This window comes from Micromys minutus, assembly GCF_963924665.1.
Source record: "Micromys minutus genome assembly, chromosome: 31".
Taxonomy (NCBI): Eukaryota; Metazoa; Chordata; class Mammalia; order Rodentia; family Muridae; genus Micromys; species Micromys minutus.
In genome coordinates, this window is record NC_137966.1 from 12,400,382 (window position 1) to 12,544,560 (window position 144,179).

At 48.0% G+C, this 144,179-nt stretch overlaps 3 protein-coding genes across 3 annotated transcripts in view; 1 reads left to right on the forward strand and 2 right to left on the reverse strand.

Annotated features, from left to right (window-relative positions):
* Positions 1–1,245: 1,245 nt before the first annotated feature.
* STK10 (serine/threonine kinase 10) lies at positions 1,246–89,015 on the reverse strand (the record flags this gene model as incomplete). Its single annotated transcript, XM_080942529.1, has 19 exons — positions 1,246–3,382; positions 5,889–6,002; positions 7,691–7,816; positions 8,465–8,653; positions 9,583–9,707; positions 10,359–10,488; positions 12,119–12,211; positions 18,858–19,037; positions 19,326–19,449; positions 21,807–21,937; positions 24,214–24,753; positions 26,166–26,327; positions 32,325–32,406; positions 32,868–33,062; positions 34,090–34,162; positions 42,705–42,854; positions 46,024–46,072; positions 66,262–66,426; positions 88,860–89,015. 19 exons carry the CDS (start codon positions 89,013–89,015, stop codon positions 3,245–3,247), a joined length of 2,922 nt encoding a protein of 973 aa, XP_080798655.1. The 3' UTR covers positions 1,246–3,244.
* A 4,702-nt stretch (positions 89,016–93,717) lies between these two features.
* Positions 93,718–98,600, forward strand: EFCAB9 (EF-hand calcium binding domain 9; the record flags this gene model as incomplete). Its single annotated transcript, XM_080908109.1, has 4 exons — positions 93,718–93,853; positions 96,992–97,140; positions 97,727–97,903; positions 98,412–98,600. 4 exons carry the CDS (start codon positions 93,718–93,720, stop codon positions 98,598–98,600), a joined length of 651 nt encoding a protein of 216 aa, XP_080764235.1.
* Positions 98,601–104,277: 5,677 nt separating this feature from the next.
* UBTD2 (ubiquitin domain containing 2) overlaps positions 104,278–144,179 on the reverse strand; it is a 52,482-nt gene continuing 12,580 nt past the window's right edge. The window contains exons 2-3 of the mRNA XM_080942212.1: positions 118,313–118,549; positions 104,278–106,291 (exon numbers count right to left, since the gene is read on the reverse strand). Coding sequence (XP_080798338.1) covers positions 105,894–106,291; positions 118,313–118,549 — 635 coding nt within the window. The 3' untranslated portion in view covers positions 104,278–105,893. The remainder of the gene's footprint in view (positions 106,292–118,312; positions 118,550–144,179) is intronic.

A 144,179-nucleotide genomic window follows, 5' to 3' on the forward strand; every position in this document is an offset into this window, starting at 1 on the left:
TTCTGTACTGCAACGTCCTTTGCTGTTCCACCATGAATATGAAGTCCTGCGACAATGAGGCTATGTTGATGACAAATGAAACTGATTATCAGGATAAATAGGTATCAGTGAGTTAGAAAAACGGGAGCTACACAGTCAATGAATGATGTAACAGGACAAATGCTTATACACAGTAAACTGGGCCTAGCAATGCAGACTGAGTAGCCGCAATTTAAAAATGAGGAAAAAAAAAAAAAAAAAAAAAAAAAAAAAAACCAACTAACCAACCAACCAACCAAAAAAACAAAACAAAATAAAACAAAACAGTGCAGTGTGGAATGTCCTTGGTTTTCCCAGGTGATGTCTCCGGGGTTGCTGCCACCTCAAAGGGAAACTGTCAATTTCAGGCAGAAAGACTAAAGACCACATTTTTCGACAACCTAATGCAGAGATACCCCGAATTCTACCTGTGGGTCCCAGGGTAAGAACATAAGTAGTGTTTTTTTTGAGGGGCACAGGTAGACAACTGCAAACTAGATTTCTTTTTCTCCTCCTAGAGTCAGTGATGGAGCCCAGACCCTCGTGCATGCTAGGGCACTTGAGCACCAAGTTAAGTCCTAAAAAACACAGGACTGATGGCAAGCAGTCCCCCTGGGAAAAGGGTGGTGGCACCAGCAGCGGTGGCATCAGCAGTGGGAGAAACTCTAAGGCTGAATTCCACAGGTCTCCCTCTGCTCTGTGCTGAGGTTAGCCTGATGTTGGCTCCGCCCAAAATCCACTTCATTAGAGTTATGGAAAATAATTCAGCCCGTTAACATACAACATCGGGGGTGCCTGGTAACCAATGTTCGCCTTTAAATCAGAATGGTATTAATGGCCAGAGAGAATACGGCCTCTTTCCTCTCTTTGGAGGTCATATCAGAGACCCCAGAGTCTGACCTGCTACCTGATGGAAGAGGTGCCCACACACTCAGAGGATAAACCCCCCCTTCACTGAGCAAACACGGGAAACACACCTGCTTTCCCTCTCCAACCAGAGAGAACCACAGTGCTCGCGAATTGCCTTATTATTTTATTAGAAGCATTTTGACATTTTTTTCTTGTTTGCAGAGAACAGTCCACAAAAATTATACATGATGGTTGGAAATGACACACACGTTACTTCCATCCTTCATGAAGGGAAATATAAGTTAGTTCTACTCACTGTGCTAAAGACATTTCTGCCTGTTCCTATACAGAAAACGCTAGCACAGGACATGAGGAATACTTCATGGGCCTTTGTCAGTGGCAGGCATTGCACTTATGCGAAATTATGAGACTGGAAGACTAGGCTAGGCCCCCCGCAAAAAGGCACATCAGAGCCACCAGGGCTCAGGTGGTACTAAGTGTGGCTGCCAACAAGGACTAGAACAGTATGGTACCAGGGAGTGGGCGAAGACCTGAACCACAAAACCGGCATTCTGCCCAACAGCCACTGTCAAGTCTTAACTGTCCCCCCCACTCCGGAGTGCAACCATGTAGAGATTGTAAACAATGGCAGAGTCCTGCCTGGCTGCTTTGCCCACTTCCCATCTCTGAGTCCCACAGCTACACTCTGGTGATTCCCAGCCCCTATGCACCAGTAAGGACATCAACTGTTCCTCAAGACTCCTTGGTGCCAGGCCCGAAAGCAAGCTGATGCTCACTACCCTGAGATCTAGTGCTTTCCTGGGGCTCCGTGAGTGTCTTCACTGCACACAAGAACTGGGAGTCCCCAGACCTGTTTTCCTATTTTTTTTCCCCCTAGCCCAGCTCCTCCCAAGCACCCAGTTATCATCTGAAGAAACTTTCTAGAAAGTTGTCTCCTCATCGGGCAGTGATAGAAAATACTGCTGAGGTCTCAGCTACTCCCAAACTCAACTGCCTGGTTCCCCTTCCCCTTCCCATCCCATCATAATCCCTGGGGACCTCGATTTTTTAAAAAGAGGGTATCTGAAGCAGTCAGCCATTTACCTGTACTTTAACTGAATGCTCAGGCATCAGAGTCAAGAAAAGCATGATCAGTGAACGCAGGCTGGGTGGATCAGCTGCTTTTCTGGGCATGGTAGCCTATGTCGCTCAGCATCTTGGGAGGCTGCCCAAGCAACCCAAAGGCCCAGACATAGAGGCTCAGCATTTTCCTGAGCTCAGCATGTTCCTGAGGGTGGGAAGCATTTCTTCCTGAACAGAGAAGTCCAAAGGACCTCCAGGCTTGGTTGGAATGTACAGTGGGACTCCGGTACAGGACAAGGGCAAAGGTCAACAGCCTTCCCGGGTACCAGCAGTCAAGTGGGCAAGGGTGAGCTTGGCATGTGCTAGGCAGCAGAAGTCAAGTGGCGGAGGGGAGTTTACCCCTGAACACAGGGTCCGGTGTAGAGCCAAATGAGTTGCAGGCTGGCAGTACAGCCTGTGCCTTCTCTGGACTCTGGCGCCAGCACTCAGCGTGCCACCACCAGCTGCTCCACCTGAATGCTCGGTGGCCCAGGCTCAGGCTCAGGAGGCAGCAAGCAGGTTCCAGTGGTCCTAGGAGGCCTCAGCAGAGGCAGCCTGGGTGGTATGGGGGGGGGTCAAGTTGTGTGTTTGCATCCTGTGTGTGTGTGTGTGTGTGTGTGTGTGTGTGAGAGAGAGAGAGAGAGAGAGAGAGAGACAGAGAGACAGAGAGACAGAGAGACAGAGAGAGAGAGGGAGAGGGAGACAGGGAGAGGGAAAATAGAATAGGATGTCAAAAACCGGCGGAACAAACATTTCTGGCCTCCCTTTGCCTGTTTCCCACCCCCACATACACAGCGTCTCATCAAGCACAGAGTCAGCTGTGTGAAGCGGGGAATGAGGACAACCCTGAGAGCTGCCTGCTGAGAACCAAGATGGCTCTTAGGGATGTTTTCCGACACTGTGAGGGACTGCTGATTAAAACACCAAACCACAAGGATCACAATAAGGATGAGTTTGCGGTGATGTCATCAGGAGCGCTTGTGCCCACAGACGGTAGAGCGGGTGTTTTGGCAAACAGGAGGGGTACCACCCATCCTGCCTTGGTCCCTGACTCCAACAGCCCAAGTCAATTCCAGGTGCTGGGAATCTGAGTCTGGATGAGGCCGACCATCAGAAGCACTGGGGTGGCACTGTGGACAAGTGGGGTGCTGGGTTGCTGGAGCTGGCACAGAGCAAGAGGTCCTGAGTCACTTGTTCACAGAGGCTTGGCAGCCCCGGTGGCCACACTGACCGCCACAGCCCAGGCCTGTGGGCGTTAGGAAGCATCCCCAGAGCTGTAGGGGAAGAACTTGCTGGCTCTGTTGGGTGTGGTGGGTATGGGCTCTGCCTCCTCACTTAATTTGAAAAACATTTCCTGTTCACGCTTCTTCTGGTTCAAATCCTCTTCCAGGGCCTGGGGAAGAGAGCAGATGGTACTCAGTGGGATGCCAATGATTCTAATCACAGAACAGCACGTCCTTCTCTGGCTTCGGGGACTGGGTGGAAGGTCTCTCCATCCTCTCCCTGAGGCAAGCACCCCCTCCTGAACTGCTCACAGGCCCAGTGCAAATCCTGAGGAACCGCTGGTAAGGGGCACGGGCAGGTCTCCCCTGACGGGTAAAGAGAAAGATGAATAAAGAAAAGCAGATGGTGGGGTCGGGGACCAGGGGGCGGCTATTTATCAGCAAGAAAGCCAGAGATGGCTGAGTGACAACATGCTCACCCCCTGTCACTCACCACCTGCTGGGAAGATGTGTGGCTGTCCCTCTGAGGGTCTGATCCTAAAGATATGTGGGGGCTGAGCTCCTCCGGCAATGTGGGGAGGATGCTGGGCACATGCTCTTTTATCCAGACAAACAAGATCCTACCAGAAAGGCTTCCCAAGGGCACTGGAACAGAAGCACCAGCTCAGAAAAGAAGTAGAAGTAGAAGACTCTGGGGAGTATGGGCCCTCAGACAAGATCAGACACTTCATGGGAAGGGAAACTGGATCTAGATTTATGTAAAATCTTCCTTTAAAGGCTGGCTGATAAACCAACAAAACCTGGCTGAGTGGTGGCAGCAGAGACACACACCTTTGCTTGGGACACAGACGCTGGTAGATTTGTGAGTTCAAGGCCAGCCTGGTCCACAGAGGGAGTCCCAAACTTACTAACAAATGGGTAATGAGACGGACTTAGCCCGCCGGAAGCAATGTGCTAACAGTAGTTTATAGTAGATAAGTAGATATAGTAAATATTTCTGCATCTTACAGTCTAACAGTGCAAGGTGAGGAGGGCCAGGAGGAGGGAGAGCAGAGTACGCTGAGGCCCCATTCTGTCCTCTCAGTGACCCCAGCAAACCAGGAAGTCTGCACTTACTTAAAAGGAAGCCGTCTGAGTTCTAAAAATACTCCGTAGGACATGATCTAAGAGAGAGATGGAGCTCAAGGCTGCCAAGCACAAAGGACCGGGACCTCTGTGCCTTCCTGCCAGCAGTAACTCAGGCATCTGTGACAGACTCCTGCCCTGAGGCAGTCCCGCAGGTAGCCTGCAGGGCCAGCTCGCCAAACACTAGCACATGGTGCTTCTAGGAGCCCAAGAAACCATCTCAGGTCACAGGAGGCTGCTGGGAGAGATGACTGCTTATGTCCAGACCCTTAGGATGTATGCCGGAAACAGCTGCCCAGAGTCAGCCGAGCAGATGCACATTCATTCCCTGATGCCAGAGCGTGGTACCTGTGGGCTCAGTGTCAGAAATCCCAGCAGGCCGTGGTCTGCCTCCTGTCTGGGTACACAGTGGCTAAAAAACCCTCAGAACATCAGGTCACGTTGGCACAAGGTCACGGGTCACAAGGTCAAGGATAACAAAGGTAACTCTCCTCAGAGTCTAAGAATGACTATGCTGGGCTGGGTAGGGGTGGCACATGCCTTTTAATCTCAGCACTCAGGAGGCAGAGACATGGGGATCCTGAGTTCCTGGCCAGCGTGGTCTATAGAGCTAGTTCCAGAACAGCCAGGGCTACACAGAGAAGACCTATCTCAAAAAACAAAACAAAACAAAACAAAACAAAAACAAACAAACAAACAAACAAAAACCAACAAAAAACAAAAAACCAAGAACACTGTGGGTTAATGACTCTTTAGATGACACTACAATCTTACTGAACCATGACCACGCTGAGACCTGTGACATTTGCTACACTGGTTACCTTCCCGTTGCCGCAGCAACCAGATACCTGAGAAAAGCAGCTGAAGGCAGAAGGTTCTGTTCGGGCTCACAGTTTAAGGGGGCAGCCCGTCCTGAGAAGGCAAGGTGGTGAAAGCACCCGGCACCTGGTCACAGTGCCTCTGCAGTGAGGAATCCGTAAAAACCTCAACCATCCAGGAAGGGTTCCTTCCTCAGAGCCCCAGCCAAGAGCCCAGCCCAGTCTGACTCGGGCCCTTGTGAGGCCCTGGAGAGACCCCCGACTCTGGAATCCTATCCCTCTAGTGTGTGATAAAGAGCGAGGCATAAGCTGCCGAGTGTATGGCTGATGTTTCCTTCGGTGCTGGGGCAGAGCCCAGAGCATCAAACGTGCGAGGCCGGTGCTCTGCCCTGGAGCTCCACCTCAAGACAGAGCACAGTGACAGCCTTCGACCTCACAGAACGACCTCCTGAAATTCCCCACTACCGGGAGCTGCTGGCCCGGCATGACCTGCTCATGGTAAGTCCTCAGCTCCTGGGCGGGGGTCCTCTGCCTCGGGTGCATCTGGACCAGTGCAGGGGCATCCTGCTACCCCAGGGGTTCAGAAAGCTGCCAGCTCAACAGGCAGATGGGTCCTGTCTCTCAGGAACAGATCAGCTTTTGGGGTGCCATGAGGCAAGAGTCCAAAATAGGGAGGTTTCAAAAGTCCCGGGCGGGTACCTGTGGTACGGTCCTCACCAGCCCGATGCAGTACCTTTTTGCGTGGCCGAAGCTTATCTCGCCATTCCTTCAGGCTCTGGTTATGGTTCTCATCCAGGGCCTTCAGCTTCTGGGTTTCGTGCTCTACCAACAGATGGCACTTTTCATTCTGGAATGGGCAGAACAGGGGTGAGGAGGCAGAAGCCTGGGGAAACGGAGCCACTGCATCCTTGAGCCACCATGGGCTGATAATGCCTTGGCCACTGCCCACAACCCCGCATGTAGGTAACTACACCAAGCACTGCCTGGAGAATTTTTCCAAAATAGTAGCAGTGTGTGAGCTCACACGCCATGCTGGAGGCCAAGGGACAACTGTGCGGACTCAGTTCTTTCTGCTCCTCTTGGCATGGGTTCTGGGGGTCTCACTCAGACTGCCGGTGTGCGCACTGGGTAAGAAAGCATCCAGCATCCCGCTGGTTGTTCTGTGTGTTTTTGACATTGTCTGAGTTGTCTGGGCTTTGAGAGGGCCCAGTAGGCAAAGCCTGACAACCTGAGTTCAGTCCCCAGAACCCACTGTGAAGGATGAATTGGTTCCCGTAAGTTGTCTCTGAACCGCACACATGCTCCGGGGCGTGTCTCTGCCCCAACTCACATACACAGACATCCCACCAATAAATCGATGAGCTGCAGTCTGTAACTCCTGGTCCTGAGCTGCCCTCCTACTGACCACACTTGCTCTGTGGGTGCGATGCTCTGCATCAGTGGTTTTCTGTAGCAGCCCAAGCGGACTAAACGTCTGTGTATAATTACCTGTGTGTAACTATTCATAGGTATATTATATGCATGTATAATTGTGCACTGTGTCTAGTTACGTATCACATGATATATGTAGCTTACATGTAGTATCTCCCCTCCTCATGTCATTTCCCCAGGACAGGTTCTAGTGAGGAATGGGGCCGAGGGATCTCCCCATCTCTGCTACACGCTCTGAGGTAAGTCTTCTAAATTTTACCTGAAATCTATGTGGTAGACAGGAGTAAGGTTCCTAAGGACTCCCTGCCAGGATTGAGTCCTGCTGTAGGACCTTTTAAGACAAGTGCAAGGCCTTTATCTGATTAAGAAAACAAAAAAACAAAAATCCTACAGGCTGGGGAAGGAGAGCCCCTCCGAGGGTTTTATTTTGGGTCCCGAGCTGGAAGCTTCTGGGAGTTTATAAATGGATCTAGTCATGAATTCTCTGTGACCAGCTGTGTGTACCACTCAGATCTCTCAGTCAACAGCCCCATCATGATGCTATAAGCAAGGGATGAGAATGACTAAAGCCCACATGGCCGAGTCCGGGCATGGCAGCCTCCGGTGCTGGCCATTCTTGGCGAGTCTCCCTGCCTGTCCGCAAACTGCCACACAGTTCCAATGGCCTGAGCAGCCTCCTAAAGTTCAGAGGTTGGAGTTGACAGAGGGGTGCCGAGGGGTGCCAGGCAGCAGGTCCAGGTGCTCGGCTACTGAGGTCCAGGTGGGTTGTTAGCTCTGTCGGGTTCTGAGGGACACATGCCTCCTGCTTGGTCACATCCCTAATGCATGGGGCCAAACTAAGGGTCACTCAGTTCCACCACCCTCTTCACAAACCCACATGCCAGCCTTGCCACACGGGAGACATCACCTCCACCCGACGGCTATTTCAGAGATGGAAAGTAAGGCTATTTCAGGATGGAGGCTGTCCAGTGTAACAGCCCGGGAGCGGCATGTCAGGCTGACATCAAAGCTCACCCGGGCTTGACCGGATGCCACCCAGCTGTGGAGCCCTTGGCCTCCTGAGCACTGGCTGCCTTGGGGAAACTGAGGCACGGGGTGGAGTACCTGCAGCTGCTGCAGCTCGCTCATGTTGCTCTCGCACTGCGCCACCATGTCTCGCATCTGGTTCTCGTGTTTCTGCTGCTGATGCAGCCTCTCCGCCTTCTGCCTCTTCTCTTCCTGCTGGGAGAACTGAAGAAAGAAGGTGCTACTGTGGCACTCACCTGGATGGCTGGTGTGAGTGGGTGGGGTGGGGGCGGAGGGGATGAGGGGGTGGGGTGAGAAGATGAGGGGTGGAGGGAATGGGGGGTGAGGGGATGAGGGGGTGGGGGTGAGGAGATGGGGGTGGAGAGTAGAGGGGATGAGGGGGTGAGGAGATGGGGATGGAGGGTGGAGGGGATGAGGGGGTGGGGGTGAGGGTTTGGGGGATGGGGTGGAGAGATGGGGGAAAGTGGGGGGTGGGAACCTTGCCTAGCTCAGCGTGAGCCAGCGAGGCCCATCCCAGAGACCAGGTGGTGATGCTCTGAGCCCAGCCCACCTCAGGTTTTGCTCTCCCTACTGAAACTGTTCTCACACTGGCAGGTGTCACCCTGCTGTGCCACCTAAGAGAGTGAGATGACATGTGCCGGGACAGAAATCACAGGGGCCTATGTCCCACCGGAGGGTCATGGTGGATGAGATGTCACGCATGCGGTCATGAAAGGAACCGGGTGCATGACAAACTCTACTGAACAAGGATCTGTCCGTCGGGGGGCTTTCTCCTGGGCTCCGCCTGACACCTGACGTGCTCCCACGCTCCTCCCCGCTCACCGCCCACAGCCTACGTCACGCGGTCCCCACCTGCTTGATCTTCTCGCGCTGCTCGGAGGCACTGCCCGAGCCGCTGATGTGCAGGCTCTTCTTGTACATGGCCATGCGTGTCTTGCCGTCGCTCCTCTGGATCTTGGGTAGCCGCGCCTTCTCCTGTTGCTGTCTGACCTTCAGCTGCTCGATCATGCGATGGTTGTAGCGCTGCATCTGCTCCCGCTCCTGGAAGGGCACCGAGCAGAGGAGGTGAGGGAAGCTCCAGGCATGAAGGGTGCTCAGGAGCCGAAGGCCACCATGCTTAACCCAGGAGCCCCAGGTGCCAGCACGGAAAAGCTGTTAGCTAACTTCCACAATCCAAAGACATTGTCTGCTCTTTAAATTTATTTATTTTATTGGGGTGGGGGTGTCAAGCATGAGTGTGGCACTCAGAAGACACATTGTGGGAGTCAGTTCTCTTCTTGCGATATGAGGGCACCGGGAATTGAACTCAGGGCATCAGGCTTGGCGGCAAGCTCCCTTATGTCATTTCCACTGGAATTATTATTATTATTATAATTTTGTTCTTTCAACATTACAGTGTCTCTGACTTCCGATGGCTTGGCCCTCAGCTTTCTGACTTTGCAGTGGTGTGAAAATGTGATTCATGTGAACCCATACTTTGAATGTGGATCTTTTCCTGGCTGATCAAAATCTAGTACAATCTTCTGGATACTAGACAGTGGTACTGAGCCACAGCTCTGGTTGGCAGTGCTCCTGAGAGGAAATACCCTAAGATAGGCTACCACAGACCTGTGTTACTAAGCCAGGGGGCCCACAGGGCTTGGTGGCTGAAGAGCATTTACAATGTTAGTTTCAAGTTAGGAAAGATGATGGGCATAGATCCCAACAAATCGAGAAGTATCATCTCTTTGTCTTCTTTTACCTTGGGGGTGAGTGGAGCAGTTTCAAGTAGCCCAGGACTGGCTTTGAACTGAGGGAGCTGAACTGAGGGAGGGGTTAGGGTGAACAAGGGAGCTGCCTGTCCCGGTCTCCGTCCCTCACATAGTTTCCTTGATTCTTGCCCCTCAAACAGGGCACCTGGGGAAGGTCTTGGGCCCTTCCTGGGTGCCACCATCTAGGCGTATACCCTCCTCCCCCCACTCCTGCCTCACCTTCTCGTGCTTACGCAGCAGGTCATGCCGCTGCAGGAAGTACTGGTCCTTAAGTTGCTGCTTCACCAGCTGATGTCGCTCCTGTAACTGGTGCTCCTCCATCTCCCACAGGGCTGCCTCACGGTCTGTGGAGGACATGCCACCCATACAGTGAGGAGACAGAACAAGTCATCCACCCACTCCCATCCCCCGGGTCTCCACTGGGACTGAGACCTGGAGAGGCTGGCCAGCTGGGCTCAGAGGAGTGGGCGCCTGGGCTACCTCAGTAGACCACACTGGCTGAGCTGAGCCGGGCTGTAGAAACTGGACTGTCTACAGAACACTCTTTTCGGATGGGCAATGAGGTTTCTGATGGAGAGCCCGTGTGGAGATGACCGGGGAGGAAGCAGATCCTTAGCAGACACCGAGTTTAACGGAACCTTGACCTGGGGCTTTGCTGTCCTTTTTGTTGCTTCTAAGCCGTTTGGACCGTGGAACTCACAGTAGCACCACCAGATCAAGAAACACAGCAACTCTCCCAGTGTGGTTTCCTCATAGGATCATGTGATCACAGGATCATGTGATCATAGGATTGATCACACATTAGGCTCATGGGAGGGGCAGTCTTACACGAAGAGGAGGTCAGGTGTGAAAACTAGCACACAGTGGGGCAGGCGGTAGTCACGCAAGATGCTGCTTCTGTATACTGTGGTAACTGCTATCCCTGCCTCACTCCTGTCTTATGGGGGAGGGGGGATGCCTCTAGTTCTGCCATTCAGGGTGAATCTGGGCCCCACCTCGGAGGAGCTCCTGCTTCTTGTTAAGGCAATCGCGTTCCTTGTCACAGATCTCACGCCTGTTTTCCGCTGTGAGCTTCTTCATGGCCAACTCTAGGTCCTCTTTCTGCTTGGCTAAAAAGTCTCGGTCCTGTGGGAAAGGATGAGGAGGCTTTACAGAGATAAAAGACAGCAGTGTTCTCTCTCTCTCTCTCTCTCTCTCTCTCTCTCTCTCTTTCTGAAGATGAGAGCCCACCCACCTCTCTCACCAGCCATGGTCTGTTTATTTCAACTGTTTATTTGTGTGTGAGTGCTGGCTGGCATGTATGTATACATATCACGTGCCTGTGGAGGCTAGAAGAGGGCACTGGATCTCCTAGAGATGGAGTTTTATAGGTGGCTGTGAGCTGCAAACCATGGTTGTTGGGAACCAAACCCAGATCTCCTGCAAAGAGCAGACAATGCTCTAAACCGCTAAGCCATCTCTAGCCCCTAGCGCTGGGTTTTAAAGGTCACCTGCTCAAAACAGCAGGTGCACTGTGCTATTTCAGTGCCTGTGTGCTCTGTGTCCTGATGAGTTTGGGGGGATTCATATGTCTGCCACCGCAGACATTTATTCCTTTGTGGTAAAATAGGAAAGACCCTCTTCTTACTAAAAATGCACATTACCATTGGCCATGGTCATCCTTCTGTGCTACTAATATGGAAACCTGTTTCTTCCATTAATGACCGGCCTCACCCAGGGGAAAGAGACAGGTTGTGAGGTTCTCCAAGAAGAATGACAAGTCTGGGGTCAGATCAAGGACGAGGCCTTGTCCCACTGCCATCAACTCTGCAGTGGCACCTTTCCGAGCTACTGTTTCCTCTGCAAATGAGAAACAAAATCACTCCTACCCCGAGGAGCCATGACCACTGGACCAGATTATATGTCAGCATCCGGTAACTCAGGCTATGGCTGCCTGCACCCAGGCTGAGGAGGCAGCTTATGCGAAGACCCCACAGGGAGGAAAACAAGGGCATTCTAGCAAGACAGGGGTGGGAAGCTGGACTGGGCAAAGGTCAAGCTGGGGGCTGGGGGGCAACAGGCCAGGCAGCAGCAGGTGTAGTGAGGAGGTGGCCCTCAGCTTCTGGAGAAAATGAGAGTGATGGGGGATTTAAAGGCCCAGAGCTGAGGGAAAAAGGGTGACAGAGCCCGATTTGGATTTCATGTGACAGTACCTGCTGAGTCTGAAAGAAAGAAGTGTGGGAAAGCAGGAAGGAGGGAGACCAGCTACAAGCTGGGGGAGCTATAACAATGGTGTGTATCTGTACACACGTGTGTGTGTGTGTATCTGTAGTGCATCATTAGTATGCATATATGTTGTATGTTATATGTCAGGGCATGTGTATGTTGTGTGTATATAGTGTGTTATATGGGAACTGGGGGGCATGTGTCCTGTGAGTGTTGTGTGTATGTCTGGTGTGGTGTATATCTATAGTGTGTGTTTAACATGTATATACATGTATGTATGTGTGTTGTATGTTATGTATTGGTATGTGTGTATCATATGTATGTCTGGCATGTGTGTATGGCAAATATCTGTAGTGTGTGCTTGCCATATATGTACATGCATGTATGTTGTATGTTGTGTTAGGGTGTGTGTGTTATGTGTGTGTGGTGGGCTAGATTTAGGCATTTGGAGCAGGAGGCACATAGTCAGGCAGCAGGCCTGGGCAGGGAAGAGAAGGGGCCAGCTGCCAGTTGTGTTGCTGCGGCTGAATGCCAGAGGCTGGAGACTCACCAGCAGCTGCTTCTTCTGTGAGTGCTCCTCCATCTTCTGCCTCATGCTCTCCTTCCGCTGCTGCCGGGGTAGTTTCTCAACCTCGTTCTTCACCTGTGGCAGATATGGCGGAGGACAGCTTGCACCATGGTTCTTCCTTCTCTGGCCACATTATAAGGCCCAGTCCTTTCAACGCACGAATTATCAACTGCACAGATGTGCCGTCAATACCAAGGTGTCTGGAGTCAACACTGACTTCAGTTCCTAAGGTGACTCTGCTTCTGTGTGATCCCTGCCCCCCTGCTGAGGTGTCCCTAAGGATTCTGCAGGTGAGTGGACTCCCTCCAGGTTCACAGGGATCTAGTGCAGGACCCAGAGCGTGCCATGCCCCTGGCCACAGGAAACACGGTGACTCTTGCAGGGCCCAGGACTAAATTGCTGGGAGAAGCTGGTTTCTTCCCTGGTCGATATAAACTCTGTGGAAAGGCGTCTGCCCAAGATGACACCCACACAAGGAAGAAACAGCCTTTTTAACCCTTTCCTAGGATTGCACTGCCCCCAGACACACATGGTGGAGTAACAGAAAAGGCAGTGCCTACTTCTCGAGGAACCTTGTGTTTCTGGCCAGAGAGTCCTAGGCAGGCCAGAGGATGTGGATCAATGTCACAAGAAGGACATAAGAAAATGGAAAGTCCTTGTAGGAATGAGCTTCCCATAAGCCTCAGGGTCAGCCCTGCATTGAGATGGAGAGCACTTCAGAATGGCTTTGGGGAGATGAAGCCTCCACCCACAGAAGGCAAGTCCCGGCTTAAATGATCCTAACAGGGTTGTGTACCTACAGAAACACAAAGAAATGTACAGGGTTGGGAGATCTCTGTAACTTAACTGTGGCATTACAGTATACATTCTGAATGGATACAGAAGGACAAAATGTACATGCTGCATTTCATGAAACCACGAAGCATAATACACCAGTGGGCCAATACTTAAACCAAGTGATGAACGAAAGTGGAGGAGTAAAAGTAATTAAGTCCTCCGAACAATGGGTGAGAAAAGGGAAGTGGCGGGACAAAGACTAGAAAGCAATCCCTTAAATGGAATCGGCAGACACACCAACAAGAACAACAGAGACCAGCGGGCTGCATTTTGGGAAACAGTCCAACTATATATAATCATCAAGAGACCAATGTTATTGAACAAGTTAGAAGGATTTTAAAAAAATGCTTTCAAAGATTTAATTGGGCTGGAGAGATGACTCAGTGGTTAAGAACACTGGCTGCTCTTCCAGAGTTCAATTCAATTCCTAGCAACTACATGGTGGCTCATTAAAAAAAAAAAAAAAAAAAAATCAACAACACAGGAAAAAAGGAAAAAAAAAAAAAGAAACTGAGGACTCCAGGTGTGCTGGCACACGCCTTCAATCCCATCAGGGGAAGAGATGCCCCAGCAAGGGCCCTCTGAGCCACCCCCTTCCCCTATATCTGATTATACCCCCACCAAACATATTCATTCTCTCTTTATCTTTTATAAACATATCAAGGTTCCCTTCAGCCACCTAGAGCTGGGACTTCAGGGATTCCTTATCATGCCTGGAAAAATACGCTGTTCTTTCGTTTGTTTTGCCTGAAACAGGATCCTTATAGTCTTGGCTGTCCTGGAGTTCCCTGTAAAGACCATGCTGGTCTCAAAGTTTCATCTGCCCCAGACTCTGGGATTAAAGACACACCATCACACCCTGCTAAAATATGCCCATTTGTTTGCTTGTTTTAATTTTGATTTTTGTTTTTCCAAAATGGTTTCTCTGTGTGGCCCTGGCTGTCCTGGAACTTGCTCTGTGGACTAGGCTAACTTCAAACTCACAGAGATCCACCTGCCTCTGCTCCCTGAGTGCTGGGATTAAAGGCGTACGCCACCACTGCCAAGCCCAAACATGCCGATTTTAGATAGCAAAATAACTTCGAAAATACAAAACCAAAGCTATACAGCTGTAGAGAGAACCTGGGAGGCTGGGAGGTTCTTAGATGGAAGAGTACAACCCCATGTAGGCCTGAAGACCTGTGTTTGATCCCTAGTAGCTACATGAAAAGGCATACTGATAGAAGTTTATAATCCCAGATGGTGGCAGACGGGAATCCTCCGGGCCACTGGCCAGTCAGGCTAGCCAGCCTAGTTTGTAAGCCCCAGGTCCCAGAGAGAGACCCAGTCTCAAAAACCAGGGTAGATGGCTCCAAGGACCAACACTCAAAAGCCAACCTCAGAAACATCTGCAAACACACATGCACCCATATACACATGGGGACATACACATACACAGACACACACACACACACACACACACACACACACACACACACATACACACACGAGCAAACTCACCCTCATAGCTAAAAGCATTAACATGCCTTTCTCAATACTGAAGACAAAGTCTCGGAAGACATGAACAACACAGTCAAGCTGATGCTACGCTCTACCCAGTGCCCGCATGCATGGGAACATTTACTAACAGTTCTCAACCATAAAAAGAACCTTCAACTTTTTGAAATTTCACAGCAAGTAGCCTATGGGCCAAAGAAGAAACTGAATATATTAGAAAAGAATTTAAGCCAGGCGCTGGTGGCACACGCCTTTAATCCCAGCACTCGGGAGAGATCTCTGGGTTTGAGACCAGTCTGGTCTACTGAGTAAGTTCCAGAACAAATAGACAAAAACAAACAAACAAACCCAAAAAACAAAAACCCTCCCAACAACATGTTTTGAAAGACAAAACAAAAAACAAACCAACCACCACTATCACCACCAACAATAACAAAGCCAACAGGGTCTTTAATGCGGCACTCAGGCAGATCTCTGAGTTCAGAGCTAGCCTGGTCTATCTAGTCTCTTCTAGGCTAGTAAGATTGATCCTATCTTTAAAAAAAAAAAAAAGAACTGGGCATGGTGGTGCATGCCTTTAATCCCAACCTTTGTGAGGCAGAGGCAGGCGGATCTCCGTGAGTTCGAATCCAGCCAGGTCTACAAATAGAGTCCAGGACAGCCTGGCCTATTACACAGAGAAACCCTGTCTCAAAAATAAATAAACAGATCAGAATCAAATCGATGCTCTGGTGCTAACATCAGACTTAAGGAGGAAATACTGCCCGGGTTCCTCTTGAGACTGCGAACAAGGAAGAACTATTTGTACTATTTCTAGCCAACTTCTTGCTGGACCTGAGCCAGCGCTATAAAGTAACAAGAGGCAAATCAACTGAAGAGAAGAAATGAAACGGGTTCAGTGTATACAGGAAACCTCAAGGAACCTACAAAGACAAAGTAGAATAAGACAGTAAGGCTAGAAATAAGACCACCGCACAAGCAGCAATATAGCTCTATCCTCTAGCAATTAGCTAAATTGATACCTTAGTTTTTATTTTATGTTTATGGGTGTTTTGCTTGCATGTATATCTGTGCACCACTTATATATCTAGGACAACAAAGGGCAGAAGAGGGATTGGGAGCCCCGCCCCCCAGCCCTCTAGTTACAGACCGTTGTGACCTCCCACCTGGGAGCTGGGAACTGAACCCAGGTCCTCTGAAAGTACAGTTAAGTACCCTTAACTGCTGAGCCATCTTTCTGGTCCCATAAACTGAAAACTTAAGGTATCTTACAAAAGTACCCTCCCCAAAAGACATCAGTATACTAAAAGAACAAAATGGACTTATATACTAGAAAACTAAAAATCACCAGCAAAAGTTATCAAGGAAAATGTATGTTTAGACAATGTCAGTCACTGATGGCTCAGTGTCATTCGGATGACCATTCCACCCAAACTGACCCAAATCCTGGTGAGGCTTCTCTACAGGACTGGCAAGGTGACACTGCAGTGTGTCTGAAAGGACAGGGAAGTGGAACGGCCAGACTCAGGACTCACACCACTTGATGCCAAGGTTTACCAGAGTCTGGGTTCGCAGATCCAGACAGATGAACCCATATGACAAGCAGACCCTAAATGCACCAAACCAGATCTGCTCATCCACGGACGACTTCTCTTCTACAAAGAAAACTTAGCAGAGGAGGTGGGTATCGACAACACACAATGCTGGGATAGGCGTCCCAAAGCAAACGCTGAACCCGTCCACACCTTATTCATTACAGAAACTGAACTCAAAATGTTCTCATGGGGAAATACAAAACCAAACACTGTAAACCTCTAAAAGACGGCACGTCCCGTTGGGCTGGGGAAGGATCCCCTTGGCTTCTTAAATAGGCTACCAAAAGCATCACCCCTAAAGAAAACAGTTGGGTTTGCAAGACAAGCCATGGGCAGAGAATAAATGTTTGCAAAATAACATCTCATAAAGTACCAGTGGTCCAAATATGAAGACAACTGTCAGAATTCAGTGAAAAGAAACTGATCTCCCAGCAAAATATAGGAGAAAAAGGTTTTTGGACAGATGCCACATACAACAGTGCCAAGTAGGCAGCAAGGGAGCAAATGACTCAAAAGTCACAGTGAGATGGTATGTCACACCATCAGGATGAATGAAGAAAAACAGTGAAGTTGATGAGACCAAGGGTTGGGAAGGCCAAGCCACTCATGGTCAGTCGCTGTAGAGACAGGACGGACTGAAAGCATCTGTGTGACGTCATCAAAACGTGCTCAGCCTCTCTCTGACTTCCAAACCCTACAAACTTAGCCTGTCTCACCCTCTTTTCCATTTCCTAGGTTCTTATTTTTATCTCCTTGGTCTTTTTAAAGATTTATTTATTTACTTTATGTATATAAGTGTGCTAATTGCTGACACACCAGAAGAGGGCATCCAATTACAGATGGTTACAGGCCACCATGTGGTTGCTGGGAATTGAACTCACGACCTTTGGAAGAACAGTCAGTGCTCTTAACCGCTGAGGCATCTTTCCAGCCCCCTCGTAGGTGTTTATAAAATGGTCTTGGGTTTTGTGGCTGAGTCTGGTCCCGTGTTTTTTGGCCTCTCTGCTCTGGGTGCATTTCCCATCTACAGCGTTGCTGACCCTGGGGAGTTGAGAGTGGAGAGGTGCTACCCTATCCATTTAGAGGATGTCAGCAGTGTCCCTGTTGGAGATCAACAGACTGCCCCACTCCATCCCCCAGCTGCGACACCCTCCAAAATGTGTGCAGACAGTGTCAAAGTCCCAGAGAGCTGGGGACAGAAGACTCCTGGCTCGGAAACACAGATTTACATAAAATTCCTAAAGGAACAGTTCATCTGTGCACCTTGGCCTCTGTATCAGGTGTGGTGTCCAGTCCCAGCTCGGGGACTGTGGCCGGGCCACCATACAACTACCACACACTGTATGAGTTAGACTTATATCTATACTTTTACAAGCAGATTGCTTTGGTTTGGGGGCCAGAACGTTGAAGGCAGCCATTGAGCACAGGGCTTGAGTTTTCTATCGAAGGCATGGAAGACACCAGAAATGTTCTTCCGATGGAGGGAAGAGGAGGCAGAAGAAGAATGAAGGCCGAGTCCCCTGGGGCCACTTGTCGAAGAGGAGGGCCCAAGGACATTTACGTGCCAGCACTGTTCTCTGGCTGTCGCAGCAGCTCTGAGAACCAGCTCCACCAGACAGCACATAAGCTGCATTCCAGGGCAGTGAAGTTACTGACTGTACTGGAACCCCATTTTCCCAACCAGAAAAACAATCTGGTTTTTTAACTAAGAAGTCCCCAGGTTTCCTTGCAGGGCTGGGGAACTCTGAACCGTTTAATAAACTCAGCTTCATGACAGGGACAGATTCTGAGAGACAAGCCATTACATAATTTCATCAACATGCAAACTGAGTAAAATCGCTCAGGGAAAACCTGGTGAACCCACCTCCCCCTCACCACAGCTCCCGGCTTTAGTACAGTGACCACCTGAAGAGCGGCTGTAGCCCGCGTTAGGAACAACCCAGAGGTGACTGGGGGCCTCAGACACACTACACTGCCATATGCAACCTGTGGGAATCCCTGAGTGAGGAAGAGAAGGAGGGAAAGAGGAGGAAGCGGGGGAGGGAGAAGAAAGGGGAGGAAGAGGAGGAAGAAGAGGGGAGAAAGGGGAGGATGAAGGGGAGGAGGAGGAGGAACTGACAGAGCCATTTAGAAAGGACCTGGGGGGGGGAAGCATACCCAGGAAAGGGGGACCCAAAAGACAGAGAAAGACTACAAGTGTCACAGCGTTGTAGCTGGGCCCCAGGCCCCTCCAATGTGGCTGTCCCAAGGACTTGGGGTAATGGGCTTTATGCATCCCCTCTGTTAAGAAGGGAGGTCGTGATGGCTGGTTTTTATGTCAATGTGACATAAGGTAGAGTCACCTGGGAAGCAGGACCCTGACCTGAGAAAAATGTTCCCATCAGACTGGCCTGTGGACAAGCCTGGGAAGCATTTTCTTGAAGGGTGACTGATGTGGAGGGCCCATCTTCCTGAGGGTGGTGCTGCCCCTGGGCTGGTGGTCCTGGCTGCTATAAGTAAGGAGGCTGAGCAAACCACGAGTAAAGCAGTAAACAGCACCCTCCGTGGCTTCTATGCCAGCTCCCGGTTCCAGGTTCCCCCCACCCCCACCTCCCCCCCCAGCCCCCATGGTGGACAGTGTGGTGGAATTGTAGGCCGAAATAAACCCAAACTGCATCTGGTCATTGTTTTGCCACAATAGGATCCTAAGATTGAGGCCAATCCTTAGAGCAGAGAGGCCCCACCCACTCTGCCCCACCCACTCCACCCGCCCCGCCTACCCCGCCCCACTCCACCCCACAGCCCTTCACCACCTCCTTCTTCATCTGCCTGAGCTGCTCTTGGAACTTGGCGTAGTCTCGATCCTGCTCCAGGCGGATGCGCTTGGCCTCCTCTTTGCGGCGCGTGCTGTGGTCCTGCTCCATCTTCTCCACCTGCTGCTTCTGCTGCCGCTCCAGGTTCTCCAGCTCCACGTCATAGAATTTCTTCTTGGCCTGGGACATGCACAGATTCAGAGGTATCCAGGAGCCACTTTACACCTCAGAGTCTACAGGACCCAGGCTTGAGTCCCCCAGCCCAGCCACCCGTTGCTGTGTGTCCCAGGGCAAGTTAATTAACCTCTCTGGGTCTGTCTCCTGTGGCATGGCACTCCACAGAGGGGATTTCCTCTTTGTGACTCAGGGTCACTATGACCTAACTACCCTTCTACAACCCCCCTCTCCCACTACACGTGAAGAAAACACGCAGGCCAGAAGCCCCTAGGCCTGCCTCCTCTCACTCACATTGATTTCTTGTTCAAAACGTTTGTGCATCTGCTCCAGCTGCAGCTCGTGCTTGCTGCTCAGCTGCGTCTGGTTCCGATGTTCTTCTTTCTGCAGAAGCCGAAGCTCTCGGAGCTCCTGGCGTCTGCGGATTAACAGACACAAGCGTTTCCCAGTGAGAAGGGGGCCCCTAGGATCCCAGTATTCACAGTCTGGGCCATGGAGGGATAGATTGTGGAGTAGAATCCCACCGACTCAGGCAGAGACAGGATCAGGATTCGGGCTTTATTTGATATTCACTGATAAAAGTGAGTGTCCTCCATATATAAAGAACACTTACAGATCAATAAGAAGGAAAAAACTAACAACTACTATCCCCAAAAGTGGTTCACAATATGAACAACCATAAGGCAACAAATGCAGAAACAAGAAGAAACTTTAAAATTGTCTATCGGATATGAAATGCAACCATAAACGAAAGATACAAAACTATACAACTATACAACTATAACTGAATAAGTATAGAGAAGAATTCATATTCCATGTGATGCTGACATAAATTAGACCATTTGGAAGACACTGGCAATACCTCAAAGCTTTCTGGCACCCCAGTTTCACTTCTGGATGGAATAAGGATTTTTTTTTTAACTTTAAAAAGTGTGATTCTTAAAAAGGATTTTTAAAAATTATGTATTTTATGTTTATAAGTACACTGTTGCTGTCTTCAGACACACCAGAAGAGAGCATTGGATCTCAGTGCAGATGATTGTGAGCCACCATGTGGTTGCTGGGAATTGAACTCCACATCCCAAGTCAGTTTCTACAGCTAAGACAGTGGCCAGAGAAACCGTCCCGTCGGGACATCAGGGCCATCACTGTGTGCCATCCCCCTCCCGCACCCTTCCTTTGCAGCAGACAGAGCCCAGGTCCTGCCCCCATGCAGACCACAGTCCCACCCTCCTCCTGGCCTGGCATTCCATACCCAAGTCCCGTTCTCTAAGGTCCTGATATAAATCAAGAGGCCACCTGCCAGGGCCTCAGCGACTACAGGGTCCCTCGGTGTGTCCCCAGCTCTGGGGAATTCACCTCATCCCACAAGCTCTGCTCAGAGTGGTGACAGTGAGATCCCTAAGAACAATCTTTGTCCAGCTCGGGCACTTAATTATTCTGTCACCCCGAGCATCCTTCACAGTGAGCAGCACAACCAAGAATTCGCCCGTGTATTGTGTTTGGGACCTAGAGGTATAAATCCGACATGGGGCACGGCTCTACCTGTCTGCACCTCAATCTGCCCCCACTGGAGGATGGTGCATGAGTGGATAACTGGGTAAATTAATGGATAAATGAACTCAAGAGGGAAGCAGATGGATGGATTAAACGGATGATTAGATATAGATGGGTACAGACACGGGTACCTTAATCTATTACTATATTAGACACTAGTACAGACATGGGTAGGTGGATGGACAGATGGGTAACTGGGTGGACAGGTGGGTGGGCAGATAAGTACATGGGTGGGTGGGTGGGTGGGGGGTAGGTGGATAGATGGATGGATGGATGGATGGGTAGATGGATGGGTGGGTGAATAGATGGATGGATAGATGGATGGGTAGGTGAATGGATGGATGGATAGATGGATGGATGGATGGATGGATGGGTAGATGGATGGGTGGGTGAATGGATGGATGGATGGATGGATGGATGGGTGACTGGATGGATGGATGGATGGATGGGTAGATGGATGGGTGGGTGAATAGATGGATGGATAGATGAATGGATGGATGGATGGATGGATGGATGGGTAGATGGATGGGTGGGTGGATGGATGGATGGATGGATGGATGGATGGGTGACTGGATGAATGAATGGATGGATGGATGGATGGATGGGTGGGTGGGTGGATGGATGGATGGATGGATGGGTGGGTGGGTGGGTGGATGGATGGATGGGTGGGTGGGCGGGCGGGCGGGCGGGCGGACGGACGGGTGGGCGGGAGGGCGGGTGGGCGGGTGGATGGGTGGATGGATGGATGGATGGGTGGGTGGGTGGGTGGGTGGGTGGATGGATGGATGGATGGATGGACAAATACATAAGTAGAAGAAACAGATGAACAGTTAGGTGGTCTGCAGATGGGTGGGTAGGCAGAGAGCTGGAAGAAATGAACAGATAGATGAGTAAGCCAATGGACGGATGGGTGCAGGGACAGGGATTAGGTTGCTAGGCAGAGGAGTGGAGACATGGGTACGCAGACAGGGGTTGGGTAGATGGCTCACTGGGCACGTGGACGAGTGAGAAGATGGACTGAAGAAATGGGTGACAGGCGGACGGACAGATGGATGTGTGAGTACTTGAGTGCAGGAGAAAGGGTCTCAAAACCATTCTCCGTTTGCCTCAGCCCTCCACTTCACGCCATGGACAGACAGCCACCCCACCCACCAGGCCAATGCCTGGCACTCTCAGGGCACCGCACCTGTTCCCACACCGATGCCTCCCTGGACTCGCCTGAGAAATCGCATTTCCTCGTCTTTCTTCTCGTCTTCGCTGACGATCTTGGAGGTGGTGACGCTCACCTCCACACCGTCCACCACAAACCGCCGGGTCCGCTTCAGGGTCTTGTTGTGTAGCTTTGAGCCCTGGCAGGGAGAACGTGCCCAGGCTGAGCCAGGAAGTGCCAGCCTGCGCTCAGGAAGGCTGTGGCCATCCACTGCCCGCTTCCTCAAGCTTCCCAAACAAGGCCTAAGCATCTGGCCTTAGGCCATTTTCCTTCTGCTAGGATGAAGCTTCAGATGCCTCTCAAGGCTCTTACCTCTTCTTGTAAAACCCAGGTATGCTGGGCAGAAGCATACAGAGAAAGGAACCAACTCTTAGCCATAAAAAAGAACTGTGTGTTCACCCTCGCTGGCCACCGCTGCCTTTGTAACCCAGGGAAAGACCCTTGTCTTGTGTGATGGATTGCATATGCTGGGCCCAGGGAGTGACACTGTTGGGACGTGTGACCTTGTGGGTGTGGGGCTTTAGAACTCTTGTCCTAGCTGCTTGGGAGTAAGTCTTCCACTAGCAGCCTTCAGATGAAGATGTAGAACTCTCAGCTCCTCCTGCACCATGCCTGCCTGGATGCTGACATGCTTCCCACCCTGATGATAATGGACTGAACCTCTGAACCTGTAAGCCAGCCCCAATTAAGTGTTGTTCTTATAAGCCTTGGTCATGGTGTCTGTTCACAGCAGTAAAACCATTCTGCCTGAATCTCAGCTTTCTCTGCTGTCAAGGGAGTAAGTATTAAAACAACTAACCTCCCAGCTGGCTATGAAGATTTACCAAGGAGCACACGGAACACACAGCGGCTCCAGCTCACACCATGGGACGTCCTTCTACCAGTCACAGACCGCAATCCCTACTGGATGTGCCATCCTCGGCTGACCCGGCTGAAGCTGGTGAGCAGCCATGCTTGTCAGGAGCCTTGCAGGCCACCCCTCTCAATCTCCTCTCTCTGAATAATTACAGTCCACACAGGCTGCTTGGAGGGGACTCCCTGCCATTCTGTAAGGTGTCATGGTGGTACGGCATATGGTGCCTGTTGGAAGAGTTTGGCTCTAACTCAGTTGAGGATTTAGAGGGAGACTGGTACTGGTTTTCTGATGGCCTCTGTCCTGTCCACTGACTAACTTTTCTACCAGCTCCAAAGGCCCTTAATACTAGAACCTAACCCTGCCTCTGTCACATAGCTCAGGGGCCTTCTAGCCCCTTCAAGAGGAGTGGGCATGCCAGGGAGGCTAAGAGTTGGTTCCTGCTCTATATGCTTGTGCCCAGCCTGGAGTATCTCACCTGGGCTCTCGACACATACTGCCTTTTCTAAAAAAATGGTTCCAGGGACTGAACCCAGGGTCACGTGTACATACATAACACAAGCATTCTGCCATTGGACCACATCTCCAGCCTCACATTGTGCCTTTTTAGGAGGAGATATAAGACCCTGTCTGTCCCAAATAAGAGGACGCTTCTCTATAAGAGCTGCTGGCCACGGTTGGGCAACTACAGTTCATGACTATCTGCGTCAGTTCTGAAGAAATAAAAGGGAAAGCTTTCAGGGACGCTCCCGCTTGATGGAGCTTCTTTCTGCTCCAGCTGCTGCCGCGGGGCTGTTGGCTGCTCCCACCGTGCCAGCCTTGCACTTAACAGATGTGTGACTTTCTACCGTGTGTTTTATATTGAGGAAATCTTGGCAGGTAACAAAGAAATGCACAGAATCGCTCTCTCCCCCAGATCTCCCACATCAACCTTGTTTGGGGGTTCAGGTGGCAAACAGTAAGCTTAGCAGGACTGCTGGAGGCAGACAAGGAAGGGGGGCGGCTCCTCCTAGCTACTAGACGAGAGGGCTAGAGGCACAGAGGGCCGGGAGTCCAGCCTGAGGTCTGACCACCTCCCGCCTCCACCACACAGCCTTGTGCCAGCTTCCAACTTCTTTGCATCTCCGCTGCCCATCTGGAAACTGGGAGGAAGCAGCTTCTCTCGTTAAAGCACTTTGCACAGGCTGGCTAAAGCACTTATTGTCACCCACTGCCAGTCAGGAGGCCAGAAAGGAGTGACGGTATCCTCACTGAATCCCAGAGCTGCCGGCAAGCCAGGGTTCTTTCCCCAATTTTACTAGATTCTTTAACCAAACTTTAAAATTTGAATATACTGACTCCATGTGGGTGGTTAAGCTATGAGGTGAGCCAAAATCTTAAAGAGCCAAACATGCGTGCATTGCTAAGCATGCACCAAGATCTGGGTTCATCACCAGAGCCTCTTACAAATACACAAATCAAATACAGTGTAAATAGCTTCACTTCTGCCTGCTTTTGAGCACGGAACTTGAGCATGTGGTCAACATTCCTGCTTTGGCCCCCAGGGTGACAGGTGACGTTACCTTGAGAGACAATGAGCCAGTTTCTTTGTTCAGTGACAGGTCAGCAGACAGGGAGGTGCTGTAGTCCATGCTCTCTGAGGTAGACAGGTTGCTACAGTCCGATGCCCTCTTAGAATGGCTTGGAGTTACAGAGCTGGGGAGCTCCAGGCCACCATTGACCAGAGTCTCCCCACCCAAAGTCTCCAGAGCACTGCTGTTAGGTCGGTTCTGGTTGGCCTTCGGGGACTTGCTGACTGTAGGACTGGGGTTCTCAGCCTGGTCAGTGATTTGTTTCTCTTCGTCCACCTGAATTCTGGAATCCATGGACAGTGGCCGGGACTTGCGGAGTGGAACCTTTAAGTCATTGTCATTCTTGGAGACCCCATCTGCAGGGCTGGTGGTCTGAAGGGATCCATCCCCCGAGGGTTGGTTACAAGGCCCGTTCACGGGCTCCCGAGGCTGGCTGGGAAGCAGGTCAGTGGAAGAATCCTGGAGAAGCTTGTCAGAGTTGACACTTGGCTGAGTTGGGTTGGCGGAGTCCTGAGTGTGGTTGACTAGGGGCTAGAAAAGAGTCAAGGCTGAGTTGCTGGGGCTCCACAGTGGTGGTCTGGTCCCATAGGTGACAGACCAACAGTACTGAGCAGAGACCACTAACCCTAGTCCCCACTACTCCCTACAGCCTTTCTTAAACAGACAACCACTCCTCTCCCTAGTTGTAATTTCTGTCTCCTGTCCTATGAGAAAAATACTGTGGCCAGCTGTAGAGAGACCTAGACAACTGTCAGTTGCTGGGAATACCCTTTCCCATTCAAGGCTAGTTCTCCCATTTTCAACACATACTGGCAATCTGATTTTCTCTTCTTGTTTTTTTGAGACAAGAGTCTCAGGTAGTTCAGGCTGGCTTCAGACATGCTGTGTAGACAAGAATGACCATGAACTTCTGACCCTCCTGTCGTCATTTCCCATGTGCTGGGATCACAGGTATGTACCACCATGCCAGTTTTACGAGGTGCTGAGTTGACCCCCAGGATTTCAGAATTCTACCAACTGAGCCACACAGCCATTTCAGTAATCTGAATTTTTACATGTTATCTGTTGATTTCTGGATGGCAACTAGGTCACATTTAAAAAATTACATAAAGTGGGCTGGAGAGATGGCTCAGAGGTTAAGAGCAATGACTGTTCTTCCAGAGGTCCTGAGTTCAATTCCCAGCAACCACATGGTGGCTCACAACCATCTGTAAAGAGATCTGATGCCCTCTTCTGGTGTGTCTGAAGAGAGTGATAGTGTACTCATATAAAATAAACAAATAAGTCCTTTAAAAAATGAATAAATGTGTGTTTGTCGCATGAAGATGGGAAAAGACCACAGGGGTGACAACCAGGTATGGCACGGGGACCAGGGAACTCTTCCATCTGAGTGACAACCAAACGTAGATTTTTATTTTAAATATTTACAATGAAGCCTAATTCTACTTTAAGTTAAAAATTGAATGAGCCAGGCGCAGTAGGACACACCCTCTCTTACTCTCAGCGCTCAGGAGGCAGAGGCACACAGGTCTCTGGATTCCAGGTCAGCCTGGTCTACACAGTGAGTTCCAGGCCAGCCAAGGCTACACAGTAAGACTCTGTTTCAAAAGCCAAAACTATGAAGGGTGTGGGGGATGGAGAGGTTTCAGCCCTGTGACAACTCAGCACTGAGTTACTGGGGACTCTCTACGGAGAGCAATCCCCCAAGAGAAGCCCTTGGATTGAACTGTGAGACCGGGGACCTCAGGACCAGGGACCTCAGGACAAGTCTAGGTTTGCATGGTGGAGAACCTGGATCTGACCAGCATTTGCTCAGCCTCACCCTGGGCACCCTGGGGTGTTTGGGGCTCCCTTCCAGTTGGTCCCCAGAGAAAGAAATCCTTCTCCAGCCTTCCTCCCCCGGGGGGGGGCACCCTCTTCAGCCCCATGTTTCTCAGACTTACTGGAACAGTATGCATAGCATCCTTCTCTTCTCCGTCCTCCTCTTCTCCATCCTCCCTGCCGTCCTCCCTGCCGTCCTCGATCTCCTCCATCACCTCGGCCTTTGCCTCGGCCACCAGCTCCCGAAGAGCCTTATTACTGGTGACTCTGCTGACAAAGGGATGCTGAGGAGAAGACACACCTGTGTTAGGGCCATCTGGAGCCAGCTGTGGGGCAGGAAGAGCTGCAGGATTTGATCCTAGAGCAACAAGCACCAACTTTGGTCCCAAGGCAACATGTGAACCTGAAGTTGGAAGGGGAGGTCAGGAAGCCCTGCATGTAGAGGGGAACACCCGACTCTCTGACTCAAGCTGTGTGACCCTGGGCATGCCACACCTCCTCTCTGAATCATCTCCAAAGGACAGACAGACAGACAGTCATGCTGAAGCCATGGGAAGTCATGAGGATGAAATGAGACAATCCACGTGAAAGTGCCCTGTAAAGTCAGGGTTCAGCCCACGTTCTTTCTTGGGATGATGTCGTCTATGTGTTTGTGTATTTCCTTTTTAACCCATGCTAGCCCTCCCCCATTCACCTGTTTCATCCCATCCAGTTCTGTTGCAATAGAGAACCCGGACTAATATACAGCCCAAATACAGTTTGTGTTCTGATATGGCCATGAGCCTATGGAGACCAGGGAGTAGAATGTGGTGCTCTGTGTGAGACTGGCCTCCATAGGCTCATGTCTGAATACTTTGTCCCCTGTTAATGAACTGTTTGGGAAGGATTAGGGGGTGTGGCCTCACTGGAGGAGATGTGTCACTGAAGCATTGGAAGTTATGTTTCTTTTTAAAAATTTATTTATTTACATACTTTATGTATATGGATGTTTGTCTGTATGTATGCTTGCACACCAGAAGAAAGCATCAGATCCTATGAGACTACAGTTATAGATGGTTGAGCCTCCATGTGGGTGCTGGGAATTGATTCACCCTGCTGCCATGCGCCCCCGATTGATGGCTATGAACTCAAACCCTCTGAAACTGTAAGCCCCCAAGAAACCCATTCTTATATAAGTTGCTTTGGTCACTGTGTCTTAGCACTACAATAAAAGAATAACTAAGACACCCTTCTACACCCAGCTATGCCATGTACCTACAAAGTCTCTTCATGAGTATGACAGCACATCCTAGCCATGAACTAATTGCTAATTTAACTTGCTTCAAATGGTATGTGCGGCTACTGTTGGGGTCTCAGGTAATGTGCCTCTCACAGTCCCATAACTCTGTCTAGGCAGACATCCTCTTCCTGCTTAATCAATAAGTTCAATAACTTTGTTTTTTTGTTTTCGTTTTTTTAAAAGATTTATTTATTTATTATATATGAGTACACCAGAAGAGGGCATCAGATCTCATTACAGATAGTTGTGAGCCACAATGTAGTTGCTGGGATTAGAACTCAGGACCTCTGGATAAGCAGTCAGTGCACTTAACTACCGAGCCATCTCTTCAGCTCCCCAGTAACTTTGTTTCATTATGACTTATCCTAATTTTTTTTTCTTTTGAGATAGGTTTTCATGTAGCCCAGGTAGCTGGTCTCATACTCTGAGCCCCCACAACCCTGGTGCTAGGATCACAGGTATGCACCAATATGCCAAGTTTTTGCGATGCCAGGAGTAGAACCCAAAGGGGCATGCTAGGCTAGTATTCTACTCTACCCCCAACCCCCAGTCTCCAGAGCTCTTTTCTGCAGCAGATGTGAGGATCCACCCACTGCACTGAGCACTGGTCCTGAGGCTCAGCAGGGTCACTGCAAGGTCACGTGCTTCTCGGTGCTGGGGACAGATGCTCAATGGTACTCTCTACCACTGATCTCCATCCACCCTTACTCCCTTCTGATTCCACCGCACAGGCCCACCGAAGGACCATGTCACTGTCTAACCACCCTGCTCAGGAGGCAAAGGCACCTACAGGCAAGCTTGAAGACCGGGGTTTGATCCCTGTGTCCCAGATGACGAAGGAGAGAACTGACTCTCACAAGCTGCCCTCTCAGCTCCATGCTCTGTGTTGGCGCATGCGTGCCCTGCCCAATACACACGGAAAACAAAGTTAAATAAAAGTTCCCCTTGGGTCTGGGTGTGGAGCAGGAGCAGAGGGCTTGTCTAACGTGTGTGAGGCTCTGAGTTCAGTCCCCAGCACTTTAAAAACCAGTCACCAGTGACAGGCAGCAGGCCACTTTCTACCCGACTTGTTCCCATTGAAGCTACACACATCACATCTTTAAAGAGCTGCGTCTGCCATGTTTTCTTGCACCAGTCTGACCTCGGTTCATCCACTCTAGTGGAGCTGTGAAGAACAGAATTTTCCGGCACGGCTATACGGTGACTCCAGGATGTGACCTCATGTGCCAGGGCCAGGTCAGGCCTTTCACCAAAGGGAGTCACAGGAGGCCCAGGACAGACTGACGGACATTTTGTAGTCTCTCTGGGGCCTTCCTGAGAGGGGAGGTGTCACATTCAAGCTGGGACCCGAGAGATGTGCGGGCAAACTTAGGGGAAATTTGAGGGAAAGACAGGGTACAGAGTGTTAGGCAAAGGAAGAGCCTCTAAAGACCCTGAGCTAGGTTTGGGCCTGGAAGCTGGAGCCTGTGCCAGGCAAAGGGAGCATGGTGGAAGGCTGGGTGGCACCCACAGCCTTGGGTGACAGAAAGCCATTCACTCCCAGGTTACTCTCAGCTCCGCCACCCAGGAGCGCCACTCTTGCACGTTTCCAGTGGTTCCAAGTGGGCTTTTCATGGAACTAATCAACGGGTCACCAGGATGTGCAGGGTGAAGTGTGCTGACTAGGTGACGGGGGCCAAGCCACCTGGGGTAAAATCCAGCTCTCACTGCCAATCTGGGCAAGTCAAGAGAGAGAGCCTCGCTGTGCCTTAGTTTGCTTATCTGCGGAGTAGGGATAATAGTCGGGCTGTTCCATGTGCTATACGGTGTGTGTTCAAAACAGCACCGTGATTACCAGCAACACCACCACCACCCCATCATCATAATCACCACCTTTGCCATCTAGATGGTATCGCCATTCCTGTCCAGACTGCCATTACTACCAACACGATCACTACCACCGCCACCACAACCACCATAGCTGCTGTCACCAGCACCCAATCTGTGCAGCCTTGTCTCCGTCCTTGCCATTCCTCTACCAGAGCACAGCTCTCTGGGCATGATGAGAAAAAAAAAAGGGCCAAGATCCCCAGGGAGTCTGAAATCCATAACACGAGACCTGTACCATAGGAAGCTGCTCTGAGGCAGCTAAGGCAGACGTGGCAGAAACCAGCGGTGCCGGCCCAGGCTTCCCTTCGCCAGGGCCCTCTACATATGGACCAGATTGGTAGCCCTTGAAGAGAACCATCTGCTCTGCCTGCCTGGAGCTCGAGGTCCCCCGGAGGAAGAGGGGAGGGAGGAAAGCCTTTCACGGAGGCCCAGTTAAGCAGGGCAGCTCCCTGCAAGGGGCCCAGGGCAGGTGGCTGTTGTGTGCGAGTGAGCAACCCTGCCAAGGCTGACTGGACCTTGATTTGTGTTTAAGCTCCGAGAGGCAAGGAACAGGCAGAGACACGTGCTGCCTCAGCCCACCACCTCTAGTTGGGGCTGCAGAGAAACTGTCCCCCCCCTACTCAGATGCTGAGGCCCTTCAGGGAGCTGGACCCAGGAAGCTCCCAGAATGGCCAGACACCAGGCAAACACCCCATATACTGCCCCAGGCATTTGTGACCCTGCAGGAGGGCAGATCAGAGCTGGATTCACTGTCCACCCCATCCAGGAAGAGGGATGGCGGCTCAGAGTCAGCATGAGGAAGCAGTACACAGTTTGCCACCTGGCACCTTGCTTTGGGCACGATCTCTGCTGTCACCGAAACAGATGTCCAAGTGAGTTTATTTTCTCTCTATGCACCGAGATGCCACTAGGGGGCGATGCTCAGCTCAAAGTAAACTCTCCTCACCAGCCACCTTTCTCTTTCTGCCTTTCTTCGTTTGATTTTATCATTGTTATTATTATTTAAAAAAAAAAAAAAACTTTATTTTTATTCTGTGTGTGCAGGTGTTTTGTCTGTGTACCATGCAGCGACTGTGGAGGCCAGAAGAGGGCAACAAATCCTACGGGACTGAAATCACAGGCAGTTGTGAGCTACTGTGTGAGCACAGGGAATTGAACCTGGGTCCTCTGAACGAGCGGCCAGTGCTCTTAACCACTGAGCCATCTCTCCGCCCCTTCTCTGGACTTTTTTTTTTCTTTCCTCCACTCATTAAAAGCAGCTTCCCAGAGCGGCCAAGAGCACAGACCTCAGAGCCAAGTCACTAGAATGAGAGGACATTAGCTGTCACTGATGGCTGTGTGACCTTGTGCTGAAGGGGCCTCTGGTCTTGGCCATGGCAGTAGGGGTCGGAGAGTGCCACTGTAAACGGGTGGGTGTCACCTTTCAAGGGGCACCTCTACTATCCTGGCCACACTGTACCCCTAACAGTCCATGGCTTTCACAGTGGCACCACAAACCTAGACCAGCGCCCTCTCCAGCTGCCAGGCCTTGCCCACCACGAGGATGAGCCAAAATAAACCCCTCCTCTATGATGCTGTTCCCGGGTATGCTGTCTCTGTGGTAAGAAGGGCAAGCCATGCTAAGGAGGCTCTGTTTAGGGGGAAAGACTGGAACCCTGTTTACAAAGATCCTCTGGGAACAGACTCAGGTGCGGCGGCTGAACCAGTAAGGTAGTCGGTCATCTGAGGGCAGGGCTAAGCAGCTCCGAAGTGGCCCCATGGAGCATTCTAGGTCTGCTCTGAAGGCCAGGATAGTGCTCGTGATGAGAGAGGGGTGGGAATGAGAGAGTGTGCCAGGCTGCCAGGGATGAGACGGGCAGCCACTGCAGAATGCACCCGAGGAGGGGGCTGAGGGCTCGGTGTGGTGGGGTGAGACTCAAGGGGCTCTGAGCATCCAGAGATGCAGAGACAAAGGTCTGGGGTCAGGGGTGGACTGAGCTTGAGGTGAAGCCCCCCCCCCCCCCCCCCGCAGGCTGACTTTGATCATTCCAGAAAACAGGAAACAGAGAGCCCAGAACTCACCATGTTGTACTAAGTTGAATGAGACAGGGAGTAAGCAGTGGGCAGTGGGGGCGGGAAGGGGCGTGGGCGGCAAAGTGGGCAGTGGGGGTGGGAAGGGGCGTGGGCAGCAAAGAGGTGCCGGCCAGGGTGTGATGCGTGACAAGCTCCAATCCATAAAGACAGCAGTGAGCAGGGTCCTCCCGAGAAACAGTTTCATGTGAAAAGCATCACACACAGACTCTTCCTGGCTCTCCATCCGACCAAGGGAGAAACAGGGGCACAGAGGGGACTGCTTACACCCCTAATTTCAGATCCAGGTTGCAAACTCCTGCTGTCAGGGACATTTGTGCGGATGGATGACTGAGCCATTAGTACCAGGGAGCTTGGGTGGCTTAGCCACACTGGACAAAAAGGACAGGAAGCAACAGTGCCCCAGGAGTAACAGACGCAGAGCCAAGGTGCCCACAGCCAAGACCTGCCCAGCACTGCCATTCCAATCAGGTGACCTTGGGCAGGAACTTCTTTGAGCCCAGTGTCCTCAAGTTTGGTAGACCACTGTATCCCTCCCACCCTATGCTTTAACAGGTAGTGGAGAAGCCCCGGCAGGTCTGAGGGCACCTGGGTAAACTGAGGCAGCGCTCTTTCTCTCTGCCACTCCCCCTCTCTGCCCTGTGCTCTTCCGCTGCATACAGAGAAGCCCCTGGCAGACACTGCTTCAGCTAAGCTGCAGGCGACAGCTGGTCTCTGCTCTGACAATGTCAGGCAGGCCGGATGCCCCAGCACGGGGAGGTGCGGTTTACAGGAAGCAACTGGTCCCAAGTGGCTTGGGGCCTTGAATCTAACAGTGATGACAGCCCCATCCCCCAAATGAACAAACATGTCATGCTGGAAGCCGGCCTTGACGGCCACACATTTGATTTTTGAACCAGAGGTATGAAAGGAAAGTCAGAATCTCCCAGCGGATAGGCACACTCCTGTTTTGTTTTGTTTTTTCTTTTTGAGGTTTGCCTCTCTATGCAGCTCTGGCTTGCCTGGAACTTGCTAGGTAGACCACCGGTGCCTTGAAGGAACAACGTAATGAATCCATACCTACCTGCAGCAGCTGCGCAGCGCTGGGCCGGGTTTCTGGGTTCTTATCCAAGGCTATCTTCAGAAAGTCTCGGAACTCCACCGACCTGGAGGACAGGCTTCAGTAAGGAGTGAGCTATATAGCCCAGGCACTGTGTGCCCGGGGTTGGGTGTTAGGAGACAGGGTCCACAGGACAGCCTTCTTATCTTGAACGTCACTGTCCAGGACATAGACGGCTAAGAGGAACACACACAGGCTGGGGAATGGGCTTGTCGGTGTCAGAACCTGAACCCAAGTCCCCAATCCCAGCCCTGAGCCATGTGGCTGTTTGGGCTCTTTCTGTTCTCTATGTCCCAGGACATGACAGGATCTCCTCCTGGCTAACTGGCCTTGCTCTCTCACACACTGTTTTGTGTAGTTCAGGTTTGGAAAGGCTTTGGAGATGCACCATCCCCAACCCAACTCCAACATCCCCTGACTTTGGAGTCCACTGTGCATACACAGACCCCAGTACCACATGTCTCTGGAGTGGCTTCAGACCCTCCATAACTACGCAGCCCTCCTTACCACTTGGAGGGTGTCAGCAGGGTGGGAGGGTCCGACTTGGCAATCTTAAGCAGGACCCGCATGGGGTTGAGCTCGTGGTGCGGGGGCTCGATCTGCGCCATCTCGATCAGCGTGATACCCAAGGACCAGATGTCAGCCTTGTAGTCATAGGGCGCGTCCTTCATGGTTTCACACAGCACCACCTCAGGGGCCATCCTGAGCCAACCAAGGAACAATAAGGGCTAAGAAGTGGGCCCCCGAGGGTGCAGCTCGTAGCCTCAGGGTCTCGAACACCACCAGCACCACACTGGAAGTTGGCAGTATTTGAAGCCATGATTTGAATTACTGGCTTCCCATTGTCTTCCTCAAGGGTCTCGGCCCGCTGCAGTGGAGGCTGCCACAAGGTGGCAGCAGCAAATCCAGAACAGAGTCCTGGGGAAGGGGCAGGTTGGGGGAGGGCAGAGGGGGAGGAGGTTCCAGCGAAAACAAACGAGGTAGGACAGTGGGGTAGACAGGACAGGACCGCACAGAGAGAAGGGGGGATGGGAGAGAAGAGAAAGGAATAACGGGAGGGGCGGGAGAGAAAGAGTTAAGAGCAGTAAGCAAGCAAGGAAGGGGCTTGAACACCATGGCCGGTTGTAAAAACAGAACACAAAGTAATCAGCGGTGAAACTGAGCCAGAGCTTGGGGTGTCCTGCACCTGTGGGAGGGTGGGGGCTCGGCTCCGCCCATCTGCAGGCTGAGGCCAGAGCTCCACTTCAGGTGTCTGCCTCAGAGAGCTTTCTCTTCACGGGTGTTTTTAGTTTTTATTTTTATTTTAAGTTACACTTTTGAAAAAGGATGAGACACAACAGGCGAGAGAGGCTCAGGGAGATTTCCCAGGGGGACAGGAAGTGAATTTACATTGTGTCCTCGTGTCCTCACACAAAGACAGCACCCCAAACTCAGTGTACGTATGTGTTAAACAAACCAGGAGCTGAAGCACCTTTTCAGGGGCTGGGTTCAGTGTACTAGTGGGGTGCTTTCCGCTGTAACCCCAGTTTACGGAAGAAGTGTGGGAAAGATAAGCAACTTGTGCTTGGCCAGGAGAGAAGCAGATGCTGGACGCACACTTTGAACGGCTGACGCAGGGGCTCTGGGCTGGCACCGCGCTCCCCACACAGGATCCGCCCAGAGGTAACCACAGGGTGCTAAGCTTGCTCTGTAGCTGGCTAATCAGTTGCTCAGAGGCCCCACGACTCACCAGTAAGGCGTTCCTATGAAGGAATCTCGCTTTTGCAGAGTTTTCAGATTCTTGGCAGACACGCCAAAATCAGCTGCAACACAAAAACCTCAGATAAAATCATCTCTGAGGGATTTTTCACCCACACCCTTGGGGTAAAGTCCTAGGTGTGGACTCAGGAAGGCACTTGCCGGACTCAGGGATGAGGCAAGCATGCTTTTTTTTTTTTTTTTTTTTTTTTTGTGAGACCCTATCTAAAAAAAAAAAGGCCAGGTTTAAAAACATGAACATTTTTTAAAGGTATCATCTATAATTGCTTAGCTTTGTCTTTTCCTTTTCTTTTTTGGTGGCTCCTAGTTTCACCTGATCAGGTTCTAGTCCTACCCAGGCATGTCCCCACCTACCCAGTGTCATGTCAACTTGACACAAGCTAGTGTCCTTTCGGAATGGGGGACAGCAATAAAGAAGAATGCCTCCATGCAGACCGACCGTAGGGCCACTTTAAAATTATTCATGTGCACCACAGACCCCTTTCTGTGCCCATGGCCCATTTCCCCTTCCCTCGTGGAGAAGATATGGGTCTTCAAGCAGTCCTTGAGCTCAGAGCACAGAACTCACAGCGGAGCTAAGCACGAGAGAAGCTGGGGGTCTGGAGGGTCACACCTGATTGCTTCAGGTTCTGTTTTTACAACTCGACATGGTGATCACCCCCTTTTTTGCCTGCTTCGCTAAGACATGGTGCCTATGTTGTGGCTCTCATAAAGAGAGGGCAGAGGACAACTTGTGGGAGCCGGTTCTCTCTTCCCACCAAGTGAATTCCAGAAATGGAGCTCGGGTTACCAGGTTTGGCAGCAAGTGCCTTTACCCACGGAGTCATCCCTAAGGCTCAGCTTCCTTTCCTGGGCATCTCCTTCCTCTCACCGCTCAAACTGATTTCACTCCAAGCCATCTTTATGAAATGAACAAACTCCACCATAGAAGTGGAGAAGCCCAGACAGCCTTTTTCATCACCAGACCCACAATCTCCAGTCTGTCCTGGATTGAGGTCCCTAAAAGTCTAGGGGGCTCTTCAAGCGATCGAGGATCGTGGCATGCGGCTGTCTGTCCGGGCACAGGAGACTACAGAGAATGGTTGGGGGTCAGGTTGGAACAAGCTAGGTTAAGAGCCACAAGCACTGTGACACCCAGTGATGGTCTCCCCCTGTGATACAGGGATGCTGACCTTTGGTCCTTTAAAGCTCATTTAGGGACTGTCCTATTTACATTTATAAAACGGCTCCACTCCCAGCTTAGGTCATCATGAGCCTCCACACAGGAGCACCTCATGACTCCCAAGAGTAGGCCCACCCTGAGAACCTGAGGCCTTAAGAGACTGAGGTGAACAGGCTGCTCCTGGGAGTGGCCATGAGGCAGCTCTCTAGGCCTGAGAGTGCACACTGGTCACAAGTTCATGTGTGTGTGTGTGTGTGTGTGTGTGTGTGTATGTTTTGACCTGAGAGAGAGGACAGGACCAGAGCTGCTAAAGGTGAGGTTCAGATGCAGGGGACCGCACTCAAGGGTTCCTGGTAAGAATGGGGAGTAAGTTTTCCTTCCTGCTAGGTCAGCCTGTATACCTTGAGCCTGATTCCCCACAAACATGCACCATGGGCAGGGCACTATTCCTGTCTCCAAGGAAAACACTGGTAGAGATCTTAGGGCGAAGCTTCCAGAAGTTGGCTAACCCACTCCCACCCCACCCCCTGGCTCTGCTATACCTTCTTTAAGAGGGAAGGGGAAATGGGAAACCACCAACTTCCACAATGATAACTGGCCCCAGGGCCGTCCCGGAAGCAGGCACCAAGTGAACTTTTAGGGGAGCTGTTACTTCTTCCTCTTCACAAGAAGGGGCCCAGTGTGGAGGGTGAGGTAGCTTCTCCCAGCAGCCCAGGACCTCAGGCTTTCCATGGACATTCATTGGGGTGACTTGTTCTGGAGTTCATGAGTCTCTTGAGAGGGTGGGTGTCCATCTTGAATTAAGTTTCAAGGCATCTTTACCAGCCTCTTTTCATAAAAGTATGATTCTGTTTCTCTATTTTAGAATAAGTTAGAAACGGGGCAGCGGGTTCAAGGGACTCTCCCTGATAGACTGGAACTTCTGTAGAGATGCCTTTTGTTCTGCTCTCAGCGCTAACCCTGACAACACTCCTGGCGCAGGAAACCCAACCAGTTAGTTGGGGGAATATTTTCATAGTCACAGCTAAGGGAGCACAGTCGCAGCTAAGGGAACACAACCACCTTTAAGGGAGCACAGTCACAGCTAAAAGAGTATGGAGACTCTGCTGAAAAGTCTTTGCTCACACGCCCAGCCCCACCGCATGGCTTGGCTTTCCATAGTTTTGGTCAACTCTGGTCTAGCACCATTGCATAGGATGATCTAGAAGAAAGTCATAAATCTTAAATAACACCCATGATGGTATAGTATCACAGTTCTATCTTACATGTCTACCTTAGAAACTAAACTTTGCCACTAGTATGATGTATGGTTACTATGTAGAGGGTTCTGAACCACCAATACTGTCAGGTGCCCACTGTGGGCCTTGGACTGTGTCCCTCTGGACGCTTGCCCTTCTATTTTACATGTATGAGTGATTGACTGCATGTATGTATGTGTATGTATGTGCACACCTGGTGCCTATGGAGAAGGGGACCCTCAGGGACTAGGAGTTACTGGCGTCTGGGAACCCGCCAAGTGGATACTGAGAATGGAATCAGTCTTCTGCAAGAGTAGTAAATGTTTAACCACTGAGCCATCTCTCCTGCCCCACATTCTCTATTACATTTTATTATTTTTATCTTCATGTGTGTGTGGGGGGGAGGGCAAGTATCATAGTCTGCATGTGGAGGTCAGAGGACAACCTTGCAGAAGTCAGTTCTCTCCTTCCCACCCTGGGGATAGAGCTCAGGTCACCGTGATAGGAAGGCAGCAGGTGCCCCACTGTGTGCTGTCAGCAGTAGCCCTAGTCCTGGCTACAGCTGTCTACGCATTTATAATACAGACAGATGCTTCCAGAATCAACATGCAGAAGAATGGCAAACTGGAAGCCGCTAAACTCACCCCGGGAGCTCAGAGGCAAGTGGTTAAGTTACGCAGCTCCTCGGCTATGAAGTAGCATGCAGCCCCCAAAAAGGAACAAGGCTGTGTCTGGATGGACCTGACCAGGAGTGTACCTGTAACACTCGGAGACACACAGCACATGTAACAGCATCCCAGCTGCATCTAAAAACCAGCCTCTGTATACTCCATGAACCAGCCTCCTCAAACTCAGCTGTGCCCCAAAGCTCACCCCCCACCCCGATACGGTCGGCTCCTCAGATGTGGGGTATTGGTGGGGACAGAGCATAGAGGCCCTTGATCTATTTATTCTTTTTTCTTTACACAATTTTATTCTTTAAGGTATTCACACCTCCCCCTCTTATGTAAAACACAGGATGTGGTAAAGGAAAACTTTGCAATCTGCTGAGGGGCGTACATGCTGAGACAAGGGTGAGCTAAATGAGACCCCACGACCCAGCAACTCCCAACAGGAGGCTCCAGGAGCCAGAGGCTGGCACACTCCTGGAATGGCTGGCTGGCAACGTGGCACAACACACTTAATGCCCAGCCCAGAGCTTCTTCGGGTAACCTGTTTTGCATGTGCATGAAATAACGGTGCACATGATTGACACTTGAGGATATGGGGAAATGGGCAGATATGGTTTGATGTTAAAAGGCAGATGAGAACACTCTGTGCTCCACAGAGAGACAAAACCTTCAAGTTATCTGAGGATCTTCCAGAAGTCCAGTGAGGAAGGTGGGGAGGGAGTAGGGGTTAGTAGGGGGAGCGCCGAGGGGAGCCAGGGAGCTAGGGAGGATGGATGAGTAGGGTGGGGTAGGGGGAGCTGGGAGGACCAGGAGGGAAAAGGGATGAGGGTGAGTTCACAGTGGAGCCTTTGTTTTCAGGCAAGGATAGTAACTGACTGACTCGAAATCAAATCGACTTTAAATGTTCTTCTAAGAAACAGCAAAGAGCTGAGGGGACGTTACAACAGCCACACAGTCTGATCAGGTCACCCCGAAAATGTGTGTGCTTCTTGTATTTCTGTTAAAAATAAAATATACACACATATTTAAAACGAGAGTCTAGAGGCCAGGGTTACAGTTGACTGAAAGTGCTTCCCTCTACCCAGCATACTCTGGGCTTGAGCCCCTGCACCACACAAAAATAAAAGTGAACAAAATACATAGATACTAGTTGTCCCTGGTTTCATACATGCATCTCTGAGGTCCCTACCAATGGTGTAAAAAGGGATACCTTGAGGTTTATGCACGCGCACGGACTCCACCCTGCCCTGGCCCCATCTCTTTCTTAGAGACCTCACTACATGGCCCTGGTTGGCCTATAACTTTCTATGTAGACCGAGCTAACCTCTAACTCTGCCTGGGATTAATGGCAAGTACAACTACTCCCAGACACTTAAAGTACCTTTTATATATGTATGAATAGATATCTTTTCTTGAGGATAAAAACATTTCCTGCACAAACTCAAGTTGAAATGTTTGAAGATACATGACAAGTTCTTTTCCTATGCCCCCAGGTGATCAACACAGGCACAAGACACAGCCGCTTCCCCTGGGAAGCCAGGTAGGGATGAGGGTGCCTCCATAAGGACCTGGCTCAGTCACCTGAAACCCGAAGGCTCTCACTGCATACCATAGTGAGAACTGTCCCAACCAAAACTATACAACAGTAGCCAGGTCCCTCATGGGTCCACCAGAAAGGCTGTGACCTGCTGGACCTGTTGGAGGGTGGAGGTGAAGGCTCCAGCCCTCCCCAGGGGTCACCTTCCTCGGATCCCTGATAGGGTAGCAGCGGCCCGTAGCCCAGCTGGACTTATTAGCAGGAGGCTTCTCCTAATTACAGGATGATCTGCCCTCCCTGAGGGAGTCACAGCAGCAACCATGCTGGGCTGGGCGGGGACAGGATGCTAACGTGATCAGACACACTACTCCACTCTTCCGGGCCTCAGTTCTCTCAAGCCCTTGTTATCCAGTCGCGAATGTGGAAGGACTACCCTTACCAAGACAAGCTTTCTATTTATTTTCTGCAGGTTTGCGGCAACCATATATGACCTATTAACAAAGTCAGTTTGCTCAGCTCTCCCCACCCCGTAATTTGCTGCCTCTTCTCGCTGCATTTATTTATTGCTTCTCTTCTCCCCTCATCACCCCAAACCTCAACTGCAAAAGCAATATTCTGAGCAGGCTTCCTGCGCCGCCCCCCTCATCCCTACAAGATTCTCAGAGGCTGAAAACAATGATTTGTTTCTCTGGCTGAATCCCCTCTTCTTTTGAAGAGGCCATCTTGCCCACCGCACTAACACGGAAAGGAAGGAGGACTTCCGCTTTGAGCCCCGCCCCCTTTCACAAGCCAGAGCCCTACAAGCTGGGCCAATCACAGCATGCACTTCTTGCTGGCAGATACCAGTCAGCTGAGCCAGGCGGAGCCAATCAGAGGCCTTCGCTTGCATTACTGCCACAGCCCCCAATGGTTTCTAGTGTATCTTGCAGGTGATTTAGGAAACATACAACTAGATCTCGTCAGAATCTCCTAAGACTGGGGTTCCCTAGAAAGGAACCCTAGCAGTGCTCTGTGTGGCTCTAACCAACCAAAGACTCCTAGCTGCCTCTTGTTCCCATGTTGGTTCTAAGAGACGAGCATTAGCTGACTGAACACACAGGAGATGGGGTTTGTTCGTGACAAGCCTCCAGGAGTCTACAAGAGTGGAGTGGCTTGCAAGTCAGCTCTGCAGCCAGATGATTTGGTCTGAACCCCAGCTGCTCCTCTTGCTAGCTGTGTAATACTGGGTGAAAGAATTAACCTCTCTAGGCTACAGAGTCCTCCTCTGCAAAATGCAGTCGGTGGCCTTTGAGGCTGAAGTGAGCTCCCAGGTATTTTCAACGCTGGCCCACTGCGCAGCGGGGGCTGTACCAACTGACTACAATTCAGCTGTTATTCGTGTCAGTCCAAAACATCAACCCTGCTCTGGGGAGAGGGGGTGTTGGAGACCGTACTGGCTGGTTTTGTGTCAACCTGACACAGCTGGAGTTATCACAGAGAAAGGAGCCTCAGTTGGGGAAATGTCTCCATGAGATCCAGCTGTTAGGCATTTTCTCAACTAGTGATCAAGGGGATAGGGTCAGCCCATTGTGGGTGGAGCCATCCCTGGGCTGGTAGACCTGGGTTCTATAACAAAGCAGGCTGAGCAAGCCAGGGGAAGCAAGCCAGTATGTGACATCCCTCCATGGCCTCTGCATCAGCTCCTGCTTCCTGACCTGCTTGAGTTCCAGTCCTGACTTCCTTTGGTGATGAACAGCGATATGGAAGTGTAAGCTGAATAAACCCTTTCCTCCCCAACTTGCTTCTTGGTCATGATATCCTGTGCAGGAATAGAAACCCTGACAAAGACAGAGACCATGTGCCGGCTGGTTATATGACAACTTGATACAAGCTAGAAAGGAAGGAACCACAGTTGAGAAAATGCCCCCATAAGACCTGGATATATGGGTGGGAGTGATTCCCTTTGCCCCTCGCCCTCACCATCGGCTGCAGTTGGGGGAGCTGGTGTTGCAGGAGAACAGGCCCTGCCCCTCACCTGGACAGCACAAAAGGGCTGGCCCCGTGGGCATGAGGTAGGGAGAGATGGCCCCACCATACATCTGCTGTGAGGTAGGGTGGGCAGGCGGAGGGGAGAGTCCAGCTGAGTCTGTCGGCCATGCTCAGCCTGGTCTCTAACCATGCGGACTCTTCCCGAGGTCAGCCAGGACGGGGCCACACGTGTGCAGGGTGAAATGCTTCATTAAGTCACCCCTGGTAAGGAGGCAGCTACTCTGAGTGAGGTAAACCAAGCCCAAACTGGGTAGGAAAGCTGACTCTTCTGGGGCAATGCAGACCCTTTATAGTTCCAGAGGCCACCCCCTGCCAATAACCCTAGTGTCCTAAGGCTGCAGATTTTCTTTCTGTGCAAACACAATCCAACTATCAGTCCAGATCGGGGCAGCTGGAGCATTTCCAGGCTTGACAATGGAGGGAGCTTCAGAGGAAGGACACCCAAGACAGCAGCAAATGCTCATCACAAGGCAGGAACAGGTGCCTACTACCCACCCAGCATGACACAGCTGTCATGCCCATTATAATCTTCCAGTAGGACCCACTGGTATATCTGTACTGCTAATAAGAAATCACTAACACTGGATTGGATCACATGACAGAAGAGGCAGGATCTGAACCGGGCTCGTCTGAGTCTGGCGCCCCCCACTTTACAGCTCTGCTATTCTTCTCTCATGGGACATGGGTACAGATGTCATCTCCTACACCCTTGCCTGGGAGAAAGCATTGCTAAGCAATTCTCTCAGGAAGCTCTGAGTTGTATAGAGAGATGAGGGTAGTCAGAAGGGGGCCTGACAATTCCAAGTCTGGGCAGACCCCGGCTCCGTTCTTGCTTGCTGTGTGTCCCGGGGCTGGTCCTGGTCCTCTCTGAGCCCTCTGCCAAATGCTGCAGAGCACATCTCTGACTGACTGCCTTTCTGCCTCCACCCTCACATTAACCCCGAAGTTCTCATGGAGGCTTTACGGGACAGCTTCTTGTTTGTCCCTAAAAACAGGGCATCCACTGGAGGAAGTACGGTTAAGCATGGGGGATGCTGCGGTGAGCTGGTATCAGACACTATCAGTAGAACTGAATGCTATCAAGTGCGTCGGAACCAGGGTGCCACCCCCTGCTGCTCGAACTGCTCTACCCTCCTGAGGCCAGCAGTCACTAGGATGCACACACAAGCACTGGGGGGCACCCTGGACCAATGTGGTGGACGTGTCCACGTAAAGAAGCTGGAGGTACTTCCTGGCTCTCTCCTGACGCCCTCCTGTGCTTGTGGATTGTCTAATAGGCATGTTCTGTCCATCAAACGTCAGAATTACAGGCACGTTGCTTAATGGTTCTGAAAGAAAGACGAGAGGCTCTCAGAGCCCACGCCTCTGGCGATTGGCACTGGGAAACAGTGGGAGGAGAGCGTACACATGTGGTGGTTAGCTAGAATCTTACAAAAAATACAAAGGAAAAGGAGATAAAAAAAAATCAATTTGGATACTCAGTTTTCCTTTGATCACACTCATGGGTGTATCTGGGTTCGAGCAATTGTACACTGAAAATATTCAGGAGGGAAAAAACAAGATGGCTCAGTGGGTCAAAGTGCTTAGACAGAGGATTTCTCACACTGGAGTCTGTCAAACTGGAAGCTCGGAACAGGTTCTGCCCTCACGGGCTGTTGTGTATTCCACATGGTGCTGGCCAACACCCCTGGCCTCTACTCACAAGATCCAAGCAACACCTTCACCCCCAGTTGTCCCCATGCTGACAAATGCCCCAACCCTGGTTGAAAAGCACTAGAGAAGCTTGCGGTCCAAAGATGCTGGGAGAACTGTTGGTACCTTGGAGGCTGTAGGGGTAGCTGAGTGTGTGTGGACCCCACACTCACTTCCAGGCACAGGTCCCGCCCCCTTCAGCTGCACCAGCCAGGACACCTGCACACAGACGCACCTTGCCCCTCGAGCCCTTCTTACCCAGCCTGATGTCCCCCTCAAGGGTCATAAGCACGTTGCCGGCTTTCAGGTCGCGGTGGATGATCCTCTTGCCATGTAGGAAGTGGAGAGCCTCTAACATCTGGCGGCATACGACCTGAATCTGGGGCTCGGTGAGGCCTCGATCCAGCTCTGGAAAAGAGGAACGCTGTTGTCACTGACTAGTCCTCGAGGGGCCAACACCAGACCATTTCCTGTTTGACACCGATACCCTACACAGTGCCTGTCGGCATGCAGCCCAATCCTGTCCCCACAATACAGCCACAGGGCCGACAGAGCTGTTCTCCCTGGGGCACAGATGTGGCCACCAAGGCTCAGAGGACTGCTTGCCGAAGGTCACTCTAGAGATTCAAGGCTTCAGAGTTCAGGTTCACAAATCGCCCACTGAGATGCAGGGCGCCTGTGGCAGGGTTCGGAGTGCCTTGGTCCATTTTGCTGTGGTTACTGGTACAGAAAGGGTTCCTGGTTTTATAGGCTGATAGTGCCAACAGCATGGCATCACCCACAAGGTCCTCGTGCTATCCCACATGGTGAGATAGCAAGTGTGCTAAAGGGTCACTGATATCACCATGGAGTCTGCTTCACGACCTCATCTAACTCTAATTTCCTCCCAGAGACACACCTGCACACTGTTTGTGGGTGAACCTGAGGGCTAGGTTTACAGCACGTGAGCTTTCGGGGGGGGGGGCACACTCAACTACAACACAATGAACGGTTCTCATGGGTTAGGGTCACGGCTTGGTGCTGGGGGCAGAGTGATGCTTAGGACTGGGTGGGGGACAGGACAGGGATGTGCACAGACAGGCCAGGACACACAGCAAAGCCCGTCTAAATGAATGAGCCCCAGAAGTAGAGTGCTTGACCCCAGAGCACAGGCAGCCCAGGTCACAGATCCAGCAGAGACAAAGGCTTGGCAGCAGCACCGGGAAACATAGCCGGGGACCAGAGAGTCACTGGGTCACCGAGAGCCTTCTAGAAGCTAGCTGGGGACTCTCTCCAACCATATAGTGTTTATTTGGAGGCACAGCCCTCCTCTGAGGTCAAGATTAGTAGACCTGAGCAGGTGGGGACAGGAAAGCATTCTCGAAGAGGAAAAGGCTATGCGGAGGGAAGACACAGAATGGAGAGACACCTAGTCGGGGCCCAATGGAACAGGGCTGTGTGTCTGTCCTGTGGCGGCTGCATGCAACTGGAAATTCAATATGAAATCCAATAGGAAGTGCATCTGGGTAGCCAGAATTGCAACTGAAGTTTGCTCTTAAAAGCGTCCCTCTAGGGGCTGCAGATGTGGTGCACGAATGTAATTCCAGCTTGGAAGGGGAGGTAGAAACAGGAGCATCAGAAGATCAAGGTCTTCCTCAGCCCCACAAGAGTTAGGAGGCCAGCACACATGCACTCCACCTATACGTGCACACACATGCACAAGAATAAACAAGAGATACTCTTTTCAGATCTATAACCAAAGATTAATGATACATCTTGGGCAGGCACTAATCACAAAGCATTCTGGTTTGGGGTAAGGCTTCATGTTGTCCTCCAGTGGCTCACAGTCTGGCCTCTAGTGTGGGAGTGTGCAGGTGATGGAGTCTTTAAGAGGTGGGAACTCAGTCTAGGTCATTAGATAAAGAGCCCCACCCTCAGAGGAAATAAGCCTGATCTCAGATAGTTCTTGCAGGAGCCAGAAGTTATTAAAAAAAAAAAAAAAAAAAAAAAAAGCAAGAGACAGGCCACGGACATACACACTTTATAATCCCAGCACTCCCAAGGCAGAGGCAGGAGGATGTCTGTGAGTTTAAAGCAAACCTGGTCTACATAGTGAGTTCTAGGCCAGTTACACAATAGTGAGACCCTGTCTTAACAGACAGACAGACAGATAGATGATAGAAAAATGGATATAGATAGATTGATAGGTAGGTAGGTAGGTAGATAGATAGAGGATAGTTAGATAGATAGACAGATAGATATAGATGGTAGATTGATAGGTAGGTAGGTAGGTAGATAGATAGATAGATAGATAGATAGATAGATAGATAGATAGATAGATAGATAGACAGACAGACAGACAGATAGGTAGGTAGGTAGGTAGGTAGATAGATAGGTAGATAGATAGTTAGACGTGTAGAACAAGCAAATCTACCCCTTAAGCTCTCTGACTTCCTGTCTTACCACTTTGCACGTTCTCTCCCATTATAACACCTGCCATCATAAGGCCCTTAGAAGCCACCCCATGGTGAACACTCAGCTTCCAAAACAAAGCTTTACAAGCCTTGGTTCTTTAAAAGTACCCAGCCTCTGGTATTTGGTTGGAGCAATAGGGAGAGGCTAAGACACAGTATTTTCTTAGCATTGGTATCAACCACTCTTTGCCAAGGACATCGAGACCTGATCACCCTCCCTCTGAGATTTACAGAATGGGTGGGCGCTAATGAATGAGTCCCTGAAAGCCCCAGTATGGAGTTGCTGCGAGATCACCGTCTCTTCCCTAACAAACAGGCTAACGATGTTGCGGGGGCTCATTTATTCTCACACAAGTGGGCTCCTGGTGTTGTCTTTTCTCTGTTTCTCCCACTCGTGCGTTTCCTTCTGCTTTCTGTGTAGGATAATTGCCAGGTACCTGTGTCTTGCTTTTGGACTCCCCAGCCTCAGAACCATGAGCCAAATCTACTATCTGATCTTTTTAACTCATCCAGCTGCAAGTGTTCTGTGATAGCAGCAGCGATGGGCTAAGACACTTTATGTCTCATTCAGTGCCATGTGAAGGGCATCACGGTCAAGAGGGCTCAAAGGGGGGAGCACCTGATATAAGGACACAGGTGTCTTGAACAGGAAGTGCCAGTCGTCCAGTGAAAGAGGCCAGCATTCTCTCCATACCCCGCAAAAAGCAAGGGAGGGTGTCTTAGTTAAGGTTTCCATTGCTGTGAAGAGATACCATGACCAAGGCAACTCTTATGAAGGACAGCATTTAATTGGGGCTGGCTTACAGTTTCAGAGGATCAGTCCATTATTGTCACAGTGGGAAACATCATGATGCTGAAGAAGGAGCTGAGAGTTCTACATCCTGATCTAAAGGCAGCCAGGAGGAGGGTCTCTTCTTCACTGGGCGGAGCTTGAGCACTAGGAGCCCTCAAAGCCTGCCTAGATGGTGACACACTTCCTCCAACAAGGCCACACCTCCTAATAATAGTGCCACTTCCCATGGGTCCAGCATATTCAAACCACCAGAGAGGGACTAGTCAGAGTGGGCAAGAAGTATGATCCAGAGCTCAGGGTAAGCCCTGCATCCTCAGCAGCTAAGACTTACCCAGCATAATGGCATCCACAGCTCCCCCAGGGCAGAACTCAATCATGATCTGTAGGAAACACAAATCAGAACAATGAGCGGAAGCCATACCATGCACTTCAGTGCCTGCTCCATCCGCCCCTCCTGCTGGGGGCATCTCCATCTGCCCATTTCCTCCCTTCCATCCTCAAATCCACAGAGCCTCCTATAAGCAGGATCATTCCAGAAAAGAAAGAAACTAAGTTGCCACAAAACCTGAAGCTTCAGACAAGGCTTCTACCCAGGCCCAGTGCCCCACGTGCTCCTCTAGCCTGCCCAGAGTTAACCCTGTGTCCTATGTTCTAAGTCCTAGAGCCTCAGAACCTATGTACCAAGTCCAGGGTAGCCATACCTCACAGAACTCTGTGCCAATGCCACGTGCCAGAGCCCTGCTGCAGCTGACTCGGAGTGAGCATGTGTGGGGTAGTGAGGGGGAGATAGGGCGTACGAGGAGCTAAGCTCATATGGACAGCCAGAGGCCCAGAAGGTATGTCCTACCAAGGTCATGTAGATTGGTGGCAGATCCTAGACTGGAGAGCAGGTTTTCTGATACCCAGTACATTTGGCCAGCCAGGCAGCCAACACACAGGCCCAAACCACACACCCAACAGGTGATATGTCTGAGAAAAACCAGCAGCAGCTAGTACAAGGAACCAAAGAATAATGCACCCCTAATTTCTTCCTGGAGCACTCTCATCCCTGCTCCTCCTGGAGCACTCTCATCCCTGCTCCTCCTGGAGCACTCTCATCCCTACTCCTCCTGGAGCACTCTCATCCCTACTCCTCCTGGAGCACTCTCATCCCTACTCCTCCTGGAGCACTCTCATCCCTACTCCTCCTGGAGCACTCTCATCCTGCTCCTCCTGGAGCACTCTCATCCCTGCTCCTTCTGGAGCACTCTCATCCCTGTTCCTTCTGGAGCACTCTCATCCCTGTTCCTTCTGGAGCACTCTCATCCCTGTTCCTTCTGGAGCACTCTCATCCCTACTCCTCCTGGAGCACTCTCATCCTACTCCTCCTGGAGCACTCTCATCCTGCTCCTCCTGGAGCACTCTCATCCTGCTCCTCCTGGAGCACTCTCATCCTGCTCCTCCTGGAGCACTCTCATTCCTGCTCCTCCTGGAGCACTCTCATCCCTGCTCCTCCTGGAATAATCTCATCCCTGCTCCTCCTGGAGCACTCTCATCCTGCTCCTCCTGGAGCACTCTCATTCCTGCTCCTCCTGGAATAATCTCATCCCTGCTCCTCCTGGAGCACTCTAGGCAGATCATTGTCATCTGCCCTGAGTGGCGACACCAGCATCATGAATACTCTAGAGCTACCTTCCAGCTTCCAGCTCCAGTCCCTTGATACAACTCAGCAGGGGCAGAGCCAGCACCATGGGCTGACAAAAAGCTGGGACTCAGCAAACAACAGGAAGGACACATTCAGCCATGACACCAGCTTTCCAGTGCAATGGGAGAAAGCACTGTAGGGCTAGGGTGGGTCCTCAGTCTTACCTTCTAGGGCAGCGGTTCTCAATTATTCTAATGCTGCAATGCATGTCCTGTTGATTCCCCGACCACGAAATTATCGCTACTTCACCACTGTAATTTTGCTGTTATAAATTTTAATGTAAATATCTGTGTTTTCCGACAATCTTAGGTGACACTTGTGAAAGGGTATTTCAACCCCTCAAAGGGTCACGACTGTGAGCTAACGGTCTAGAGGCTTCTGGGTGATATCAAGATGAAGACAGAATGAGAACGGCTTTAGAGGCAGCCATCGCTGGTCCCACACCCCGGCCCACATCTCAAAGGTACCTTCAACCATCTGGACTCTGCTCAGCTCTAAAGGGAACTGCTGTGGTTCTTGCCCACAACTGTGGCCAACCACGGGATTGTACTGAGAGATGAGCCATGCTGGGAAACTCAAGGTACATAGGGCTGGACTGCATCAAACAGTAAGCAGGCCTGGATGCCCAGAGAGACTGTGATCTGGGCCAGCAGCAAGAGAGGTACCAGGTTTTAGGAGGAGCGGACAGTCTTGACCTGCCAGCCCCACCACATGCCATAAGAAAGTTGCTATGGAGAAAGGGCACTTGTCTGCTTGCACACTACTACCAACAGGAAGGGAGGGTATGGCCCTGAGACAGCTAGGTCACCCTGCCTGTTCGTCAACAGCTTCCCTGAGACTTCTCTTTAATCTGACAATAACCCCTCAAGGAAGTATCCATCTGTAGAACCCATAGAACAGGGAAGGAAAACCAGCATTGATCACCCTCCCATCACCCACCCTCCTATCACCCACCCTCCTATCACCCACCCTCCTATCACCCACCCTCCCATCACCCACCCTCCCATCACCCACCCTCCCATCACCCACCCTCCCATCACTCACCCACCCATCACCCACCCTCCCATCACTCACCCACCCATCACCCACCCTCCCATCACTCACCCTCCCATCACTCACCCTCCCATCACCCACCCTCCCATCACTCACCCTCCCATCACCCACCCATCCATCACCCACCCTCCCATCACCCACCCATCACCCACCCTCCCATCACCCACCCTCCCATCACCCACCCATCCATCACCCACCCTCCCATCACCCACCCATCACCCACCCATCCATCACCCACCCTCCCATCACCCACCCATCACCCACCCACCCATCACTCACCCTCCCATCACCCACCCTCCCATCACCCACCCTCCCATCACTCACCCTCCCATCAAGTGCTGTCCTTCTGGGCATCAGAGAGCTGCAGGCGGACTTCTCCCGCCTTCGCAGCACACTGCCTGCAATCCTACCCAGGTGATCCTGTCAGTCACTGGGAAAATGAGCCACAGAGCACAGTGGTGGGAATGATAAGAGTCCTAGTCACCACGAAGGGACAGTAAATAAGTCAGGTGAATGGCACACCCTCCCCTTCTCAGGAATAGCAAGTTGACCGTCCAGGTTGGGGCTCAGCCAATATACACTGGTATCCTGACTTGTCTATGGAGCTTGGATCTCTTTTATTCTATTTGTTTTCAGACAGAGACTTACTATGTACCTCTGGCTGGCTTGGAACTCACTAAGTAACCCAGGCTGGCCTTGCACTCACAAAGATCAGTCTGCCTCCTGGGTAGCGGGATTAAAGGTGAGTTTCACCTAGCCCTGCAGTTTGTTTCTAAGACTCCGTGGAAGCTATCCGTGCTGGCTGCTTTTAATTATGACACAATCACACTGGAATCACACAGGAAAGGGTCTCAATGAGGGACTATGGCGATCAGGCGGCCTGTGGAGGATAGTCCTGATTGCTCACTGTGGGCAGCACCATCCTGTTGGTCTGGTCCCTGCAGCAGAGGAGAGTAGAGAATGCTAGCTCAGCCAAGCATGCGCGTGCCCTTCCTCTGCTCCTGACTGTAGGTGTGACCAGCTGCTTCAACTTCCCTACCACCCTGAAGTGGAACACAGGAAGCTGGGAGCTGAAATGAGCCCTTTCTCCTCTGAGTTGCTTTCGTCGGCTGTTTCCACAGCAGCAACAGGAAACAAAACCAGGACACCATCCTCTTTCTTCTTCCAAGGCAATGTCTGCCAGCAATCAGGATGACCCCCAACACCCCCAAAGACCTGAAGCCACTAGCTAGTCCCTGAAACACAGGTGGACCGACTTCTAGACTTATCACAAGGATTGTAGGGGTGTGCCCCGCTGTGCACAGGAGAAGGGCCAGACACTCCTCTTCTCTGCCAGGTACCATCAAAAAAGAAAAGACAGCAATCCCTGCTGATATTCCACGTAAGAGACTGGGATACTGGGAACGTCTCAACTGGAAAATGGTACCGAGCTCTGCCCCCAATGTCACCAGGAACACTGGGGCAATCCGTGGCCGGAAGGCCCAGCAGGAAAGCCACACTGCTGCCGCACTTCTGATACACTTCTGTGGCACCTTGAGGGAATGAAATCAGCAAGTGTCCCTGGGGACGATGGCTGCCCATAAACATAGGCTCTCCCAGAACCACAAGCTATTGGCACACCCCCACAAGCCAGTGTGAGAAGTGGCCTAGCCTAGGCGGGCCCTGTGTCTTCAACTGCAACGCCCCTTGCACAACACCCGTACACAAGGTTCCACACACACTCAGCCTTCTCAGGTCAGCCCTGGGAGGCAGTGTGCTCTGAGAGTCCGGTTTCCTTCCTCTTCTCCACGTAAGGAACCGTGGACTCCTACGCTTCCCTTTATCTGCAGTTTGCCTGGGCTGCTGGGAAGTCAGGCCACTTAGCCCAGCTCCAATCACATGCCTTATGTGGTTTTTTAGCCTTTAGGAATTTAGGGATTACCCTTCAGCGTGTTGGCATTGGGCTGCAGGGGCTTGGATTATCAGTTCCTCTGGGCTTTCACACAGCTGCATGGGGTTTAATTAGAAAACAAAAATCAACAACAACAAAGTTCGCCCTCTAATCTGCTAGCTGGAATTCGTGGAGTCGATCAAGCTTTGGGTTGAAAATAAGAGGGAAAAACATGTCCACAATGGTCATTTTTTTTTCTTTTTGACTGATTGTTTGTCTGTTTTTCAAAACAGGGTTTCTCTGTGTAACAGAGCTCTGGTTGCCCTGGACTGGCTTTGTAGACCAGGCTGGCCTGAAACTCACAGAGATCCACCTGCCTCAGCCTCCTGAGTGCCTCACAATGCCTTCTGCTTTTTTTTTTTTTTTTTTAAAGATTTACTTTGTATGCAGTGTTCTGCCTACATATATGTCCACACACCAGAAGAGGACGCCAGATCTCATTTTAGATGGCTGTGAGCCACCCCGTGGTTGCTGGGAATTGAACTCAGGACCTCTCGAAGAACAGCCAGTGTGCTTAACCTCTGAGCCATCTCTCCAGCCCCATGGCCATTTTTCTTATCCTGGTTCTCTAACTAATACATCTTAACAACCCAGCATTTGCACTGTTGGTGTTTGTGAGTTATCTAGAGACAGTAGGTTATATGCACATACACCACTACAGATCAAACTTAACAAGATCTAACAAAAACAAAACAAAAAAGACTTCAGCCAAGCAGGATTTACTCTAGGAATGGAAGGACTGACACAGCAACTATTAATGTACTGCATCATATTAACGAACAGCAGGGAGAAATAACACAGAGCTGATTCAATGATGCACTGGACAGCTTTGTGAGAGACATTTGATGTGCATGGTGCAGAACATGACTTCATCACGGATGTCAATTCAGAGTGACCCTGTGTTGGGGGTCCACACATGACCCTGTGTTGGGGGTCCACACATGACCCTGTGTTGGGGGTCCACACATGACCCTGTGTTGGGGGTCCACACATAACCCTGTGTTGAGGGGCCACACATGACCCTATGTTGGGGGTCCACACATAACCCTGTGTTAAGGGACCACACATGACCCTATGTTGGGGTCCACACATGACCCTGTGTTGAGAGGCCACACATGACCCTGTGTTGGGGGGGCCATACATAACCCTGTGTTGAGGGTCCACACATGACTCTGTGTTGGGGGGGCCACACATGACTCTGTGTTGGGGGGCCACACATGAGCCTGTGTTGGGGGGGCCACACATGACCCTGTCTTGGGGGGCCACATGACTCTGTGTTGAGGGTCCACACATGATTCTGTGTTGGGGGGCCACACATGAGCCTGTGTTGGGGGGCCACACATGACCCTGTGTTGGGGGGCCACATGACTCTGTGTTGAGGGTCCACACATGACTCTGTGTTGGGGGGCCACACATGACCCTGTGTTGGGGGGCCACACATGACCCTGTGTTGGGGGTCCACACATGACCCTGTGTTGGGGGGGCCACACATGACCCTGTGTTGGGGGTCAAAGGTGGAGACACGAATGAGGAGAACATTGAGTTAGCATCACAAAACTCACAGCTGAAAACTCCAAGTTGTAGGGTATAAAAATCATGTGAAAACCACAGAATATTGCTGAAGGAAAGGGAAGATGACCCAGAGAAATGGAAATGCATCCAGGTTGGCTGACAGTAACCTAACCACGATGAAACGTCAACACCATCCACCGCCAACCCAGGCTCGGGAATCTCCACCAAGTCCCAACAATATCTTTTATAGAAACGAAGAGACTCCGCCTCAAATTTACAGGAATTGTCAAGGAGCCCCCAGCAACCCAAATAACTTTGGGAAAGGTCTTACACTTTCTGAACTTGACCTCTGCTAAAAGGCTGAGGATCCAGAAGTCTTGGGCTTTTCAAAGGTACTACAAAGCAACAGGAACCGGCACCAGCGCAGTCTAGTAATGGCGTACAACAAACAGAAAGACGAGCTAAACAGTCAGCCAGGAATCACCCTTCCAGTGCCTTTCAGCAAGGACATCAGAGTTGGGGTGTAGAGTCTGCTCAACAAAAGGGCTTTATAAAGCTAAACACTCACCAGAAGAGAAAGAAGTCAGACTCTTACTTTACATAAACATTAACGAAAAGACTGGACAATACTGCAAACTGTAGAAGGCCCGAGAGAAACCAGCAGGAGCAGCTTCACGATGCTGGTCTTGGCAGTGACTTCATAGACATGAAGACAGATAACACATAGGCCCTGTGGCCAGCAGCAAGCAGGCCTGTCCAACGCAAATGCGTCTGTGGGACAGAGAGCACAGATCTGCCTGTAGTCCCGGGACACGCCTGCCAGTCGCCACCGCTACCTAACAGGCTCATTCTCAGATTACACCACGAGATCCTAAAACTCAGCAGCAAAAGAAATTCCAACATCCCAACCAAGCGTGGCCAGAACGGAACGGGCATCCCTCCAGAGACGGACATGAGCAAACATACCACAAACACTAGGCGAGCCCGGTCAGACTGCTGTCATCAAACACAATGCCACCAGGTGCTGTCCAGGGGACACAAAGAGAATCTTGGCCCACTGCCAGCAGGGACTCAGAACACGGCATGGAGTTGTGTGGCGGCCAGAATCCAGGAGGCAGAGAGCGCTTAGATTGTGAGTTCAAGGCCATCCTGGGGTTCGTCAAGAAATCCAAAACGGAACACAGGATCCAGCTATCCAACATCTGGACACTTATCCAAAAGGATCAGAACCAGGGCTGCAAATGCTCACCAAAGCACAATTCGGAAAAGGCAAGGTGTGGAAGTGACAGATAGGGTGACACACGTGGAGTGTGCCAACTACCAGAACTGCTGGCTTCCAAAGAGGAGAAGTCTGCAGTGTGACCAGAGGACAAGCATGAACCCTTAGGATGTTACACTGAGGGAGAGAAGCCAGAAACAGAAGGAATGATACTGCAGATTCATTTATGCCAGGGTCCCGGTACTGCTGGGGACCAGGTACCGACAAACAGTGATCCCAAAGCCACCATGGAGAGGGTACTGCTAATCACTGGCCTCAACGCTCCACTTCCTCAAGTCCAGTCAGCTCTGGAGCCTGTTGTCCACAGTGTATTCAACAACAATAGTGCATTCTACATTTAAAATTTTGTTACCAGGGCAGGCCTCATGTGACGCCTCTTCTTCCAGCAAACAAACAAATGTTTTAAAAAAAAAAAAAAAGCAAGACTGGAGAGATGGCTCAGTCAGTAAAGCATCTGCTGTGCAAGCAATGGAATGGTAACTGAGCTTCAGGTCATATAAAGCAATCAAACACAGTGACCGACGCCAATCATCCCAACACTGGGGAGATGGAGCAGGAGGATCAGGGGCAGGGTCAAGGAGGATACCTGAAGTTGACCTCTGGCCTTCATAAAACATAAATGTGCATTTACGCATACGCCAAGAAAGCGAAACAAAACCAAAACGAAGGTGGGCCTCCCCACACCGGGATGCAGGTGTGCTGCCCCACCACCACCCCCCCTCTGCTGTCCCTAACCCTTCTGGCTGGAGATTTGTACTTAGCACAGCTGGTCTTCTTCCTCGGTATCTAGGAGATTCCCTGTTTCCTTGGAGACCTTGCTTGGAGGTACCAGTGGAGGATGTGACAGCTGCCTGAAGTCACTGGCTTCCTTCATGGGCTGAAGGTCAAGGAACCTGGAAACCAGCATGGATGACATTACCCTTACTTAGGCTCAGCAGCTGTCTCGAGGCCAGGCTCTTAGGCCTTAAGAGCCTCTGGGCTCCACTGCTCTGGCCGTTTGTGAATGGAATGGAGATTCGTAGGACTTGCGCTCTGTATCGGGCACCGTTTCAGGTACAGCGACAGAGCAGAGACAAAGCAGGGATAAGCCCTCCCTGTGTCACTGCCACAGGCATTCTGGGGACAATCTCATCACTGTCACAATACCCTAGCACCCAGAGGTCATCCCAAAAGACACCCTGCTTCCCCGGACAGCATCCTCTGCTGTCCACGAGCCAACTGTGCATGTGAAGAACCAAGCCAGTAACTGCGCAGGCCTGAGGGACCCAGAGATGACAGTTCTCATGTCTCCACCTTACTCTTGTTTCCCAACTCAATGCTGACCCCAAAGACCTGGCCGGCTAAATGGCAGCAGCAAATTCCAAGTGTGCAGGCCTTCCGCATGATAGGCCACTCCGTCCCAGCATCAAGGCTGGCTAGCCTGGCCAGCCTCAGTTTCCCCTTCCATGTCACCTAACACAGCTCGAGTGCTTCTCGGATGCCATCCCCCACCCCCACCCCTTTGCTCTTCGGGAGATACTCTGGAAGAGGGTAGCATCTCAGTTGGGATGATGCTCACTGTAGCATGGACCTGCCTGATACACAGTAGGCATGCGCTGATAAATGCCACCTAGTGTGATTGGGATTAGGTGATATTCTATTCCCACTTAGATATGGGAACCGGAGACTGAGTGTCAGGTCATGCAATAGAAGACGGCAGAACCAGAACCGGGATCAGGGCGAGTGGGTTCTGTGAGAGTGTCCAAGAACACCCATCCCAATCCCATCTCACAGAGGAAGCCACAGGAAGCTTGAGTCACAGGTCCTGGGTCAGTGAGAATGGGCCCCTCGGCCTCCTGGCTCTAACCCTTGGGCCCTTCCCTTCTACAAATGAACTGAGCAGGCTGCTCACCCGGAGATAAGGGGCCAGGATGTCCCAGCCCAGATAAGCATGGCCTGGCCACCCCAGGGCTTAGACATTAACTTTTACAGCCCCCAGAGAGCCCCGCCAGGCAATGCCAGAGCCCTAACCATCCCCAAGACACAACTGAGTCACACATAGTCCAGAGGTGAGCCACCACCCTGCTGACCTTCAGGACTCTAGGCCTCAATTATCCTCGCCTGGCCTTTCCTGAGGCCAGCACCATATACTGACCAGGAACTGGAGCTCAGGTGACTTAAACATGTGACACTCCTCAGCACAGCAAGGGGAAGCCAGACAAGGCCCCACAAAGGGTCACTGTCCCACCATAGGCTACACTAACCCTTTCCCTACCTGGGCCTCTGTTTCCCCATCTGGAAAACAAGGTTCTTCAAATCTGTATGGCCTTTTCCAGCATCAGCATTTTAGGTCTCCGTGTGACCAGAGTCACTTTTTCACAGAACAAGCAGTTTGTGTTTATAAAAGGTTGGTGGTCAGAGTCTGGGTCTTGTACAGCTGTCCACTGGTCTGGGAGTCTGGCCAGGACCCAACAATCGACCAATGCCAGGATCCCTGACTGAATGGCATCGTGTCTACAAAGAACCCACACATCCTCCTACACATCTGGAAGATTCTAGAAGAGCGGCTAACTCAATGGGAATGTGAGGTGAATGCTTGGTCTCTTGTATCATTTAGGCAGCACAGACAAGGAAAGATGACTGTTCAGTACCTGTGATGTTGTACCTACAGGCACAGAGAACTCTAGCTCGAAGGTAATTAACAAGTGTTTGCTGAATGGCTTTGAGATGGCCAGAAATTAGGGCAGATTCCCTGGCCTCAGGCTGTGCTAAGCATTCTATAAACATTCCTTAAATCACAAGCAGCCTTTGTACAGACGAGAATACAGAGGTAAGGGGCTGCCCCAAAGCTACTCGGCACAGAAGTGAAGAAGGAATAAACTCAAGTTGGCTGTGACTAGGGACAGTCGAACCCTGTGGCCAGCCACCTGTCCACTCTGGATTCATTTCTGCTTGAGGAAGTGGGGACAGTGTCTGCAGTTAGTCCCCAGGTCAAGAGCTGGAGGCCTCCAAGCTCTCTGACAGAGTGTAGAAGACAGAAGCTTCTGGTTAGTCAACTAAAGCCTGAAAGAGGAAGTCATGAAGGCTGCCTTCGGAAAAAAAAAAGCAAGAGTCAACATAAACCCAGCCTAGTCCGTCAGCTGCCTGTCTCTGTAGGTGGAGTCCCTGAACCTCCCCACCTCTGAGTATCAGCCAAACAATTCGGCCATTGAGTGGGGCGCCCACACCCACGAGGCCTCCCAGGACCAGCCTTGTTCCTCCTTGCCAGTTACACCCACCACCTTGTAGCAAGCCTGGGTTAGGAATCCAGCTTTCCCTGGTCACGGCACCCTTGGAATGAGGCTGAGTCAGAGGCAGTAACCTGGGCTCTTGAATCATGCAGGGGTGGAGGTGGCAGTTCTGTGATTGCTGCTCTGTCCTCAGCCACCCCCACTCTCTGTCCATACCCAAAGGTATTCAATACATCCCTCAGATGGGACTGAGGTGACCCAGCAGCAGGCATGCTTCACTTCTAGACTGTACATCCCAAAGGCTAGGGGTCCGGGCCACAGGCTCAGAGTTCCCTGAGCTGCATTCCTGGCCGTTGTGGAGGAAATGTTAAGTCAGAACTGAGCTCACACTCTCTAGGGCGAATCAAAGAAGTCCCTTTGAGAGAGGGATGGCTTGGTCTGGCTGGCTGGCTGACCACATCTCATAAGATTGGCCAGGAACAGTACTGAGCCCAGAAAGGAATAAATCAGGGCTGTTTCCAGCCATGGCCACCAAGGACTTGGAACCCTTTAGACTGGGCACCCAGGACAAGAGCCACATCAATGCTGTGGGAGGCTCTTTCCCATTGCTGGCATTCCTTACCATATAACTTACTGATGGCTTCACAGCACTGAATCGCTGAGAGGCAGGAAGGGTTGGAACCAGAGGTGAGAAGGGGCAGTGGCTGTTACAAAGAAAACACTTCCCAGCTCATAAGAGGTATGTAGTGTCGGGTCGTACATCCCGGCAGTGAGCAAGGAGGGGGACACAGCCTTTCCACGTCCCCAGGGCCCTTCCCATAGCACAGTCCTCATGGAGCCAAAGCATCTACTTGGCCAGGACATGCCCTGGCCTCTGCGTGGAATGAGGCAGTCTGCCACTAGCTCATCTCAGAAACTGCAACTTCACCCATTAAGTTTGGGTAACTTCCAGGTCACCGTCAACTAGGTGACACATGGGACTCGTGTTTGGTAAATGTACTGAATACAGACATGGCTTAGTAGCAACCAAGCGGCATCTTCACAGGACACTTGAGAGGCCAGACCAGCTCCAAGCCTGTGTCCCAACATCTAAAACTTCCTGGCATGCTGTGGCCGATGCTGTGTACGAACGAATGGCCACTGAATGAATAATGGCTCCGCCTGCTCCAGGGGGGCTGGTGATACTCCCATGAGGCTGGCTGACAGAATGCCACAACCACACAAGCAGCTTCACAATAGGGCAGAGGTCACAAGAGTAGAGTCACAGGGTAAGGGTTCTCTCAGGACAACCTCACAGAGTCGTCCTGAGAAGGCAGCAGAGGAAAGGCCAGCAAAAAGGGGAAGCCCCAAAACACAAGAGAGCAGAATCAACTGCCTGGCTTCCTGCCTTGGGCTGTAATTATGAGTCCCTGTCAGGGCCACCAGGAGCCCTGGTAGACTGAGGGCAGATCCTCGGGGAGGGGAAGACTAGAGCCACCTTCTCTTAGCCATGAGGTGCTAATTCAGACAGGCGGGACAGCTAGGCTCACCCTGCTAGTGGGCAGCTGCACACTCCAAAGTCAACACAATCCTTCTAGAAAGCAGGAGGAGGGGAAGGTGCACAAGGGTCCACTCACCTTTCCATACACCTCGCCTGTCAGAGCCTCTCCGGTCTTCTTCCCTTGTGTTTCCCTTGTGACGAAACCCCAGCATGTGAGTCCTCAGGAGACAAGACCCTAATCCAAACCAGAGCATCCTCCTAGAGCCCCCAGGGTCCCCTGTATAAAATAGGGCTGGCATAGGAAATGCACCTGCCTCAGAGGAGAGAGGGGCCTGTATTAGCGTGCTCGTGTGTGTGTGTGTGTGTGTGTGTGTGTGTGTGTGTGTGTGTGTATGTGTGCATGTGTGCAGAGAGGCATGTGTGGGTGTTGGGGGGTCACTCCTTGAATGGTGAGCAGGAGTTAGTACCTGTTAGGGAGCCCTCAGAGCCCACGCCCAGGGGCCATGCACCCCTGAGAAGGATTGCCTTGTCTGTTCAGATGGCACACACCTTTAACTGTGGCCCTCAGGAGGTAGAGCCAGGTGGGTCTGTATAAGTTCAAGACCAATCTGGTCTACAAAGTCCCAGGACAGCCAGGTCTACATACTGTCTAAAAACACATCAAATAACACAGATCCTAAGACCCATAGAAAAAATTAAGAAAAACAAACAAAAACCAAATTATATTAATAGGAGGTGTGGCTTACTCAATATGAAAAGGAGTGGGCTGAAAAGGGGTAGCCCCAGCTGCTCTGGGAGTTCGGGGTGTGTGTTGGGGAGTCACTCCTTGACAGGTCATTGAGTCTGGAGAAAAAAGTATAGACCTTGAGGCTAGGGGTTGGAGACAGGGGAGTGCCTGTCAATAGTCCTGAGTACTGGGAGTTACCCAGGTCTCCTGATTCCAACCCAGCATGCCTTGGGTCACGCGGAGCATCTCTTCCTCTTTAGTAGATTTACTTCACTTCATTCACGTTGGGGGCTGCACCGTGACATTCTACGTTACCACGTTTCAGACAGTTACCAGGCAGTTGTCGCTCTGTGTTTAGAATATCCAAAGTCCTCTACTGTTGACTCTGAACCATGCGCAGATACATACCCACACACGCATCTCCAACAAATGGAGGCCTAACATGCTCAGAAAGCCCATGGGGCCATCCACAGTGCAGTGGTGACTCCCTGAGGCAGGCCGCCCCTGCATGCAGGCCTGAGGAACAAGTCCCATGGGAGGAACTGGCTCCTGATGTTCTCTGACTCAATGTGTCCTCCTAAGTCATCTTTATGCACCTTTGCTTCCATTAAAAAAAAAAAGTGGGATGAAAAAGATTTCATTTCCTCCCCATTCCACCCTATAAGAGTCTGTGCAGGAACAGCCTCAGCTTTCGAACCAGAGCACAGTCCTGAGGTCTGGGTATCAGGTCCTGAGGTCAGTGGCTAACTGAGGGCCAAGCTAAGGGTATCTGTGGCCCACATGGCCTGAGGCTACCAGTCCGTTGTCCTCGGTCCACAAAGAAGTGTGGTCTGACCACAGCAGCAATGGGCTGTGGGTGGGAGGGACTGTCAGCTCTCAGCCAGGGTCATCTGTCCAAAGACACTAGAGACATCTAGGGACAACATGGAATGCTGTACCTTAGATGGAAGGTGTCCCAGGACTGCTAGACAAAGGTGAGGAATGGCGCTGAGCATCCTGACATACTCAGGACAGCCCAGCAAGGCTCATGTGCTCCAAAGTGCTCCCAATAGTCCCAGTGCAGAGAGTAAGAAACCAAGGTGCAGACTAAACAGCCTCAAATGCTCAGGTCCCACTCGGGGGCCACATGGGAAGGCGTGGGTGGAAGCTTCACCACGGTCCACAGTAAGTAGTGACAGTGGGCTCCAGGCTGAGAGACAGCACCATGCTCGGGTTCTGTCTGTCCACCCCACAGTGATACCGGCAGGTAACTCTGATCCTTCACCATCCCACCCAAAGAGAGAAGCCCTACTGATCTGGTGCGGCTTGATCTGGCCAAACGTCCTGCCCACATGGGCGGAAGTGTCGCCTCGTGCCGACTTCACATCTTCCTCAGCGTCTGCTTGCCCTCCCAGGGGACCTTCACCCAGCCAGGACTCAGACCAAGGCTTCATAAGGGCAAAGCACTCGGCCACAACAGAACATCTTTGTTTTATTTCTATGGCAACGGATGCAGTTTTCCACTTGAGGTGCTGATGCAAAAGCTTCTATTTCTTTTAGTGTGGGGGAGGAGGGGGTAACACAGGGTTTCCATGTGTATCCCTGGCTAACTCTCTCTGTAGAGCAGGCTGGCTTCGAACTCACAAAGATCCACTGCCTGTGCCTCCCAAGTGCTGGGATTAAAGATATGCGCCACCACACTCCCTTCTCTTTAAATAAGTGTGTTTAATGTCTAAAATGAGAGAGATCCTTTTTTTTTTAAGTTGCAAGCATTCGCACTGGGAAGATTAAGATGTCTGTCATGCAAGTTTGAGAACAAGCTGGTGCTCATAAAAAGCTGAGTACAGTGGTACATACACCTGTAATTCCAGTGCAGGGGGTGGAGTCAGGTGTGTGTGTGTGTGTGTGTGTGTGTGTGTGTGAGAGAGAGAGAGAGAGAGAGAGAGAGAGAGAGAGAGAGAGAGAAGATCCCTGTAGCTCGGAGGCCAGCCCAGCTGAATCAATGGAAATCCAGCTTCGGTGAAAAAAAAGTCATCTCAAAATTTCAGTGCTTGAGGACGATACACCAATACAGACCTCTGGCCTCCACGATGCAATTTCGTCATGGAATGAATGGGACTACCTACTTAGGAGCTGTCCTCCCTGCCACGAAGCTGCCTGGCTCACGGTTCAATTCCCAGACCCTAGTACAAGCGCGTGTGGACAATTTAGACCCGTTTCATTTCCGCCTCTGCTAGACGCGGGCTGAGGTAGCTTGAGCTACCTGCCTCTGCAGCTCTTGCCCTTGGGGCCTTTGAACTTCCTCCTGTTGCTACTTCAGTTTTGCTACCAAATCTGCAGAGGTCTGCCTCCATCTAGCCTTTCTGGGATCAGTTTAAATGTCCCGGCTCCTCCCCAAACGCAGGTTTTCTCCTATTACAGGCCATGGCTCCTGACCCCACCCCTGAAGGGCTGACCACTAGATTTGCCAATGCTGGCTTCACTTCTGCTCTGCCCCTCCCACACATGTCTGTGTTTGGCGTGTGCTTCCGATCACAGACTCTGAGCTCAGAGAGACCAGGGACCTGCCAGGCTGTGTTAGCCACACAGTGTGGCCCCTGATCCTGACCGGAAGTGGGAACATTTACACAACAGAATTAGTTAGAAGCCAGAGTCTTCCCTTCTGCGGGCCTCTGTGGGCATCCTAGAACACAGCTTCCTGCCCAGTATTCTGGGCATGTTGGAAGAGAGAGGCCCAGTCCCACAGAGACTGCCATCTGGGTTAAGGGTGAAGTGACCTGGGACAATCACGAGGCCAAGGCCACATGGGGTCAGCCATGGTAGATGAACTTAACTGGGAGGCCAGGGAGTCCTGTCAATACAGCAGCCACTCAGGGAGGAAACTGACCGTCAGCCATTGTACTCCGAGGTAAGCTTGGTGCACTGGTGAACGCAAGGACACTTGGGGATGTGACTCTCATGGGAATTTTGTAACATTTAACGAGATAAACAGCTTCCAATGAAAGTTCAGATGATCCTAAGTTTTAAAAGCTTTGCTGTAAAGGGGGCTGCAGAGGTGGCTCAGTGGTTAAGGTACTGGCTATTATTCTTCCAGAGGTCCCAGGTTCAACTCCCAGCAACCACACACACAACAGCTCACAACCGTCTGTAACTCTAGTTCCAGGGCATCTAACACCCTCGTACAGACACGCAGGCCAAACACCAGTGCACATAAAATTAAAAAATCATTTTTCAAACAGTGCTGAAATACCCAAGCAATGGTGGCACATGCCTTTAATCCCAACACTCGGGAGGCAGAGGCCGAGAGGCAGAGGCAGATGGATCTCTGTGACCTGGAGCCCAGCCTGGTCTAGATAACAAGCTGCAGGCCCACCAAGGCCGTACAGAGAAACCCTGTCTCAAAAAATAAAAACTGGCTGTAAGGACAGGAAACACAGGACTGTAAAGACAGAATAAAAAAGTAAGTGTGTCTTGATAATAACTTCTTTACTGATCATGGCAAAATGACCTCTTTTACACACTAGGCTAAACAGTCCTATCTAAAGTGGGCTCCCCCGACCTCGCCTGCCTTTTGGCCCTTCAAACACAGCTAATCAGAACTGGTGATACCACCAGGACCAGAGTGTCCACGGCTCTCCCGGGTCCGCAGCCCTCCGAGGCCTGTGGGGAGGGGACTTCCCAGGCACCTGTGCCATTGAACATTTGAAAGCGGAGTTGGGACGGGAATCCCCGATTGTCAATTCTGGGAGACCGTGACCTCACTTTGTAGGACAGTAGGTAGAGGAGTTACGTTGGGAGGAAGGTCCCCCCGCCTGTGCGGGGCGCTTGGCTAGCAATCAGCTCAACACCTATCCCCAGGAGCAGCCCTGACTGTTGTCACACCTACATGGTCCTCTGGCTCCTGGGACCACACAGGGAGCCTGGGCCTCAAGCCACCCCACAGAAAACAGCCAGTGTGGCCTCCAGCCTTCAATCTCAGCGGCCCATAGCTTCTCACTTCCACCATTGCCTGCACTTAGCCCAACTCAGCAACTTTTCCAACTCCTATGCATCCTGCAAAACACGGTTCAGACGCTCCTTCCCCTGGTCCATGCTCCATTCCACATCATCAGGCATTGGGTGGGGTCCACTCCGAACTGACCAGACTCATGCTTTACCTCTTGTCCCCAAATCTGACCTTTTTTTTTTTTTTTTTAACAAGACAGAATGTACTTCCCCTGAGTGAAATGTAACTGGGTTGTCAAAGCCTAAAATAGATGCTTTCAAACTTAAACCACCATGACTCACCTAGAAGGCTCTGAAAACTACAGGCTGTTGGGCAGCACCCCAGCTTATGATCCGGGAGGGCCAGGTGGGGCCCCATCACTGAGATGACTAACCCAGGAGGTGCTGAGGCTGCTGACCTCTGTAAGATCAGCTACAGAGTCTTCACTGTGGCATCCAGACCTTGCACAAGATGGCCTCCATTATTGTACCAGCTGCACCTCTCCCCGGGGGCTGCCCCAGTCCAAGAGCAGCTATGTCCCTATGAACTGAAGTTCTCAAAGGAAGTCACACCTACACTGAACATTCAACAAAAGCTAACCCGCTGACTCTAATGTTGATGAATGAGGGAGTTTGAATGTTGCCTTCCTAAAAAGTCATTCATTGCCTGCCAGTGTGTGTGTGTGATCTAATATTCTATGACTACTATGCAAATTCTTTTGGAACATATAAACAGGCCTCTAGCTTTCATGAACCCAAAGCTAAGAATGTTGTCAGACAGCATCTGAGGCCTAGAGGAGATTTCCCCAGTTTGCTGTAATTGCCTACCTGACGTTTGCACCAATGTCAGGGGATAGGGAGGGGTATATGCAGTGATGGTGGGGAGGGAGCAGATGCAGTGATGGTGGGAAGGGTGGATGGAGTGATGGTGGGGAGGGGGAGGGTGGATGCAGTGATAGTGGGGAGGGGGAGGGTGGATGCAGTGATGGTGGGGGAGGGGCAGATGCAGCGATTGTGAAGAGGGGGGTAGGGCAGTGATAATGGGAGTGAGGGGCTGAGGCAGTGATGGTGGGGGTGAGGGACAGATGCAGTGATGGTGGGGGAGGGGCAGATGCAGTGATTGTGAGGGGGGGCTGGGGCAGTGATGGTGGGGGTGAAGGACAGATGCCGTGATGGTAGAGAGGAGGAGGGGCTGATACAGTGATGGTGGGAGGGGCTGAGATAATAATGGTGGGGAGGGGCTGAGATAATGATGGTGGGGAGGGGCAGGTGCAGTGATGGGGGAGGGGCTGAGATAATGATGGTGGGGAGGGGCAGGTACAGTGACGGTGGGGAGGGACAGGGTGGGTGCAGGGATGGTGGACAGGCAGTAGGAGGATGGACGGATGAGATGATGGTAAACAGATGAGTAGGCCAGTGACTTCAGCTCACATGGGAAGTGGCTCTGTGAAGCCAGTTTGGAAACAGACATTGAAAAAAAATCTAAAAAATTCCCACAGATCCCCAAGCAAGAAGAAAAATCCACTGAGATGTCTTCCCAGAGCCGCAGGGCAGCAAGCACCCGGCACTGGAGAGGGCAGCTCTTCTAGATACAGAGGACGCTACGGCAGTCCTCACATGGGACAAAACCATCACCGAGCCTCAACTAAAACGGCAAAGACACAGAGGCAGGCACGGCACGCTAGCTTATTTTAAGACTATGTATGAAATATCTAGAAAATACACTTTGAAAGTCACCAGCGGGTCCTCTAACAAAAGACATCAAGGAGCTTCCATTTTGTGCTTTTTTTCTCTGATAATTACCCAGTGACCTCAGTCTTCCTTCTTTCTCTATCTGCTTAAAAAACAAGTATCATTATTATTCTCTCTCTCTCTCTCTCTCTCTCTCTCTCTCTCTCTCTCTCTCTCTCTGGGTGTGTGTGTGTGTGTGTGTGTGTGTGTGTGTGTGTGTGCTACAATGTGCATGTGGAAATCAGAGGACAATCTGAGACACTTGAGAGTTTCTGCTCTCCGATCCATACTGCAGTATTGAAGGGAGATCAGGTGACAGGGCACAGAGCCCTGGGTAGTGAGAGTTATGCCATGGCCCGTGTGTCCCCAGGAGTTCAGGCACTGGAACCTGGTCCCCACTATAGTGATGGTAGCAGAGACTGGGCATGAAGTCACCAGAGACACGCCTGCTGAAGGGACTAGTGAGGAATGAGCTTCTCTGGCTCCCGGTATCACCAGGTGATTTTCTTCAACAAAGCTCCCTGGATTCCAACTGACCCAAGCCCATGCAGAGAGCCCAGCCAACCCTGGCACCATGGCCCTGAACTTCCAAAGCTATGTGCCAACTAAATGTCTCTTGTACTGAAAGTCCCTCCTCAGGCATCCCATAGCTGTGGGCACTGGTCTAACACCAGCTGAGAGGGCCGACTCCCTGACCCTTGACCAGACTTCCTCTTGCTGGCTCCATTCCTGCCTAGGGTATGTGAAATCATGGGGCCTTGTGAACTTGTGTTTTTTCCTAAGCAGCAGGATCACTTTCTCCAATGAACCAGGTTTCTTCATTTAGCACCAGTAAGTTGGGCATTCTGTCATTAAAAGCCAAGACTCTTGCTTCCCACCAGGCACGAAAAATGATAAACCACGAGTCAAGAGGAAGTTCCCAGTGTTCTGAAACCTAGCTAGACATAGAAAGACACACCAAACCACTATAGCAGTGTGTCGCATGTCTAAAACATCCTTTCTGATCAATGTACACTTCTGAACCACCTCTTCCACCAACAGTGACAAGACCTGGTGATGGCAGAGGTGCCTGGTGCCTGATCCTCTGCCATTTCTCCAAATGTCTGCAGGATTCTGACAATGCCAGCTGTACCCAGAATTTATTCAAGATATTCCTTGCTTGCACGTCAGTTTGTTTCCTAGGTATCTGGAGTTTGGAGGGGGACTATTTACATATGTGTATGTGTACACGCGCGCACGCGCGCGCACACACACACACACACACACACACAGAGAGAGAGAGAGAGAGAGAGAGAGAGAGACAGACAGACAGACAGACAGACAGACAGAAAGTTGGCAGCAGAACATAAGTTCAGCAAGATGCCCACAGTAGAGCCCACTGGGTTTTGGCAGCTGAGGAGTGTCAGATGAGGCAGGCTGATGACAGAGGTATCTATAGGGCAGCCTGCCAGTGGGGTCCCATGGCCCTTGCAGAGCCAAGGGCTCAGGGTGGGAGAGCACAGAAGCAAGAGACCTGTGACTCCTGCAAATGACACCAGATCAGCAGCACTCAAGCCCTGTCCATGCCACCCATCCAGAATTCACTCACTTAACCTTGGAGTGTTCCATGTCCAAGACACAGGTAAGAATTCTTCATAGGGTGCCATGTTCAGGCTCGAGAGGATGTCAGACCTCATCCACACACAAAGGCTTTACCAGGGAGCCTCCCTAAGTCCCCCCACCCCAACTGACAGTCTGAAATAAAAAATTCTGGGTTCCAAGACCCCTCGGACTGTTCTAGATTTCTCCATGAGGAACACTCACAGATGGCTACAGGTAGGCCCAGCCTTCTCTAGGTCAGATGCTATAGCACTTTCTGTTTCTGCAGCCTCGACATGAGTGTGGGAAGTAGGGGTGGGAAGGGAGGCCAAGGACTCAGAGCATCCCACCTCACCTTCTCCCTGCTGCAACCCTGGCCCACACAGCAGATGCTGACATTGAGCCCAACTAGCACTCTCTTACCCATAGCTTCCCATCATAGTAATAGGCCCCCAGGAGCTTCACAATATATGGGTGGTCGCAGGTGGCCAGGATCTCAATCTCCACGATGTAGTCCTCTAGCTCCTCCTCGCTCTTAGTCTCAATGACTTTGGCTGCTGCTAGGGCACCAGTCTCCTTGTTTTTGGCCTGCAAAGGTGAGACACAAAGGTTACAAGGCGACCAGGGCAAGTGTGAAAACAGAGGCAAATGTCCAAGGGGACAAAGACACTCCCAACAATGGCCAGGGCACACAAAGTGTCAACAGCTCAGACCAAAGAGAACATTCTATGTGTCTAATAAGGAAGTAAGATATAACCACACCATAAATATAAGACTGGGCCAATGTACACACACATATGTAAAAATAAAATATTTATAATATGAAAAAGAAATGAGGAAAACTCTTCCTGACAGCCAGCCAGGAAAAGCCTAAAATGAGAACCCATGAACACCATCAGCCTACACCATTTAATGTTCTTGTACACGTGTGTGTGTGTGTGTGTGTGTGTGTGTGTGTAGGAGACAAGCATCATAGTAAAAGTGCCTCCTGGCCACATGTCACCTAGGCAGAACACTGCTTCTTCTTCTTTCTTTCTTTTTTTAAAGATTTATTTACTTTTATATGCATTTATGTTACACCTGCACGTTTGTCTGTGTGAGGGTGTCAGATCCTCTGGAATAGGAATTACAGACAGTTGTGAGTTGCCACGTGGGTGCTGGGAATTGAGCCAGGGTTCACTGGACAAGCAGCTGGTGCTCTTAACCTTTGAGCCACCTCTCCAGCCTAGAACACTGTTTCGTATCTGATGAAAAAGAGAGCAAGAACTTGTGCCAGTTAGAATGACTTGGTCCAGAGACTGGCTTAACAGGAGCGGGTGAGGGTTTGGAGGAAGGACTATCTGGAGTGAGACAGAGCACTGGATGGCAGCCACCAGAATTCCCTTTCTCCAGGGGCCAACGCAGAAGCTGCACTCCCTCCACAGAGCCAAAGGTAGGGATTCTGGCTCGTGCATGCCGAACTCCAACAACCAAGCCCATGGAGAACCCAACTGCCCCCACAACCCAAGGGATACCAATGGTTGTTGTTCCACCTTGAAATGCCAAAACAGTGACAAATGAGTCAAAGCTGGTCTCTGGTCTAAGTGAGATAAGCCAGAAACAAAACCTAAATACTGTATGATTCCACCTGACCATCAGTGACAAAGACCAACCAGAGGCTGTGTGGGGTTGGGGTGGCCACTTAGCAGATCCAGAATTTGTTGGAGATTATTTAAAAAAAAAAAAAAAAAAAAAAAAAAAAAAAACAAATAAAAAACCTTGAGTCAGGCACAGTGACACAGGCCATAAATCTATCTCAGCACTCAGGATGCAGAGACAGGAGGATCTCTGTGAATATAAAGCCAGCTGAGCTTACGTTGTGAGTTCAGGCCAGCCAGGACTACATGGTGAGACAGTGTCTTAAAATAAAATAACAAAACCTTGAAACATAGTAGTGAAGACTCCAAGGCTTGTAGATTTATTTAAAAACTATAGGCCTTGGAAAAGCTAACGTGATGAACAGGATATTAACTCTGTTTTGCCAAAATTCCAAAAAAAGAAATAAACATGTGAACAGGAGAGGTGTGCCCCCACTCCACCGCACAAGGGGACCCCAGAAACTGGACACAAGACTCACAACTTTCTTGGTGTCCCCTAAGGTGCTAAAGATGCTGCTACACTTTCAGCCTCTCTAGCCTGTGCTCACAAGGCAGAGTTCACAGTGTTGACATGGCCCTAGAAACCAGCAGATGTTTGTCACCGAGCACAGGGGCATGGGTGCTCCACCTCTGCCTTCCTAGGGGTGCCGTGCCTCACGCCCACTCTGACCTCTTGTGACAACTGTACACACCCCAGAACAGTTTTTTTCTGTGCATCTCCAACCCCTGAGTGACAACACATACTCCCTCACAGGATCAAGTTCAGCGATTCATAGCTCAGGTTCTCCTCTCCCAATACTAAAAAGCAAGTCCAAGTCCAGAGAGGAGACACACGCCTGGGATCTGCGCCTGGGTCATCTACCTTCGCAGCCTCTACATTCCTCACACCAGTGGTTCTCAACCCCCCCTAACACTGCCAACCCTTAATACAGTTGTTCATGTTGTGACCTTAACCATAAATGAAATATCTGTGTTTTCCCATGGTCTTGGATGACCCCTGTGAAAGGGTTATTTGACCCCCCCATGCAAGGGGTCATGACCCACAGGTTGAGAACTGCTGTTCCACACTCTACAAGTCCATCCAATCCCCAGCACTGAAAAGCCTCTCCAACCAGATGACTTTGCTATTGCCTCCAGCAAGGCCCAATTAGGATGACCACACACTCAGACCACCCTCTCCCAGCCCTCAGGAATTAAGATCTGGATGGAGAGATGTCACCTATCCTGCTGAGAGGGACCAGGTGGCTACTTGTGATGGGCAGGGCCTCAGAAGGCACCAAGAAGGGAGGCTGGGGGGGGGGGCGTGAGGGGCTTCAAGAAGGAAACCATGTGAAGGCACCAACCAGTATTCTCCTGTCCTCAACTCAGGTCTCCCTATCTAAGCTGCTAAGAGCTCCAACCCCCCTGCAGGGATGAGGACAGCTCCTACTTTATGGGAGAATCTGTTCCCCCTCGGCTGACACTTCTTAAGTGTGTTAGCTCAATTACCATCTCAACCATCCTTAACATCTTAACATCCAGGGCAGTGCTGTTAACAGTCCTTCTTCCAAGCCCACACCCTCTGGTGACCAGTCCTTGCCGACCAAAGTTCTTCTCAGACTAGAGCTCGTGAAACCTCCAGAACCCAGGCCAGGAGCTCTGATCAGCAAGATGTGTGTGGGGGTGGGGAAGTCATGTTCTGCTCAACTCAATTTTGAATGTTTGTTCAGAACAGCTTTAAAAAACAGCTAAAATAAAGCAGAATATTGTCAAATGTCTTTAATCCCAGCATTAGGGGGGGCAGAGGCAGGTAGATCCCTGAGTTGGAGGCCAAACTGACTCACTACAGAGTGAGTTCCAGAACAGCCAGGGCCTACACAGAGAAACCCTGTCTGGACCACCACTAGCACCACCACTACACACACACACACACACACACACACACACACACACCTGTGAGATAAGCAGCTAAAGTCTCTTCTTCCTTTGGAGAGGCAGAGAGGAAGGGTGGGCCTTTGGGAGTGGCAGCTGGAGGGTCAGGTGACCACAGCAGCTTCTCAGCTAGGTAGGCAAAAGCCACCTATTTATCACTACCTGTTGCTGCTAACGCTGTATGACACTCAAAAAAGGTTTTTTTCCTGTAAATGTGGACGGACTAGGACTGTTCTCCAGGAATGCACGGAACCTGTGTGCCTTACATGCTAAGAGCAACAGTGACCAACGGGCCGGGCCTCCTACAAGGAGGGCATCATCATCAAGACTGCAGTCAGTGCCCAGTGCCAGAGCCCAGCAGGGAGGGGCACTCCAGTGGCTGCGCCAAAACCAAATTCCTTAAGATCCTAGCTGAGGAAACAATCCAGTCCCAAAAAGCAGCAGAAGCTGTAGCAACAGTGGTTGGGAAGAAAAAAAAAAAAAACCCACAAAAAAACCCCAACCAGCCAGTGCTGACCAGTGCCACCCAGACCTGGAGGGTAAATACCATTCTCAGTCAGCAGAGGAAGCTGAGATTCAGACAGGCATGTGAGTTTTGAATCACATCCAGAAGGTTCCACTGCCATGAGGTAAAACCAACAAGCACAGTTCGAACCAACGGCTCACACCCAGGGGCCTTGACAGGTACAGGCGCTGAGCCTCTCACAGGCACTGGCCACATGCCTCCCACACAGCAGACCGAAGCCCGCAGAGGGGAGTATGGAGTCCAGGGCCGCGGTCTTGACCTGGATGTAGGGTTCAAAGAGAGCTGTGCTTTCTAGGGGCTGCCTGCTTGCCGCCCTTCCCCCGCTTCCGTTTCACGTAAGAGAAAATGGATCAGGCGGCGGTCAGGTGTGTGGTTGTTGTACCAACTCCCTGGAAGGCAGAGAGGCAGGGGTATCACTTGACCCCAAGAGCTCAAGCCCAGCCTGGCCAACAGAGTGACACCCCGTCTCCATAAAGAGAGAAGCCATGTGTTGAGAGGGGTGAAATCACCCTCCAGGGCCATACAGCTGTAGCTAACAGGACTCGGGCTCCAGGTGTTTCAAAGTCCTTGAACCTAACTCCTTTCCAGAGTTGCCTATGCAGTTCGCACAAGTCCTGTCTGTGCAGTTGGAGGGTGAGATACAATGTCCAAGCGCTCTCTGTGCTCTGGGGAGACCCTGGGGGAAAGGGGTGGGGTCTGAGCAAAAGGTGTGCACGCAGAAGAGAGCAGGCAGGATTCCCATAAACATACAACATCAAGGCTTCAAAAGTCCGTCTCCCCCAGTTCTCTGGCAAGGAAGGCCAGGGATGAGGGGGATCCCCAGCCCGGCTGCCCGCTGGCGGTCTCTAACCTCAGAGCCCACACCCTTGAAAGCAGAGACAGTGGCCACTTGTGTTTTCTGGCCCAGACACTCTGTGGGAACAATCCTCCCAGTTGTGACAGCCTGGGGCCCAGCCTAGAGGAGGTGGGGCCACTCTCCCAGCCCAGTCAGGAACCCTGCCCAGGGGTGCAGCAAGCCAGTTCAGAAACAGGGGGATTACTGAGACCTGGTAGCATAAAAGTCACAGGACAGGCCTCAGACCGGTCCCTTCTTTGGTGGCCAGCTGATCACCTGGTCCTCTCCTTTCCTAGAAAATGGCTGATATCCCAGAATGCAGCGTGGCCTTCAGCCACAGTTCCTGATTCCTATTCTGATAGAGAAAGAGTGTCCACCAAAAAAAAAAAAAAAAAAAAAAAAAGAAGATGCCGCGCAGCCTCTGCAGCTGTCTGGGAATGAGTCCTGGGGTACCCCCATTCTGCACTGTTCCTACAAAACTCTACTCTGCCTCCTTCTCAGTCCAAGGATGCAGAAGGGCTGGTTCCACCCTGATCCAGGTACACATGCAGGCCCAACCAGTCAGAGTCACAGGTCACAGCCAACCCTGACAGAGCTGCTGGCTCAGCTACTCGGACATGTGACCCAAGATGGGCAAAGTGTCCCTGAATGCTTTCTTGTCTGTTTTGGCTTTTTTTTTTCTCCCCACTTTCCTAAAGTTACCAGAAAAAGAGGCTTTTTCTTTCTCTAGGGTGGCTAACCTGGCAGACTGCGAGGATGGGGAACCGTGGGTCCCACCCCCACCTTCCCGGCTAGCCAGTCTGCTCTAGGAGACAGCCTGGCTCCAACTCCCCTGGACCGAGATTACATGAGCGGTGTGGATCCAAACACCGGTCCTCCAGGTTACATAGCAAGTGAATACAGTGTGCCACCTCCCCAGCCCCGAGTTGCTGTTGCTGTTACTGTCTGGTGGCGCAGTGGTGAGCTTCCTACCGCTGAGCTATATCCTCAGGCAGGATGGTCCATCTCGTCTCTTCAGAGCCGGCCAGAGACTGAAGATGAGACAGAAGCAGTGCCCACAGAGGGAGAGGCCAGAGTGCTGAGGACCACAGAGCATTGGAGCCAGCTGTCCCCAATGGGCCAACTGGTCCCTTACTGGGTCCCGTGAGACGGTAAACTCCCCTGAGGACATTTGCTACCAGAAAGGAAATGAGTCTTCCATCTGGGGATGTTTCCACAGCGAGCAGGCGCGTATGGAAGGGTTTTAGCACCAGCCACATGTGGGGCCATCTCTAGCCCGCCCTGACCACAGAGGGATAGTCACAAGATGGCCAGGAGAGATGACCTGAGACCTGGGGACCACAGGCAAGCCGAAACCACAGGGCTACCCTGCCAAAAGTATCTTCTAGAAAAAAGAAAAGAAATGGATTGTTGTATACCTATTAAATTAACAAAACAACTGGCCAGAGCGGTTCTGTTTTGTTCCGGTCTAGTCTGTTTGGGATTTTTTTTTTAAAGACAGGTTTGAAATACCTTGTAAGCCTATTAGCCCTCATTTCTTAAGACTTTAGAGCCAAGAAATAATTCAAGAAAGACAACAAAAGAAATGTACAGGATCAAGCTCGCAGCCCAGAAGGAGGGAAACGAGGTGGGAGTGGCCTAAATGCTTAATGGTAAGGCAACTAAATTGCCTTAATGGGACATCAGCAACCCCTGAACACAGCAAGTGACAGATCTAGCAACAAGGGGAGCCAGCTAAGCCACAACCCCGACAAAACAGGATAAAGAACTGCCCTTGGGAAGAGAGTATGCATACAGACCGAGGCCACGGAAAACAAGCGGTTTTCACGGATGCCAGCAAGTAAGTAATCATGCACAGGAGGCCCAGTGAGGGAAGGGAGTGAAAAGGAGGCTCCTGGACAGAAGGTGAGCACTTCCCCGGACCTGGCCTTACAGGTTCTTACAGGCTGGCAGAGGCAGGCAGCCCGAGCCCCGCTGTCCACATGGTTGCTCCTAGCTCCCCAGGGAGGGATAAACGAATCGGAATATAATAAAAGTGAAACCTGAGTAACTCGGTGGCATTTGCCATGTGGCAAATGTTTCCTGACCAAGAAGAGGTGGCTGGTGTACTGAGCATGGGTGGGGGGGGGACACACACACAGAGCAGCCTCATGTCTGCAGAACGTTCCAGGGCCCGCTGCACTCAGGTTTTAACCCCTAGCCCTCAGTACTAGAGAAGGTCCTCAGAGGAGACAGAGTATCTTCAAAGTCCCGGGTTCCAGAAGAGTTTGTTTGTTTGTTTTTCTAGAAAGGGAAAAGGGAGTTGAAGCCAGGCAATGGTGGCATGTACCTTTAATCACAGCACTTGGGAGGCAGAGGCAGGTGGGTTTCTGAGTTCTTGTGAGTCATCCCAGTCTACAGAGCAAGTAGTTCCAGAACAAAGAGAGGGAGGGAGGGAGGGAGGGAGGGAGACACAGACAGAGAGGGAGGGAGACAGAGAGACAGAGAGAGACAGACAGACAGACAGACAGAGACAGAAAAGGGAGACAGAGAGACAGAGACAGACAGAGATAGACAGAAACAAAGACACACAGACACAACAGGCAGACAGACAGAGACTAACAGAGGTCTCCTAGCAACTTAGCTAAGGCTCAGGTGAGAGGAAAGAGTTCCAGCTGACCTGTCCATGAATGTCTGTGTGGGCCAGTTGGGTTGAAGTCTGGAGCAGGCAAGGTTAAAGGTGAAGAAGGGCTTTGGTTCAGGGAACAGGATGAGGGCATCAGCTCTGGGGGGAACCGGGCCACAGAAGAACTGGGTATTGCAAGGAAAAGACCAATATCCATTATTCAAGAAGGGGACTAGGGCAACGGACCTAAGCCAAGTGTGCTGGAGTTGGGATTCAGCAAGTCGGAGGAGGGATAAGAAAGTCCCACAGCAGGTTTTCTGGAGGCAGGACACTGACTTGAACACTAGCCTTGACCCAGCCCTGACCCAGGAGAAATGGAGATACAAATCACCTCCTTCTGTGGAAAAGACAAAGAAGGCCCAGAGAGAGGGAGAGACCAGCCCCGGCTCACACACTAGAAAGCAACTGTCAGGACTTGAACTCAGGCAGGTCTGGCTCACAGCCCAGGCCTTTGACTTAACCCAGTCATATCCAGGGTAACAGCACTGGGCCCCAGCCCTCCCTGACCACCTCTTGCTTCACTACCTACATGCACAACACCGAGTGGCTTCCTGAAGCTGGCTAAACACACGCTGCCCCCCCAGCCCCCAGCCCGTGTTAGTGTTCCACTATAGGCTGCTGGTGCTAAGGTTACATGCAACTCAGATCTGAGCTGGCTGTGAGCTATGAAAGGCCAAGCCCATGTCTGATTCCTCTCAACCCACACCCCTATAGAGCCTGGTACAGAATGGCTGGGGATTGGGGTGGGAAGAAAGCCTTGTAGACATGAAGGCGGATGGATGCGTGGGTGGGGATAATGAATGGGTGGGGGGAGGGGTAGGTGGTGGGAATGAATGGGTGGGGAGAGGGGTAGGTGGTGGGAATGAATGGGTGGGGAGAGGGGTAGGTGGGGGGAGGGATGGGTGGGTAGATAAATGGGGAGGGTAGGGGGATAGATAAATGGGGTGGGAGAGGGATGGATGGGTGGGGGGATGGGTGGATGGGGGAGATGGATAGAGGGTGGGGAGATGGATGGGGGATGTAAATGGGTGGCACAGTGCTGTGTGTAAGAATGACCTCACTGGCTCATTCCTTCAAATGCCTGGTCCTCAGTTGGTTAGAGCTACTTGGGAAGGATTTGACAAGTGGCCTTGTTGGAAGAGGTATGTCACAGGGGTGGGCTTTGAGATTTCAGAAGCCCATGTCATTACCACTTGGTGCTCCTTCAATCCCTGCCTCATACTTGTGGATCGGTTGTGAGCTCTCGGCCATTGTTCCCTGCACCATGTTTGCCTTGCTCCCCATCATGATGGTCACTGGCTTTGGCCCCCTGGAACTGTAAGCCTCAGATAAATTCTTTCTTCTGCAAGTTGCCGTGGAAAATGGGTCTCTTCATAGCCATAGGAAAGTAGCCAAGGCCAAGGAGGACGGTTAGGCAGACTGGATGGGTAGACGGAGAGGAGGAGGAAGGGACACGAGAAGACGGGGAAGTGACAAGAGTCCGTCCCCTCCTGGCTCTCCAGTGGTTCTGTTCTGGTTCTGAAAGATGCCACCTGTTTGTCTGACGAGACACACACAGTTAACAAGTCCTGCCAAGTGGAGAGAGCCACTTCCCAATCAGAGAGTGCCCTGCCAAGCCTTAACCCACTGACAAACGAGCCAGCCAAGTTCCAGAAGTGACACTTAAGGACAGCAAAGATTCTGTGGTACAAAAGCAGAGAAGTGACAGACCCACATTCGACACTCCCAGGAGGAGATGCCTGCTGGGCTATCCTGGCACAGCCAGGAAATACTAAGCCTCCAAGCCCTTTTGGCTTGGGACCAAACCCAAACAGGATCGGCCTCAAAGATACCAAGCCGTGGCCTTGGCCGAGGAGCCTGGCCACCCGTCCAACTTGGCCAGGCATGTGGGAACCTTTGGATCCCAGCTTTTCAAACATGGTGAGGAGTCCAGTCCCAAGATATCATTGGTAATGGAAAGGAAGGTGCTCACGGGCCCTGCCTCTTGCCTAAAGAGAGAACGTGGGGGAGAGTATGCTGCAAACCCTACAACTTAGGGCTCATCTGACCCACCTCAGTTTCCCATCTCAGACCTCTAAGAGTTACAGACAGCAAGCATGTCACTCTTGATTTGGTGTGAGTTGGTTTCTGGTTTTTCAAGGCAGGGTTTCTCTGTGCAGCTCTGGCTGGCCTGGAACTCACTCTCTAGACCAGGCTGGTTTTGAACTCACAGAGATTCACCAACCTCTGCCTCCGGCGTGCTGGGATTAAAGGCGTGTGCCACCTCCTCCCAGCTGCTGTTTCCTTTTGGTTTTGTTTTAGTTTTTAATCCACAGGTACTTTCTGTGTTGTTTTCTTTTTATTATTATTCTAAAAATAACACAAGTTCACAAAAAAGAATCTTAAAAGGAGAATAGCACAAGAAAGAAAAATCAAAAGAATCTCAGACACTGCTTTCTGCATTTTGTATGATTGCCTCTTCACACACACACACACCCAGGCGGCACAGCCAGCCCAGGCTGACACGCTCCTGTGTGACTCATGACCGCAGCAGACTCTGTCTACCTTTCTACACTGAGGACATGAAGGACCCTGCGGAGCTAACCTGAGCACAGCACTTAGAACAGGCCAGCCCATTAATAAAAAAAAAAAAAAAAAAAAAAAAAAAAAAAAGATTAAATAGTACATTCTAATTTTTCTACATCTGAATGTCTTTACGTTCTAACTAGAACATGATACTTTTATATATTCGTAGGGTTCAGTGAGACCACTCAACACATGTGAAGTATGCGACAATCCGGTGGTCCGCGTGACAGTCACTGCATCCACTGAGCACTGCTGTGTGTGGGCAACATTCAAAAGGCCTCTGCTGAGCCGGCTGTGGCAGCACACACCCGGCACCCAGGAGGCAGAGGTAGTATATCTCTGAGTTCAAAGTCACCTGGGTATATATAGAGAATTCCAGGACAGCAAGGATTATAAAGTTAAACCTTGCCAAATAAATAAATAAAAACAAACAACAAACCAAAAGTCTCTATGACTACTTAAAAATGTACAGTCAAGTGGGGGTGCCTGTGCTCCTGATTCTGTGCAAGCATGCAAATGATGCGTGTACACTTTTTATTTAAAGACTTATTTATTGACTTTATGTGAGAACACTATAGCTGTAGAGGCATCAGATCCCATTACAGATGGTTGTGAGCCACCATGTGGTTGACTGGGATTTGAACTCAGGACCTTTAGGAAGAGCAGCCAGTGCTCATAACCGCTGAGCCATCTCTCCAGTTCGCACACATGCACGCACTAAAGCATTACAAGCTAGTTCTCCTGCACACCCATCAGGCATCCCCCCCACGGGAGTAAAGCTCCCAGGCTCCCAAGCACAGGTGAGCACCATCCTCCCTCCCGTCTGAGATCAAGTCCTCCACATTCACCCGTGCACATCACCAATGGCCTCGGAGCACAGAGCCCTCTCACCCTGGTCTGCAGCGGCTGCTAGCTAGTCTACCGAAGGAGAGCCCCACCAGACTCTGGACTGGGCCAATGCTGGCACCTAGGCCTCTAGGCTCCTCACTGACAGTGGCACCCAGCCATGTCCTTGGCCCTTTTAGATTTCCCGTTGCCTCTGAAATTAAAGGGGCCCCTGGAATCCTTCTGAAAGAGCCGAAGAGAAGAATCAGAACAAAGGTAGGAAGACTCCTGAGGACAACAGGGCGGCATGCCAGGACCATGGGGCAGCCATGCCATAAGCACACCAGACGGGACAGTGGCACCCATCTTAAAAGGCCAAGAATGGGCTTGGACTCCCAGACAAGGCAGAACTTTCCAGAAAGGAAAATGGAAACAAGCAAGACTCAACACTGCTTCCTCCTTCCGGGGACAGTCTAGCTGCCTTTCTGGAGATGGACTGAGGATGCAAGCTTAGGCCTCATGCACTAGACAGTCGCAGGGTGGCCTTCTATATCTCCAACGAATCATATTTAGCTCCATACGGTAGAGCAGTAAACGCAGGCTGACCCTAGGAACCATCACTGGCATCTAGACAGAGCAGCCTCAGCACAAGCCATGAGGGACCTCCAAGGAATGTGTCTGTCACTCCCCGGGAATTCATCATCAGCTCAAGTCTAGTCCCAGATTCAGGACCACAGCAACAATAGCTGTCTATCTGGCTTTCTCTGTGCCGGGCAGCACCCGTGGGCCAGTCCCATCGCCCCATTAACAGAGCAAAGCCTTGATCTGATTTATGGTTCACAGCTCAAGACACTGAGGCTGAAGGGCTGTGAAGACCGCTCTTGCGGGATGGCAGGGCAGTTACGAGCGCCCACAGGTAACTCCAGCTCCAGGGGATTCAATGTCCTGGCCTCCAGAGGCACCTGAACTCACGAGCACATACACCTAACACACACCCACACATACACGCACATAATTAAACAAGAAAAATGCAAAGGGTGGAGAGATTATTCCGAGATTAAGAGCATTCAATGCTCCTGCAGAGGCCCTGGGTTCAGTTCCCAGCACCCACTTGGCGCTTTACAATCTCTCATAAGCCCAGTTCCAGGGGATCCAACAGGTACGCAGGTGATGCGCATTTGTGCATGCAGGCAAAACATTCGTACACATAAAAAGTAAATGCAATTTTTAAATGTTTTAAATAATAACAACCAACTTAAACACAGGCTGAGGGTGAGGTGGTTTATCAAAGGTCACAAACACGGTAGGGCAAAGCTAAGAGCGGAGACCTGAACCACTGTGTGGTACTTGTTCATTCAGAGCTGTTCTAGATGAACAGTGTGTGTGTGTGTGTGTGTGTGTGTGTCTCTGTGTGTGTCTGTGTGTATATGTGTGTCCGTGTGTGTATATGTGTCCGTGTGTGTATGTGTGTGTCTGTGTGTATGTGTGTGTCTGTGTGTATGTGTGTGTATGTGTGTGTTTGTGTTGGGAACATTTAAAGCTTCTTTACTAATGGTTATGAAATATTCTAGTAATGGTAGCTACTGTGCCCAGCCTTCTGAGCTTCAGCCATTACAAGCCATTTCTTTACCAGGACAGTGGTGGTGTACACCTTTGATCTCAGGAGGCAGAGGCAGGCAGATCTCCGTGCCTTTGAATCCAGGATGCAGGCCTGGTCTACAGAGTGAGTTCCAGGACAGCCAGGGCTACACAGAGAAACCCCATCTCAAGAAACCAAAAACCAAGAAACAAAACAACCTCAACAAAACCGAAGAAGCCATTCCTTCTACCCAATGGCTTCCTATCCTGCTAACAGCCCTCTCTCCAGCCCAACCTATTCTGTCCCCAGGGACTTTACATCCACTGTTGAGGGCAAAGGAACACAGGGAGCCTGTGTGGCCCTGTGAAGGGGAGAGCGCTGACTGAGATGAGGAGGGTAAACAGGGGTAGCCACTCTGAGTGAGTTAAAACCCTGTGAGCTGGCTACCAGAGAGCATCCAAGGCTGCTGCAGAAACAGGGCACCCCCTGCCTTCCTTCAGCACTTTTTAGGGGCTGGAGAGTCTTCCATCTTATCCACCAGACATCTCCTCAGTCAGGCAAGGTAGAGTTAACCCTCTAGTTGCCAGTCTGAGGCTTGAAGCCCCAGCTCTTCACCTCTGATAAGAGCCATGCTGGTCTACACAATACGATCAGTAAGCTATGGAGGAAGAAAGAGAAAGGTGACATGGGAAAGCAGAAGCGAAAGGGAGGGAGGGAGAGGTCACAAGTGGGAGGTGCCTGCAGAGGGAGGGCAGGAGGCCCCCTTGGGGTGTATCTCCCCATGACAAGGTCCTGCCTCCCAGCCACCCCACCCAGCCACCAGGGCCCAGGAGAGTGACAAGAACCTTCTTCATCTTCTGCCCTCTGGAGGCCCCTAGCCACTTCCTTTGCAGCCCTGCCCATTACCACTTCCTCTGTAGAGGAGGCCACCATGAACATCCACTTGAAGAAGGCTCGGAAAGAAGGTCAGGTTTCTAGACACAGCATCCACAAGGCCATGAGCCGACACCATGGGAAAGCAACCTTCTCTGCCTAACGGGATCTGTGGCTTTTCTGTTCTCTGCCAGGAACAGGTGCAGAACGCAGGCCACCTGGGATCAAGTCTCAGTCCTGCTATGGAAAGGCTATGTGACACTAAAAAAGTCACTGGCCATCTCTGGGCCTCTGCCCTGCCAGGTATAGTGTGAGGGGATTGATTATCCCCTGCCTTTCTGAAGGATAGGAGAAGAAAAAAAAATGGTGGACAATAACTAATATGAGGCAGGAGAGATGGCTCAGTGGTTAAGAGCACTGACTGCTCTTCCAGAGGTCCTGAGTTAAATTCCCAGCAACCACATAGTGGCTCACAGGCATCTGTAATGAGATCTGATGCCCACTTCTGGTGTGTCTGAAGACAGCGACAGCGTACTCACATAAAACAAATAAATACATCTTTAAAACAAACAAACAAAACACTAAGCAACAGTGAATCCTCCCAAGGAGACCTGCAAGGCTTGAAACACGAAAAGCAGTCAGGAACTATTCTGTGCACTAACACTAAAGCGCTCGGTGTCCTGGATGCCAGTGACTAACCACAGGCCGTCACACCCTTCAAGGACCCTGTCTAGTTACATCACTACTGCAGCCTTTGCAGTGACTGAAAAACAGGCAGAGGCAACCAATTTTCTCTGCCTCACACAACCTGGGGCGAGCAGAGCCAGGTACTCCTTCCAGCCTCAATACCTGGCAAAATGCCACACCCACCCCAAACCCCCTCTCACTCTCTCCCTCAGCACACATCTCCTTTATAGGCTGGTGGCCCTTGCACTAGGCATTTGCCAATTCTAGGCTCTGACCCAACCACACCTCATTCCTCTGCCCCGGCAGGCTGCTCCAGTCTCCATACAGTGGTCAGTCTGACCCAGCCTTCGTGCTTCATAGGCGCCCACGGTTGGGGCACAGGAGACCTGGCTACATCCTCAGAGAAGTCATTGCTTCTTTCTGGTCATGGCCTTGTTCCCTTTCTCCCGTCCACAGAGGGGAGTTCCTTAACAAATCCTTCTGATTTGGAGAGTAATGGCAGAAAAGACATTATTTGAGGTCAAAACTGCCATATTTAACCCCCTAGTTGGTTATTCAGGGCCCTCTTGACTGAGTTCCCACTGTGATCTGAATGTCTCTGTCCCCTTCAAAATTCTACATATGGAAATCCGAACTCCACCGTAACAGCATCAGAAGTCTGGGCCTTTGACCCAGTGATGGGGTTAAAGGGCAGGCCTTTGTCAACAGGATCAGAGTCTTGATAGAAGTAGACTTAAGGACACTGGTTCACCCGTCTACCACATAGTAAGGCAGCTTGCCAAACACCAAATCTATAAGAGCCTCCTTCATCTTGGCCTTCCCAGCCTCTAGCACTGTGACCATAACTGCATTTTACACAGTGACAGTATATGCCTATGCTGAGACTATGGGACATAGCCTCGCCCTGACAGCACTCCAGAACACTCCCCTCAAATACTCAAGCCCACTGGCCACTGGGAAGAGAGGAGGGACACGGTGGGCCGGAAGTGCAGGGCCACAGGGCCAGGTGGGCTCCATGGCGCTCAACACAGTGTTTAGCTGAGCACCAGAATCATGCGGGTCTGCACAGATACAAGCTTGCATGCAGGGACTTCAAAGCAACATCTCTCTGTTGATGTTTGTCAGTCGCTAAATGACCATTGCACTCCCCAATCACTCTTTCCTGTGGTCTGTGGGACATTCCGGGGACAGCAGCCAGCCACCACCACCCCCACAGATGTGGCCCAGCAAGAACACTAAAAGCTATCGATCAATGAGGTTCCAGAGGAGACCTACCGACGGGTCTTCTGTGAGCAATTTCCTGGTTTCGAATGCCAAGGTCAAGTAGCATCAGATTTAGCCCAGGGCTGAGGTCAAACAAACCTAACCTCAGGGCACCAAAGTCAAAAGCTGCCTGTGGCCAGCCTGGGTCCTGCCTACCCACTCACCAGCCCAGATTCATCCTTTCTGCCTTCTGATTGCTATCTGGCTGCCCGGCCCACAGGCAGCTTCCCACTCAATGGCTCTGTGGTCCATGTTCAAGTTCTCATGACAGGCAGCACCACCACCCCAACCCCTCCCACATTCCCATTCACCACCCCTCCCACACCCATCTTCCCACTCCCCAACCTACCCCTCCCACCTCCCCCATCCCTCCCTCTTCTCACCCTCCAACTCATCCCTCCCACCCCAACCCCTCCCCACCCACCCCATCAACAGTGACTGCTAGAAACTGCTGCCCCCAAGCAGCTGCTCAGACCCCCCACACACACACTCACACATGCTGCCCTGTAGCGCAGGCTAACTCATGACAGCTCTGAGGGTTGCTACTCCACTCACACAGGAGAAAACTGAAGCTCAGAGGCCAGCCAGTCATGTCTCCCATCACACCACTGCTAAGTGGGGCAGCCAAGATTGGAACTCCCACCTCTCTTGACACCAAGGCTTCTCGGAGGGGGTAGATCCAGCTAGCTCTCCCGAATCTATGGCTTCCACATCCAACCCTGGGTTAGAAACTTTTTTTTTTTTTAAACTGCATTTGTACTGCACAAATACAGACTCTTCTCTGGTCTTGTGTTCCAGTGATGCTGTGCAGACTTTTCCAAGTGACTTCAGTGTCATAGCGTTACAAGTCATCCAGAGATGATGACGAGTGGGCGGGGTGCTGTACCAATAATATCCCCACTTTATAGGACAAAACTGAGCTTGCTCAGGTGCCGGTGTCGGAAGGGGTCCTAGGACCAATTCCTGTGGACAGGGGGAGGCAACTTGACAGCAAGCTGAACTATATTACAGATTCACTCACCTATTTAACTGGAGGACTCGGCCACCCCCTCACACCCCTGAGCATGTGACAATGTTCGGGACAGTCTTGGCAGCCACAACTCAGGTGCTGGTGGTGGGAGTTCTGACATCTGAAGGAGACTACACAGAAACCAGGATGAGGAGAATATCTACATCTACAGGGCATAAGGCAGGCCCACAGCTGTAAACTGATTCCAGAAGACGGGGTGGGTGGGGAGGCAAGGGGAGGGGTGTTAACAGGCTGTGTCCCTGTCAACAATTCTACAAGGCCAAAGAACTAAACTTGAAGATTAGGAAGAATTAAAATGTTACAGACAAAAGACAAATTATATTGTAGGCTGTTTTCGGTCCCTTTGAGAACCCTCTACCATTTATCCCTGTGTCTAACCTAAACATCCCTGCAAGTACCAACACTGTAAAATGTATTCTTAGCTGACTGCCAGACTTCAGCCAGCCCAGAGCCGGGAACAGCTCAGAAAGCATCTGAAGCCTACAGCAGAGGTTCCCCACTTGGTTGTGACCAACCTACCCATGGGGCCCCACTAATACATTGATTTTGCTCTGTGACTAATAAAGAAATCTCATGTGAGCACGGAGAAACCTGGATCTGTGTTTTGGGAGCCAGCATTCATATTTAGTCCCAGGGTTGCTTGTTGCCTCTGAGGCGAGAACAGTGTTCTTATGTTGACACTGACCCTGACACCTGTCAATCAACAGTGCCCAGGCTGGAAGCCCAGGGGCCACAGTTGAGCTGCAAGTCTTTCTGCCTTGCCCCAGATAAGTGACAGTGGCAAGCCAAGACATTCTCAGAAGCAGCGCCCAGAGTGTCAACAATCATTAAAGTAATCCTGGGATTGCCTGGAAGGGGACCAGGAACAAAGCCACTCCTTCCCCTGCACTGTAGACACCTCCTCAGAGACATAGATAGCCTCAGCTAAGAGGAAGCCACAGGCCACAGCGGAACATAGATCCTACTGTCCTCCATAGGAGCTGCCCTAAGGTACCCTCAGAGGATGGCTCTGGGGCTTTCTTCCTCATCTAGGTGACCTCAAGAGATGGGGGTTGGGTGAGCATAAGCCCTCCTTCATCTAGCCACACCCATTCCTGCACAGGCCTACTTTGAGATTGCTGGAAAGTGTCCAGTGTGTCGGGAGCTGACCAGAGCCAGCTGCGATGCAGCCCAGTGAGCAGAAGCAGGACCCTTGCCAGGTGCCCTCGAGGGACATGGGGAGCCTTACTGGTGAGTGAGGAACTGCTCACAATAGCTTGGACTCAAGAGTTTAAAAATACTAGGCTAAGAGGAAACAAGGTTACTGCCTAGGGGCAGATCCCTTTCCGGAGTAGGAACAGACAGGACCAGAAGGGAAGGAGAAGGAGGAGGAGGAAGAGGAGGAGGAGAAGTTGAGTAGCCCCAGGGGAGCCAGACGGAAACCCAGCTTTCCAACTCTGGGGGGTGGTCAGGGCTGGCCTGGAGGGATGGGAGCCTCCAGCACTGCTATCCTGGCTTCCAAAGCCACCAGACCTGAGGCCACCTGATACCTAGACACAGCTGCCAAAGTCCCCTCACTCTCTGGGGATCCACAAGGACTTTGGTTGGCTGACAGCAAGGGAAGGCAGCAAAAGACCTTCCATGAATTTCTCTCACTGTATTTTCAGAGTCACCTTCCAGTCAGCTCCACTACCGTGCTAACTCTGGAAGCGCCATTTTCTTGCAAGGCCACTGACGTGCCGGGGGCTAAAGTCACCGTGACGTACGTGCAAGGCAGGAAAATTGTGGATGACACCTGGTCCGAGCAAATCCAAGGAGTTGCAAAAACATATATGGACATCCCAGATACACGGAGGGGCAGTGACAGGTTATCTGCCCCCCCCCCCGCACCATTCTCTCCCTGTGACCTTCCTTCACCCCCTGCTTACTGCCATATGATGAATTTTCTACCCACACAAGGTCAGCCTGACAGAGCTGTGCTTCTGAAGATGTGCCTTACATTACCGAATATGTAAAGCAACAATTTTAGTCCCGGACAGGACAAGAATGGATCGATTCCATTTGTTTTTGTTTGTTTATTTATATTTGGTTAGTTGGTTTGTGTTTCTTTTTTTTCAAGACAGGGTTTCTCCATATAGTCCTGGCTGTCATGGGAGTCACCGAGAGACCAGGCTGGCTGAGTGCTCCTGCCCTGCCTCCTGAGTGCTGAGATTAAAGTGTGAAATCATTGACCAACCTTAACTTGTTAGTAGTTTAAAAATAAAATGAAAAAAGCCACCCAGGCCCAGTGGCTTCACCAACCACCTGTTGTTCGTTCACCAGAAACTAAGGAAGACTGCTTAAGTCCCGGTGTTTGAAGTTAGCCTGGGGACTAAAGTTAGTGGGGGACACAGAAAGACCCTCCCCCCACCACTATTTGGATTTTACAGTTTAACCTTTTAAAAGTTTAGGGAGCCAGAGCAATGCCCAGAAAGCAAAGACATCCCCTCTCACTTGCCTGTCCCTTCCCGTTTTTGGCCTCTGTGGTCCCTCCAAGGACTGGAACACGTGACTTTTGCCAGCACCTCTGCACCAGGCTGTGCTGAGGGCAGCAGTGCTTTCCACAGCAGAGACCGAACACTTCCTCTCCCCCGTGCCCCACCTTAGAGAAGATGATTGCTCATGACAAGAACTCTGAGAACATGTCACCCATGAGCCTCGTTTTGAATTCGAGCGGTGAACCAGAAATGATTTTCTTTCAGAAGTAATTCTGCCTCACACAGCAATGGGGTAAAGATGGCTGGCCTAAATCAGTCCCCCTTCTCTCCAGGCTGAGGCTGACAGACAAAGAAAGACTTGTCAGAAAGCAGAGGGGAGCTGGGGACCAGGATGGTGGGTGGCAGGGCACACACCTCTAGTCCAGGTACTCAAGAGGCAGAGGCTAGCCTCCTCTATAGAGTTTAAGGCTAGCCTCCTCTACAGAGTTCTAGGACAGCCAAGACTACACTGAAAATCCAAGCTGCAGACAGAGGTCATGGCCTTTGATTTGAGAGGTTGGAGGTTAAAAAAGTCTATCCAGGAGGGGCAGAGGGCTACAGGGATGAACTTCAGTTAAAACAGCGTAACACATGCTAAGGTCAAGGTGACAGCACAGACTTATGTCAATCAATAACGGGGACACGTCTGACAAATGCATCACCAGGTGATGCTGTCACCACAGGAGGTACAGCATGCACTTACACGGTCCTAGACGACCTGAGCTCTGCAGTGTGTTTAGGCATAGATCACATATGCATGGTATTAGTCTACTGTTTCCAGGGCCTCGTTGAATAAAAGAGCACAAAATTCAGGGCTGGGAAGATGACTCTGTTGATAAGAGCTTGCCTCATAAGAAAAAGCCCTGCCTCCTCAGAGGTTCTGCCAGAGCCATACTGATACAGTTGTGGATGCTTGCAGCTAACCATCGGACTGAACATGGGGACCCCAATGAAGGAGCTAGAGAAAACTGAAGGAGTTGAAAGGGTTCGCAATCCCATGGGAAGAACAACATTATCAACCAACCAAACCCTCCAGAACTTCCATGGACTAAAACACCAACCAATGAGCACACATGGAGAGACCCATGGCTCCAGTTGCCTATGTAGCAGAGGATGGCAGTGTCTGGCATCAATGGGAGGAGAGGCCTTTGGTCCACTGAAGGCCCATTTTCCCAGTGTAGGGAAATGCCAGGGTGCTGAGGTAGGAGAGGGTGGTTGGGAGTGGGAGCATCTTCATGGAAGCAAGGGGAGGGGGTGGGGGATGGGAGTGGGGGAAAGGGGAATAACATTTGAAATGTAAACACAGAGAAGATCCAATAAAAAAAGGAAAGAAAAGAAAAGCCTGAGTTCAGATACCAGTACCAGGCGTGGCAATACAAAGCCCGTAATCCCAAAGCCGAGGAAGCAAAGGCAGGAAGATCCCAAGGACTCTTACCTGGTAGTCTAGCTCAACCTGTGAGCTCCAGGCTCAGACCCAGTCTCAAAAAATACTGTGGCGTGTGACTTAGAAAGAAACCCAATGTCAACCTGTGTCCTTCACACACATGTACACACGTGCACGGGTACCTGCACACTTATAGGTGGACGTGGCACATGCCTTTGATCCAGCACTCGGGAGGGAAAGGCAAGCAGATCTCTGTGAGTTCAAGGCCAGCCTCTTCTACAGAGTGAGTTCCAGGACAGTCAAGACCACACAGAGAATCCTGTCTCAAACAAAACGAAAACAAAGCAAAAAACAAACAGAACAAAAACCCTCAAAGGCAAAATGAGAAGATACTTAAGAGAGAGGGCCAACTGAAGACAGATGAGCTCTTGCCTAGCAGGACGCTCTACAGGGACACTTGAAAACGCTCAGATGTGTTCTAAAATAACAATAGAGAACCATCTCCCAGTAGTTACGCAACAGTGACAGTCACCTGCCACCCCCGTCAAGCACCCTGCACCCTAAGCCGCCCTACACGTCACATTCCTCGACACGTGATGCCAACCCGAGGAATTCGACCCATGCAAGGCATAGCACTGCACAACAGAGGTGTCTCTGTTCCTTTATCGTCCCAGGGGACCATCTTTGTGCAACCCCTCACCAACCCTGACAAACTGTCCAAGAGTACCAGCTGTCATGTGACCCTCGGGATCTCCCTTTCCCTCGTCTTCCCTCAGAGCCATCTCCTGGCTTTGGAAACTTGAGATGTGCGCTTCAAAGGGGTCTGTCCACCTTGAAGAAGGGGAACCAATAAAATCAGTGGGCGACTGGAGCTCTCCCTTCCTCGGAACTGTCTGAGGACAGAGGAGTTTTACCCAGCAAGCAGAAATGACAACAGAGACCCTTACCTTCTAAAAAGCAAAGTTCTGCATGCAACTTTAAATAAAAATGAACCATAGAAAAGCCAGAACAGAACACAGTGGGGACGAATGGCAAATTAGAGACAGACGACAAGTTTACAGGAAACTTGCAAACAACGGAGAAGGAACTGAAGTAACAATTAAGAGCATCACATAGTAGGTACACAAAGGTGATTCAAAGTCCCTAGGGGGGGACCATTATAGAGAGCCAAGGGCATGCTCGGAAAACCAGCTGAACTTAGAGACAGTGAATCAGGCGGGGGGGGGGGGGGAGCTCACGGTGGCCAGGACACTTCTGCAGGAGCAGGTAGCATCAGGGAGAGCTGAGAGGCTGGGGACCATTTCCTGACATCACTAGGAGAAAGCAACAGAGGAGCATGGTGTGGAGGAGAGGGGAAAGGGTAGACTGGCCTGGTAGCCCTCAAATATGGGCAAACCCCTCAGCCAAAGTGTTCCATTCAGTTGGAATGCCAGGTGACCTCTGCTTGACTCTCCCAATGGGGAACTTCGCCTTAGCAGGTGTTCCTCAGCTCTCCCACAGGAAGTGCAACCCAGAGAGGAGGTCTCCAAGGGTCTGACTGGCCTCAAACCCCCACTGCTCTAACAGGAGCACTGTAAGCCTAGTGCTGAGTGGGGCCTGAGTCTTTAGTTTCTTTCTGTTTGATTTGCTTCTTGGTTTTGTTGCTTCTCTGTGCAGTCCTGGCTGTCCTGGAACTCACTGTGTAGATTAGACTAGCCTCAGACTCAGACCCGCCTGCCTCTGCTGGGATTTAAGGTGTGCACCACCATGCCCAAGCTGGGTCTCAGTTTCTCACAAGCTTCCCAGTGATGCTGTTACATCTCTCCTAGGGAGCACACTTCTGGAACAAGAGGAAGACCAGCTCTAGCATACTAACTATAAGTCAAAGTGAGCAAGCCCCGACTCGGGAGCTGGGAAAACCCTTTTTGGGGTCCAACATCCTGAAAGGATCAGTGAGGCTTCCAACTACAGAAGCCCCAAGGACGGTGACATATGGCTTAGGAGGGCAGTTAAGGCAGCTGAATTATGGGAGTCTCCCAATAAAGTAGAGGATGAAGTGGCCAAGCCTACAGTCCAAGTTACTCCAGAGATTGAGGCAAGCAGAGTTGGGAGACCAGCCTGGGTAACAAGACTTCATAACATGTGTGTTTGGGGGGGGGGGGGGAGGAAAGACTTTTTCCTGGAGGAAATGAGAAAGGGTGGAGTCAAGATGAGTTAGGTACTTTGAACAACAACCCAGGCACTCGGAACTGGCTCGGAGGACCAAACCCCAGGAGCTGTCCGTCTGCACACGTGTCTATAAGGAATCATCCCTGCCCCACCCACTCCTCCTCAGCCTGCCTTCCTTCAGGGGAGAGGTAACTGCAGACAGGGAGCCTCTGGTGACTCAGGCGTCCAGAAGCCAAATCTGTGCCCTGCAGCTGCAGTCACAAGACCCTGTCCTAGCTTTCCGCTGAGCCTTTTAATTCACTCCAGGGCTCCTCTGCCCTCCCCCGAGTACCGGTGGTAGGCTCATCTTCAAGAGTGTCCTCAACTCCCAAACCTCTCAGGCACAGCCCAGAGCCTGAACACACACCGGTGTAGCCCCTCTTAGATGTGTCCCTATCACCGTGTTCCCAGGGATGCCTCGGATAGCCCCCCTGGGATGCCTCGGTTCTACAAACGTCCCTTTGTGTCCTGTGCGGAGCACACAGGAAGTGCTCAGAAGCAGCTGCGCGGGGGTCAGAGGCTCGCAGGACCTGGCAGGCTCAGCAACTGGGACCCTCACCTTGTAGACTTTGCCGAAGGCGCCGTCTCCCAGCTCGCCCACGATCTCCCATACGTCGTTGGGGTCCAGGTCCCGACGGACGTGCTCATATTCACGGGACTTTCTCTTCTCAAAGGTGGATAACCGCAAGATGCGGCGGAAATTGGCGAAAGCCATGCTGGATCAGGAGCGCGACGGCAGGACGCGCGGCTTCGGAGAGCCTCCCTCCCCGCAGCGCAGCACCGGCCGAGTGCGCCCGCGGCCGCAGGGAGCTGCCGGAACCGTGGCCCGCTCGCCCCGCCCCGCCCCCTCCTGGACCCGCCCGCTGGACGCCCGTCCCCCGCGCGCGCGCCTGTCCCCGCCGGCTCCACCTGCTCCGCGGCGCCCGGAGACCCCTCAATTGGCTGCGGGAGCTCGCGGCTCCGCCCGCGCCGCGGGGCACTCTGGAGACTGTAGTCCTCCCGGTGGCCGGTCCCTGGGCCCGCCGCGCTTCCCGGAACCCCACACCCCCGGGGTTCAGCTGCTGTCTCTCGCAACCGTCGTCGGTGCGGAGCTGGTGCATCAGCGCACAGAATACGCCCGCAGAGACCTGGCTCGCCTGCTCCCCGCGGCGACGCCCGCACCCCTCGCCCGGAGGCTCACCCCGGTCCTCCGTGCTCTTTGCCCCAAAGTTCACCCGGTCCCTGGTGGCCTTCGCTACGCTTCCTACAGGGTCTCCTGATGCCTTTGAGCCGCGCAGAAAGCAGAGCCCCGTGGCTACGCGCCACCAATCCCGGCGTCCCCCCCCCCCCCAAACGGCTAGGACTTTGGACAAGAAACAAGAGTCCCTTTAGGATCTATTAGGCTTCATGGTAGGTTAGCAAATATATTCCTTATTAAGTAAAACTTTCTAGTTATTTTGCCAATTTTTTAAAAAGGCCCCGTTAGAGATATGCCCAGTGTCATCTCGGAGACGTCCTCCTCTATCCTGGCAGACGGACCCTCATCCCTCTACCTTAGCTGCGGGCGTCCTGCAGATTGCACAGCATCAGAACCTGGGTTCTAGTGACTGTGCTGGGGGCTGGGCAGCTGCTGAGTCTTTGATGGTGAACCGCCCCCCCCCCCCAACAAGAGCATCTCACACTCGGGCACCCTTAGCTCAAGAAAGAGTTTAAATTGCTGCTCCCCTTCTTCCGGACTCTGTTCGAAAATAACCCTTGAGCCGCGCGCAAGCGCGCCAAGTGCAGTTTCCCAGCCCGTTGGAGAGTGAATGCGACGCGCAGAGAGGGGGTGAGTGAGCAAAGGGCGCCCCGAATAAAGGTTGCTCCAGTTCCGACTGTTCGCACCCACTGAACAAATGCGGGGACTTTTTATAATTAAAAGAAGGAAATGTCATGCAAAACTTCTCGTTGAGTCTGCTTGTGGATGAGCCCAAGTGCACATCTGTCACTCGGTTGAGTGGGACCTGCTGGAGTCTGCGCAGCTATACCGCGTGGACAGAGCGTCAGAATGCGCCGGCCAGTCCTGGGGGCGCTAGAAGAAAACACAGTAAGGATAAAAATGGAAAGGTCCGTTAAAAAATGTCATGCTACGTGAAAGAAGCCAGACCCAGAGACCGCACGACGTATGACTGCATTTTTATGACCGGTCCAGAAAAGGGAACGCTGTGAGAGCCGGTTAAGGGTTGGCTTCAGTTCCCAGGGACTTATTGGAAACTCAAAGAGGTGATAAAAATGCTGGGTAACGGGGGTGGGGGTGGGGGGACACCACAGGGTTAGTTTCACAACTCCGGAAACTTGCCCCAAATCACGAGTGACATTTGTTTTGTAAGGCGTTAGGGAGGATGTAACTTTACGTAGCAAAACCACGCTGGAGTATAACGAGGTTCAACAGAACCAAAGCTTTGAAACTTCGGTTCATTCAGGTTTTTTTTCCTTCACTGTCTCTGGCTACAGAGCCTCGCACTGATCTAGTGAATGAAGGGTTCTGCCCTTCCCCTACCCTACTTCACGGCACAACAGAGAAATTAGTGAGTTCGATAAATAGTGCTTTTGATGTGTTTGTCTCAATGAGTGAGTCTGAGTTTGCACAGTTTAACACAGCCTTTCAGTTCCTTTGAGTTGCTGGGCCCTGTTCTCTGCCGTTTTTGTATTGTGCTGGTGGGGGTGGGAGAGCCAGGGGAGGGGGCGTGTTTTGTTTAAGACAGGGTCCCTCTATGTAGTCCTGGCTGTCCTGTAACTTGAGGCTGGCTTCACAGAACTCCCCCTGCCTCGGCCTCCCGAATATTAGGAATTAAAGGTCAAATCGAGGTCCTAAAGCATCTTCTTAACCATGGTTTGTTTTACCTTGCCCATTTTTTTTTTTTTTTTAATTTTGATTTCCTGTCTTTTTGAGTTTAGGAATTTTATTGTGTGTGTGTGTTTTCTAGTGCATGCATTCACACGTGGAGGTCGGAGGACAACTTGCAGGAATTGGGTCCCTCCTCCTACCCTGTGGGTCCTGAGGATTAACTCTGGCCTCCAGGCTCTCCTGAGCTATCTCTCTTTTTAAACATATGATCTTGTTGTATTTAGATATTGAAAATGTCAGCCTCTCGTCCATCTGTTAACTTTCCTCATGGTGTCTTCTGTTGGAGAAGTAAGTGTAATGATCCTGACTGATTTATCTTCATACGACTGTGGTATTTCCCTGCTACTGAGGGTTGAACACAGGAAACATGCGCTGTGAAGGAACTACACCCCCAAGGTGAGCCAATTTTTTTTTTTTAACTTAAAAAAAAATTCAGTTTAGCTGATGGTGGTGCTCACCTTTAATCCCAGCGGATGGATCTCCAAGTTCGAGGCCAGCCTGTTCTACAAGTTAGTTCCAAGCCAGCTAGGGCTACACAGAGAAACCATGAATCATTAAAAAAAAAGGGGGGGGGGCTCAACTTAAGGTGCTGGAGCGACGTCTCCTCAATGGTTGCTGCTCTCCCAGAGGAAGATTCAATTCCCAGCACCTAGGTGGCTGTGCACAGTGGATTTCATGTGACCTGACGCCCTCTTCTGACCTTCCCAGGCACCGCATGGGGTCAGCGCACAGACAAACAGGCTGGCAAAGGTAACATTTAGAGGAAAAAATCTGATTTAGGGCAGGCGAGGTGGAGCACATCTTCAACACCAGCATTCAGGAGGCAAGTGGCTGTCCGAGTTCAAAGCCAGCCTGGCCGACATATCAGCTTCCGTACCAGCCAGAGTCACAGTGTCTCAGAAGAACAAGAATCGAGTTCTTTTGAGGTTTCATTTGTGTCAACAGGGATGCCCTCCCTTAAGGTTCACCGTTGAGTTTTGCCAGGACTGGGTGGCCTCACACTCTATCCCCTCCTCTGGTAATTCCCATTTCTGCTTCTTTCAGATTGATCTTTTCAGCACTGGAGATTAAAGCCAGACCCTTGCTCATTCGAGGCAGGCGCATAGTCACAGACCACACAGTGACTGTGCTTAGCTTTTTTTTTTTTTTTTTTTAACTCTGCACAGTTCCGAGATTCATCATGGTGCATATGTTCTTGGTTCACTCATATTCTACTGTACGGATATACCGCAGACATTAATACGTCGTCCACCAACCACTGAGGGGCAGTTGGGGCTGGGTTTTATCCATCTGGTTATTATGAATAAAGCTGATACAAGCACATGTCAGTCTTCACGTGGGAATAAGAGTTCAGGACATCTGACCTCAAAATACGTACCTTTGTTGCCCTTCATTCAGTGGGTCCCCTCCCTGTCCCTGAATGAAGGTGAAGGCACAGGGATGCTGAGCATTGACCGAAGTGACCCTTACAACCGTGACTTAATCCTTTCTGACCTCCCACCACACTTTCCTAACCGTCACACAAATACACCTATTTCTTTGGGTCACATTCCCTTATGACACTCCCATCCACATACGACCTAAAGAGAAGTCATGACAGTACTCACCCGTAATCCCAGCATCCAGGAAGCAAAGCCTGGGCCCGAGACAAAACAAGACCCTGTCTCAAGAACCAACAAATAGAATTCCATAAACTGATACCAAACAAGAAACACGTTTTACAAAACGTCTGGGACTCTTGTCCCATGAAGCAATTCTCTGTGGACATTCATGTATCCTACACGTCAGCTTAATTCTGACACTGGGAGTTAACATAGTCTCCAAGGTTAAGATCTGTTGAACAAAATGACTCCACCCTTGGCACACACCAGTCATAAGTCCAGGGTGTTGTCTGAGATTTTAACCAATCAGTGATAACATCGGAGGGTCCCAAGATTCATAAGGTTAGATAGAACAGTGTGCATGCACATATATGTGTCTATCATATATATGTGTATATATACATGCACACACATGTACATCTATATGCAAATGTATGCACACAGACAGATAACCATATATGAACGAAGAGTTGTGGGCAGGAGAAGGCCCAGAGCCATACTGCACACTCTTGTGTGTGTACATACATATACATATGCCTTCACACCATAACCAATAGTTTTGAAGCTATATGTGTATTATATAACTTAGACATTTATATAAACATGCATTTCTTCTCTTTGGCTTTAGAGCAGTATACTTGGTTGAGGACCTTCCCACGTACATGAGTCTCTGCTTTTCTTCCTAATGGGCACACCATCTAGCATGGCTCCCTGAACTGCTATGGCCCTTCGATTAGAGTGGCTGCTTTCGGGGCAGAGAAAAAGGCCCCAAGAAGTCCGGAAAGACCCACATCCAAGCTGCATAACTGTGACAAGCCACTTCATCCAATCTCATTGTCCCCTCGGTTCTGCCATGTCATCTTGGGGGTCCCTGCTCAACATTCTAGTTCTGAGGCGGAATTCTCCATTCCGTATCAGGTTGCCAGAGCCTCCGGCTGAAAGCTGCCACCATGAAGCTGACTCAGGGGTCCTTTCTGTGGTACCTTTACATAGACAAAATCTACTGTTTGCTGTCTTTGAGGAACGTGAAAGCTTTGATGGCGTACTTTCATCTTCTGGATGTGCATCACAGGAATACCTTGAATGGTGAGCCCCCCACCCTTACCCCTCCACCCCACCCAAAGCCCAGAACTATCTCCTTAACAGTTGTTTCATCTTGTGGAGGAAGCCCAGAGAGAAACTGTCAAAGGAGACCAATGACAGTTCAGTCTGTGGGCGCAGGCTGGGTTCTACCCACAGTTCCGCGGTGAATCAAGGGGCAAATCATCTCCTCGAGGTCCAATTTCTTCTCCTACTCTCTTGTGTCTCTCCCACCTGTCATCCCCCATCTCCTCCTTACGGGGCCTTTCCCACATTCACGTTGTTTGTTTGTTTGTTTGGGACCAACTGGTCTTAACCAGATTCGTCTGTGCTATTGGAGTTACCCAAAATATCACCTACCAGCTCTGAGTCCATACACTAACAGAAGGCCAGGCGTAAACACCCTGGGTTCCTTTTGGGCCTCCATTTAAGTAAGTTTTTTTTTCTTTTTCCAACCAATCCAACCATCACTGTCACCTCACAGAGGAAAGTGTCCAATGTCACAGGGAAGACTGATCAAAGAGCACCCGTGAGATTCTTTGTCTTTTTCTTTCTTTTTTTAAATTTACCTGGCCTAGCTTGGAACTCACAGAGATCCATCTGCCTCTGCCTCCTGAACTCGAAAGTTAAAAGATGTGCGCCACCACACGCAAGCCCTCTGTAAAGGGTTTTGAGTCCATTCAGTCAGTAACAAGGCTGCCGCTTGGCAGTTGACAGATTTAGCCTGGGCTCAGGCCCCCAGCACTGAAAAGAGCAGAAGAAACACTGACTGGCAGACACCTTTGCCTCGATTTGTGTGTGGAGACTAGTATGAGGTGTGAGACCACTCTCCTCACCCAGAGAAGACAGCATCAGGCACCAAGCTGTCCCCCAGAAAGCTGAGATACACTGTCTCTTTAGGGGCATTTGTGGAACAGAGTCACATCTCCCTAGTCGCCACACAATCCCCGGATGACACACTATCCAGGAGGTCCGTACCTGCTATCTGGTCACCAAGGTTAAGAACGGTGACCTGGGAGAGGGACAGCTTTAATTTTGCTTCCTGGGAGAACAGCTCCAGCCCTTGGGGATTCGGGTGACCAGAGTCATCTTACTGCAAAACAGCAGTGATCCCCATAGCGACAAGGTCCCCCAGGACACGTCTCCAGGAGCACCTTGTCACCCCTGTGTGTATGCAGTGTGCTGCTCTGAGTGTTTGCTCACGCCTGGTGGGCTACACAGGAGGAAAGGCCGAGTGGCCATCACACCAAAGCTGGCGTGTGCTCCTGCCCGCTTCCAGCTGAGATTCCAAATGACAGAGATGACGTTCCTGTTTTACATGCCCAGCGGTAGTTTTTGGTTTCTGTTTTTTTTTTTTTTCTTTCTTTCTTTAAAGTATTTTCAAAGATATTCTGTGTGTGTGTTTGGCTGCATGTCTGTCTGTAGACCACTTTTGTGCCTGATACCTATGGACACCAGAAAAGGACAGAGTCTGACTCTATAAGCCAAGGTAGGCTTGCGCTGATGGCAATCCTCCTGCCTCAGCCTCCTCAGTGCTGAGATTTTTGGCAGGAGCGGCTGCACCCAGGTCTCCAGATAGCTTTGGTAATGAAGAGACAGGAAGGAAGATAGGATGGGCACACGTTTGAGGCTAGCTGGTCTTCACTTAGAGAGCCCCAGGCCAGCTGTCAATGAGACTCTGTACCAATGGCAAAACAAAGCAAAATTCATTGAAAGGATAGAGGAGAAACACACAGAAAGCCACACTTGAAAATCCTAAAGCTGGGCAGTGGTGGGTGCATGACTTTAAGCCCAGCAGCACTCAGGAGGCAGAGGTAGGTGGATCTCTGAGTTCAAGGCCAGCCTGGGCTACACAGAAAAACTCTATCTCAAGCAAAAAACAAAGAAAGGACAAATCCTGTTGTTTTAGCTACAGAACTTTCCTCGGACATGTATCTGGTTGGATGTGTGTTAACTAATGCACAAAAGAGGCGGCTTCATTTTCACAGTGCACAGTCCACCAGGGTGACTCTCTTATGAGCCCCAACCCTGTCACCAAGACCCACAGCCTAACAGCAGCAGCGACATCACACCAGAGCTGGGAGCAATGCAGACTCTGTCCTGTGGTCCACTTCCTGAAGCGGAAAGTGTAGCCTGACAGTACCCCTAAGCGGCTTGATGGGCTTGCAATGGGTCGCTACAGCCTTCCTCATCAGGTTCTCGGGGCTTGAGATGCAGCATTGAAAAGTGCTTAAACCCCCTGAAGGCTCCCTCCCTCCACAGCCAGCTCTTCATAAGCACAGAAAGTCTAGGGACTCAGAGGAGAGCATTTCTCACTTTCCCATTCTGATGAAAACCACGGGAAGGGCTGAGGTGAACATTAGCATCTTTAAAAAACGTACTTTGCATCTGTGGCTGTATGTGCAAGATGTGTGTGGGCACATGTGTGCGTGGAAAGGTCAGAGGGCAACTTTGGGGAGTTCGTTTTCTCCTTCGCACTTTTATGTGGGTTCTGGGGATCAAACTCTGGTCTCCGGGCTTGTATGACAAGCGTCTTTCCTGCCAGAGCCATCTCTCTGGCCCACATGTCAACATCTTTAGCAGAGTAAGAATGAAGCCTTCTCTCCTTTAGCAAAGATCACTGTGTCACCCATCAGCACCTTGCCTGTCATTGGTGACTGCGAAATCACCGGCTGTGCCTGGGGTCAGGAGCCTCAAGCACTAACCAGCCCCATGTTGTCTGGGCATGTAAGTCAGCTGCCGTGACGCTTCCAGAACTTGGCGCTCTGCTTTCCCACAGCACAGGCAACTAAAGGCTGTGGAGCTGTGGAAGGGTCAGCATGAAACCAGACACAAAATATTGTCACTCTTCCCGATACAGTGAGCTCCCAGCACGACTGCTATCTTACAGATTTTTTAAGAGATTTATTTATTATATATAAGTACACTGTAGCTGTCTTCAGACAAACCAGAAGAGGGCACCAGGTCTCATTAAAGATGGTGGTGAACCACCATGTGGTTGCTGGGATTTGAACTCAGGACCTCTGGAAGAGCAGTCAGTGCTCTTAACCACTGAGCCATCTCGCCAGCCCCCAAGATGGCTCCTGCTTTAGTATATGGGGACTGTTCTAAAGCACTCTATCTCACTCTCCTCTCCTCCTCCAGATGTGCTGTTCTTTCATTTCCTCCACCACGTGACTAACCTAAACAACACCCAGATCAAGATGATATTTGACCTCCTAGACTGGACGGCTATAGGCGAGATTGGTTTTGACCAGTTCTACGTGTTGGTTTGCATACTGCTGGCACATCAGGTAAGTACCAGGGCTGGCCTGGGGCAGGTGAGAGGGGGCTGGGATGCCTGCTCCTCGGGTAAAGCAGACACTGGGGGTGTGGGGGGAGAAAGCCCTCTGCAGTGGGCCACCTGTCCTCAGCCCTCTCATCCTGTATCACCTTGTAAGGAAAATGTTGCCCTGGCCCACCTTTCTTGGACTGCTTGTCCTCCAACAGGTTTCAGAGTATTCCCAAGTACCCCGTTCACTCCTACCCTGGTCCTTTGGCTCAGACTTTACTGATGAGGCTCAAAGAGGTGTGTTTTCTGTGTTTCGCCTCACCAAGAGACACTAACATGTGCTCCGTGAGCACAGGGGTCTTACCCAAGTACCGAGTTCAAGGCTTCAAGACATGGTCGGAGCATGGTAGCAACTTGGGTTAATTATGCACAACCGATCACTTCCGAGCCTCTCTTGTCCCTCACCCCTCTTCATACAGCCCTTTCCCCAGGTATGGGAGTTTGCCTTTTGCTCTGAGCTCTCTAGGAAGTGTTTTGTGGTTATACACACCTTGGAGCAACACCTTACAGGTGGCACCAATATTTTTCACGCGTTTCTCTCAAAATAGAGCCATCTGGAATATCACTTTATGTACCGCCATTCCCGGGCCGTTTTTGAGTTGCTTGATCTGGATGGGGAATTGAATATAGGTGCAACCAATTTCGAAAACTACAGATTTCTCTTCAATATTAAAAAGCAGGAACTCCGAGAACTTTTCCATGACTTTGACATCACAGGTGACCGAGTAAGTGGAGTTCAGGAACCGGGCGGTAGTGATGTCCCACAGCAGTGGTGGGAAAGATGCAGATGTGCTTGGCAACAGGCTGGGACTGGAAAAGGACCCGTGACCAAAAGGCTTGCCTAGCAGAGAAAGGCTTGGCTATGTTGCATATCATGTAGTGTGGAAACACCATTAGAGAGGTTTTGAGGAGGGAGCCTAATGTGGTGATAACATGGTGGCCAGGGAACTGTTTATCGATTCGAGTAAGCAGAAAGGAAGAAATTCCATGCTAGAACCGAGTGAGAAAACTTCTGAAAAGGCTCTGGGAGGACGGTGACTTCTTTGTAAAGGGAGGCGGGTGACCACAATGGTAGCTGACCATGCTCCCATGACAGACCTGACTGTCCCTGGGCCCCACTCAGCCTGGAACTGCCCCAATCCCTACACCTCTAAGTTTGCAAGCATCCAGAGTACCACACGATTGCCACCGTACTAAACTTTGTAATACTTCTCTCCCCCCACCCAATAATAGCTGCTTAATTACAAGGAATTTAAGCTGTACACAATCTTCTGCACCGACAAATCCATAGACAGAAAGAAAAGGAGGAAAGAGAGAGAGGAATCGAGAGAGAGAGAGAAAGAGAAAGGGAGAGATAAAGAGAGGTATCTTCATCTCAAGAAGATGTATTCATCTATGATAAGCCACAGGAGTCTCCTGTGACACAGAAGTAAGCGTGACTAATTAAAAATAACATGGCCACAGTGAAACAGAGTGTCAACGTGCATGTCTGTCTGTTTGTCTGTCTGTCTGCTTTATTTATCCATTGACTCAGGATCAGGCTGGCCTCAGACTCACAGAAGTTCTCCTCCTGAGAATTTAGGATTAAAGGTGTGTTCCATTCAAACTCAGATTTTTTAAATCTTTTTGTTTTAATTTTTCTCATCTAGCACAGGCTGTCCTCAGACTCACCTGGAGCTCTTGATCCTCTTGCCTCCAACTCCCAAGTGCTGGGATTACAAGGTGTGTTCTTTCACACCCAGCTAGCAAAGTGGGGGTCTAGATCTGAGCTAAACTCTCAGCCCCAAGCAGCCTTTCTGCCCACAGGGCCATTTTCTTCAGCTTTTTAACAGGTTGTGTTTGCAGAGACCTGATGGCGCTGGAGCCCAGCAGTTAAAGGAAAGTGGCCTTTCCTCTTCTCTCTCCCTCCCCCCTTCCTCCTTCTCTCTCCACTCCCCTCTCTCCCCAGCCCAGACTGATCTGAGACTGTAGGAGTTATGCCACAGTTCCAGCTCAGGCTGTGTGTTGCTCAGAGCCTGAATTACGCCATGTGAAATGCTTAGGCAACAGAAGAAAACTTACTAGGGTAAAATATTATGGGCCCCGGCTCCACGGTAACTTTTCATGAGCCTGGCTTGAGGATGCATACCTTTAGTCCCAGCACTTGGGAGGAGGAGGAGGTAGGTAGATCTCTCACCTACGTGGCTTTTGTTTTTGAAAGATTGCCCCGAGAAAGGCTCCATGCTCCACCAGAATCCCGAACACCTAACATAGTCAGTCACCCGCAGGCAAGCTCATGAAGATTTTCTCTTGGCCTAAATCTTACAGCAGTCCTCTCTGGTGGCTCCCCCACAACAGCGACATCACAGTCACATGCTTGGTACAGGCAGTGTCTTAGACACACAACTTTTGCTTTTAACCCTGCCAACTATGTGCAGCGATTTAGTTTATAAAAGAGGAAACTGAGGCCTAGAGAAATTAAGAAACTTATCCAAGCATGTCTCATAGGCTAGGATCAGGATTCAGACTCAAGGTCAGTTAAAGTTGCCTGGCACTCACAGCCTGGGGTCTGAGCTCACTGAACTTCTGGCAGGTTCTGTGTTCGGGGAGGCTATTTTGTTGATACAGGGTCCCACTATGTAGCCCAGGCTACGCTCCAACCAGTGATATACCTGCCTCAGGACGTATATGTTAGATGCTGGGATCAGGCATGTTCCACCAAGCCAGATTTCTCTTTACATTTTAAACTAGCAAATTCAACTGGCCAGAAATGCCATTTATGTCAATTTCTATAGCTCTAAGTCTCTGAGGAACATGGCTGAAGAAACATAGATGGTTCACTGTTGGGGGTCTAGGAATCACCTCACAAACAACCCAAACACCAACCTCAGTTAGACTGGGGCAGTTTATTGAGCATACATCCCAAGACTGGTCAACCAGGGCCATGGCCAGGATTCAGGAACTGAACCATGACCCTGAGTTAAGGTCCTACAGGTTTTCAAGCCCCAAATCCACAAACATCTATGCTAAAGTGATTTCACTAGTCAGGATTTGGGGATAGGGGATTTCCTTTGGAACCTGTCTTTGCTGTACATTTATCCTGTTTCCATTGGTTGGGATATTGAACTGTGGCAGGGGACTTTCCTTGTGTAATATCCATGTCCTAACTTGTCTACTAGGATGGGACTTGTCTAACATTTATGTCTTAACTAGTCAAACAGGATGTCAGTTACTCACATACAGTCTCTTTCTGTCAAGGATGTCTACTCCCAGGGAGGTCTTGGGAATATAAACCTCCCTACTAAACATGGAAGTTTTTTTTTTTTTTTTTTTAATATTTATTATATACACTGTAGCTGTCTTCAGACACACCAGAAGAGAGTGTATGATTCCATTACAGACGGTCGTGAGCCACCATGTGGTTGCTGGGATTTGAACTCAGGACCTCTGGGAGAGCAGTCAGTGCTCTTAACCACTTGGAAGTCTTATTTTAAATAGATGCAGGTCTCTCTTATGTTGGGGTCCATGCCAGGGGCAGCTTATAAAGGTAAATGTCATAAAAGCTTATACACAGGTACAGGAAGTACTGTTGGGTAGTTAGTTCAGGTCCATCATTATTTTAGGCACATAAAACACTGCTACTGATTTCTATTGTGATTGATCAAATATGTAATTATTCTTGGCATTAGAAAGTTTCCTTATAGTGGCAGGCTATCCAGGTAACAGTTACCTAGCCTTCATATATATTTTTAAAATTATTTTAAGTATATGAGTACACTGTAGCTGTCTTCAGACACACCAGAAGAGGGTATCGGGTCCCACTGAGCCACCATGTGGTTGCTGGGATTTGAACTCAGGACCTCTGGAAGAGCAGTCACTGCTGAGCCATCTCTCCAGCCCCTAGGCCTTAATATTTTACCTAGGACCTAACATTTATGACATGCTAATTGACCTCAAGACAACCATAGACTTTGAGGGTGACCAGTACCACTGATCTAATACTCAATACCATAATCAAACCTGGTTATGCCAACAATGTATAAAGATATGTATGGCTCACCCAAGACCCTTATCTCCACGTCAAACTGGGTACCATGAAACCCAGCTACTTTAAAGCTTCATTCACAAACAGGGAACTTAGCTAACAAGTTTGTGAGTAAAATTAGTGCAACTGGCAGTAGATGAAGTGAGACGGGAACAAAGCAAAACCAAACTTCAGGTAGAACTGGTCATTTCAATCCCTTCTATAGATAAAGGTATTACTTTTGGGGAATTCCAAGCAACCTCACTGGTCCTCATGCCCTTCCAACACGAACAGTTTGTGGATACTACGGTGTCTGTGCTAGGTGGGCAGGGACACTAGGCCCTGTGCAGGCTGGCACTCCAAAGTGAAAAAATTGGCAGCCAGAGACTGGCCAAGCCGAAGGGCCTCACTGCTGAAACTTATCGTTACAGTTGGTTCTCTTTTGAGGCAGGATGGCTTCTGTCAGGGGGCAGCTTTAGGGCCTGGGTGTGACTCTTTGGGAAGACATTCCAGAGGTCTCTCCTCCCAGATGGTCTGGAGCTATATAAAGGGTAATGACTCTCAGAGCAGACATAGCACTGTAACCTTTACTTAGAATGAAGGTGGTGGTGGGGCTCAAGATAGTTAACTTGTCCTTTCTCCCATGGAAGTCAGGGGTATAATGACCAGAACATCAGATTTCTTTTGGAAACACTCAGTGTGTGTTTTAGCACACATGTGGAGGCCTGCTTGTAGTTGGTTCTGAGCCTTCCACAGGCGCTACAGAGATCAAACTTTGCTAGGCCTTGGGACAAACTTTGCTAAGCTATCTTGACATGGGAGGGCATCTTGGGCATTGTAATAAAACTGTCTCAAGGCACAAAACTCCTGGAATCAGGGATTATTTAAATTTACAAATGAGATTCTATGTAAAACCTAAAATTCAAACAAATCAGTCAACTGATAACTCTGTTGGAACTAGGAATACAAAGAAAATAACCAATCTGAGCTTGCTTTCCTTTAAGGCGTTTTATTTCAGATTTATGTTTTCCATGTGCTTGAGCGATCTGTTTGCGTGCCTGTGACTGCGCACCATGTGACGCAGCCTGCCCTCAGAGGTCAGAAGAGGGCACTGAAGAGAGCTATGGAGAGCTGTTAACTGCCATGCTGGCACTGGGAACCAAACCTGGGTCTTCGGCAAGAAAAAGTTTTTCTGTTTGTTTTTTTTGTTTTGTTTTGTTTTGTTTTTGTTTTAAGTAAGTACACTATCACTATCCTCAGATGCACCAGAAGAGGGCATCAGATCCCATTACAGATGGTTGTGAGCCACCATGTGGTTGCTGGGAATTGAACTCAGGACCTCTGGAAGAGCAGACAGTGCTCTTAACCACTGAGCCGTCTCTCCAGCTCCTGCTTTTTTCCCTAGTGGCTTAGAAACACATTAAAAATGAGTACGTAGAGCCTTAAGTGTAGCTCAGCTATAAAAGTCTGACACGTGTGAGGTCCTGGGCTCCATCCTGTGTGGATTCACTCTTTTGAGTCTGCAGTTTTCATATGGTATAATGAATTACAAGTTCCTAGTCACATGAGGGTTCGAGAGCACAGGCAACGGGGAGGGGCAGGGGGAGACTGTGTGTGGGACTCTGGCCTGGTAAAGGTTTCCGCCCAGGTCCACTGTCTGTGAGAGGGAACGTGAGGGGCACTAGCTAAGCAAAGTGGTCACCTCTTCCCCTAGGGTTTGGTTCTCAGACTGAGCAAGTCACCCAGGCTCTTGCCACAGAACTAGAGATGACAGTCTAACAGGTCACATCACAAGAGACCCCAAGGGCAGTCATAGGATACTAGCCCTCTCTAGCTACTGTCAGCTGGATTCCCTTTCTAAGAAAAATTACACAGGGTCTGACCAGCTGCCTTTCCCCCACCACAGAAAAGATGGATGAAAATTATCAAGTAGCTTCAGGAAAGGGGGCCACAGTCTATTCTAGCCTTTCACACACATAAGCTCCAGATAACAATGAAGTAGCAAAAGCAAACTAAATGAGAGGCTGGTATCCTTTGGAATGAGGGGCCCTTTAAGCAACCCAGAGGCCATAAAAAGTCCAACAGTTTTGTTGTTAAAGAGAGGAGCTCCCTTCTTAGGCCCTAGCTGCTAGGAACTCAACAGGTAGACCAAGCTGCCCTCCAACTCAGTTTGCCTCTACTGCCCAAAAGCTAGGATCAGCGGTGAGCACAACTACCCCTAGTGAGACTTAAAAGACCATGAAAAACTTGAAAATTTTGCCTAACACACACACACACACACACACACACACACACACACACACATACACACACCCCCCAAAATACCCCTCCCCCCGCACCACTGTTTGGGTCTGTGAGTGCAGAGACCAGAGAGGACACTGGGTGTCTATTTCTCTCTAGGCAGGTCTCTCATTGAAACTGCAGCTCCCCAGTTTGGCCCAACTGGCTGAGTACTGAACTCCAGTGTTGCCTTGGCAGTATGGACTGAGCCGTCTTCCCCATCCTGGTGAAACTATCTGAGAGCAAGGCTGCAGTGCTGGTGAGGCACACCTCTAAGTGACCTGCAACAGGCGGTGGAGCTGAGCTTAAGTTTGGTGGTCATGATCGCACACTGGTTCTAGAGAGAACACCTCTCCCTTCCCTGTAGGATGTGGGAGACTGCCACTGAATACAGAAATAAAGGCAAAGACAAAGAGAAAAGTTGAACTTTTTTTTTTTAAAAAAAAAGCACAAAACCCCTACATACTAAAATGATACACATCAAGTATTGATCCAATCTTACATCGACCTATTGACAATTACCAGCACCATGTTTTTTTTCTCACCTAGGTTATTAACCTATTGACAATTTCCAGCACCTAGGTGTTTTCTCACCATGCCTAGAGGATCATTATTCAAAGTATATGTTCCTTTAAAAAAAAAAAAAAAAAACCAAAAAACAAACTCTTAGGACAAACCTTCAAGAAACAAACAAGACCTTTTAACAATCAGGTTATTCATGACACCATCAAATTTTCTTTAGAAAAATAATAGGTTTAAACACTTTCCAACTGATGGAATTTGAGATACTGTTATTCAGTGTAACAAATATACCAACCTTCCTGACGGCGGGTGCTGCCCTGGATACCCTAGAGCCTCCACACGGTAATGTGAGCATCCTCCTCCGTTACTAAAGCTGTGCACTTCTGAATGTTACCATCAAATCTAAGTTAGGTGCAGTCACAAACTTCAAATGGTGAACAGAATTTGGGAGATGGTTAAAGCTCTCAGAAACATAAGTTACAATTATAGATATATTTAAACAGGCTATAGAAAATGTAATACCATTTAAAATTACATTTTAAACGACTTAGAAGTTTCATTTTGCCACTAAACTTAGGCATGGCATCTTATATCCAAATAGGTACTGGAGGTTTGGTATTTCCCGACTGAGAAGAGCACAGAACCTTTCTTTGCTTGCTGCTCACATGTCACAGACTCTCAGAGACTGTGTGGTCACATGGCAGCCCCCTTCTCAGGGAACCAACTTTTTTTTTTTTAATCTTTTGGAGACACAGCCTCACTATGTAGCTCTGGCTGGCCTTGAACCAGCTATGTATTCTGGGCTGGTCTCAAATTCTGAGATTTGGCTCTTTCTGTCTCCCAAAGCCCAGGACTAAAGGCAAGCCCACCATGCCTGGCAAAAACAGCGTTTAAGAGGCCCCAGATTGACTATAACCTTTGGCAGCTTTCTGCAGAGGTCCTGGTTCCCTATGTCCCAGTCCCTTAGCCAGGTGTACAGATGGTGTTAATTTACCTTTGCTGGGAAGGTGTGGGAGGAACACTGCCACCACAGTGACTGGAGTCAGAGTGAAATAAACACTCCAGTCCGGAGTCAGGCACTACCATTTGTTCTACCAACACTGTTTAAGTGACACCAGTTACTGTCACAGTTGGAAATTTTGAGTTGGAATTTTCTCCAAGGCTGAGAATAGGCACAGTTTTCCCAGGAACAGGCAGAGAGGACTTTACTCACATTTCCTGCATGGCATTACTTAGAAGCTAGCCGTCAAGCCTGGGTACCACGGACATTTTAAGATCACCATGCAGCAAGACCAGAGACTTCTCAACTGAGAATGAGAGCTCCAACTACTTACTAAATTTTGCCAGTGTTCCAGAGGGGGCCTGCTGTCAGCGTGATGGCCGCAGGAGGGGAAGAAATACCGACAACACCCGGTCTCCACTGCTTCCTGATGGAGCAGGAGTACAAACCCAGAAGAGAAGCAAAGCCCTATGCTCTTTTAGGTTCCACTTAAAAAATTAATTTTGTAACTGTTATTGAAAAAACAGGAAAAAAAATTGACGTATGTCATACAAATTCTGTGTCCAAAAGGTGCTTGGTGCTGTTTTTGATGGTCTGGTGTCTGTTTACATTCGAAATCATTTAAATACAACCATTACACAGTTGATAAATGTTTTAAAATAAATGGTTATCTATTTCTTAACTGTCTTTCAAATTAGAAATTGTAATTATAAGAGTATCAGAGGCTGGCTCTGTGTGTTTTATTATTTTTGTTGGTCTCCATCACAGATGGAATTTTTCACTGGTAATTCCTCAGAACTAGATCCATTCATAGGGAATTCAGAGCAGTGAAAATAAATTTCACGCCTTAGAGTAGGAAATGGTAACAATAAAAAGGAGCCCAGGGATCTTGAAAGAAGGCAAGCCCAGCTCAGTTCTCCACTGGTGTTGGGTTTTGCACAGGCTGGCTCACTATAACCTGCACCACATAGTCCTTGGGGATCTTCAGCTCCTCCAGCTTCATCTTATCAGTGAGAGGCCTGCCAGAGAAGAACCACCGCTGGCTGCCTGGCTCCACACCCTCCGTGGCATGTAGGCGCCTCTTCATGTGGAACACTGTGTCTGTGCTGCGTACCACAAGCTTGAGGTCTTTGCCTGTGGAGAGCCGCAGACGGAGCTGAGACTCGTGTCCAGAATTGGGAGGTGGCTCAGGAATATCCAGAGTCTCTGTGTCAGTCTTTTCCTCTATCATGTTGATTGGTGGCGCCAGGCAATAGACTGGCAGCTGGTACCGGTTCCCCAGCTCATCGTAGCACTCTGTCAGCGCACCTGCAGTGGGGACAGGGACAGTCTCAATGAGTGTGCGTCTGTTCAGTGCCATCTGTCAGCCTCAGCACGCTCATCATAAACTCTGACAGGAATGCTGCTCGGGAATTAGAGTAGGAAAGCCAAGAGAAAAGCTCTGCAGTGACTCTGCCAGAGGCAGGGCCTCGAGATATCACTGTGGACCCACTCCCTCCCTGCAAACACAGGGAACGCCTTGTGCTTCTTCTAAGCAGTCGGAGCGAAAGAAACCACAGATGGACTGTGCATCAGGTGCAGCTGCACATATACCAGCATTAAGAAGGACCATAGAAAGTACTATGGGTACCCCATGCCTACATTTGATCCACTGGATGAAACAGACCAGTTCTCTGAAAAACATCTGATGGAGCTCACAAATGTAGCGATAATCCAAATAGGCCTTATCTACAGAAACTGAATCAATAACTAATAACTTTTTAAAACTGAAAGCACCAACTCCAGATGGGTTCAACTGTGAATTCTGTTGGACATTAAAGTAAGAAATATAACAACCTTTTATTTTCACAAGACAGAAGAGAAACTTCCTAATACATTTTATGAAACAAGTATTACCTTAATTTTAGCTAAAGGAACAAAACACACAAAAACAAAAAACCTCTGCAGGCTAGTGTCTCAAGATATTAGAAAAGACTGAAATATAATAAACAAAATATGAGGTCAATCAAATACAACACTAAAGAAAAAATTATATTTGACTCCCAAGTCAGAATCTAAGTATTCAAGATTGGTTCAACCTTCAGATATTTGTTAATTCCTAACATTGGGTTAAGCAAACAAACAAACAAAATCACACAATCATATAAGATGAGAAAAAAAACTACTTGGCAAAATCCAGTACTTCTTCCTGATAAAAACCTTCAGTAATACTACTACTTAGCTTCATAAAGAATAGTTTTAGGGGGCTGGAGAGATGGCTTAGCAGTTAAGAGCCCTGACTACTCTTCTAGAGGACCTGAGTTCAATTCTCAATAAGCATGGTGGTGGCTCACAACCATCTGTAATGGAATCAGATTGCCCTCTTCTGGTGTGTCTGAAGACAGTGACAGTGTACCTACATTAAATCAATCAATCAATCAATCTTTAAAAACATGCACAGATTAAGAAGGAAAGAACAGAAGTGTTTTACTTGCAGCTGTCTAGGCCAGTGGCTCTCAACCTTCCTAATGCTGCAACCCTTAAATCCAGTTTCCCGTGTTGTGGTGACCTCCTAATGATAAAACAATTTTTGTTGCTACTTCAGATTTTGCTACTGTTATAAACTGTAATGGATCTGATAAACAGGGTATCTGATACTGTCCCCTGTGAAAGAGTTCCCAAAGGGGTCTTGACCCACAGGTCTATGCAGAAAATCTGAAGAATCAACAAAATAATCTCAGATCCAATGAGCGTCCACAGTAAGGTTAACTAACGTGTAACACTGGCTGCTCCACATGCAGCAGCAACAGTGGCACCGGAAACTAAAGACCACGTACATTAGCACACCCGAAGCGGGACATGAAGAGACAAACCTTAATGAATGTATAAGACCTGCAAGACTGTTAAACCAAAGAACAAATGAAGAAATGGTCTGTGCACAGAGAAGAAAACGATGATGTCAGCCAGCTCTTCCTTAGTCTATACTTCTAATCTCTAATCACTCTAATCAAAATCCAAAGTGGTTTATTTTGTAGATTTTGGCCAATCTTCTCTAAACTGTATATAAGGTGAAAAACTTAACATCTTAACATAGAAGAACTGGTTTATGGCAAACTTGCAATAACCAAGATGGTGTGGAACTGGGCATGGTAGCTCATACTGTAACCCCAGCACTTGGAAGGGTGAAGTAGGAAGATAGCCATAATTTGAGGTACATGGACTACAGTATCTATATACAGAGATAGTCTAGGCTATCTCACAAAAAAAAAAAAAAAAAAAACCCAGCATCAAAACACAAACATGGTCAACGACACATGAAGCATGAAGTCATGTCCAGAAGCATGACTCACATAAACACAATGAAGTCCTGTAAAAGAAACAAAGGGAATGAACACAGAAAATCCAGGGTTCCAACAAAAGGTGTTGGGTTAATGAGCCATGCCACAGGTGGACAAATGGCTCAGCCACTAGACACTTGTCACCAAGCCTGATAGCCTGAATTCAATCCCTACAACCTACATGGTGGAGAAAGAAAACTGACTCCTGCAAGTTGTCCTGTGATCCCCTCAGGCAGGCCACGGCACACATGTGTCCACCCTACCACTGCCACCAAAAAAAATGTCACAAACTCAAATGTAAAATACAAAGGTATAAACTACTAAAAGCAAAAGAAAAAAAAATCTTAATGCTATTTCCCTGGCAATATATCACCAAATGTACAATCCATAAGCTGATTTTCATCAGAATTGGAAAATTTAGGCTCCTGTAAAGACAGCAAAGAGAATAAAGAGACACCCACAAACAACAAGAAAAATTTCAAGACACATTAGAAGACTGTTACACAAACATGCCATTCTGGTCTACAGAGTTCCAGAACAGCCAGAGAAAATGCTGTCATGAAAAAACCACAAGAGCTCTCAAAACTCAGTAATAAGAAACAAGAAATAAGAAAACAAGACTTTTAGGAAGTAGGCTGAAGACCCACACCTAGAACTGAGCTTCAGACCAGCCTAGGCATACAGTGAAACCTTGTTTCAAAACAACAAATACAAACAGGAAAGCCTAGAAAACCAAGAATTCAAGTTCCTTGATAAAACTCTAGACAGATGGGGTGGAAGAAAGACCGATGAAATGATGTGGAGCACCACAGAACTAATAAACTAACTGTACAACAATGACCAAAGTCCAGTGCAGACTGTCCTGAAGCTGTTCATATTTTAATGTTAATTCCGCTTCCCCAAGAAGAACTGCCTAGTCAGATACTCAAGAGGTGTCTTCATCTGAACCTTCCCATTTTAATTAGTAAAATAAAGAAAAGCCAGTGGCTGGGCAGGGTAAGGGAAGAGCAGAAGAGGTCAGAGGAGGGAGGAGAACGGAAGAAAATCTCCAACATGGAGGTCCAGAAAGACGAGCTAGATCCAGGTAGGCTTAGCTGGCTTAAATAGCTATGCACATTAAGGTCTAATATCTAATATAGAAAGACAGTTTGTATCTTTATCTATTTGACGAAACCTTGTTGTGTAGAGGGTTTGTGGATTGAGAACTAACACATAAACCTGCATGAAAAGGTATTGGGTTTTAGAGTTGTGTTTGTGTTAAGTTTGGGACAAAGAAGCACCCTGGGATGGAGACGGAAAACAGGCAGTGAAAAACCACCATGGAAGGGAGTCGCGTGGACAAAGTTAGACCGTGGAGGTGGTTCGATCCAAGCGACAGAGGTGTGCGTGGCTCCGAACTAGAATAGGGCCCTTGGAGTGAGGCGCGGGGCCGACAAGGGCCGACAAAGAGATAAACCATTTTTATTCTTTAATATTTACTGCAAAATTCAGAGTTCTAAGCATACCAAGGCTGAGGAGATGGAGCACTAAGGATTCCCTTCACAACTACTGTGGAGGACACTCTCACCCTGTGTTCCCTTCCTCTCTGAAGAGAATCATTACCATTAACAACAACAAGATCACATTCCTTCCTTTCCCACTTTTCTCAGATCTTCCCTGGCAACATTTATTTTGAGACAGGGTCTCACTATATAGTCTACTTGATCTGAAACTTACTATACATAGCAAAGACTTGGCTCAAAATTGTGAGTTCCTCTTGCCTCTACCACTCAAGTGCTGGGATTATAAGTATATACTACCACATTCAGCCTTCAGTCTGACAATTTCTTTTATTTTTGTGATTTTTTCTTAGATATATTTTATTTACATTTCAAATATTATCCCTTTTCCCGGTTTCCCCTCTGTACCCCTATCCCATTCCCCCTTCCCCTGCTTCTATGAGGGTGTTCACCCACCGACCCATCTACCCACTCCCAAGTCTGTCAATTTCCTACTAGATGATCTAAAATTCCAAAGGAAGTGAAAACTTGAGTCTACTCAAAATCTCCGCACAGAAGCAAGTCAGTCATTCTTTAGTGTATGAGTGAATAAAGTGCAGAATACACAATGGATTTTATTCTGCACCACAAAGAAACTGAAGATATGTAGGAAACAGTACTTAATACTAACTGAAAAAAGCCAGTCTGAAAGGGTACACTGTCGATAAATCAAAGTGTCTGGCACGTTGGAAAATAGTAAGATACTTAAAAAAAACCAAAGAACGTCAGTTGTTGCCAGGTAATAGGTTGGAGGGAAGAATGGATAGGTGGAACACAGGGTTTAAGACAGTAGAGCCACTCTGTATGGTACTACTGCTGGCAAAGATGTCATTATAAGCTTGTACAAACCCAGAGTGTACAGCACTGCTGTGACCTTGACATAAGCTCTATGTTTTGGGTGCTAATGATATGACAATGCTGGTTCACTCACTTCAACAACTATACTGGTCTGTGATGGATGGTGATAATGAGGAAGGCTGTGAATTCAGGCAAACAAGAGGCTACATGAAAAATCTCTAACAATCTGTACATAAATATAAAAGCTATCCATGGAGTTGGAGATATGGCCCTGGTGGTGTGGGAATTCAGCTACTATCCAGGCCCAGATACAGGACTTTGGCTCATCTCAAAACATCTACCCTACCCATGAACTGCTGGAGCAAGTGAAGGGGTTGGTCTTGCAGATATAAATTGTGCCTGCAGGATCTCCATGACACAGGGCAACAACAGGACATCCAAGCGGAGTCCCAGTGAGGATCCAGTATTGACAAAGACTCAATATAATGAGTATCTGCATGTAAAGACATTCACAGGAAGTGTTTATGCATAAGAGAAAGGTACTTTTCCAAAAGCTGACCCCGGTGGGCATTTACCCCCTTGGCAAAAACTACACCCAGTCTTGGCTACATTAGGAACGTACAGAATCACTACCTCCTGGCACCTACGCTCAGTTTGTCTCGCAGTCCGTCACTATTTTCAAAGTTCTAGCCAGGCTTGCTTACATTCTCACCTAATGTTCATTGCAGACTTTTTCCCCTCTCACAAACCCACTGCAGGACCTGTCAGAGAAGGACATCACCTTGCCAAGATAGGGAGCCCCTACTGGACTCTTGTGAGTTCTTCCACAATTGTCTGAAAGTGTTTTTATTTACATTTTATCTAGATGATTAGCTTAGATATCCTGTTTCCCTTGGTTAAGTGTTTTCTCTGAATACTTTTAATTAGGCTTCAACAGATTTCACTAGGCCAGGCATGGTGGTTTATCCTTGTAATACTAGCCCCTGGGAAGTAGAGGCAAGAAGACAAGGAAAGACCAGCCTCAGTTACAGGTTGTGTTTAAGACCTGTCTGGATTACATAAGACTGTCTTGAAAGGACTCAAACAAACAATCCTACCTATAGAAACTTGTAAAGATAAAACATTAAACTAGCTGCCAAATAATTACATACCATTAGGTCTAACACTTTACTCTTCTGAGCAGTTCTTGAGGTTGAAGCCAACCTTGTAAAGGCCTTGCTGAGTGTGCCTTCATGTTCTCACTCTGCAGGAACGTGACTCAGGGCTAAGACTTTCACCACCACAGGCAGATTCACAAGCTATATTCAAAAGTTAAAAACAAGCATCTTCCAGCCAGCAAGATGGCTAGTCAGGATGAAAGCACACACTAGCCTGACAACCCGAACAACCTCACAGCCGAGGGAGAAAACCAACTCCTGAAAGTTATCCTTTGACTTCCACATACATTATCACTCACTCACACACACACACACACACACACACACACACACACACACACACACACAAAACAAAGCGAATCTTTACAGACCTGTTTAATGTTTGAAAATGTAAATATTTACATCACACCAGTAATATGAAAGATTATCCTCTCCAAAGTAAACAAGGGAGCAACATCTTAGAACGTTAAAATCAAGGGTTTTTATCCATATCCTCACCACTAATTTCTTTGTTCTAATGGACTCAGGAGGCTGAAATTCTACTTTTCTTATTTTCAATTTATTTTTATTTTATATGCATTAGTGTTTTGCTTGCATGAATGTGTGTGGGGGTGTTATAGACAGTTGTGAGCTACCAAGTGTGTACTGGGAATTGAACCTAGGTCCTTTGGAAGAGCAGCCAGTCCCCTGGCATTCTACTTTTCAATAAGCACAGCTTCCTGTGTCTAAGGAAGGCCAACAGTTAAGTGCAGTGGACACATTAAAAGGATGACCACACTGACACCAGAGAATTCCAGTAAGAAGAAGAAACAGTGGGATCAGGTCACAGAGGACCCTGAAGGGTCCCAAGGACTGAAGCAGTGAAATCTAACCTGAGGGACTGGGTCTCTGCTCACACCCAAGGCTGCATGCAGAGCCTAATTTGGGACATGCCGATTATCTTCACAAGGATTATAGCACCTGCCTGGGTTTGTTTGTTTGTTTGTTTTTAAGAACAAGGCTCTTTAAGGATTAAATAACTAAACATAGTGGCCCAATACACGTAAAGGTCCACAGAAAATGCTCAGTAATGTTGCTTCTCTCCCACCGGTTTTAAACTTCAAAATTATATGAGGGAGTACTTCTCAAACAGCAATGTGATAAATGGATCCTTTTATAAAGTTTCAGCCAAATAAATCATAATGTCAAAAGGCCTTCAACTCCCCTTTAAGCACCCCAAGACAGCAGACATTAAGAGGACTACAGACTGTCCCTGGAATGACCATGCTGGGGATCCGGCTAGCCTGGCTGCAGCTAGGCCTAACGTCGTCACCCACTAACCCAGCCAGCAGGACTGTAGCAACTAGAGGAACCTGGCTTAATATCTTTCCGGGCAAGCAGAGGTCAAAGTGGCCTATCTAAACACCTATCACTGAAGTCACCTGATGGTCAAGCTAGCATTAGGAATTGTATAATGCTTTGCTGAATTTTTACAGGGGACACTTGATCTCTAGTTCCAGGTTTTCATTTCCTTAAGGGGGCAGAGGAGCAGGTCAGAAGCACTTGCATCTGGTGTCTACTGAAAGCCCAGAAGGCCTTACAGAAGTGGAAGTTGATACAGCTGTTCCCTTGGGATGTGAGAAACCCTGCTTCCTCCCCATCCCCACCCCTGAACAATAGAGAAAGGTTTTCTTCAGCCTCCTGGCTCAGGAACAACCTCCCACCACAGCTATTTTCAGACTTTATCACTCTAATTCAAGAGAAAGCATGTGGCAGCACAGGAGCAGACACATTCACAGTTTGTAACACTCAGCCACCTTTGTCTCTCAGAGGACAGAAGGAAGAAAATGATGTCATTTGTGACTAATCAGTCACCAGGCTCCTTATGAAGGAAGACTCCATTTCTAAACACTGCAGCAGTCAAGGAAAATCATGTATGTAACTATCTGTACTATAGTTATTCCTCCATGCCTCAGGACTTATACAGCAACATGGAGTTTTGAAGATAGGGTCTTGCTATGTAGCCCAGGCTGGCCTGCAACAAGGGGATCCTCTTGCTTTAGACTCTCAAGTGCCAGGATTACAGGCATGCACCGTATCTGGCCCTTGCCTATTTCTTGAAGTTTTTGAATTCCCCCCCCCCCATTCTAATTTAAAAAAAAAAATGCTGTGTATATATAGGTGAGTAGTCAAGAGGACAACTGAAATCAGTTCATGTCTTCCACATTGTTTTAAGGCAGAGTCTCTTGTTTCTATTGCTCCAAAGAATACTTCTGGCTGGATGTGTGACTGTATCTTTAACATGGGTTCCAGGGATCAAATTCAGTCATCAGGCTTGTTTGCCAAATGCTTTTATGCTTTTTACCTTGGAACCTCTGGACTGAGGGACCAAAAAAAGGCCAAGCAGTGTGGTGTGTGTCTTTGTGGGAGGAGGGGATGGAGACTGTGGATCTCTGTGAGTTCCAGAAAGACTTTTCTCAAACTTTTCTGGGGAGAAGGGGAGGAGGAGTGAATAGGAGGAGAGGTAATGGGAAAGACTGAGAAGAAAGGAGGGAGAAGTTTAGTTAATAAAAGCCAATCACTCACTCACTTGCTCAATTAATCATGATTTTATTTATTCTTACTTTTATGTATCTGGCTGTGTTGCCTGTACGTATTCCTATGTGCCACTTGTGTGCAGTGTCCAAGATGCCAAGACGGTGTTGGATCCCCTGACCTGAAATTACAGATGTTGTCTGTCACCGTGCAGGTGCTGAGAACTGAACCAGAATGTTCTGGAAGAGCAGCTAGTAGTGCTCTGGACCACTGAGCTCCATTAACTGTTTCCTACGTGAGACAGGGTCTTCCTATTTTGTGGCTTTGGCTGGCCTGGATCTCTCTCTGTAGACCAGGCTGACCTTGAACTCAAAGATTCCCCTACCTCTACCCAGTGAGTGACGGGATCATCCTGGCCTGTTTTTCTAACGGCCTTCAGAGACACCTTAGTAAAACAGAAAGACCTGTCCACATACATTTCCTGTCCATTTGTATATTAAGGAAATGTACTGTTTCTCTTAAGTATTAATAAAAGTCTACCATTTTAAAGTATTTTAGGAAATATGCAAGGTACTAAAAGTATCAGACATAGACAAAACACTGAAGAGGACTTGTGTAATTGCTTTATAAATTCAGATTTGAAATTGTATACTGGGTGTGAATCAAGGATACTTTTGTTAATCTTTTTAGATTTGAGTTAAATCTCAGTTCCTCGATTTATAACCTAGAAAAGATATGCTCCTCCTTGTTTCAGTTTTCTCCTGAAAAAAATGGGGGTTGCTACTGATTTTTTTTTTTCAGGTAAGAGAGTTGACACACACACCCATTATACCTAACTCAAAAAAAAAAAAAAAAAAAAAAAAAAAAAAAGTAGATTTTTAGAATTTTTACATAATGGCAAAATACCAAGCCATGAGAAAAAAGGATCAAACTCTTAAAGAAATTTAAGGCAATTAAAAAAAAAATGCTATATAAAAACCATGGGGGAAAGGTTCTTTACAGACAGGAGGCTACAGGAAGGTAGATACAGGCAGGTCAGAATCTGTGAGTCAAGGGTAGTACAGGAAATTTACCTGTTAGTGTCAGAGTCCAGTGTTAAAATAAAAATAAACTTAACAGCTCCAATGTTTACTAAGGTCAGAGAAATGATGTGTTTAGAGCCACATAGCTTTAGTCACTACCGTAGAAGCACAAGTGACTTAGAAACCTACCACTGAGCAAGTGTAAGTAAAAACATCCAACTAAGTAGCTCACTTGTAACTGATGGCAAAATATGACAGAGCTTAATTGACAGGCCCACTCAAGCAGAATCACTGATAAGCTTTAGAGAAAAACAAACATTCAAGGACATCAGTGGCAAAACATTATTGCCAACAAGTCTGTGACAATGCATCTGAGAAAGGAGTGCTCAGATGTCATTATGACTCTTCCCTCCCTCCCTCCTCCCTCCCTCCCTCCCTCCCTCCATTTTGGTTTTTCCATATAGTGTTTCTCGTGTAGGTTTGGCTGTTCTGGAGTTTGCTCTGTAGACCAGGCTGGCTTCAAACTCTGAGATCCATTCACTTCTGCCTCCCAAGTTCTAGGATTAAAGCCATGACTTGCTGGCTGATGGGGCTGCCAGCAAAAATTATTATTGTTGTTGGTTTGTTTTTTTTTGAGACAGGGTTTGTTTATGTAGGCCTGGTTCTACTAGACTAGCTAAGTAGACCAATCAAGCTGGCTTTGAACTCAGAGACCCACCTGTCTCTGCCTCCTGAGTGCTGAGATTAAGGGCATGCACCACAACACCTGGTATAACAACATTATTTTTCTTGACAATTCATGTAGATGAGCAGAAATCAGACTTTACACATTATAGGATCTGCATAGAGTGTGTCTATACACAAAACACATACCTTGCTTTTATGAACTTAAAAAGCATTTCAAAACACATTCGTAACATTTATTTAATACAGTTGTTGTGTGTGTGTGTGCTATAGTACACATATGGACATCATAAGGCTACTTGAGGGAGCTGGTTCTCTTTTCTGTGCTGGTTCCTGGGATTAAGCATGTCATTAGATTTGATGGCAAACACTGCTAAGCCATCTTGTTGATCCCTGTCTCCATGAGCTTTTAAATTAAGCCATAATTTGGAGTACATCATTAGCTACAGGTATGTATTCTAGTTATATCAAATTATGTTTAAAATGAGAATTCAAAGTTCCAGAATTGTAGATTAAAACAACCACAATAGATTCTGCTTGGGAAATAAGGGATGTAGCCTCAGAGTGAAATGAGTAATACAGCGCTGTGAAAGAAGAACCTGCACTCTCTGTCACATCAATGAGGAAGCTGAAGGGGCAGACGGAAAGCCATGTCACCATCTCCTAATCTACAGTCATGGAAGAGATAAAGAACTTAAGCACTAGGCTAAAAACTGAAACTCAATGGGCATCCTGACATGACATTCAAGTAATTCAAATATAGAAATAATCATGTTTAAGTGCATGGGAAAAGTGGGTATTCAATAAATGCTAGGGATATAAGCCTATGCTTAAAAGTTCTCATAATAAATAACAGACAGTCATAAAACAAGGAATGCTTCTAAGAAGCACGACTAATTAGAGCATAATGGGGATTTGGAAAGTTGGCAAGGCCTATGAGTAAAACATGCTGTATCAGACAAAGAGTCGAAGAACATTCTGCAGAGGACTAAGTTACTAAAGCACTGCCCCTCTACGAATAAGATAAAGACGACCTTGGGGGAAACAATGGTGGCAAAATAATGAACAGAGGACAACAGTACCTGTAGGTGCCTGTCCCTTATATAGGTCTGAAGAAACAACCTAAAAAGCTAAACTTAGAAAGCTAAAGAGAAAAACACAAGTACATAAATCAAAAGAACAGAGAGTACATATATAAAAACAATACCTAAATCTCAGCATAACATCAAACATTTAATGTTTTGAATCAAGGAGACCATAAAAGAGTATGCACAAGTCCAGCATCTATGTGTCCCCGGAATACACATACATTATGATAATTCTTAGTCACACTTCCAAAGCAAGAAAGGTTTCCTGTATGGCTCAGGCTAGAGTCTTGAAAAACAATCCTTAAAAACTTTGAAGTTGGAGCTGAAACGATGGCTCAGCAGGTAAGAGCTGTTTGCTGTTCTTCCAGGACATGGATCTGTTTCCAGCATCCACATGAAAAAAAATACCCATACATAGAATATATAAACACATTTACAAAAAAGATTTTATTTTTATATATGTTTGTCTAACATATGTAATTAAGTATGTATTTACGTATATATGTTTCTATGCAAGTATTATATATATGCACCACATAAATACAGTACCTACAGAAGCCAGAGAGGGAATCAGATTCCCCTGGACCTGAAGTTAGACACTTGTGAGCCACCAAATAGTTGGCTGGGAACTGGGGAACTGAACCCAGATTCTCTACTAGAGCAACAACCACTAAGCCATCTCTTCTGTATACCCCCCACCCCAAATATTAATTAAAAAAAATGAACAGTCTAGGTCTGCTCATGCTAAATGATGGGAAAGCATGACTAAGGAGCATCCATGATGTCTCTGTACTTTGTAAAGCCCAGGCTGAGATTCCCCAGCTCTGACAGGAAAGTAGTTAAGGCAGCAGCAGTAGCAGCAGCTACCACCAGGTGGGGATGTACACTGCAAGAAAGGGGAGCAGACAAGGGAGCCTGTCTCCAGAGAGAACTAAGTCACACAGACAGTAGAAAATACCCATTTAGCAAATGTTCTCTTTTCTGAGATTAAGAAACATAAAAATGAACCAAGACACAAACTAACACCAGTCTGAAGGATATAAAAAGAAAAGAAAAAATAAAACACAGAGGAAAGCTATTTTTTTTTCTATAATAAAAAATTAAGAGTACTGTGTAAAAGAAAAACAAGAAAACCAGAAGTCTCTCTTAGGTGGTTCTCTGCTACTGGAGACAAAGAGCCCACACCCTTGTCATCGGGACACCAAACGTACCGTGGGGTAGTGTTATGTTTGCACCGTCAATGATTGCCTGAGCCAGTTCATGATCATTGCTTTCAAAGGCATGTGCAGCAGCCTTCAAGGCATCCCAGATCTCTTTCCGCCCTTCGAAAGCTGGCGCGGTGTCCCAGAACTCATCCCTCTTGCTGCGCAGTTGTCCATCTGTCATGGGATAGTCGCTTTTCCATTTTGGTTTCTCCTTTTTCAAAGGCTGGTTACGACCTAGAGCAACTAAAAAGAGAATATACTGACATCAATATTCACACACACAAACTCCATTCTTTGTAAAAGGAAGTGACATGGTCATATTCCTCTTTCAGATTCTTTTACCATAATTACCGTAATTAGAGGTTTGCCTGTTTGCTGGTTTCTGGCCAAAATTCAATATTGTCAGTCTAGAGCAAATGGAGACAGCTAGATGTAAAAGTTTCTTTTCTGCTTTTTTTTTTTTTTTCTTTCTCAAGACAGGGTTTCACACTCACAGCAACTCTTCTGTTTTAGTCTCTCAAGTGCTAGGATTATGGGCATGAGTCACTGTACCAGGTAGTATAATTTTCAATAAATCAATAGCTCTTTTCCCATCAGTATATTTCCAAAGGATGGTTACAAATAATTACAGGCTGGCTGGTGGTGGTGCACACCTTTAATCCCAGCACTCAGGAGGCAGGCAACTGGAACTTAAAGTCTGAAGACAGCCAAGAGTTACATAAACTCTTGTCTTGGAAAAACCCAAAATCAATCAATCAGTAAGTCAGTCAATCACAGGAGGCTAGGGAGATGGTTTAGTCAGTAAAATGCCTGGGTTACCAGCAGGAAGCAGAGACAGGCAGATTTCTGGAGCTTACTGACTAACCAGCCTGGACAAAGGAGCAACTTCACATTCCCATGTTTTAAATAAACAAACAAACAAGCAAACATATAAAATGAAGAGTAACTGAGGAACACACCAACAGTGTCTTCACATGTACACATGTGTACACACACACACACACACACACACACACACACACACACACACACACACATAGAATTGAACTGTGGGTTGGGAACATAGCTTACTTAGTTGGTGAAGCGCTTGCTCAGCAAGCATGAGGACCCAAAGTCAATCCTCATGACCCACATAAAACAAAAGGCTGGGTGTTGGTGGCACATTTGTAATCCCAGATCTGGGGAGGTAGAGACAAGCAAGTCCTTGGAATTCACTGCCAACTAGCCTCGTCTACTTGGTGAGTTCTAAACTGATGAAAGACCTACGGTAACAAACAAGATGATGGCTCCTGAGGCCGACGTGTGGCCTCCTCAAGCACACATATTAACCCCACCTCATAAACATGCATACACACAAGAAGGTGTGTATTCTCTCAGAATCTCTTCTGAGTCCATGGCCAGCCTGGTCTACATAGCAGTGTTCCAGGATAGAAAGGACTACAAAGAGAGATCCTGTCTCAAAAAACAACAACAAAAAAGTAACCGTAACAAATGTACCACTCTGGCAAAAGGTGTGTACGATGGATAACTATGAACAACCCCAGAAAAAGAATATGAGGACTTGCTAGACAAAAGTTCTATTTTGTTCATTAAAACATGTACACACACACACACACACACACCAGCAGCCAAAAAGAGGAAGTATTTCATCAAACTAAACTAAGAATCAAAATGTGAGTGGCAGATTGTTGTACAGAGACACACAGTTGAAAAAATGGTGTGAAACAGTTTGAATATTAGGATCTTTGGACATATAGAGCCAAGATCTAAGCAAACTCAAAAAGGCAAAGAGCTACTTTTCAGTGTTCAAGGGAAACAAACCAGACTATCAGATTCAGAAAGATATTGACTAGAGGAATGCTTCCTCCAGCTTGCACTCAGAGCTCAGCACACCATCCTCTGAAACTCATACAAGAGCTACTTAGTAAAGAAGTGGAACAGAGGGATGAAATTCTTTTTTCTTTCTTTTTTTGGAACCAGAAATCAAATGGGTAATGCCAGGTCAATGAATAAACTCAACCACGAGGAACTAAGAATAGCAATGCCAGGAGGGAGAGTTGGCACACATCTTTAATCCAAGCACTAGGGAGGCAGAGGTGGTGGATCTGAGTTCGAGCCCAACCCTCTACAGAGCTAGTTCTAGGACAGCCAGAACTACACAGAGAAACTGACTTAAAAACCCAAAAAAGAAAAAAAGAAGAAAGCTCTGTACTAGAAAACATGAAGGTTTTAAAAGAACAGCAATGTCATATTTTAGCACTAATCCAAGAAGAAAAGAACAGAGGCCATTCCCTTTGGCACAGGTCTCCTTACAAAATGCTACACAGCAACATGTTAGAAGCCTCAGGCAGCCCCTGCACCCAGGCACTTTCATAGACCAAACAGTCGCTGATCTGGTTTGTATGGGTCATACTGACTTACATAGCCATTCCGACCTGCGGGACTGAAAACCAAACCCTGATGAAAGGATAAAAACTCTGAGGAAAGAGTAGGTGGGTAATAAATGACAGCGCAGGTGGGAAGCAGAGAAGTATGCACCAAAACTCATTGTTCCAGGATTAATTGAACAAAGAATATCTATTTTAAAATATCTAAAATGGTTCTAAAGTATGCATAAAGTTAATGATGCCCTTACTGGCCTGGGCTATGCCTAATACAAATAAAATGACTCTAGCCCCTGGGAAACCTCAATCCTTCCCAGGCTACATTCCTATATCATAGGGCTAACTAATCTGGTAAAGCATATTTGGCTTGACACCTGAATTGAAATAAATTCTTTTTACTAAGTCTGACCATTGCTCAAGGCCAAAGGTCTCTCTAGTTTTTCCCCACAAAATCTTTACCACTGACACATGATGATGTTCTGGCCTTCTAACTTGTAATGCAAAGCAGGCAAGTTCTGAGAGAATAGTCTATCAGAGTAGGGGACCTATCCATTTAGTAGCATAGCTGGAAACAAAAATCCAAGTCTCCTTATGTAACCAACCTATTAGGTTGAATTCAAATGTGAACAATTCGATCTGTAGTAATGGCTTTCCTCTGCATCCAAATAATACTGGAAAGTAAAGTTAAACACCACTCAAAAGGCTGTGCAAACTATACCTGCTAGTTCCACCACAGTGAAACGCACATGTAAATTTCATTTTCTGCTGTGTTGTCCTCTACACGAGTGTATATGCTCAACACTCAGTTTACTGAGCAGGAGGTGAAAAGCAGGACCTGGTTACAAGGAAGTAGACTCAGTGTGCCATCTGCTTGGATAATGCATCAGTTTAAGTCTTTTACATATTTTTAATATTCTAAACATGTCACTTGCTGTAGTTTCTCTTGTCACTGTTAGAGATTCAGCAAAACCTCTATAATCTTACTACTTAATATGAGCAACTCAAAAAAGAGCTCAAACTGGGTATGGTGGCACCCGCATACAATTCCAGTTACTGAGACAGGAGCATAGCAAATCTGTGTTGTTTAGCCTAAGCAACGCAGCAAGACTCCCTCACAGAAAGGAAGCTCTAGCTGGGTGTGGGGGGTATGGCAGCCCACATCTTTAATCCCAGCACCTGGGGGACAGAGGCAGGTAAATCTCTTGAGTTTGAGGCCAGCCTGGTCTACAGAGCCAGTTCTAGAGCAGCCAGGGCTACACAGAGAAACCCTGTCTTGAAAAAACAAAAACCAACCAAACAAAAACCAAAAAAAAGAAAAGAAAAAAGAAAAAAGAAAGAAAGCCCTCAAATACAGAAAGTCAATAGAAAAATAAATAAAACCAATATTTACATGTGAAATACTTTCCTTACCTATGAGGTGGCCTTTATTTGTTCTAAGCCCAAGAACAGTCAGTCACACACACACACACACACACACACACACACACACACACACACGTACACAAAATGCTACATGTATGCTAGTTAAGGTAAACACTACTCTGAATGTATTTTGAACCTATATTGTTAAAAGTTCCATGGTATTTCCTCTGCAGAAATAAATAAAACAGAATAATGTTCCCTGAAAACAGGAAATAGGCCTGTCTTATTTCTGTCTAGGTTTCTGAACCATGAATATGCATTTATGTATCACTTGAGTGTAGAGCATACTTTATGAAACGGATCAAATCTTTGTGGCATATAAATTATTATTTTGGAAAAGTCTTAAATTTTTTTTATAAGTTTGCATGCCTGAGTGTTTGGCCTGCATGTATGTGCATCAGGTGTGAGCAGTGCCCACAGACACTAGAGAGTGTTACAGCCCCTGAAACTGAAGTTACAGGCAGTTGTGAGCACCTGTGAACTCAGCTCCTCTGGTAGAACAGCCAGTGCCCTTAACTACATAGCCATCCCTCTAGCCCTAGCATAGACTTTTTACTGAACTATTTGACCTTAAAATTTTCATACTGGGGTTAGTAGAATACCAAAACAAGTTTTTTGTTGTTGTTTTGTTTTTTAAAGCCTCATAACTTTAATCAGGGTTACAGCTTAATGTATCTTTAGTTAACTAAATTGGAAAAATAAGCTTTTAGGAAATTAATCCAAGCCATCCTCTCATTAAAACATGAAAATTGCTCGGGTAGTCACCCAAGGGTCCTCTGCAAGAGTAGCAACTACTGAGCTATTATTTTTCCAGACCCCCTTATAAATTTTTACACTGCTTTCCCATTCTGTAAGACTTAATACCAGAGGCTTTTCCAATGGAACTAAGTGCATATGACCTTAAATACATTTACTATACAACCAGAAGTATTTTAATGCAAATTCATTTAGACATTCTGTTTATAAAAAGCAATAATCAAGCTGACCTCCCTCCCCACTTCCCTCTCTCAAGTGTACTATTTAAAACAGAGAACCAGGACAGGAACCTGCTCCTATCTGTTACTGACTAGAGCACCAAAAGCATAAGGGCAGAAGGAGAACTTGTTACTTTAGAGTTAAGAACAGTGAAGAGCTCTGACAGCAGATTTTGTCACCCTTCCAGAGCTGGCAGGAACCTATGATCCCAACGGTCTCAAGAAGGGAAGGACCTTGACATCTAACAAAATGTCTTACTCAGTCTATTAATGGCTCCATAATGCCAGTTTCAGAGTCTCAATGGATATGAAACAGGTGGTGTTTTATTTTTTTACCTTATTTGTTTATTTTTTATTTTTGAGACTGGAGTTCTTGGTGTGGCCTTAGGTGTCCTGGAACTTACTATGTAGACGAAACTGGCCTCAACTCTTAAGAGATCCACCTACATCTGCCATCCAGGTGCTGGAATTAAAGGCATGCACCACGATTGCCAGGTTGTTTATATTTTTACCAATGTTATTATAAACAAAGATTAAAAGAGAAAGGGAAAATAACATAAAAGCTCATTAACTCTGGTTCGGAAATATATCAATATGAATAATGACCTAAAGAGGCTCAAAAATACTTTTTATCTCTTTGACTGAAGGCCTGCAGTGACAACTCAGTAGAACTAAGTAACAACTGAGCTCCTGAGTTCTAAGCGACCCCCCATTTAAAGGAAACACAGCTTCTTAGAGAAACACCTACTTTTAGGCACAAACCAAAGAAAGCTAAATCAAACTATGGCATCTCAGCGACATTAGTACATCATTAGTATTAGACATTAGTATTTTACACACATACAAGACTGTAGAAAAACCAAACCCTGTGGGTAGTAAGGCATGAATGTAGTGCTTAGAGCACTCAGCTCTGATCCTGCAATCACTCACTACTGTATCCCCTTGAATTCCTGTGTAAAGCCACAATACCCAAAGCATATTATAGGAGGAAGAGCTGTTAGAGGGAATAAGTCCATGATGACAGGACCTTCACAGATGGGGTTAAGAGAAAGAGATGATCCAGGAGGTGGTAGCACCTTTAATCCTAGCACTTGGGATGCAGAGGTGGGCAGACCTCTATGAGTTTGAAGCCAGCCTGTTCTACAGTGCAAGGTCCAGGACAGCCAACATGGGGCAGGCAGGGGGAGGGGGAAGAAAGAGGGGAAGAGAGGCAGGCAGATAGACACAGACACACACAGACACACACACACACACAACCACCTCAGTATTGGAAATCCCAACTTTCAGAATTGTAATAAGTTATAGTAGTCACCTAGTCCACAGTATTCTGTTACAGCAACCTGACCTGATTAAAACAGACATTGCCACAAGAAGCAGGGCACTGTTATAACTAATATCTAAAAACAAAGTGAGGGGTCTTGCATTCAGGAGGCAGAGGCACGTTGATCTCTGACTTCCAGGCCAGCCTGGTTTACAAAGTGAGTTCCAGGATGGCTGGAGGTATACAGAAAAACCCTGTCTCAAAAAAATCAAACTGAACCAGACCCCAAAAGATTACTACAACAAAAACTACTACAGCAGCAGAAGCAGCAGTAGCAGCAAGAGCATAAGGACTAGAGACAGGAAGAGGACGAAGCTGCATTGCCGCTAAAGGCCTGAGAAAATCAACATAGAGTGAGGAAATGTTTGGGCTCATGGTTCTGGAGGTTTCAGCCTAGATCCTTTGTGCATGAGAACAGACCCACACTAGGAAGCTCATGGCCAATGCTGACTGATCATTTCATCCCGAGCAAAGAGGCAAGGAGAGCAAGTAGAGTGCCAGGGTCCAGAAAGACCTGAAGGCCTGCCACCAGGTTCTAGAGTCAAGCCTTTAAAATGTATGGCTTTAAGAGGTCATTTAATCTCTAGGCTATAAAGATTTTATAGATACATGCTAGAAAAATCCAATATTGCTGACAAGGGACTGCTTAAAGGCAGTTCTGCAGCATTCTAAAAGACAAGAGGGGCTGTTGCGGTAAACATTACAAAATGTACGATCAGTTTCAGCCCCTCAATGCTTTGTGCTGCTTTCTGGTACTTTCCGACCCGGGCGGTGGCTCTTACAGTAGTTCCAGCACTGGTGGAACATATGGAACTAACATTAATTCATCTCAGTAGCTCTACGCTGCCCCTGAACTCTCTGACCCAGGCCGTTTGTGAGACCCCGGACATTGACCATGTTGCTCCCTGGCATTAGTTCTGGTGCCAGAGGGTCATATGGAACTGATATTAATTTATCTCAGGGGCTGTCACCCTCTAGTTAGTATCTCTCTCCTGGTTGCCTCTCTGCTAGCCAGGAACTCCGCTCACATTCCCTGCTGCCACCCCCTGGAACCAGCAGTGGCTGCCCTCTCACAGTTCCCTTAGCACTGAGTTACCCTGTAAAGGAAAACACCACATAATAAACTCTGATCTAATTGGTATGATATATAATTTGCCCACTTAGACAAGTCAAATCATCCTGTACACAACCATCCCTTATAAAATATTCATAACCTGTATCTATGCAGAGATGTGCAGAGAGGAATGTCTCGTCTGCCTCTATGTTGCCACTTCTCCTGCTTCTCCCTCTTCCTCTTTCTAAAATGTTGTTCCCTTCTATCCTTCCTTCTCGACCAATGACAGGCCTGTCCTCTTATAATTCCAACCACAATGGGCTGATTAACATAGTTCAGAGGTAAGGTGATTGTTTAATTCCTGGGACCCATATGGTAGAAAGACTGACTCCTGGAATTTGTCCTCTAACCTTCACATGACCTGTGTAAAGTGTGTACCCATACACAGAGAGAGATAGAAACAGAGAGACAGACACAAGGACCTACACAGAGAGAACAACTGTAAATAAAATTTTAAAAGAAAGAAAAAAAATCTAACATTCTCCAAGTTCTAGAGAAAGTAGAGTCATGGAAAGGATAGTGACAGAAACATGGGAAGTAAAAGTTACTGTATTGACAACTCAAATAGAAACAAGGAATCTGCTACTGACCCGAAACAGAGGTGATCCTGTTATATTTGTCTGAACTGTGTTCACACTTTAGTGAACTGGTTATATGCCTAACTTGACACACATATGACCTAAAGCAATTCTGAGCCCAGTGCCGAGGGAGCAGCTTGATCTCCTTTGACTGCATATGACAGTACAGTGCAGGGAGAAAAAAACGAAGACACAACTGTTCAGCAAAAAGGGATCCGAACTCAGGAATTATATAACTTACTGCACTCAACACTCATATTACAAAACCAAATGTGTGTGTGTGGTGGTAGGGGGATGACACACAAATACAACAGCTCAACTTTCAACAGGCAAGGCAGCCTGTATGCAGTTTCAAGTTTCTACTTAAGTATAGCTTTTAGGTCAGTGTCTAATCTGCATATTCTTATGTTCAATGAGCAGTAAAACAGGCCCAACAATAAGAGCCCAGCAACAGAAGGGAACTATGGGTAAACACTCTCTATGGGATGGCACTTAGAACAATACTTCAAAGGGTGATTAATTTCACTTAATAAACTGCAAGATTACCTTCTCTTTCACCTAGTTTTTTTGTTTGTTTGTTTGTTTTGTTTTGTTTTGTTTTTTGAGACAGGGTTTGTCCCTGTAGCACTGGGTGTCCGGGAATTTGTGTTGTAGACTTGGCTGCCCTTGAACTCAAGGGGATCAGCCTGACTCTACCTCCAGGAGTGCCAGGATTAAAGGCATGTGCCACCACATCCAGTTTCCTACCAGTTATGGTTAAAATATCCTTGGACATCTGGTATAAGCCAAAAATGTAAGCCCACTGAAGTTCATGTTTCTCACTGAGTGTAGCAGAAATCTGGGACAAAATGCAAAAGCAACTAACTGAAGGTTAGCTGATAATGAAAAGCTGATGACAGTGACAAACAGGAGCCAGGCTTAAAGAAGCACCTCATTGGGACAGTTATTCTTCCATTTGCAATTTATTTTTTTCCTTAGATTTGACCTATGGCAGTATGGAAATGTGGTGAGGTATACTAAACTATGAAGAGTCTGCTTCTGGTAGAGTAGATAGAAAGGAATTCTTACAAACAGAAACCTTGGGCTGGCAAGAGAGCTCAGCACAAGAGTGAGGGCATAAAATCTGGGGCATGCCTCTGTAACCCTAATTCTTGGGAGGCTGAAACAGGAGGATTTGAGGGGCTCACTGGCATCCAGTTTAAGCAGAAACAGGGAGCTGTAGATTTAGTGGGAGATCCCTTTTCTGTTTTTGAGGCAAGGTCTCATTTAGCCCATGCTAACCTCTGACTTGGTATGTAGTCAAACTTCTGATCCTCCTCCTCCTCTCTTCCAAATGCTGGAACTACAAGTACTTACCACCATGCTTGATTTATACAGCACTGGGGATTAAACCCAGGGCTTTGTGCATGCCGGGTACTCTACACCAACTGAGCAACATTCCCAGTCAGATCTTACCTAAATAAAATGAAGTGAGGAAGGGAAACATTCTGACGTCGATCTCTGGCCTCATGCATACTGCACACTGACTCAGTTTAAGTGAACATCTCCACATCCATCCTGACAGTGGGGAAGTGGAGAGGTGCTCACCAAAACTGAGTAGGAAACCTGGTTTTGAGACAAAACAACCAGGGAAAAAAATACAACATGAAGAAATCGAGGTTATTTCTTCTCATTCCTTTCTGCCACTTTCTTTCATCATGTTACCCTAAAAGGCAACACTGGTTACATGAAGTAGGGGTAATGCTGGAAACAGCCCAGAAGAATCTCTTTCCACTTTAAAGGTAGATCACACTGGCTAGTACCCCACAGTACAAACAGCTGGAAAATAACCTAAAACTCCATGTTTGAGCTAAGCCAAACCTCTAGTTTGCCTCTGATCTGCACTGTCCACAAAGCAGCAAAGTTAATGGCGGGTACCAGACTGGTGCTGCCATTAAGCCTAACAAAGGCTTTGAAAAGCAAATGGACATCAGACTGACTAACACTGAAGGAGTTCAGGCTGAGGGCGAAAACTATGAAACAAAACAAAGCAAACTGATATTCTTCAGGAAATTCAATAAAGACCTAAGACTCTCAAATGTCCAAGATGTCCAGGAAACAATCCAGCATTACTCAATACAAAAGAAATATGTGACCAATTTTCAGAGAAAAGATGATAAACAAACGGAAAGGTCTGAGATGATCCAGATGTGGAAATGATCAAAGAGTTTAAAAGTTATGGTCATGTTTCATGAGATTAAAAGCAAACTGAAATAAAAAGCCCTTCCCTCTTCTTTCTTTTGGTTTTTGAGACAGTTCAGACTGTCTTCGAAATCACCATCCTCCACCAGCCTTCTGAGTACCAGAAATACAGGCACATTGTATCCACCTTATCACAAAAAGAAGGAAGTTCTTAGCAGAGAAGCAAACTATCCCAAACAAACACATAAATTCTGGAAATGAGGCCAGATTTATATCTGGCCTAGTACATGCTTTAAATATTAGCACTTAGGAGGCAGAGGCAAGTAAATCTCCAAGTCAGGGCTACATAGTGAGACCCTATTCAATAATCAGTCAATCAAATAAACAAATCTAGAAATGAAAAAATATAATACCTAAGATTACCTTGTAGAAGGCAAGGGGACTTATCTGAATGTTCTCCAATAAAGAAGTATAGATGGAAGAATTCTTACATGTGCAGGACAATTAAACAGGGCAACACCACCCTGCCCCATTCCTACCTGACAAATCAATGCCAGGGCAGAGCATAAAGGCTAAAATCATAATCCCATGCTTGCTGTATCTTCAAACTTTTGTATGAGACCAGGGAAACACCTATCACAGCTGCCAAACATCAACCGGTCTTGACCTGTGATTGCACAGAGATCATTGTCTAAATATCTACACGGTTATCTGGATTGATAAGGCTGATGAGTACTTCAAGAGTGCCCTATCTGCATGTACACCTGTGTGCCAGACGACGGCATCCGATCCCATTACAAATGGTTGTGAGCCACCATGTGGTTGCTGGGAATTGAAATCAGGACTTCTAGAAGAGCAGCCAGTGTTCTTAACCTCTGAGCCATCTCTCCAGGTGGGATTACTTAATTTTATATTCTGTAAGAACGGCCTCCAGTGGTCAGAGCAGGCATATCTGTTCAACAGTGACTTCATGGTTCTAGACAAAGCTTAGATAAAAATCTTAGGGGTTCATCTTTGAGTTTGAGGTTGGCTTGGTCTACAGAGCAAGTTCCAAGACTGAGTTACTCAGAGAAACCCTGTCTTGAAAAACCAAAACCAAAAATAAACAAACAAAAGAAATCTTGGGGGTTCTTTCTACTCCAGAGTTCTATCTTAAGGACATCATGCAGGCATGTGGTGAAAGATGCATAAGTATCAGATGAATGTAAAGAAAACATAATACTTCTTCAAGATGTATTTTGCTTGCTTCTTCTGGCTCATAAGAAAGTCCTGTGTTTTACAATGAAGTATTTGATAGGACTGAATTGAAGCTTTTAGCTAAACTAGACGGGTATAACACTGTACCATGAGGTGAAATGAGAAGAGGAGAAACAGATGAAGGAAAAATGTCCAGCAGACAACCTGTGCAGCACTCACCTGGTTCTCTTCCCTGCCACCACTCTTTTTGTCCCTCTGCCTTTTCATCTCTCCCATGGCAACAAGGTCAGAAATTCCCTGAAGCATACCCCTGACTGGAAGGCAGCCCTAGCAGATTTGGTTTTTCCTGGTGATCAGGAAGCCTTTGACCTTGGCCTCAAAATACTCTGATGTCTGAGAGTTACTGAAACACACTCAAGGAGTGCAGGCAGGTTGTAGACATCCTGTGGCACAATCTCCTGGCTCTGGAGAGCTTCCAGGTCAACACTATTTGAGAAGACTGTAGCTTTGAGCCTGAGGTGATGACAGAGCAGTTGCTAGTGAAATACAAGCTGCAACCCCTGACCTAAGCTATGCATTCGGCCACAACCACAAGGTATTAACCATCTTTTTCTTCTGCTCCCAGTTACTGTTTGTCAGTAACAGAAGAGCCTGACTCAAACTGGGGGTCAGCACTGATGATGGAGTGGCAACCAATAAGGCAACTCACACACTAAGGCAATGAGAGAGACAGCAAGGAAGAAGAATATGCTTAGAGCTCCCTGGGAAAGTTATCTGCTCATTCCTCAGACCTCTTCTGGTATTTGAGGAGAAAATCTGAGGAGAAACTAATTTGATCACACCTTTTATTGAGTTGCCCTGCCTCTGGATGCTAAGGTCACAGCTACTGAACAGCCCATCACACACACAAGTCCTGCTGAAGGACCCAGCCATAGAACCAGTCAGGAGAATACAGTCAAGTCATGGAAATAAGAAAGACGCCTATCAAACCCAAATAGTCTGGAATATTTTTTGGATCAGAGACAGCAATCATCAGAGGTCATTTCATTGGGTGAATCTGGAGACTCTTGTGGAGGGAGGGGATGCTCAGCTTTCATATGAATACGGGCATCACATATCACTGCATCTGTGACCTTGTTCAGAACATCAGTTCCAACAAGGATGGACATGCTGACATCAAAAACTTACTTGAAACACTGTTTAGAGCAGTCCTGCTCAGAAAAAAATGCCTCAACTTACCCACAATTTACAAGTGCCCATAGCTGCAGCAGTCCAGGTCCAGTATGAGAAAACTTGGTTTTTATTACCCCCAATACTATATAGGCAAGGTAAGCTTATGGGCTTCTAAGACTTGTGGGACTTTATGCTCAGAACTTGCCTATCAACATGCATCAGAATCAACGTGTGTGTGTGTGTGTGTGTGTGTGTGTGTGTGTGTGTGTGTGTGTATGTGAGAGAGGGGAGGGGGGAGGGAAGAGACACACACACATACAGAGAGAGAGAGAGAGAGAGAGAGAGAGAGAGAGAGAGAGAGAGAGAGAGAAACAGGTGCCACCATTTCACAATCTTTACAAATTATACTTTAGTTATTTTTAAGTTAAGAACTATTCATTCAGGCTGGAGAGATGGCTCAGAGGTTAAGAATACTGGCTGCTCTTCCAGAGGTTCTAAGTTCAAGTCCCAGCAACCACATGGTGGCTTACAACCATCTGTAATGGGATCTGATACCCTCTTCTGGTGTGTCTGAAACTAGAGAGTGTACTCACATACATGAAATAAATAAATCTTTTTTAAAAAAAGAACTATTTATTCAAATACCTCATTGTTTTATTTTATATCTTTTATTTATTGTTTTAAAAATATGTTAGCACACAGTACGTATATTAAATTATCACATAAAGTAGAAAGACTGTTAGGAGGTTTAAAGGAAAAGGGGAACAAAAGAAGCTGGTGGGTGGCTGGGATGGGGGTGTACACCTTAAATCACAGCACTCCGGAATCAGACACACTGGTGCATCCCTGTGAGGTAGTATGAAGCCAGCATAGTCTATACACTGAGTTCCAGGATAGCCAGGGCTATAGAGTGAGATTCTGACTCAAAAGAGAGAGGAAGGGGTAGGTTGATAGATGGACCATTAAGATGGCTCACCAAGTAAAACCACTTGCTGCCAAGCTTAATCTGCATTTGACCCCCAGAACCCATGTGAAAATGGACAGAGAGAACTCCCACAAAACATTAAAAATAAAAACAAATAAAACCCTGAACATCTGAGGTCCGGGTTATAGTTTAGTGGTAGAAAGTACTTTTAACATGCATAAGGCCCTAGATTTGAGCAACAGTACAGGAAAAGTCCTCTATGTATACCACTGGAAACTCAGACAAGGAAAGATGACACTGGTATTTAAAAGGGTATTGGACAGTATGACAACCAATACCTCCCATGTGTGAGACACATTTGGTTCCTAAAAGCTCAGTGAACCCCAAAGGAAAAAGTAAAAATCCTAAGTAGCGCTGGGGAGATACTGAGCAGCTAAGACACCCCACTGCTCTTCAGAGCTCTCTACATGTTGCCTCAAAACCATATGGAATGGCTCTCCTAAGGAATCCGATAGCCTCTTCTGCCTCCATGAGCATTAGACATGTGTGTAGGTGGTGCACAGACACACATATGCACATAAAATAAGTAAAAAGTAAAAATAAAATCACAAACACACACACACCATAGTCAAACTACTGAAAATCAAAGCAGAAAAAAATCTTCAAGCAACTACAACATAGTCATGTACTGAATGATGACTCAAATGACATGAGCTCTGTTTAGAAGCCAGAGGTTAGAAGGTAAGACAGTGTTAAATAGCTGAGTATTAAATTCCCAAACTCAAATTCTATATCCAATGAAACTATGTCCTAGGTTGGTCAACAAAATGATGAAAAACTAGGATAACTTTTGCCAGAAGACATGCAAAAGAAAACAATTTAAAATGTTAAGGGACACTCTGACAACTGATAGACAATTACAGCAGAGAAACTGAAGGATTTAGCAACAAAGGACTAGTAGCCAAAACCAAATTATATGAAAAATTAAGAATGAATTTTCTCCTTTTGCTATTAACAAAGAAAACCTTCCAACACCAGTGTAAGCCACGGTGGGTGAGCAGCCACTTGTCCCTGTGGTGGGAAATTAAGGAGGTAATGAGCTCTTTAACAGGTGGGGTCTACTGGAAAGTGCACCAAGGCGGCTGCCCTTTCTTCCCAAGTTAGCTTTGGTCATTGTCTTCTCATAGCAACAGCCATCTAGGAGACCATGCAATCAATCAACTCCCACCCCCCCCCCCGCCATGTATATGTGTGTGTGTGTGTGTGTGTGTGTGTGTGTGTGTGTGTGTGTGTGTGTGTGTACGTACACACGGGATTTCAGATGTGTACTGCATGCCTGGCTTTTTTACATGGATGCTAAGAACATGAACATAGGCCCTAGTGCTTACACAGAAGCACTTTAATAAATAAACCATCTTGACAGTCCTTTCTTATTTTTTTCCATCTTTGAGACAGGTTTGTCCTAGAACTCACTATGAAGCCTAGGCTAGCGTTGATCAAGGCAATCCTGCTGCGTTAGTATCTCAAGTGCTCAGATTACAGGCGTGAAAGAGCTACTGCATCCACCTTAAATTATTAATACACAGGTAAATATTTATAGACATACAGATATACAATTGTACCTATTTCTATGGAGACTATCTCTTTGTAAGAAATTATGCAAATCCTTTACAATCACCTCTAGAAAAGAGGCCAAGAAACCTTCCCAACTTCATTTCTAAGGTCAGAATTACAACACAAAGCAAATATGCTACAGACAACTGTAGATAACACCTAACAAGCACAGACTCAAAGACCAAGTAAAAACCTCACATTCACACAGAAATTGAGAGGACTTACTACCATAAACTTGCACTACTGCAAACACTAACCCTACAAGCTAAGGAAAGTAACGGATGAGTACAGAGAGCAGTAAATAGCTAATGAGTTAATGATGTAAACACAGACACGCAGTTTGAAATCATTTAGATGCTGCTGAGCTCATCAGGCAGTCAAAAGTGTTGGGGATTAGTCTGTGGCTACATCTACAAATGCTAAATTCTGAACCCCAAGAAATGGAGTGGGTAGTTTTTTGGTCTTTCAATGGTTTGTGAATGTTTGTCATCACTTAGAGGGTTGGCTGCAAATTGTTACATGGTTTTGTTACAGGTCAAGATCTAGGAGGTAAGATTCAAGGATTTCTCTCTTTCTCTATCCTTTCTTATATAGAGGGAGAGGCATTGAAAAGGGGAGATATAGGAATAAAGAACATTTATTAGAGCATCATTAAGTGATATCATCAGGAAAACAAAGGACTTCCAGAAATCCCCTGGTCCAGAATACAATGAAGGCACTGGCAAAACTGTCAGAATAAACTTCTTCGTACTCTGGAAAATAGAGACTTCCACCAACACATTTATTCTTTCTTATAAGATCAGCTGACCCAGTGGCACTAGGGCTCTTACATCATGCTCTTGACTCTACCTTCTTTCAGTGCATGGAGACTGCAGTAACGAGTGTGAATCAGAAGATGACTTCTTTCTAGGCCCTACTTACAGTAAATTGTCAGGATTTAGCTTTTCTAGAAGTTCTTAGGAAAACGCCAGTCATGACATTTCTTTAGTGTCTTTCCTGAGATCTCTCCTGTGTGAGCAGCCTTTTTCTCTGGAGAGATTTGTCAAAAATAAGCAGAAGCTGAAGGTACAGCTCAATGGCAGACCACTTGCCTCACATGCGTGAAGTCTTGGGTTTGGAAATAAGGAGGTGGGCTGAAGAGATGGCTCAGTGGTTAAGACTGCTCTTCCAGAGGTCCCAGCAACCACATGTTGAGCAACAACAGGTGGCTCACAACCTCTGTTTTGGTGTGTCTGAAGAGTGACAATGCACACACACACACACTATATATATATATATATGTGTGTGTGTGTATGTATGTATGTATGTATGTATGTATGTATGTATGTATGTATAATGAGAGAAAGCTGGGCAGTAGTGACACACATGCCTTTAATCCCAGTACTCAGGATGCTGAGGCAGGCAGATTTTTGAGTTTGAGGCCAGCCTGGTCTATAGAGCAAGTTCCAGGCCAGCCAGGGCTACATAGAGAAACGCTGTTTTGACAAAACAAAACAAAACAAAACAAGAATGGAAGACTTACTGGTTTCTGGTGTGCCAGAACTACCCAATTAGCACATGTGAACTACCTGATTTTAACTATGTGAAGACAGATGCCAACAGTGAGCCCCAGCAAGATGAACAGGTCCAGCCCAGAAGGTAAACAATTGCCCAACATGCACAGCTAAGAAGGTGCCATAGGTGTGTTCCAAACCACACCTTAGGCTTAGCATAGCAAGGCAAGAGAAGTGTGACCATCAAGTACTTGTTGAATAATAAAGGGTAGGAAATTATCACCCCTCCCAGCCAACAAGAAGCCTTCCTGAGGGATGGAGGAAATGCAAAAAAGGGCTGACACCTACTGGTGGCTGAGCACAAGCTCAACCTGGGACACTGCATTCACAAATAAGAGTTTGAGCTTAAACTGGGACTGCAACTTGCTCCCTCACCAGCACAGTCCCTGCATAAAGCATCACAGGGAGGAGTTGAAAGCCCATCCCACCAAGAAAGAACTACAGATTAATGCTATGATATGCTGTTATCTACTATTATTTTTGAAATGTTTTAAAACCTTCAACCCTAGATAAATGTCCCTGCATGGTTTTGGCTTCATTTCTATGTTGCTTAAGTTTTATAAGTATTTTGTTCCTGTGCCCAGGCTATTTATGTATTCCACTATTTTTGCTTTCTATAAGCCCTGCCCTTTCCCTTTCCTTTCCACCTCATTCCTCCCCATTTCCTACACACTGAGCTTTTAATTGGAACACTCCATAGTTTACAGTTAGCTGTGTGGACTCTAACCACACCTACTGCTCTCCATCCACTTCCCTTTAAGTCTTCTCTCAGGTGATAGCACTACCTATTCTCATTCTGACCCCACCCTCCTAACCTCAGTGGTCACCTCAGTGCTGCGTTAGTGTTAGCTCACAGAGTTTACACTCCATCAGTTACCACAGGGAAGGTGACTGTTTTAACTCTGACAATATTTGCTCAGTGGGCCTAAATCTGTTTCTGTAGTTAATTTTCTCTCAGAGTGGTGGTGGAGGTATGCCCTATTCCCTGAGCATATAAACTGAGGATTTATTTACTGAGTACATTCCCAGCCAGCAGAGTCACTAGAGAACTGCAAAACCCTTAATACAAAGACTACTACTAATATAAAAACAAACTGAAACTTGAGCAGTGAAAAGATCACTAATTCAAATTTAAAACAGTAGAAAGCCTCACCAACAAAATGAATCAAGGAAAAGGCAAAATATCAGGCCTGGAAGACAAGCTAGATCAGCAATTCTCAACCCTTTTGTGGGCTGTAGATCAGACAGCCTGCATATCAGACATTTACACTATGATTCATAATTACAGTTATGAAGTAACAAGGAAATAATTTTATGGTGAAGGGCCACAACGTGAGGAACTGTATTAAAAGGTCACAGCACTCACTAGAAGGTTGAGAACCACTGAGTCCTGCATCACTGGCAGGAACAGAACCACAAGCATTAACAGCCCTCCTCCATGTTATTCCCACGCTGGTGCCAGCACCTCCCCATACACAGGTTAGTCACTCCTATCCAGCTTCAGGATTTTATGTCCTTTTATATTTTAAACCTGGCTTTATTACTAGGTTCTCTTTTAAATTAGCATTTTAAAAATTCTGTGTGTGTGTGTGTGTAAGTATGCCACAGTGCACTTGTAGAGATCAGAGGACAACTTGTGAATGTCTGTTTTCTCTCCATTATGTGGACCCTAAGGACATGAGTTCAAATCATCAGGCTAAATGACAAGAGCCTTTACCTGCTGAGCCACTTCACTAGTCTGACTGAGAGGTTCTCCTCTAATAAACATGCTTTAACTCCCATGTGAGAAAACTAGCCGACTTGTTTTCATAAAATTAAAGATTTCCTGAAGCCTGACAAAATGTTTCTTACAATGATACGAACTGCCAAATTATTGTGATTATTTTAAAATGCTTTGTTCACACTCTTGGTTTATCCAAAAAGAAAAAGAAAAAACCCACTACCACCACCACCACAACAAAAACTTGCCTTCATTAGCCAGCGATGGTGGTATACACATTTAATCCCAGCACTTTGGGAGGCAGAGGTAGGTAGATCTTTGTGTGTTTCTGCTCAGTCTACAGAGTGCACTCCAGGACACCCAGGACTACACAGACTCAATCCTGTCTCCAAAAAAAAAAAAAAAAAAAAAAAAAAACCCAAAAACTTGCATTCACTGTGTATGTGCTAGAGCTGTGATTTATTTATTTAAGATCTATCTGAGACAAGCCCTCCCATCTGTTTGTTTATTTGAGACAATGTCTCTCTACACACCCCAGGCTATCCAGGAACTCATTATGCAGACCAAGTTGGCATCAAACCTGTATAGATGTTTTACCAAACGTGCACCACCATGAGCGGCTTTTTATTTACCTCACCAGCAGCTTATTTACCTCATCTACTGTATGTGAATGTTCTGCCTGAATGAATGTGTATGTACCATGTGTGTGCCTGATGCCTAAAGAAGACAGAAAAGGGCTTCAGATCCCCTGGAACTGGAGTTACAGGTGGTTGGTTGTGAGCTGCCATGTGGGTTTGGGACTGAACCCACGTCCTCTGCAAGACCAGCCTATGTGCTCCAACCTCCTTGTTTGTTTGGTTTGGTTGCTTTATCTCTTTTTTTTTAAACAATTTATTGTTATTATTGTTGTTATTGTTATTTTTAACTATGAGTGTGTTATGTGGTGATGTGCTTGTGAATGCAGGTGCCCAGGGGAACCACATGCATCAGATAGCCCTGTATATAGAATTGCATATGGTTTCAAGTTGTCTGATGTGCATGCTGGGAACTGAACTTAGGTCCTCAGGGAGAGCTGTAAGTGCTTAACCAGTGAATCTTCTCTGCAGTGCTACTGCCCCACCCAGTTGCTTTATCTCTTAATGTTGAAGAAGGATAAGAGAATATTCCTGTCATTTTTAGTTTGTTATTGAGATTTTTATATGATTAAAATTCCACTTTCCCACTTAAACAAGAAAGTATGAGCAAAATACTGTATCTATGGGACTCCACTAAAAGAAAAAAAGTTATGAACCATGAGGACAGTAACTTTAAGATAAAGGACAAGGAGTATGCTCAATAAATCCATAGCGAAACACTTCAAGTCCAGGCAAAGACATGACAAAACTCAAGAGTCAGGATACATTCAGAGCACCAGATAAGATCCTCCACACACACACACACACACCATATGTCATTTAGCTAACAGGTAAAGTATTAAGTATGGAAAACAAAGAAACCCTGAAAGCCACAAGAACTTGACAGTCACAAAGGCAAAACTATCAGAAGTACAGAATTCTAAGAGAAACCCTGAAGCCCTATAAAATAGATAACAGAGAAATTGAAATGCCAGAGGAAATCTACTTGATATTAGAAAGATACCTAAGAAGAAATAAAATGAAAATAATATACCCAAGAAAAAAAATATTAATTACATAAAATATAAGTACTAAAAATTCCAAATTCTACATGTTGGCAGGATAAACAAATAGCTGTAAGCTTCCTATAATGTCCACAAGAGGCACTTTTTATGTAAAAACACTCACTGCAATTAGAAGATGGAGAAGTATATATAAAGTAGTCAAATGAAAGATACAACACCTACATTTACAGCAGATAAAAAGACTCTAAGATAAGCTTCTACTAAAGATAAGTTTTAAAAAATCCTGATATATTTGAAGGGAGAAATAATTTCGTGTTTTCTTTGTTTATTTGAGACATTGGTCTTTCTAGATAGCTGTGGTTGGCAAAATCTCACTAGGTAGCCCAAGCTGGCCTCTAACTTTTGATAATCCTTATGCTCTGCCTCTAGTCCTTAGAATTACAGATGTGAGCCAGTGCCCTGCTTACTGGAGAAGCAGTTTTACAGCAAGGCTGGAGGCTTCAATACTCAATTCTTTTTCCAGGTGGAGATGGGGAAAGGGTGGGCAGGTTTTTACTACGTAGCCCTGGCTGTGCCGGAACTCACTGTGAAGACCAGGCTGGCCTTGAACTCACATGGATCCACTTGCCTCTATCTCCTGAACGTCGGGACTAAAGGCATGTGCTATTACTCTATTCTTAGTAATATTTTAATAAAACATTGAAACAATATTTATCAATAAGGAAACAGAATCTAAAGACCATAAACTGGCAAGCCCTAAAAGACACAGCAAACTCCATCAAAAAGCATTGCACCAGCGTCACAGCTTAAGTGTCAAACACCAGAAGCACACGAGAGGAGAACAAGTCCAGGGCAAGCAGTCCTAACAATTCAGTCTTAGAGAACTTTTCTGGGAAACCAACATTCCCTTTCTAGGGCAGAACCTCCTGAATGACCTCCCAGTACACCCACCTTTTAAAAGTCCCAGACATGGGACCAAACTCTTAACACAGGAACCCTTGTGAGCCAAGACTGAAACCAGACTAAACCACAGCAAGAACTAATAGGTAAAATAAGGCTGGGAAAAGTGAGGAAATGCACGGAGCTGAGTGGGAACGAAGGCACAGTAACAGTAAGACTCAGCGAGGAGCTAAGATGGCTCAGCAGGTGAAGTCACTTGCTGCCAAGACTGACAACCTGACTTGGAGCACCAGAAAACCACACGGTAGAAGGAGAAAACCAACACCCTCATCTAGCCTCGATGGCTCCCATACACATGCAGTACATGTTAAACTCACACAAGCTCACACATATACACATCAATAGGTAAATCTTTTCTAAAAAGATAACCTCTGACCTTTCAACAATCCCTTAGCTGCAGAGTGAAATACAGAAGAGTGACTATGACAGCTCGTGTCTCACTCACCCAGCCGTATCTGAAGCACCTAAGCACTGCAGGAATAAGCATGACTGTCCCTTACTGCTCTAGTTGTTACATCCTGGGGAAGCAAGTACTAACTTGCCACACATTGTTGGCTTTCTCAGAGAAAATAATCCTCACCAAGCACAATACTATTACCATCTCACTAAATCCCATAACTACACTGTAACTTCTTTAAAAAACAAGGGAACTATGACTAGAGAGGCAGATCAGGAGGATTGGAGTTCAATTCCCAGCAACCACATGGTGGTTCACAACCATCTGTAATGGGACCTGATGCCCTCTTTTGGTGTGTCTGAAGATAGCTACAATGTACTCATATACATAAATATTTTTTAAAAAGAATTAAAAAACAAATAAACCAAACAGCTAAATGAGATTGACTTAATCCAACTGAGTTCTAAAATTAGACTACTAGATAGATTATTCTGCCTCCTAAGTTAGAGGCATTACATGAATAATGTTCCACTCAGGTTTACATGACTTCCATTCACCCTCCCCAAGTAAACCTACATTATCAATTCATCAGCAAGGTCACAGAGTCAAGTTTTAAAGGAAACAGCTGATGCCAAGGATGGCACAGGAACCTAGCAATGACCTAAAACAAACTACTGCCAGACATCTCATGCCAGCTACCACTGAACGTGGCTTGTATTCTAATTGTTTAAGTTTTCAAGACTCTTGAATCTGAGACTTTTCTATGTTTGAAGAACTTTAGTATCCACTAGAGTCCTAACAAGAACACAGGTAAAAACATTTACTCCACGGTGTATTCACTTGTCAGTCTTTCTAAAATGGGTTTCTAAGTGCAGTAGTGCAATGCTTGCTTAGCAAACAGAAAGCCTTGTATCAGATCCAAACTGTAAAATAAATAACTCCCTAAGATGACAATAAAGCATTAGCCCTAAGTTCTTATGTAATACAAAGAGCTTACAGATGATTTATATATAATGTATATTATATGCATGATATATTTAAACAGTATATTATATTTACATGAAATCAAAGCTTCAATTATTCTTTATCTAAAAGGGAAAGTGATCTTACAAGTGGTCCAGTGTGAACATCTTACCAAGTATTGATTAATTTAGCAATGTTACAATAAGCTATTAGGCTGTATCAAGAGTAAAGAGCAAAGATATCACAAATCAATATTTTCTTATTAAAAATTTATAGTATTCAGGCTCACAAGATGGTTCAGCTGGTAAAGTGCTTGCCATGCAAGCTTGACAACCTCAACAAAGGTAGAAGAACTGACTCCATGAAGTTGTCCTCTGACCAACACACCACACAGGAATAAAATTTAAAAATCTGTAATATATAGCACTGAGATTTTCTACAAAAATAACCTACAAAATGCTTTATATCTCCTACTTATTAATAAACCAGAACTCTCTGTAAAAACTGGAATTTGCTCTTTATCCTAATTTTCTCCCTTAAGTATTTTATCTGAAAATTTATCTTCCCCTGTGTTGTAGTTTGAACAAGCTTGGCTCATAGGAAATGGCATTATTAGGAAGTGTGTTACCGTGTAGGCAGGTTTTGAGGTCCTAGGCTCAGGTTCCACACTGTGCACTAGAGACCCTTCTCCTAGCTGCCAGTGAGACAGTCGTCTCCTGTTTGCCTTCAGAACAAGATGCAAAACTCTGGCTCTTCCAGCACCATGTCTGTCTGCCTTGATGCTGCCACACTTCCTGCCATGATGATAATGGATTAAACCTCAGGATCTGTAACCCAGCCCCAATTAAATACTTTCTTTTATTAGAGTTGCCTTGGTCATGGTGACTCTTCACAGCAATGGAAACCCTAAGACATCCTGTATACTGATAAATGGTGAAATGTCCTAAATCTAACATTTCTAGTATTCATCCTTGTTCCCAACTTTAAACCTTCACCATAAATTACTAATTGTCACTATCATTTATTTCTTAGACAATAAAAGATCATATACTATAGGAAAAGGTTATTTTTTGGTTATTTGCCTTATAGCATAACTTTTGCCAGGATCTTTAGTGTCAGTATATAGAAAGCAAACAGACATAAGACTCAATTTTCTACCTTAACAACAGCTCCAGAGTAGAAGTCTAGCTTCACATACCTTTTAAAGACTTACTTGTATTATATATATAAGTGTCTTGCCTGAATGTGTATATGTGCACCACATGCATTTCTAGTGTTGTAGGAGGCCAAAGGGCACTGGATCCCCTGGAACTGTAGTTACTGGTGGCTGTGAGCGGCCATGTGAGTGCTGAGAACTGAAGCCAGCTTCCCTGCAAGAGCAGCAAAGGCTCTAACTGCTGAGCCAGCTCCTGGCTCCATTTCATTTCAGTAGGAAGAGATGAGCCACTCTTCCCACGTGGAGCTCATGTTAGAGCTTTCTTACCTCATTACTTGATGTTTATTCAGGGACCTGAGTGGCCAGTTTCTCAGGTTCCTCTTCACTGTGACATTCTGTTACATGCAATGGCACATACCAACCTTTCATTTTGAAATTAGAAAAATGTTAAGTGTATAAAACCTGCTCGGGGTCACTGAGGAAGTCACCTACTAGAGACATGATACAAAATCATTACAAAACAGAGGAGGGAAAAACAACAGACTCACAGCACAGGGTTTGCCCAATTGTCCTATGTATTAATTCTGGCAGTACAACAATAATAACCACACACTCAGAAGCTTTCTATTGAACATCAGGTGAGATATAATCCTAGAGTAGTCTCCAGCCATGACACATGCTTTTAAGCCTTGCTTGGGAGGTATGAGCAGAGGATCAGGAGTTCAAGATTACCTTCAGCACCATCATAAGTTCTAGGCCAACCTGAGATACTTGAGACCCTGTCTTAAAAACAAAAATAAAATGTTCACAGGCAATTGTTTCAGGCAGAAACTAATTGGTGACTGCCATATATAACACAAGTATGACATCACAGGATCACCGGAGACCCCTCTACTCCTACTCCCATGTGAGACACTCTAGTAAGCAGGATGACCCTGCTCTTGTCAGGTGCTGTAGAGGCTTCCAGGACAACTCCTTCAATGTGTCCCTATGATAAACACCTCTTCCTAAAATTTCTACTGCTCTATGAAAAGACTGACTTAAGATATTCTTAGAAAGATTTTCTTCAGATTAATCAAAGCTGAAAGGGTCCCAAGTAACAGTTCAAGGCAAACTTAAATCAACTGAGTTTTAAGTTGAAAACATTCCATGTGCAATAACAGAAGGGAGATATGGTAAGAAAAATATCTGAATAAAGCAGATGAAAAGTAGACCTGGTTTCTATATGATCCAACAGTTAGGAACTTAAGCTCTCACTTCAAAACTAATTTTAAAAAATGGGGTCTCATATAGCCCAGGTTATCCTTTAACTATGTAAACAAGCCTGGCCTCAAACTCCTGAATTTTCTGTTCTACCACACCCAGGCACTGTGATCATAGGCACTCACTCATTCAGTTCAAATTTTACTTTGAAAATTGTATTAATTGATGAATTTATCTTTTTGAAGGGGGGGCACACCACAAGGGAACAAGTTAAGCGAGTCAGTTCTCTCTATCCACCATGTGTTTAACACAGATCACAGGCTTGGCATTAAGTGTCTTTACCTGCTGAGCCATCTCATCAGGGCAAAATGTCTAAGCTTAAAGACAACTGCCCACTACTGAGTACAAGCAGAAGAGTCGTTAAAATCTGTATCCTATGAACTTCAACTGAACTGTAAACCATGACCAAGGAAAAAGATCACACTTCTGCTGTAAGGAATAAAAAGCCAACTCTAAATCCTCACCATTTGTAGGGAGAACACTGACTTGAACATGAAAAAGCGAAGCCTATGTGAGGCTCCAGGGGCTAGATCAGATAGCTCACAGTACTTTTACATGACAATTTGAGCTTCTCATGTTGTTATTCCTTTTTCAGATCAAAACTTCTCTGTGTCTCAGTTTCCTTCTCTATAAGATACCAACTGAATGTCAACTTTTCTTAACATCAAAGAGTTCTTGTAAAAAAAATCAAGAGAATGTGTTTTTTTTTAAAAAAAAGAAATCAATCCATAGCCCTCACATATTAGAAAGCAAATGAAGAGGCACTGCTTTGATGACAGTATGAGCCACTCATCTAGCATTTAGCAGGTGCCCACTACTTCTAAACCATGGGTGTACTGAATGTGCACCTGCTGGACAAATCACAGGCAACAAAGGAGATCTTAGTAAGTAAAAACAGGACAAAGTATGGCATGTGTTACTAAATATCTCATACAGTATGTTATACTGGAGTATTAATGAATCCTAAGCTATATTATATGGTTTATTTGTATATATTTCCCCCTAAAATAATTCTTTAAACATTTACAAGGTGACTTAAAATGGAAAGTGCTGGCCAGGCCTGGTGTTGCATACCTAAGATAGAACTGAGGGCTGGAAGGGTGGACATGCAAAGATCCGGACTTTGAGGCAGTAAGGAATATGAATTTGTAATATATGTAAGAATATAAAAACACTCAGATAATTTTTTTTTATAAGATAGAGTCTCAGGTATCCCAGGTCTAACCTCTAATCTCTGGGCTTCTAGTCTATCAGTGCTGAGATTATGGGCGTGTGCAGCCAGGCCCAATTTCAAGCAGTACTCAGGTTCCAGGGCTACCCCTGGCCTGAGAATACTAAA